The sequence below is a fragment of the Hyaena hyaena genome, unplaced genomic scaffold (genome assembly GCF_003009895.1).
Source record: "Hyaena hyaena isolate Hyena2069 unplaced genomic scaffold, ASM300989v1 scaffold_178, whole genome shotgun sequence".
Taxonomy (NCBI): domain Eukaryota; kingdom Metazoa; phylum Chordata; class Mammalia; order Carnivora; family Hyaenidae; genus Hyaena; species Hyaena hyaena.
In genome coordinates this window covers 925,910-1,070,088 of record NW_024080807.1, presented here as the reverse complement: position 1 = coordinate 1,070,088, position 144,179 = coordinate 925,910, and the positions used below count along the sequence as shown (strand labels likewise).

The 144,179-nt window shown below is 38.5% G+C and overlaps 2 protein-coding genes across 2 annotated transcripts; one reads left to right on the top strand and one right to left on the bottom strand.

Moving 5' to 3' along the window:
* Nucleotides 1-83,880: 83,880 nt before the first annotated feature.
* Nucleotides 83,881-95,140, top strand: ARG1 (arginase 1). Its single transcript, XM_039240433.1, has 8 exons — nucleotides 83,881-83,984; nucleotides 87,484-87,556; nucleotides 90,128-90,302; nucleotides 92,112-92,271; nucleotides 93,473-93,567; nucleotides 93,891-93,995; nucleotides 94,201-94,337; nucleotides 94,560-95,140. The coding sequence occupies exons 1-8, from the start codon at nucleotides 83,928-83,930 to the stop codon at nucleotides 94,724-94,726; spliced, it is 969 nt and encodes a 322-aa protein (XP_039096364.1). The 5' UTR covers nucleotides 83,881-83,927; the 3' UTR covers nucleotides 94,727-95,140.
* A 1,937-nt stretch (nucleotides 95,141-97,077) lies between these two features.
* Nucleotides 97,078-142,916, bottom strand: MED23 (mediator complex subunit 23). Its single transcript, XM_039240430.1, has 29 exons — nucleotides 142,730-142,916; nucleotides 142,355-142,386; nucleotides 142,114-142,201; nucleotides 139,440-139,564; nucleotides 138,307-138,418; nucleotides 136,739-136,837; nucleotides 136,042-136,143; nucleotides 135,540-135,609; nucleotides 133,964-134,076; nucleotides 132,398-132,493; nucleotides 126,381-126,581; nucleotides 124,469-124,612; nucleotides 122,057-122,202; nucleotides 120,567-120,812; nucleotides 118,615-118,757; nucleotides 117,417-117,591; nucleotides 115,909-116,072; nucleotides 113,388-113,512; nucleotides 112,152-112,357; nucleotides 111,885-112,065; nucleotides 110,540-110,710; nucleotides 109,643-109,859; nucleotides 107,950-108,186; nucleotides 106,130-106,295; nucleotides 105,266-105,338; nucleotides 102,009-102,223; nucleotides 100,965-101,085; nucleotides 100,053-100,184; nucleotides 97,078-98,217 (listed from the first exon to the last, which is right to left on the bottom strand). Exons 1-29 carry the CDS (start codon nucleotides 142,775-142,777, stop codon nucleotides 98,050-98,052), a joined length of 4,116 nt encoding a protein of 1,371 aa, XP_039096361.1. The 5' UTR covers nucleotides 142,778-142,916; the 3' UTR covers nucleotides 97,078-98,049.
* Nucleotides 142,917-144,179: the final 1,263 nt, after the last annotated feature.

Genomic DNA, 144,179 nt, shown 5'->3' with positions numbered 1-144,179 from the left:
TACTTCAACATCAAGATGCAAAATGTGTCATTTTCTTTCATTCTTTAAATAATGTATTTTCTAAATCTTTTTGCTGTAATGATGGGAAATTCAACCTTACTCATTATTAGATTCCTTTTCCTCTAGTGCCACTAGGGTTACTCAAAGGTCTAAAAATTCTTATTCAGGCCAGGTTTTAGATGAAGGGCTCCCTGGTCTTTGATCTTCCTGGTCACTGTTGAATATAGTGGTAGCACATAGAAGGCAGATTATTTGTTCTGCTGTTCTTTTTTAAAAATATTTTTAATTTTTTTAATTTATTATTTTTGAGAAACAAAAAGAGAGAGAGCATGAGCAGGGGAGGACAGAGAGAGAGAGGGAGACACAGAATCTGAAGCAGGCTCCAGGCTCTGAGCTGTCAGTACAGAGCTGGACGTGGAGCTCAAACTCACCAACTGTGAGATCATGACTTAAGCTGAAGTCAGATGCTTAACCAACTGAACCACCCAGGCGCCAGGATAGTTCTGCTGTTCTTAACAAAGGGGCTAGAGGTCTTCACCAAGAATTGAGGTTCCCCTGGAAAACAGTGTGGAGACTCCTCAGGAAACTAACAATAGAACTCCCCTATGACCCAGCAATAGCACTGCTAGGAATTTACCCAAGGGATACAGAAATGCTGAGGCATACGAGCACATGGACCCCAATGTTCATAGCAGCACTCTCCACAATAGCTAAAACATGGAAAGAGCCTAAGTGTCCATCATCGGATGAATGGATCAAGAAGACGTGGTTTATCTATACCATGGAATACTACATGGCAATGAGAAATAATGAAATCTGGCCATGTGTAGCAACATGGATGGACCTTGAGGGTGTTATGCTGAGCGAAATAAGTCAGGCAGAGAAGGACAAATATCATATGTTTGCACATATAGGAGGACTAGGAGGAACTTGACGGAGGAACAAGGGGGAGAAGAAGGGGGGAAATGGTGGGGGGAAGGGAGAGATTCAAATCATGAGAGACTCTTGAATGCTGACAAAAACTGAGGACTGATGGGTGTGGGGGGGAGGGGGGATGGGCATGGAGGAGGACACTTGTGGGGATGAGCACTGAGTGTTATGTGGAAACTAATTTGTCAATAAACTATTTGTAAAAGAAAAAAAAAAAGAACATATAAAAAAAAAAGAATTGAGGTTCCCTCCCCAGGAGTCCTGCCATATCTCTAGAATGCTGAAGTAGCTGTTCCGGCTCTGTCTCCTCATTGCCCAATGCCACTGCCCAGGTGGGGAACATCCCTGTTCCTCCTTCAGCCCCACCTGCTTTACTGGTCAGAGAAAGCTCGTTGAGTGGAGGCCATTCTGCATTCCTACTCCCAACCCCATAGATTTCCATTCCTCACCCACCACCCCCATAAGGCAGATATTTTCAAAATCTTTTAATTCTACAGCAGGAGTGAAGGAAGCCACAGATCTTCTAGACTTAAATCCTTGTTTGTTATCAAGGATTGTTGGGAAAGGACTAATCCTCCTCATTCCTTCTGATCTTTCATAGGCAAACAAATAAATTGAAAGCAAGCAAAAGTAGCAAACAGACAATAAAGCACGACAAAAGTAATCTCAATAAACTGCCCTTCAACGTATATGTAATTGTGATTGATCTCTGATTTTCTTAATCTTACAAGGTGTTTTTCACACTATGAGCAGTTAAATGTCACACTTATAAAATTGTGTCATTGAGGCCTTGAAAAAGGCCAATAAAAGATGTTGTTTGGATAGCATTTTATGTGACTCTAAAGATAAACATCATTCTGATTTTTAAAACTGGGTTTATTCCTGACAGGTCTGGCAGGTTTGGGAAAGGACACCAAAATGGTGGGTCTGACGGGTCTGGAAAAAGACACCAAGATGGCAGATCGGACTCCATTTTATGACTGTCTCAGGACTTTCCCTCCACCAGCTTCCTGCTCCCAGTTTCCCGCCACTGGTTTCTCAGAAGACACGTCACCTCAGCAGAAATGAGACCCAACCCAGGAAAAGTGAGACCAAATAAGGAAACTACAGTCCTATATATGCCCCTCTCCCCAGTCTTGGGGTGCGATTTCCCCAGATTGCTTCTACCCCCAAGCCACAGAACATCGCCTGAGAGCTCTTTACAATAAAGGTGTGCTCAGCCCATTCCCTTGACTCCTTTGTCTCATTCCTTTCCCCTTGGCTTCTTTGTCTCGTTTTTGAGCGTCTTTGGTTCATCATCCTCTGTTATCTCAACATTACAATTCCAGGAAGGTTTCACCTTTATGTGATATGCCTACTTAACTCCAAAAATTTAAAAATCATTTTTGGGATGAGAGGCCAGGTCTGTGGGCACAGTTGTGGTGGCTCCCCCGAGATGCTTCCTATGGAAACGGACAGATTCAGTTCATGCTTTGTTCTCATATCATTAGCATAGTCCCAAAGAGTTAAACATCCATAAACATCTATGATTTCTTTTCCTCCAAGGGGGATAAAGATATGAATGTTGGATAATACCTTTAAGACTTGAATAGCTATATTTTAAATGTATTTTTTCTTTGAAAACCAACTTCCTTTAGTTTTCTTGGAAAAAATTTAAAACGCTGCAGAGCTGGTGATGATAAATACAACCCTTGGCCAGCTTTGCCTGTGTTGGAGGTGCTGATGGAGTTTCCTTTTTTTAGTTATTTCAGGGAATTGAACTCATTTAAATTTCACCACTTAAAAAAAACCCACCCCCTAAACAGTGCTGTTCCATGTTGTCTGAATAATTCACGAATGGGCAGATGGAAGTGCACATATAGCTATACAAACTGAGTGTCCCTTCATATAAGCGTCCTTCTGTGAAATATTCCCTATTCAGTTCCATCATGGTTAAAGCCACACATGGGAAGAATCAACACAATCAACTTCTCCACTAAAATACCACATTTACATGGATTTATTAAAACCGTTCTCAGCAAAGCGATATGTCTCTGATACCTTACAGAACAAGGACAGAGTAATTAGAATCCAGGCATTGTGTTACAAAATAAGCCTCCTGTCAAAGAATTAACTCCTGGTTCTGAGTTTCTTTATTTCTTAGAAAAGTTTTAAGATAACAACCATTGTTTTACCCATTCAAAAGCATGAACAGAAAAGTAGAAATCAAGCTAACCATCATGTTTTCCTGAGGTTCAGCCCAGGTCTCTTGCAGAGCAGCAATGAGGAGGTGGGGTGCTGTGTGACTCAGGGAATCAAGCATAGGGCTCAAGTCCCAGAGCCTGCATCTAATTTTTAGTGACCTTGTGAAAATTACTTCAAGTGTCTGTGCCTCTGCTTGTTTTCAAGGTGAGAGGATAGAGGTCAGCCTCCTATCAAGAGAGTATGGGGGTAAATAGCAAATGAATACAGTTGAAAATGCATTGCAAATACTGTGTGAAGAGCCTTATGAAGCACCCACTGATAACCCTACTCAGTGTAGGATGACTGGAAGGTGAATTGATGACAGCCTGCCGTATATCTAGGTCTATAGTTCAGCCACACTGCAGCTTGGAAGTCTTTTGAAGGCTTTACCATGGGCTAAGATAATGAATAACTAATTTTAGTCCTAAAGCAATGAGACATTAACACTTGCATATTCAGGCATTTCAATAAGAATTTGGAAGAAATACTACTTCTGGTTTAGTCTAAGATCCTAGAGGCCTCATCCCCCAACACCTGGAGCCAGTGTACAAGAGCCACATTCTTTACTAGGGCCATTTCCCATGAGGTGAGATATTCACCACCTCCTAGTGAATATGTCAGGCAGCAATTCTTCCTGATACAGAGTTGAACTCTGATTCATTATAGCATCTATCTGTTGGCTCTAGTCCTATTATCTGAAGTAATAAAATCAGTCGATTCTTTCTTTTGTGTGACAGACTTTCAAATTATTGATGTCTGAACTCCCATTTTTCTTGAATTTCTGTCTTTAGCTAAAATATTTCCTTACATGACATGGTATATGTAGATTTTCATTGTCAGAGTTATCTTCTTGCAATCAAGTCTAACTTGTTACTGTTTCTCTTAAAACGTAGACTTCAAAATGAATTTTTAAAAATGTTTATTCAGTTTTGAGAGACAGAGAGAGAGAGACAGTGTGAATGGGGGAGGGACAGAGACAGAGGGAGACACATAATCTGAGGCAGACTCTAGGTTCTGAGCTGACAGCTTAGAGCCCGACATGGGGCTAGAACCCACGAACCTTGAGATCATGGTCTGAGCCGAAGTTGGTCACTCAAAGGACTGAGCCACCCAGATGCCCCAAAATGGATCACTGACTTAAGGGGTGGGTCTAATAGTTTAAAGCACAGTTAGACCTTTTTTATTTAAATTTTAATCAAGCAGAAATTTATTAGGTATTTTCTATGTGTTTGGCACTATGGATATAATGATGAACAAAATAGACATAATTCTTATCCTTATAAAGCTTATGTTTGGGAATGGTAGTGGTGCATGGAGAAGACTCTTCCCAAAAGAAAGTTACAAAAATCCAATAAAATAATTCAAAGCCTTGAGATATATTGTGGTGGATATGGCTGACTGGACTCTATCCATTTTCACTTTCTTCTAGTTTCTTTTCTGCATAGCCAGGAAGGTAACACTACACTTCCTAGACTGTCTTGTAGGTAGGATTCTGGATGAAATTAGGTTCTACCAAATAAATACAACTCAGATAGGTGTTTGCTAATGAGTTTTATCAAAGCAATAACAAGCCATTGAAGTATTTTAACAATGTTCTAACATTTATAACTTTAACAGGTCTAGATATCTGATAAGGCCAATCTCCCCTCATTTCTTTTTTTTTTTTTTTTTAAAAGTCTTAAGCTCATTTTTGCTCGATTCATATTAATTCATATTATTCTAGATTAATTTTTGAATAATTTCATCCACCCTACTGCTGATGACTATATTGGGTTAAGCTTTAAAATTAATTTCAGAAGAAATGACTTACTTTTCCTATTCTTGGCATATTCTTTCTCTCCACTTAAACAAATTACATAGCTCTCAATAAATTGAATAGTAGACAACACATATGAAATATTTCTAGGCAAACCATGAAAGACTCTTGAATACTGAGAACAAACTGGGGACTGATGGGTGTGTGGGGGGCATGGGGGAGATGGGCATGGAGGAGGGCACTTGTGGGTATGAGCACTGGGTGTTATATGGAAACCAACTTGACAATAAACTATTTGTAAAAAAAAACAAACAAACAAACAAACAAAAAAGAAATATTTCTACAATTGGGAGTTACTGGGATACTGTGAGAATTTATTACAGTGGAATTTAAGGCATATTCATGATTATGGCAAGTCTTTCCAAAAGTGATATCTCAGTTGAGTCTGAGAGAATGAACAGAAGTTTTCTGGGCAGAGACAGAGATGGGGGAAGAGACTTCAAGACAACTTGATCAAATTATAGGAAGGAAGCAAAACGGAGTATGAGAAGGTGCTTTAAGGCACTGAAAATGTTTAATACGGTTGGAACATAAAATCCAAAAAGAGAAGGGGACAAAAATGGAACAATCTAGGTAAATAGTGGCCAAATTATGAATAGCTTTGTAAGCTATCTGTGGGAGTTTAGCTGCGCCTTTGGAGTTTAGATGGCACAACCAACCTGCTGTGGCAAAGGAAGGGTAGGGATGGTGATGGAAAGGGAGGTGTTAAGGAAAAGGCCCAGCCTCCTGGCTTTGAAAACGGGAGAACGGTAGTGCCTTTCACAGAAACAAGGAAAACAAGAGATGAATCATATATGAGGGAGAAAAGATCATTAAAACACCTTTGTACCTGTTGAATCGAACTCCTAAGTAGATATTTCTAGCAGATATTTGAATCACAACTGAAGATAAGAACCACAGAAGAGTCATGTAGGTGGAGAGAATGATTTTTGAATCATGTGATAACTGAAGGCATGGAAGTGGACCATATCAGCCAAAGACAGTGTGAGGATCAAGAAGAACAAGAAAAACAACTACGTAACTTAGACCCTTTGCTCTGAAGCCCAAGGATGACCTCAGTGAAGTGAGAATTCTCATTAAACTCGTGATTCATACTGTACTCATGTAAAACTTCTGGTCTGTTTCACAAAAACTCTAGAGAAGCTACCTGGTTGCAAACAGTAGATACCCAACTCCAACTAGTTTAAGGAGAAGAAAACAGGAACATGGACTCAAAGTAGGATATCCAAAGTAGACTTTAGACATAAGCACATCCTGGGGGCTCAGAAGCATATTCCTGATTTGCAAATTTCTATAGAGAATCTCCTATGTGGTGGATGAGATGACCCCCAGCCACCCAGCTCACAACCACAAACCTTAGTAATATCAGTAGCAAGAATATTTCTCTCTTCAAGCGTACATACATTAATCCTAGAAAAGTTACCAACTGGCCCTGCCTGGGTCTTATGCCTATTCAACTGCAGTGGCCAGGATGATACAGCAGTATCATTGGGCATCCTGGATCAGGAGCTCTAAGAAAAATTAAAATTCTTGAAATCCAATCCAATCCAGACCTCCTGAAGCAGAATATCTGAGGAAGAATTGCAAGAGATAGTATTTTATTTTACAAGCTGCTAGAGTGATTCTTATTGAGAGGGTTCACAGATTGTGTTTTAGGAAACACTACAAGCTCCGAAACTGTCTGGGACAGGATGCTGCCTGAAAAGCCCTCAGATGTGTACCCTGTCAGTCTTGGTGAGGTTGGAAAACGTTCAGGTTCTAAAGCAAACTTGAACGGACTTGGGGTCAAATCGAGTCTGAATCACTTTCTTAAGTGTATGACCGGGAATCACTTACTCCTCTGACATTTAGTTCCCTCATCTCAGCTCCCAGGGAAGACTACCTAGAAGGGTAGTGTATGGTTAAATAAAACAACATTTGTGAGGTATTATTGCCCACTAGCTTTTACCATGGCTCAGACCTCTCAGCCCCATGGCTAACGTTTCAGCTTTCCATTGTTCCGTGGATGGGTCCTGTCTCCTGTATCATCTGCTATTTGTTGCCTAAGACACTTCTCACTGTTTCTCCTTCCTTCTTTTCTAGTCCCTAATGCTGCATTTCTGGGATTAAACCCTACCTTCCCACCTAGACCCTTACTGTGTCTCCACCCCACCTTTACTTGCCTTTTCTCTACATGACCCAAACTCCACACTCGGCCTGCCCTTCAAACCTCTTTCATCCCCATATTCTAAATGTTTGAATCCAAGCTACAGGCTTGGAATATATTTTCATGTGCAATTTAGTACAAGTAGCATCGTCTGAAGGTGAAAGCTAATCTGGGCTTTTAGAGGGTGCTTGACTGCAGGGGGAAATGCAATGATCAGATCTCTTTTTCAGGAGAAAACATTTCATAAACAGGACTTGAGAATAGATACGCTCATGAGACTCCACCTTACAGAGCCATACTTGGATAAAAATAGACAAAAAACTACAAATGACATGTTACATTGTCCATATATTTGGTCCTTCATCATTTTTTAATATTCTTTATTTCCAGCTGCCATTTTGGGAGAAAGAGGAAAGCAAAGAGGACACAGAAAATTGACCTGTAATTTAAAAAGAAAATGACTCCTGATGGGGTTGACACAGCCCACATTAGAAATGGGACAATGAATTAAATGGTGTCAGCACTCTGCAACCTCAAGCCGCAAGAAAGTGTTTCACCATGTGAATAGACAGGCTATCCGAAGGCGGCCCAAAAATGTGCTGGAAAGAGGCTTGTGCAATTGCCCTTATGTGAAGATGCTGTAACAAAGCACAGATTTTTCAACTTTTAACTTTTTTGCATATTAAATTTACTCTGCCGTATTATGCATATTCTGCCCTCCTGTGCAGTTTTTGTGTTTGTGCCAGAAAATAAGTTAGTGGAGCTCTCACTCAAATCACCCAAGGACCTTTGTTCCATACTTCGTTCCTTACAGTTGAGTGGCATTTTTATTTTAAAGAACTCAAAGTGACCTATTTTGGTGATATTTTATTCTTTATTATCATATTTTTTTCTTTTCTATATTTTCTTTGTTGAAACAGTTCATAGGTCTGTCCCTCCTTGCCTCCAGAGAGGAAGGGACAGGATAAACTTGGGAATCCTGGCTTTTGTTTTCCAAATCCTAAACCCTGGAGGGATTTAGGATTTGTGACCCCAAGAAAAGTGATCTTAATAAGTGTGGCAGGTGAAGGATTCCTCAAGATAAGAAATCTTCCCCAAGGCCCAGGGCTATAGAGAAAGAGATCTGATGCCTCATGCTCTGCTTCCTGGCAGTGGTACCAGAAAGGCAGTAAGACCTCTGAAAATCTTGGGTCCCAAGAACAAAAAAGAATGAAGGTCTGGACCTCTGCAGTAAAACCATGGAGATCAGAGCTACACGGGTCTTCAAACCAGGGTCATTAACCCAATGTGTCTGTGTTCTCAGTGAGTAACAGGAGTGTGAGGTTTGGAGTGGTGTAGCTGGTGGACTAGTGGTGTTGGTGCAAAACTCTAGTGTGTGCCCTGCCCAAAGGCAATCTAATCCCAGGTTTAAAACTACCATGAGGGCAGAAGAAATAGATCTATTGATTTCATCTCAGGTCGTGATCTCACAGTCCTGAGACTGAGCCCTGCATTGGGCTCTGTGCTAGGCATGGAGACTGCTTAAGTCTCTCTCTCTCTCTCTCTCTCTCTCTCTTTCTCCCCCTGCCTCTCTGTCAAGGAAAAAAAGAGAAAGAAAGAAAGAAAGAGAGAGAGAGAGGGAGGGAGGGAGGGAGGGAGGGAGGGAGGAAGGAAGGAAGGAAGGAAGGAAGGAAGGAAGGAAGGAAGGAAGGAAGGAAGAAGAAAGAAAGAAGGAAGGAAGGAAAGAAAGAAGGAAAGAAGAAAGAAAAAAAGAGTAAAAAATAAAACTGTTGCTCAATCTCACAGGTCTCCCTGCAGTCACCTCTCTATCTCTACCTCTCCCTTCAAAATTAAGCCTTTTGAAAATGAGGTGTCTACTTCCTTTCTCACTTTCTCACCTTTCTGTTATTCCTTAGCCCATGAGGACCTGGTGACCATCCTTGATGTATGCCCTTGCCTTTTCGCAAAAACTGCTCCTTCCTGACAAATCTGATGGCAAGTTTTGAGTCCTCATCTTCATCCAGTGGTATGTTTTTTTAAATTAATATTTATTTATTTTTTATTTTGAGAGAAGGAAAGAGAGTGGGGGAGGGACAAAGAGTAAGGGAGAGAGAAAATCCCAAGCAGGCTCCACGCCCAGCGTGAAGTCCGATGTGGGGCTCAGTCCCACGATGGAGAGATCATGACCTTAGCCAAAATCAAGAGGATGATGCTCAACCTACTGAGCCACCCGGCCGCCCCCATCCAGTGGTATCTTTGACACTACTGACCCTTACTTGTCCTCTCACCTGTCTGGGGGCTCCTTTGAAATCTTGGAGTACTTCTCTCTGTCTGGCCTTTATACATCTGTGTTCTTTGAGGTTTTGCCTAGAACTTCTGTCAGTCTTCGTTCTCTCTGTGACTGAAAAATCTAATCCTGTGCCTTCAATTATCATCTTAAATTTTTTTTTTAAATTTGAGTATAGTTGACACATGATGCTACATTAATTTCAGGTGTACAATTTAGTGATTCAGCATCTCTATACCTTATGCTATGCTCACCTCACATGTAGCTACCATCTGTCACCAAACAACACTAATATGTTATCATTGACTATATTCCCTATGCTGTACCTTTTATTTTAGTGACTTATTTATTCCATAACTGGAAGCCTGTATCTCCTGCTCCACTTACCCATTCTTCCCATCCCCCAACACTCCTTCTTTCTGGTGACCACCAGTTTGTTTTCTGTATTTATAGGCTGATTCTACCTTTTTATTTAAAAAATTTTTTTAATGTTTATTCATTTTTGAGAGACAGAGATAAACAGAGCATGAGTGATGGAGGGGCACAGAGAGAGGGACACAGAATCTGAAGCGGGCTTCAGGCTCCAAGCTGTCAGCTCAGAGTCTGATGCAGGGTTCAAACACACAAGCTGCATGCTTATGACCGGAGCCGAAGCCGGACACTTAACCGACTGAGCCATCCAGGCACCCCATGAATCTGCTTTTTTGCTTTTTAGATTCCACACCCAAACTGGACCACTTTCTAACACCATACACAAAAATAAATTCAAAATGGATTAAAGACCTAAATGTGAGACCTGAAACCATAATACTTCTGGAAGAACACGGGCAGTAATTTCTTTCACATCAACCATAGCAATATTTTTCTAGATATGTCTCCTATGGCAAGGGAAACAAAAGCAAAAATAAGCTATTAGGACTACATGAAAATAAAAAGCTTTTGCACAGTGAAGGAAACTATCATCAAATCTAAAAGGCAACCAACTGAATGGGAGAATATATTTTCAAATGACATACTAATAAGAGGTTAATATCCAAAATATTCAAAGAGTTTATACAACTCAACACCAAAAAACCTCAAACAATTCTATTAAAAATGGGCAGAGGACCTAAGATAGACATTTTTCCAAAGGAGATGTACATATGACCAACAGACATATGAAAAGTTGCTTGCTCGACATCACTAATCATCAAGGAAGTGCAAATCAAAACCATGAGATATCACCTTACACTTGTCACAATGGCTAAAATCAAAATGACAAGTGTTAGCAAGGAGAAAAAGCAACTTTTGTGCACTGTTGGAAGGAATGTAAATTGGTACAGCCATTGTGGAAAACAGCATGAAAGGTCCTCCAAAAGTTAAGAATAGAAATACCATATGATTCAATAATTCTACTACTATTTACTTAAATAAAGTGAAAACATGAATTCGGAAAGATAATATGCATCCTTGTTTATTGCAGTATTATTTACAATAACCAAGATGTGGAAGCAACCCAAGTGTCCATAGATAGACAAATGGAAAAAGAAGATATGGCATATGTATTTACACACACACACACACACACACACACACACACACGCAGTGGAATATTATGCAGTCATATAAGGTTGAGATATTGCCATTTGTGCCATTTGTGATAACAGGATGGACATAGAGGGTGAAATAAGTGAAGTAAGTCAGACAGAGAAAGATTTCCTTTCAAATTACCGTATTTTAAAAAATCTAATAGTGTAATTGGGTCGTATTTTACCTTTCCAGTTCCTCAGCTCACCTTCCAGTCTCCAAGTCCTTTTAAGTCTTCACACCAGCATATTTTAAATTATTGCCATTGTCCAAAATTAGCCTCAGAGTCGTGTCATCTCTTACTAAGATTTTTGGGGTGTACATCTGGCTAGGCTGACTGCCTCTCATCTTGTTTCCCTCTAATCAACGTCACAGCCAGAGAAAGCTTTCTAAAATAGAGGCCAACAAACTTTATGTAAAGGTCCAGATACTAATTATTTTAGGATTCTTGATTCCTATGGTCTCTGTTGCAACTATTCAAATCTATCATCGTAGCATGAAATCGGCCATAGATAATCTGTAAATAAATGGGCATGGATGCGAGTCAATAAAACTAGTTAGGAAACAGACAGCAGACCAGATTAACCTGAGCCATAAATTGCTGATCATTTTTATCGGCAATTATAATATTTATATTTTATTTATATAAATAAAAATTATAATATTATTATCCCTGTTTTGAAACATAAACTTAAACACATTCTTCCCATTGCCTTTAGGATATGTTACAAAATCTTGTAAACAGCTTACAAGCCCAGCCAGACCTCTTATCATCCACCTCCATATCGACTCAGCTCCAGCTGTATCGAAAGACTTACATTACTGCCTTGAGTTTTGATCCACAGATAACTATGTGGGTCTATTTGGGGCTGATAATTTAAAGAACACAAATTTAAGAGACATGAAGTGATGTCTGACTTACAACTCTATCCCTACTGAAATTGTGATCTTAGGCAAGCTTCAACTTCTTCATTTATGAAAATAAATGGGGACACATATTATCTGAGAATATTATCTATCTCTTACATAATTCAGTTGCATAAAAATAAATGGTACAGTGAAGATGAAAAACATTCACAAACTATAAAATGTTATGTAAATGTCCATGTTGCCTAACCAGGCTCGGCCAATCTGCCTCTCCCGTTTCCCTTCGGATCTGGCTAGCGCTCTCTCTGCTCTTGCTGTCTACATCTATTTGCTTCTAGGCAGTGCAGGTCAGCTGCAGCAGCTCCGTGGAGCCCTGGAGGATTCAGGCCGAATCTGCCCTCCCCAGATTAACTCACTTTGCTAAAAAGCAGCCCACTCCTACTGTTCTGCCCGGCCCCAAATCTGGTTATGGAAGCTCTGTGCCTAGCCTCAGCCCCATTTCTGGAGCCATCTTTCATTCCCATTCCCATGAGGGCTAATTAGAAATGACATGTGTGTGTATGTGCCTGTGTGCTTGTGCATACGTCTGTGTGTGTGTGTGTGTGTGTGTGTGTGTGTGTGTGTATTGGGAGATGTGGTGATAGACAAGGGAAGAATCAGCCTACTCACTATATCTGGCCCTCCCTCTCTTACTATTCCAGGGAGAGGACACTGCCTTTCCAGATGGAGGAACCATGGACTGAGCAGATTTAGTAAGGAAAGAAAATCAAACCAGTATATATTTATGGATCATATAGTCCATTTGTGAGCCTGGGGATTTTTCCACCCATTTGCAGCACCATATAGTCCATACTTAAATATCAAAGGGACCTTTTATTTTTATATTTTCTATTTAAAAAAACGGATATAATATCTTCTAACTTTGGTTGTCTTCTTATTTAAAGATTCTCTGACTCTTTTAGGCTTCTTAACTAACCTATTGAAATTTTATGACAGGCATTAAAAGCATAGGGAACTAATCTTCCATATTCTTTAAAGTTTTGGAGAAATAGCAGCCCTCACATCTGGGTACTGGAATCACGTACATGGGAGAGCACTATAAGGAAACAGCAAAGGAACAGAGCATAGTTGTTTGATATTTGCTGCCATGAACTAGATCAAATTACTTTCTCATGATAGACAACTAGGGAATGTACTTTATTATATTCTTTAGAATATAAATCACTTTTTTGATTAAAAATTACTACGACCATTGTGACAGGCTATAAGTAAATTTATGTACTGGGATTGGTGCCTCTTACAAAGAATCTTTTGAGTATGTATACATAAAAATTGGATTGTGTAGCATTTTTCATAAAGGAGGAAGTTCTGCCAGGCTTTTGTAATTGATTTTTATTTCTAATGTGATTAGAAATCCATTTCATTGTCTTAGTCATTCTTTTTTTTTTTTTTTTTAGATTTTTTTTTTTTAAATGTTTTATTTATTTCTAGGAGAGAGAGAGAGACAGCATGAGCAGGGGAGGGTCAGAGAGAGAGGGAGTGACAGACTCTGAAACAGGCTCCAGGCTCTGAGCTGGCAGTCAGCACAGAGCCCGATGCGGGGCTCGAACCCACAAACCGCGAGATCATGACCTAAGCGAAAGTCGGACGCTTAACCGACTAAGCCACCCAGGCGCCCCTGTCTTAGTCATTCTTTTTTCCTGTTTTAAGAAATTCTATATTCCTTCATGTGAATTCATGAACTATACAAATCTTTCTAGAACCTGCATTGTGGCAACTACCGTATATATCCCAAATATTATATTAGATATTAATCTGTAAAACAGAGGACTGCCTAATCTATTATTACATTTCCGAAGTACCTTGGGAAAAAAGTCATGGTTCCTTTAAGTTTCTGAATGGATGAGAAGAGGCTTTCTCATTAAGCACATAGAACAGTTATGAATATCTACACATCTGACAACAGGGCCCTAAAATCTATGAAGCAAAAATGGACAGAGTTCAAGGGAGAAATAGGTAGTTGTACAATAATAGTTCACTTCTTTCATACCCTACTTTCTTTAATGAACAGAATAAGTAGACAGAAGATCAGTGAAGATACTGAGGCCTTGAACAGCACCATAAATACACCCAACCTGACAGACATATATATAACACTCTACCCCAAACCAACAGAATACACATTTTTCTCAAGTGCACATGGAACGTCCTCCAGAATAGACCATATGTTAGAATACAAATGTTCGTATTCATCCAAATGTTTGAAATCATCCAAAGTGTCTTTTCTGACCACAGTGGAATTAAACTAGAAATCAGTAACAGAAAGAAAACTGGAAAATTGGCAAATTTGGGGAAATTAGTCAACACACTCTCAAACAACACAGTTGAATCTATAGCAGGAATTATTTTTTTTTCTTCTCAATCCCAGTTAGAAAGCAAACTGGAGACTGACTCTAATGGCCCAGATTGAGACAGGTGCTTCCTGGGCCAGTCATTTGGGACCAGTGTACTGGGTTGGGATAAGAAGATTGCCAAGCGTGCTAGAGGTGCAGAATGGGGTCTATGTGATTTCCTAGGAACTGAAGGGGACCTGGTCAGATAATATTATAAGTTCACCACATTAACAGTTGTTCATATAAAGTCAAAAGAATTCTAAGGAGATTAATATTTAAGATACATATGGAGAAAGGAGACTGGTAAGATAAAGGTCATCTATTGCTCTGCTGGGTGAGGGGGAAGCTGTGTGCTTCTTTCCCAGGTAACTTGAGCCTCTGCATCTGGAAGTAGCAACTGGCAGTGAATCTGCCTGAGTACTCTGGCTTTCTAAACCAAAGACAATCAAAGTATATCTAAATGTATCATTAGAACAACTTCACTTGAGCTAAACATTGAGAGCTGAAAGAACAGAGGGATCTGGCTGAAGAAGCTAGGAAACATAAGGAAAGTGGTGTGAGTCCGATACATGCCAGAGATTGGGCTGTTGTCCACAAAAGTATATGTGCACATTTCTAAAAGCATATGGAAAGGGTAAACTGGATCGGATAGTGATGATTTTAAGAATATATTTTCTGGGGCACCTGGGTGGCTCAGTTGGTTGAGCATCAGACTTCAGCTCTGGTCATAATCTCATGGTTTGTGAGTTCGAGCCCCACATCAACTTGCCAGTGCAGAGCCTGCTTAGGATCCTCTGTCCTCTACCTGCTGCCCCCTCCCTTATGCTCTCCCCAAAATAAACAAATATTTTTTAAAAAGAATATATTTTCTTATTCTTATTTTTAAATTTGTGTTTCTTTCCTTCTCTAGAGATGGAGTGGAAAGGACTACTGCATTCTAGGAATAAAGCTTTATGTTGTTACTGTCACTTAAAGGGCAAGGTGGTATATCAGATCCTTTTCTCGCTTCAGGTAATCTCCCTGAGTGTTGTCGCATGCCCCTCATTTAAATGTGCTCATTTACTTACCTAGCTGTAGCAGAGTGGTAACTCAGAGCACCAACAGCTTATATGGCTGGTTTTCAAAGCCAAATTGTGTGTGTGTGTGTGTGTGTGTGTGTGTGTGTGTGTGGAAACTGCTGAGCTGATCTCTGTTGCTGATAATTAACAGACTCTTTATCCCTGCTCAGGAAGACTTTCCTTTTCTTTCTCGCCCCTGGCGGTGACCATACTTCTCTTCAGCTTAGTTAAATCACCAGGGGAGAAAGAATAAGAATAGCTCTCAGCAAATTTATGGCAAGAGGAAATTCTTTTGTAAGGAGTTTAAATTAGGAAATATATTGGCTTTAAATAATGTTTGTCCCATTTTGAAAACTTAGTGAAATGTCTTCAAATATTTTAAGTTAATTTAAATTCATTTGGTACATAAACTATATTGACCTCACCAAAAGAAACCTTCCTAAGTATTCTAAAATACGAAAATTAAACTTAGAATACTGAAAAATCTTGGATTTTCTTAAAGGTATTCAAACTGTACATAAACTTAGTAAGATTTCAGTTTGAAATCACAAGTCCAAATTAAGTACTCAATTATACATTTTAAATTGCAATTACATGGGGCGCCTGGGTGGCTTAGTCGGTTAAGCGTCCGACTTTCTCTTAGGTCATGATCTCGCTGTTCTTGGGTTTGTGCCCTGCGTCGGGCTCTGTGCTGACTGCCAGCTCAGAGCCTGGAGCCTATTTCGGAGTCTGTGATTCCCTCTCTCTCTGACCCTCCCCTGCTCACGCTGTGTGTGTCTCTCTCTCTCTCCTAGAAATAAATAAAACATTAAAAAAAATTGCAATTACAAGGCTGATCTGTTCCTCTCTTTGGCCAAATTCTTGTAAACATCACAAGTACAAAAATATTAAAAATGTATAGGTTAACTAACACAAATATTAATACTACAGTTTTGATTACTTGCACATTTCTATATCTAATTCTAAATCTTTACAGAATTGAGAAATGCTTAACTATCAAGGAAATAATTATACCATTGCAATACATTTTGAAAGATATTTTCTCTGCCAGTTGAAATTCCTGAGAGTAGAAGATTTAGGCTGGAACATTGATTGGATTCTTATTGATAACATTGATGGACATGTTTTCATCTGTTATAACTTTCAAGTAGGGAGGTCTGATGGCTCTCAAGGTCCATATTCTCATGCTTAGGCTCTATGGAACCCAATTCTTGTATTTGCTCACAGAATATGAGATTATTATTCAGTAGCTACATAAATTATTCTCTTATGTTCTTTTTGTTCTTTTAGGTGGTGCTGGCAGAGGTGTCTTGTTCCAGCTACATATTTCTATATAATAAGCTAGGCTGAAACTTAGTGCTTAAAAAAAAAACCCCATCTTATTATATCTCAAAATTTTGTGGGTCAGGAATTTGGGCAGGAATCAGCTGGTTCATTTTTCTGTTATACCAAGTGACCCTCATTAATACCATGTGAAATAGAAGGATCATCTAGCTGAACCCTGTAGTACTCCTGACCTACAAAACTATGAAATAGAATAAAATGGTCTGATGGTTCAAGGTGGTTTTATTCACGTGTCTCATACTTTGGGAGAATGGCTGGATGGCTGGGCTTAGCTCAGACTATCCATTGAAGTGCCTATATGTGGCCTCTCTAGCAATGTGACTTTAGGGTAGTCAGACTTCTTACATGGACACTCGAGGGCACAAAGTACAAGTGTTCCTATAAGCAAGGTGGAAGCTGTGTGACCTTTGGTGATCTAACCTTGGAAGTCACATAAGGTTCACTACCACTAGATCTGATTAGTTGAAAAGTCATAAGCATCATCCATATTCAAGAGTAGGGGAGGGGACACAGTCCTTCTTTTCTATGACAAAAGTGTGAACAAATATGTGACCACGTTTTGCCGCAAATCTCTTAAAATATTTAAAGATCTTTTCCATTTATATCAAAAGATCTTTGAGTTTGATGTGCCTTCTCAAATACTTCTTGTATTTTACAAGCATTTAGTTTATCAAAACAATATCTGATTAAATTCTAGATATATTGCAAGGCAATATCTGACAACCTGGTCATGACTTTGAAAGGTCATTCTATTTGGGGAAAATGATCTTGAAAGATGATTCTACTTGATGGAATCATTTATAAGAAAATTTCTGTATTTTATTCACTGATGAGCCACAGTTGCTATCTCTTGAAATGAACTCAGAGTGTGAAACATCCTGGTTTTACATGAATGATTTCTTGAATTTTCTTAAATGATAAATGTGCTATGAAAAATATTTTATGCTCTTATATATTCAATTCAACAAATACAAAATAAGTATCTTTGTAAGTGAGGTGCATATTCATGGAAGGTTTGGATTTTATCAGGTGTTGGCGGTTAGGAACTCATTGAAGATAAATGGAACAAAATGAACAATTGAAGTAAGAAATCACTCAACATGCTTGAGGATGAATATGCTAAGAAAAGATGCAACCTGCTTCAGTCTGGTTTGGGGTCCAAGTTCCTTTTGTGTCTTATTCTTTGGTTAACTCCTGTAGAGATCTTAATCTTGATTCTACTATTTGGGTGATTATGTCCATTGCCCCTCATTGGAACAAGAGTCGGTATGTATCAAATAAGTATTTGTTGACTGAATAAATGAATGACCAATTTTCAAAGAATTTGAATCTGATAAATCAGTTCTTCACAGTAAAATTATGCTGCTCCAAACTGGTGCAACCACCCTGGAGAATATTGTGGAGGCTCTTCAAAAAACTAAAAATAGAACTACCCAATGATCCAAAAGTTGCATTACTAGGTATTTATCCAAAGGATACAAAAATACAGATTTGAAGGGGTACATGTACCCGATGTTTATAGCAGCATTATTAACAGTAGCTGAACTATGGAGAGAGCCCAAATGTCCATTGACTGATGAATGGATAAAGAAGATATGGTATATAATGTAATATAATTGCTTGGCCATCAAAAAGAATGAAATATTGCCATTTGTAATATTATGGATAGAGCTAGAATGTATTATGCTAAATGAAAACAGGTCAATCAGAGAAAGACAAATACCATGTGATTTCACTCAGATGTGTAATTAAAGAAACAAAATAGATGAACAAATGGGAAAGGAGGGGAAAGAGGAGAGAGGGAAACAAACCACAAGAGACTCTTAATGATAGAGAATAAGCTGAGGGTTGATGGAGGTAGGTGGGTGAGGGATGAGCTAGATGGGTGCTGGGTATTAAGGAAGGCACTTGTGATAAGCACTAGTTGTATGTAAGTGATGAATCACTGAATTTGAACCCTGAAACCAATATTGCACTGTATGTTAAATAAAGTTTAAATTAAAATTAAAATAAATTTGTACTGCTCATGATTTAATTTTTCAGGAATCAGAAGGGATTTTAGGTTGTCTAGTATTGCCTTGAGGTCATCATTATAAATAATCAATTATCATTGTTTTCCCTAGTTGACTTACCTTGTTTTTCTGAATATTTTGATTCCAGATAAAAAGACATGTACTATAATTCTTTCCTACTGGGTTTTCTGTCTAAGTAAGATGGTAGAAAATCAGGACTCCAAGAATTCAGAGTGAGCTCACCAACCTGCAAGCCATCACCAGCCCTTCCCAGTGGCTATTATAGTTAAATAGAAATAAAATATCCATAGGAATAAAGTCTTGCTCATTTCCAGCAGAACGCACTGAAGAGAGCACAATATTTGATGTACAGTGTAGGCAAGATAGTATTACAAAATCGCCCTCCCCTAAATTCAGCTGCTTTTGATCTCACTCAGCTGTGTCCTATGCTGTGCGTCTGGAGAGAGATTTACTTGATCTGCCAGGGATTTATATAAAGTTGTGAGATTGCCCTACGTTTTACAACTCATTGGTTGGTTCTACCTCCACATTAATCTCCTCTTTACCCTCCAGATACAGAGTTCTCTCTGCTTTGTCTTTGGAGCTCTCGAAAATAACCTATTTCCATTTAGGGGGCCCAAGAGGAAAAGCTATTCCCACGATTTAGAGTGATGATTTCAATTCTCAGATGCCCTCTAAATATAGTTTGCTTGCTTGAAAAAAGGTGTTTACAATGGGATCCGCTGTGACAGGCTTCTCGCTTTCAAGAGTCCAGAAGGAGTGCTGAACAGAGGAGGAATAAATGTGAAATGAGCTTCACAGTCGTCTACCTTGGCAGGAGGAGCTGTGTCTCAGTTGGAAACAATTCAGGGCAAGCAGCATGGGCGGATGGGTATGTTTTCTCCTTATGCTATTGCAGATAAGTGACTGGGGTGTCAATGTTCACTATCGTTTAAAATGAAAAAGGGTTCCTGGTAGGAGGCCCTCTAGCTATTTTTGATTTATTACTTAATTTTCAGACACTAGAAATTAACAACGGGAAGAAATGAAAATGGGCAGAGAAGAACAGTAGCTCTACAGGATGATTCATTCGTATGCATAAATAACATCAGTTTTAGCATTAAGACAAACTAGGTGTGGCCATTTGGAAAGCCCAAAGTCTCTGCTGTCTTCTATTTCCTAGAATTTCATCATTGTAAATTGTACAGACACCTGATCATGAACATTTTTTCAAACTGGTCCATGGGGTTTTAGCAATCAAGTTTTTGGGGGAGAATAAAACTCTTTTATTCCCCTCCTTGAAGAATAATGTTTGACACAGGAGGATTGCTGATCTAGTGTGCCTACAACTGTAATATATCTATTAAGTATTTTCATGTCCAAACGTTTTAATCCTGATCTTGCCTTCTTTCCCATGGAATCTGAATTTGTCTGATTCAGCTAATTTTCCAGATGGTTTTTACTCAAGTAATGCAGCAATAAATTTTTAAATTTAAATTTATTTCATGATGCTGCATTAGTTAATATTGTTCATATCAGTGATCACCGTCTTATTTCTGATTTCAATGGAAATGGATTCAGTATGTTTTTATTTAAATTGATGTTTCCTTTGCTTTTGGATAGTAGATTAGATAACCATTCCTAGTACTTCCTCCAACCCGGGTACATGTCCACACCGGATCATGGTGGTAGAATGTACTTCCCTGCCCTTGGACTTGGCTATGTGATCTGCTTTGGCCATTGGAATATTGACGTACATGACTCGTAAAGTCTTCGGAAGTGTTCCTTTGATCTGCCCCAGGTAGCTAGCACCCCCTTGTAAAGGTCTGAGAATGAAGACACTTGTAACAAAATAAAGTGGATCCAAAAACCTGACGCTGGACTTGGCACCACCCAGCCTAGACTAGATCACCCAAACCACTGAAACGTGCAGACCCCATGATGATGAAAATAATTGTTCACTGTTGAAAGCCACTGAAGTTCTGAGTCTATTAGGTAACAAATATTGACTAATACAGACAGTGGCACTAGAAGTGGCTTGTTGCCTTTCCATGAACCTAATATATGTGGTATTGTTTATGGGCCTAAGGGCCAGGTGGTATGAAAACCAAAAAAGGAAGTTGGAAAACTTATGATCTGAGTTATGTACTGGTGAAGCATTTGGCCAAACTATCATCTGCCATACACTAAAAGGCAGAAAATGGCCTATTGAACTTGTGGGATTAGAAAGGTATTTCTAGGCAAAAGAGCATGAGCACATTGTTGTCAGAAAGAAATGACCTCTGGGGGGGAAACTGGCTAATTTACAAGCATAACTGAAAGGAAACTGCATGCAAACAATGCAGGTTGGATAATGGAAGTGCTTCTCACTGAACCATAGCTATGGCCATTGGGACACAGGACAAAGACAAATCAAAGATGGGTCCTACAGCACTCTTTTTTGAGACCTGAAAAACATAGAGTATTTTTATTTTTATTTATTTTATTTATTTTTTAAATGTTTTATTTATTTCTAGGAGAGAGAGAGACAGCGTGAACAGGGGAGGGTCATAGAGAGAGGGAGTCACAGACTGAAACAGGCTCCAGGTTCCGAGCTGGCAGTCAGCACAGAGCCCGACGCGGGGCTCGAACCCACGAACCGCGAGATCAGGACCTAAGCGAAAGTCGGACGCTTAACCGACTAAGCCACCCGGGCACCCCACATAGAGTATTTTTAAAAGATCCTTATAGATAGGGAAGTTTTGCTCTCTTTAGGTTTAATTTATTCTTCCTTTTCTAGATTCTGAGGATGGAAGTCTACATGACTTGTATTAATGCTCTTCCTCCCTAATTTATATATATTTATTACTATAAATTTCCCTTTAAGCACTGTTCCAGCTGCATTTCAAAAACTTTGCTGTGATATATTTTAATTATTATTCAGCCGAAAACATTTTCTAAATTTCATTATTATTTTGTTTTTGACCCTCAGCTTACTTAAAAATGTGTTATTTACTAGCCAAACAGGGAGTGTTGGGAGATTTTCTTGCTTCTGTTTCTTTATAGGTTTATCGTGGTCAGAAAACATACTTTCAAAATGTTAATTTCTCCTTATGACCCTTTCCCTGGTCTGCATTGCTATTATGTACCTTATGAACTTGAAAACAATGTATATTCTGCAGCTCTTTGTTGCAGTGTTCTATAACATCAATTAAGTTAACTTGTTTAATGTTGTTCAAAAATGCTATATTCCAGATGATTTTGCTTACCTGTTCTATCAGTTACTGAAAGATAGAGACAAAAAACTCTGATGCCTGGATCTGTCTGTTTCTTCTTCCTCTTTTTATTGCTTCATTTCTTTTGAAGCACCGTTATTAGATGTATACATAATTAGAATCGCTACGTGTTTCTAATAAATTGACACATTTATAATTTTGAAATATCCCACTTTATCTCTGGTAATAGCCTTTATTTTTAAAATCTATTTTATCTGATATTCATATAACCACGCTAGCTTCCTAATGATTGGTATTTGGATGATACAACTTTTTCAACTTTCTTCTTTTATCCTACTTGTGTCCTTGATTTAATGTGTGACTCTTTGTCCAAATATTGGTTTCTAAATCTTTGCCTCACTAAAAGGAAGCAAATACCCTTATAGAATGACTGAATTCATGGCTGGACAGAGAAGTCCAAAAAAGGTGAGCCTGGAGTATTCTGTTTTGCCACAAATTAAGGAAACAGTTAAAATAACATTAAAACTTATTTTTTAAATAGGTTTAAATATCTCATTATTTAACATTAACATTCAAATAACATTAAAACCTATTTTTTAAATAGGTTTAAATAGGTTTAAATATTTCAACAATATTTGCATATTCTCACTCATGTAAACTTGTATTTTCATGACTTAATTCCTTTCAGTATTGTTTGCAGTAGTAAATGATTGGAAATAATTTGTACATCTAAGTATAGGGGGCTAGTTAATTAAATGATGGGGCATCTGTACAGTGGAATACTATCAAAGTATGAAAAAAAAGGGAAAGCTCTCTATACAAAGACTTGAAATGATATACAAGACATGTAGTTTAACTGGAAAAAAAATAGGTACAGAGCAGTGTATATTATGTGCTGCCATTTATATAGGAAGGAGACAATAATATGTTTTGGTGTTTATATGCATTATGTTACATAACTACAATATATGCATTTGCTCAGCTATTTGTAAACCATCTCTAGGAGGATAAACAAATAAATCATGACCTTTTTTGCCTTCAGGGAGGGAAACCAGGTAGCTGCAGCAGGAGTCAGAGAAGATTTGTACTTTTTGAATTTAAGCACAAAAATATTTTGAAAAATAAACAGCACAAAATTTAAAAACCCAAATAGCCAAACAAATATATATTTATATATACACACATATAGATGTGAAAACAATTTGTTAGTAGTTTTTAAAAATGGTTTTAAAGAATTTATTTTAAGAACAAAGGAGCCCATGTGCACTGTTGGTGGGAATGCAAACTGGTACAACCACTGTAGAAAGCAGTGTGGAGTTTCCTCAAAAAGTGAAAAATTGAATTACCATATGATCCAGTTCTAATTCCACTACTGGGTATTTACCCAAAGAAAATGAAAACAATAATTTGAAAAGATATATACATCCCTCTGCTTATTGCAACATTATTTATAATAGCCACGATGTAGAAGCAACTCAAGTGCCCATCCTTAGATGAATGGATAAAGATGTGTTACGTATATACCACGTTCATATGTTCACAATGGAATATTTTACTCAGCCATGAAAAAGAATGAAATATTACCATTTACAACAACATGGATGGATCTATAATACTAAGTGAAATAAGTCGGTCCAAGGAAAACAAATACCATATGATTTCACTCATATGTAGAATTTAAGAAACAAAACAAAGAAAAAGAGAAAGAAAAAACACTCTTAAATACAGAGAACAATTGGTGGTTACCAGAGGGAAGGGGGTGGGAGGATGGGTAAAATAAAGAGGATTAAGAATACACTTATCTTGATTTTTAAAAAGATTTAGAGTTTTTTTTCTACAGCTACATATTCTGTAGGTGTGTTTCTTGGTTAAACTGAGATGTACATTCATATTTGTTGATTCAGAAAGATGCCACATCATATATCATACAAATATGCGTATATCATACCATATATGTATATGCATATATGTGCATACATGTTGGTATACACACACATTTAGAGAAAAAAGAGATGTATGCATATACACCCTCCTAGAGAGATGCTTGGAAGTATCATAGGTATTAAATATTATCTGTAATAATCTGTCTGTAGGCAGTAGAGCTTGCATGCTTTTTGCTTTCTTCTTGGTAGTTTTCTAGAGATGAATTTATTTTACAATGAATATGTATCTTTTTTCCCCAAAGAATAAAGGTTTTTTAAATAATACAAAATATTCATATGCCAGAAAACCTTATGCCATAGTGAATCATAACACACAAAATAGTATTTTTTCTAAACTGTCACTCAAAAGGAGAATAACAACAGCCCACTTAAAATTTTTTAAAAATGTTTTTTATTTATTTCTGGGAGAGAGAGAGACAGCGTGAGCAAGGGAAGGTCAGAGAGAGAGGGAGACACAGAATCTGAAGCAGGTTCCAGGCTCTGAGCTAGCTGTCAGCACAGAGCCCAACGCGGGGCTCAAACCCACAAACCGTGAGTTCATAACCTGAGCCGAAGTCAGACGCTCAACCAACTGAGCCACCCAGCCACCCCAACAACAGCCCATTTTAAAGTAAATACCGCTGGTTTCCTCCATTAATAGCATGCCAGCCTATGGAGAGCAGTATTTTTCTAAGATTCCAGAAATTTCCAGGTTTCACCATCCCACATGTTTCCTGGCAGTGCTCTCTTTCCTAGATGCAAAGTCGCTTTCTCTTGCAAAAAAAAGATTTACACAGAAAAAGTTACAAAAGAAAGGCACTAACTCACCAAACATTTTAAACTCTTTTATCAGATAGGATTTGCAGATTGAACACAACCAGCCTTACCTTAGCCTATTACATAAAAGAGATTGTTGCCCTGACATCTATTACCCTCATCTCCACCCCCAAATAACTGCTGTGTTATTTCTCCTCTTTACCCTCTCCTTTGGCACTGATCAATTTTCCTAAAGTTCTGCTTCAGGGCTCCAAGGTGCCAGCAGGTTGCTCCCTACACTAACTTGTTACATAACCTTTTAATCCAGTAACTCTCTTATTATAATCACAATACTGAATGAAGCACAGACTTTCCAATGCCCATCACTTGTGTAAAACTCAAACAGATATACGTATTAACACACACGAAGTAAAACATTGTCTTATTCCAGTGTTGTGTCTGTTCTTCAGGATTAATGGGCTTAAACCTGCTGGACTATCCAGATTAAATATATTCATATGCTGGGCTACCCAAAGTAAATCATCAAATAGTCAGTGACTTTTTAAAAATTAACAGATCTATAATCTACTCAACAAGCACTATGGAACCACACATTGTCGTAGGTATTTCATGTTCATTATTTTTAACCTGCCAAGAACCTCCATACTGTTCTTCATAGTGGCTGTACCAATTTGCATTTACCCTGGAGTGCACTAGGGTTTATGTGGGAATTCTTTATGCTAAGTTTGCTGGTCAGTCGATCCCATCCACACCAAATCTATAAGAAGGGGCAAATGGGATGTGTCAACTGAGCATGTCCTTTTTTTTATTATGTAAGCAAAGGTTCCTAGATGTCCCACTCCACACACTTCCACTCATTGGTCAGAAATGTATAAGGAGGCCAGTCCTGGCTGCAAGATGTCCAGGGAAAAGGGCTGTACCTGGGGTAAGTTGACAAGAGTGTGGGTCAAGGAGAGAAAATATAAGAAAGGAGGGGAGCAGTGACAATGGCATGAGCAGAAGCTGGAGGAGAGGACCTGTCACCATCACTGGGGGCGGGGGTAGTTGGTGGGCATGGGAGATGGAGAGTGGGTGACATAGACATCTTTGGCCATCTTTGCCATGGCACTTCAATAAATCTAGTTTTTAATGTTTATTTATTTTTGAGACAGAGAGACAGAGCTTGAGGTGGGGAGTGGCAGAGAGAGAGGGAGACACGGAATCCGAACCAGGTTCCAGGCTCTGAACTAGCTGTCAGCACAGAGCCTGACACGGGGCTCGAACCCATGAACTATGAGATCATGACCTGAGCCAAAGTCAGACTCTTAACTGACTGAGCCACCCAGGCAACCCCTTTGCCGTTGCACTTCAGACTTGCCTTTGTGGATGGCTTATAGAAAATGGATTTGCCATGTCTCATTTTTATTCATTATAAAATAATGAATAAAAGAGTATATCAAAAGTATCAAGAGTATCATATCAAGAGTCTAGTACATATTCCCAGAAGGTTTTTAAAGGAACATATAAATTGACTGCATGGGCTATAATAAAAATAAAATAAACATATTGTACAGATAGTACCCGACTTGCCGTGTTTCAACTTTATGATTTTTTTGGCTTTAGAATGTTGTGAAAGTGATGCACATTCAGTAGAAATCATATTTCAAAATTTGAACTTTGATCATTTCCTGGGAGAGCGCTATGCAGTACAATACTCTCTCATGATGCTGGGCAGCGACAAGGAGTCAGAGCTCTTGGTCAGCCACGTGATCGCAAGGGTGGACCAACACTTCTGTATTCATGCAATCATTCTGTTTCTCACTATAAGTATAAGATGTGATCAATTACATGTGATATTCAATACTTTATTATAAAATGGGCCTTGTGTTAGATGATTTTGCCTAACTGTAGACTAATGTAAGTAGTTCTGGGTTGGCCAGACTAAGATGATATTCAGTAGGTTAGGTGCATTAGATGCATTTTAGACTTTCAATATTTTCAATGGATGATGGGTTTATTGGACGTAACCCGTTGTCAGTTGAGGAAGATCGGTATATTCTATATATTTGATCTTTGTTCTTGGTTTCTGGCACAGAGCTCCTAAAAGTCTTGGAATTTCCTGAATAATAGGAGGGTCTTTTGTTACACATATCGAACCTGAACTGATACTGAAGAAATGACTCAGAATGGAGTTCTTAGATAGCCTCAGAATAGGGGCACATCACCAGAAAGATTAAACCCATTAGGAGAGGGTGAAACATTGGGGAGAAAACGGAGCTAGGGATTGGGTTATAAAAACTCTTGGACAACAAGCTTTGGAGAACTTCTGGGTTGGTGAACACACAGAAACGCAGGAAGGGTGGTGTACCCAGAGAGGGCAGGGAAGCTCTGAATTACCATTCCACACCTTGCTTTATGTGTGTCTTCCACCTGGCTGTTCCTGAGTTGTATCCTTTATAATAAACCCATAAATGTAAGCAAAGTGTCTCCCTGAATTCTGTGAGCCATTCTAGCAAATTATTGAACATGAGGTAGGGGTGGTCTGTGGGAATCACCACGTTTAGAGTCAGCCAGGCAAAAGTGTGGGTAGCCTGGGCACCTCATTTATTGCTGGCATCTGGAACCTGGTGGTGGGACTGAGTCCTTCATCTTGTGGAATCTGATGCTAACTCTGGGCAGATAGTGTCAGAACTGGAGAATTGGTGTTGGAGAAGACATTATGTATGTGGTGTCAGAGAAAAAGCCAACAACATACTGCAAAGGTTAGAAAGGCAAAAACAAAAATAAAAACCCACAAACAACAATAAACTTTCCATCTTCTTCACGAATTTTCACATGGTAGCAGGAAATAGTTCTTAGCACTAAAAGTCCTTCCTTCAAAGTGGCAAGACAGGAATTCTTTCAAGCTGAGAGCGGCCACGTTGGCATCCATCTCGGAGTTCACAGTGCTGGGAGTTTAGGTCAGTAGATGCCACATAAGCAGTGAGTCAGGCCAATTGTTCTGTCGCCAGTGTAACCCATCCCCCATGAGTCATGTCTTTAAAAGAAATGAAGAAATGAACAGCCCAAAATGAACCTTGGTTTGCTAACCTTTTAGAACACAGAGAAGAAGCATGATTTTCTCCCAGTCATGTTGAATAAACACAGCCATATTGTGAGCTGTAGACCCTTGTTTTATGGGTTGAATTGTGTCCTCCCCCACCCCAGTATATTAAAGTCTTAAGCCCCCGCCCCTCAGTTTGTGGACTTACCTGATTATCTCAGATTGTGGACTTAAGGTGAGGTAATCCAGGTGTAGGAAGGACACTTTACCCAATATGACTGGTGTCTTTATGAGAAGAAGACAAATACAGACACAGGAGAGGGGAATTTCATGTGATGATGAGGGAGAGACTGAAGTGCCACAGCTATAAACCAAGGAATGCCAAGGCTGCCAGCTACCAACAGAAGCTGGGAAGAGGCAAGGAAGGAATCCCCCTTACAGGTGTCAGAGTGAGCATGGCCAGGCTGATATCTTGATTCTAGACTTCTTAGTCTCCAGAACTGCAAGACAGTACATTTCTGTTGTTTTTAAGCCACCACTTTGTGCATTTCATTATGACAGCACTAGGAAACTATTACAACCTTCATATATATATATGTGTGTGTATATATATACATATATATATATATGTATATATATACATTTTATCTTCTATTATATGCCATAGAAAATGTACCAGGAAAGATTCAGGTTCCTGAGAGAAAAGAAACTCTTTACTCTTCAGTGTACTAAGTGTTGAGTAACTGATTCTTAAACTAGCATTTCTTTCTGGATTGTGGCTTAGAATTTTATTCTAGTATTCTCTTACTCAAGGATTATCAGTAGGATATTTTACATCTTTGGCTAAAACACAAAAGTGATAAACTTGGGAACACCTGGGAGGCTCAGTCGGTTAAGTGTCTGACTCTTAATCTCAGCTCAGGTCATGATCCCATGGTTCATGAGATTGAATCCCATGTCCGGCTCTGTGCATTACAGAAGAGGGACACTGATCTTGGGGAAATTCACCACTTTTATAATAAGCCTACTCCTAGTCTGAGGGAGACATACCTTATCCCATAAGGTTGTTTCCTACGAACATGATCCTGAGAGTGGCCTGGTAAACAGCAGTCAGAGCTGTGCATTCATGGCTACCAGCCAACAATGTACAGGAATGCCCACTTTGCCCATGGCAAAATTGCCTCTCCCAGCATGCCAGAGCCTTGGCAAACTATAGACTGCCTGAAATCTGGCTTACCACCTATTCCTGTACAATCCATAAGGTAAGAATGGTTTTTACATTTGAACCCTAAATAAGAAAATTATGACATCCACAAAAGATCATTTTATTCTTCTCACTAGTAGACCTGTGTTACAAAAAAGTATCTCCAATTATTATTGAAAATCTTTTAATTTCTTCAATTAAAAATACTTCTTGTTCTGTAAGTTCCTATAAAGCATTCTTGATTTTTGCCTCTTGGCCTGAAACCCTGGCTCTTGACGGAAAATGTTTGCTGGCTCCTGATCTAGGTAATTGAGAGAAATATGAGGCATTTTTGTAACTGCTAAATTCACAACTAAGTTTAGAGGAAATGTGTGACTAGCCAAATTAGTTCGGATGTCTGCAGATTCTTTATTTAAATGTAGTTTTTGAATAGGTAAATGTGTACATTATTTCATTCAAATCAGAATTTAAAAGGCTCCTTATCAGCCTTTCTCCACCAGCTAGCTAGATCTTTGAACCTTCTAATGCCAGAGCTGAATTTTATCACTGAAAAACACCTTTGGTTTATATTTAGGCTGATAAAAAAGAGACTTGCATGCTTGAATTAGAGATACAATATTGCTTATCTAAACTTTTTTTTTTTTGGCATCCAACCTGTCTGGATTAATTTTATTTAGCATACAGTACAAATGTCAAAAGAGTTAGAGTTGAAGTTTCAGTTACGTATTGGTGCATAACAAACTACCCCAAAGCTTAGTGGCTTAAAGCAATAACAATTTATTATTTCCCCCACCTCTGTGAGTTGACCACGTGACTGTCCTGTGTTCTGAGGTGTCAGCTGGGGTGCTGGACTTTAGGAGGACAAAATAGCCTTACTCGCACTGCTGGCAGCCGGCACCAACTGCCCACTGCTCCGTTGGGACTGTTGACTGGGGACACTGGTTCTCTCTGTGAGTCTCAGGTGGCTGCCTGTGCTTTTTACTGCAATCAACTTGGATTCTAAGAAAGAGCATTCCAAATCCAGTCCAAGAAGCTACCCACCACCACTGAATTCTATTGATCAAAATATTGCAGAGAGATGTACCCTGGTTGTGTAAGGCGTTCACATTATGGGAAGCCAGATGAAGGGTATATAGGAACCCACTATATGATGTTTGCAAGTCTTCTATAAATTAAAATCATTTTAAAATTAAAAGTTTACCAAAATATAGGTCACAGGGTTAGCCCAGATGTAAGAGGAAGGGAAATGGACTCTAGCTTTTGATAGGGGATGACAAGTTATATTGCAAGAGAGCACGCAGGATGGGATGAGATACATTGCAGGATACTAGCAGGCTTCTAAATTCTGTTTGGGACATCTTAACCAGGGCATGATTTGGAGTGTGTGTGTGTGTGTGTGTGTGTGTGTGCACGAGTGCGTGTGTGTGTGTCTTGTTTCTAATGCTTTCTCACCTGATTTTGAGAACCCTCCCTTTTTCACTTTTGAACCAGCTCTTAAGAAGTACTTCTGTGTCCCTTGTGGGGATGAGCACTGGGTGTTATGTGGAAACTAATTTGACAATAAACTATTTGTAAAAAAAAAAAAAAAAAAAAGTACTTCTGTGTCCATATTGCCATTTACTCCTTCTGGGATCACATTTTCTGAGGATGATTCAGAAAAAAATAGATTGTCTGAGGTAAGGCTGAAGGGCATTCTCTGACTTGACTATTGTGATGTGCCAACCCCAAGCCTGAGAATCAGCCAGGTAGGTAGGTCCATCATGTGCACATGAAATGAGCTAGAGGACAGAGTATTTTCCCCCAAAGGCCTTGGTTTAATTTGGTTACATTGCAACTTCTAGAATCTATATGAACTTTACTTTGGGAGCTAATAAATCACAAAACACCCTTAGATTTTAAAGACTGGCTGTGATAATTCACAAGGCATTTGTAAACACCTCAGAACTTATTTATGACTACATCTTGGGTATATGTTGGTCTTTCCTGAAGTTCCAAATTCTACTTGCTTTTCCTTTAACCTTTGTTTATACCCCAGCATTGGAATACAGGATTTATGGGAGAAGAATAAGAAACCTGGGATTTTTGGACATGGAAATGCTATTAAAAAATGTCATTATTTAGGAAAGCACCTTCATCATAAAAATTAATCTGTTTTACTTTTTTGTATTATCTCTATCATATTTGGTATAAGAAATATGCTAGTTCTCTAAAATGAACTAGAAAGGTTTCTATCTTTGTATGTTCAGCAGTAATTTAATTTAAATAACAGGGGAGGCACCTGTTCTTCGAAGATCAGATAGAGGGGAACTATCTGTAAAATCACGTGGGCACAGCACATTTTTTAGAAGTAGATTTTTGGGAGTTTTTTCAATTTTTTCAGTCATAATTGGTCTATCCAGGTTTTATATTTGTTCTTCAGTCAACTTTTAAAATTTGTATTTCTAGAAAATCAGCAATTTCATTTAGATCTTCCAATTTATTGGCAAAAAGCTACACATAATATTTATTAATCTTCCAATGTATCCCTGTGTGTGATATTACTGCCTTTCTCATTGATAAATTTGTACACTTTTAGCCTCTTTTTCCTTGATTAATCTTAGCTTTTCTTTCTCTTTTTATTGCCTTTCTGGGGGAAGAAATAGCCCTGATTTTCTATATAAATTCTACTCCTCTGTTTGCCTTCTAATTCATTAACTTTATTAATTTCTTTGGCTTTGTGGATACTCTCCATCTACTGATAATGGGTATTATGGTTGCCCACATTGGTAGTAGGAGACATGGTGAAGATGAAGGGCTGTTGGATGTGGTTGGAGCTTCCAAAAGGTCACCAGGTGAAGTTTGAAGAGATGGAGACCACTTTTCATTTATTATGAAAGACATCCATGGATAGTCCTTTTGAGTGATTTCCCTGCAGTGTAATGAATAATTTAAAGATGTTTTTAGTAAGTGGAGCATAAAGAACAGAAAAGGAATAAAATGAGCACACTTAGTGGTGGTCAGGTGGGTCTACCCTGGTCTGATCACTGTCAAATTGCTTTAAAGCAATTAAGAACTTCATGGCTTCTAGGAGAAGAATCACTTAGAAGGTTAGATTTCTAAATTCAGATTTATGTAATGACTTATTATTCAGTGGTACTTTTTTCTTCCATCAGTGCTATGACCTTCCCACATCATGATGTGGAATCTCTCACTTCTTGGGACAAAGGCAAATTTCTAATGGACAGAAAGAAATGTTTAGGTCAGTAGGAAAGCAAACTATCCTCCCGCTAATTTTCATCACTTAGGGGGAATAACTGAGATTGAACTAGGATTGTAGGGCTCTGTCTTGGGCTTCAAAAGCTAAAATACTGGTATAGACAAGTAATTCCTCAGTTGCCATCTTCTAGGATCATAATATCTGTCTTACTGGATTTAATGCAGAGCAAATAAAACTTTTCCCAGTATTTCATGTAAACCAAATTACCATGCATTTATATGTACTGCTTTCAGCCAAGTCCAGCAATTTTAATTATATCCACCATCTTGAATCCCCTGACCCCAACCACATGGATATCTCTCAAACCTCTTACACTATTCTCTTCTACTCTGTTACTGTCCTGACACAGCACCTGGAAACTCCTCAGTGGCCCAATTTTTTAAAATATATTTTAATGACTGTTAAAAATAACTAGAAAAATGGCCAGATTTCATTGTTTCTCATTGCCATGTAGTATTCCATGGTATAGATAAACCACTCTTCTTGATCCATTCATCTGTTGATGGACACTTAGGCTCTTTCCATGTTTTAGCTATTGTGGAGAGTGCTGCTATGAACATTGGGGTACATGTGCTCCTATGCCTCAGCATTTCTGTATCCCTTGGGTAAATTCCTAGCAGTGCAATTGCTGGGTCATAGGGGAGTTCTATTGTTAGTTTCCTGAGGAAACTCCACACTGTTTTATGGACCTTGAGGGTGTTATGCTGAGCGAAATAAGTCAGGCAGAGAAGGACAAATATCATATTTTTGCACGTATAGGAGGATTAGGAGGAACTTGATGGAGGAACAAGGGGGAGAAGAAGGGCGGAAATGGTGGGGGAAAAGGAGAGAGGCAAACCATGAGAGACTCTTGAATGCTGACAAAAACTGAGGACTGATGGATGTGGGGGGGTGGGGGGGATGTGCATGGAGGAGGGCACTTTGGGGATGAGCACTGAGTGTTATGTGGAAAATAATTTGACAATAAACTATTTGTAAAAAAAATAAATAAATAAATAAAAATAAAATAAAAATAAAATAAAATAAAATAAAATTCAGAAGGAAAACAAAAAAAAAATAACTAGAAAAAGAAGAATATTTCATGACATAGAAAAATTACATGAAATTCAAACTTGTGTCTGTAAATTAAGTTTATTGGAACATGTCACACCACACTCATTTGTTTACATATTGGCTACTTTCAGGCTACCATAAGTACACTGAATAGTCATGAAGAGACGGTATGGCCCACAAAGTTGAAAATGTTTGCTCTTTGGCCCTTTAGAAAAAAATTTCTGGAGCCCCTGAGTGGCTCAGTCAGTTGAGCCTCAGACTTCGGCTCAGGTCATGATCTCACAGTTTGTGAGTTCAAGCCCTAGTTAGGCTCTGTGTTGACAGCTTGGAGCGTGGAACCTGCTTCAGATTCTGTATCTCCCTCTCTCTCTGCCTCTCCACTGCTCATACTCTGTCTCTCTCTTTCTCTTTCTAAAATAAATAAACATTTAAAAAAATTTTTTTAAGTTGCCAACACCTGGCCTAGACTATGAATTCACATTCATGCCTAGAGGAGTTCAAGTCCAATGTCGTATCAAAACTTCATCTCTTTGTCAAATGGAAGCTTCTTACTCTCTTCTGGCACATACAGGCTCTATGCTTCTGCATACCTAGTCCTTGACTCTGCTCTATTAGCTTGTAGAGCTGCTATAACAAAATACCACATACTAGGGTCTTAAACAATAATTTGGATTTCTTACAATTTTGGTGGCTGGAAGTCCAAGATCAATGTGTCAGCTGGATTGGTTTCTTCTAAGCTTCCTCTCCTTGGCTTGTAGGTGACCATCTTTTCCTTCCTGTTTCTTTATGTGGTTCTGCCTCTATATGTATCTGTCCCAATTTCCTTATTTTATAAGGGTACTAGTCATACTGGATTAGGGTCCCCCCCAATGACCATTTCAACTTCACCACCCCTTTAAAGAACCCATCTCCAAATACACCCACCTTCGAAAGCTCTGCAAGTTAGACTTCAATGTATGAATTTGTGGGGGAGGGGAGGTTGGAGAGACACAATTCAGCCCATAAGACTCTTCTACTCTTTCTATTTTACACGGTTACTTCTGACTTGTCCAGGATCAGATCAGGGAAAACGGATGAGAGTTGAAGAGCAAATGCCTTTTTATTTATCTGGTGCTGTTGGTCCTTCGAATGAAACTGTTGAAATGCCTCCTCCCAGGACAGACTTTGAACTGTTGACTTCTCTAGAAGTAATATTATAGTTTCTGTGGACACCCCCTCTTCAGCAATGGCCTCCAACCTGTACCTTGACACTAGTGACACACTCTCTAACTGATATCTCTTCTTCAACTCTTGCCCAGACAGTGGTACCTTCTACCCAGTTTTCTTGCCATCCCTTTGGCCCAACAAGCAGTTCTCTGGGTTCAGGTCTTTTTCAGCTGACTACAGCCTGGCTACCCTCCTAAGGACGACAGGAACAAGCATATAAGTCACACACCTTACTCCGTGTCCATAGAATTATAGTTTTTTCCCTCTACTACAATTTACTCTCCTCCTGCTGTCATCAGGGATGGCTCCAACCACCCTCTATCTTCATTTCATACACACTCATTTTCTTTTTTTTTTTTTTACAAATATTTTATTGTCAAATTAGTTTCTACATAACACTCAGTGCTCATCCCCAAAGTGCCCTCCTCCATGCCCATCCCCCCCTCCCCCCCACATCCATCAGTCCTCAGTTTTTGTCAGCATTCAAGAGTCTCTCATGGTTTGCCTCTCTCCCTTTCCCCCACCATTTCCGCCCTTCTTCTCCCCCTTGTTCCTCCGTCAAGTTCCTCCTAATCCTCCTATACGTGCAAACATATGATATTTGTCCTTCTCTGCCTGACTTATTTCGCTCAGCATAACACCCTCAAGGTCCATCCATGTTGCTACACATGGCCAGATTTCATTGTTTCTCATTGCCATGTAGTATTCCATGGTATAGATAAACCACATCTTCTTGATCCATTCATCTGTTGATGGACACTTAGGCTCTTTCCATGTTTTAGCTATTGTGGAGAGTGCTGCTATGAACATTGGGGTACATGTGCTCCTATGCCTCAGCATTTCTGTATCCCTTGGGTAAATTCCTAGCAGTGCTATTGCTGGGTCATAGGGGAGTTCTATTGTTAGTTTCCTGAGGAACCTCCACACTGTTTTCCAGAGGGGCTGTACCAGTTTACATTCCCACCAACAGTGTAGGAGGGTGCCCGTTTCTCCACATCCTCGCCAGCATCTAGAGTTCTCTGATTTGCTCATTTTAGCCACTCTGACTGGCGTGAGGTGGTATCTCAGTGTGGTTTTGATTTGTATTTCCCTGATGAGGAGGGATGCTGAGCATCGTTTCATGTGTCTGTTGGCCATCTGGATGTCCTCTTTGGAGAAGTGTCTGTTCATGTCTTCTGCCCATTTCTTCACTGGGTTGTTTGTTTTTCGGGCGTGTAGTTTGGTGAGTTCCTTATAGATTCTGGATATTAACCCTTTATCTGATATGTCATTTGCAACTATCTTTTCCCATTCCGTTGGTTGCCTATTAATTTTCTGGGTTGTTTCCTTGGCTGTGCAGAAGCTTTTAATCTTGATGAGGTCCCAACAGTTTATTTTTGCTCTTGATTCCCTTGCTTTTGGGGATGTGTCAAGTAAGAAGTTGCTGCGGTGGAGGTCAAGGAGGTTGTTTCCTGCTTTCTCCTCTAGGGTGTTGATAGTTTCCTGTCTCACGTTCAGGTCCTTTATCCATTTTGAGTTGATTTTTGTGCATGGTGTGAGAAAATGATCTAGTTTCATTCTTCTGCATGTTGCTGTCCAGTTCTCCCAACACCATCTGTTAAAAAGGCTGTCTTTTTTCCATTGGATATTCTTTCCTGCTTTGTCAAAGATCAGTTGGCTGTATACTTTTGGGTCCACTTCTGAGTTCTCAATTCTGTTCCATTGGTCTATGTGTCTGTTTTTGTGCCAATACCATACTGTCTTGAGGATGACAGCTTTGTAGTAGAGGCTGAAGTCTGGGATGGTGATACCTCCCGTTTTGGTTTTATTTTTCAGTATTACTTTGGCTATTCGGGGTCTTTTGTGGTTCCATACAAATTTTTGGATAGTTTGTTCTAGTTTTGAGAAGTATGCTGGTGCAATTTTGATTGGAATTGCATTGAATGTGTAGAGTGCTTTAGGTAGTAATGACATCTTAACTATATTTATTCTTCCTATCCATGAGCATGGAATGTTTTTCCATTTCTTTGTGTCTTCTTCAATTTCCTTCATAAGTTTTCTATAGTTTTCATCATACAGATCTCTTGTATCCTTGGTTAGGTTTATTCCGAGGTATTTTATGGTTTTTTGCATACACACTCATTTTCATGGGGACACATGTCAGAGTCTTCCAAGGTCTTTTTATATTCCATTCTAGGAGCTATAAAGGAGGCAGCGGCCATGTAGGCCATGCATTTCCTGTAAGACCAGGCTAACAGCTTTCTGCAGGGCAACAAGCACTCTCTGGGTACTCCTAACCAGAACAGCCCCTCTGTGAGGATTTCTCATTAGGCCTGAGTTGGAGATAATAAGAGAAAATGCTACAGTGCTTTACTGGTACAATTTTTCTTCAAAGAATCCTCTTTCATCCCTTATATCCTTGAGGTGGCTGGTGACATTTGAGCAAAGATTTGAAGGAAGTGAACAGCAAGGGAAAAAGTGTGAGCCAGGAATGCATCTGACATTCCAGAGTGGGATGAGTAAGGAGAAGACAGGCAAGAGATGACATTTTTTTAAGGTATTGTAAATGATAATATAAGATGACAACAGTAGGAAACTGAATGAGGATTTAAATTGTGTCCCCGTCCCGACCCGCCCCCCAAATTCATATGTTGAAGATCTAACCTCGTTGTGACTATATTTGGAGGTAGTCTTTAGAGAGATAATCAAAGATAAATTAGGTCATAAGTGGTCAGCCCTATCCCAATAGGACTAATGCCTTTATAAGGAGAAGAAACATCAGACTCCTCACCCTGCATGCACGTGTGTGTGTGTGTGTGTGTGTGCGCGCACGCACAGAGGAAAGGCCATGTGAAGACAATGAGAAGGTCCCTATCCACAAGCCAGGAAGAGAGTCTTACCAGAAACCAAGCCTCAACACCTTGATCTTGGACTTCTAGACTTCAGACTTGTGAAAAAATAAATGTCTGTTGTTTGAGTCACCCAATCTGTGCTGTCTTATGCCAGCCCTAGCAGGCTGATACAGGTATATGGGAGCTGTCTACTATCTTTGCAACTTTCCTATAAATCTACGATTATTTAAAAACAAAAAGCCTGGGTAGTTCAGTCCATTACGCATCTGACTCTTGATTTTGGCTCAGATCATGATCTCATGGTTCATGAGTTTGAGCTCCACCTTGGGCTCTAGGCTGATGGCATGGAGCCTGTTTGGGATTCCCTCTCCCTCTCTCTCTGCCCCTCCCTTGTTATTCTCTCTTTCTCTCTCTTTCTGTAAATAAATAAATAAAAACTTTAAAAAATAAATAGTCTATTAAGAAATGAATAGAGAAGGAGAAGAAAAAATGCCCAGAAGAACACATAAGCATTGGAGTGCAGAAATACAACAATAGGCTTATGTTGGGAAGAAATTTCTTTCCATCTCACTGTTTCAAGTCAACCACTGCTATTTTCTAGTTCATTCTTTCTATCTTTCTTCATTACCTCCCCTGCCTTCTTCATTGTGCTTCCATATGAATAGTCCTCTACTTTGTGAGCCCTCCTCCTGTCCTCCACCTCATATCAGTATATTGAACTTCCTTGGTTTGTTGAACAATAGATGTTATCAGAGCGAAGCAAGGATTCTGGATCCCATATATTTGGAAAATGTTAGGTGAAACAATATTAAGCAGGTGTGTCTCCAGTTTTAAAAAAAAGACAAACAAGCAAGTTAATATAAAGGATCCTGGTTATGGAACCAATTTTGCCCGCCTCTTAGGATGGGCAAGCCCTTTGTTTCAATGGGAGGGTGCTGTCACCTATTGTTATCACCTTGGAGATCCCCTCTGAAACCCAAAACATTCAAATCCAATTTCACGTCCTCTGAGACTTCCACTGCTTTGTGCTTGGAATGTGTTTTTTCTTGCTGCATGTTCCCACTTTGCCACCCCTGTTACCTACTCATTCTTGGCTTGGTTTCCCTGTAAAGCCTTTACATGTTCCCTCAACTAGAGTTTTAGAATTAATTGCTTTGTTCCCTTGTGTCAAGGGTCTGATTTATATTATAGATAATCGCGTACTTCCTTTATTAGATTGGAAGCTTTTGTTGGCAGAGAGTTGAGGAGGCGTGAAAATATGGAGGAGGAGAGATACTGAAATTAAATCAAGATGAGCTGTATTGAGCAAACTACTACAAGGCAATGAATTTTTCCCCGTAGTCTTTCTGAAGGGATCTTTTTGGGGTTTTTTTTGTGTGCTCTCTGTATTCTTTCAAATAGTGACTTTGGATAATTACTTTTGTAGGAGTTAATATTGTCAAAATTATGGTAAAATGTTGGTGCTTTTGTATGATACCTGAAATGCATGAATCTCGTCCTGGCAGATGGATCTTCCTGCCAGAGGATCTTCCTCCCCAGGAGTTCCGAGGGAATTAAACACTCAAATATCAGTAATAGTTTGTGAGTTGAAGCACCCCTGATAAGCACTTGCTTGGGCCTACTGTCCCAAGGCAAGTGCTCTGCTGAAGTCTGAGGTTGAAGCATCCAGACCAGGCTGGAGATATGAGAAGATCTTCATTTATCCAGAGAGGAAAAAAAGTTGACCTTTAATGAGATGGGAAAGATTTTGGATGGAAACAGTTTTGGGAGGAAGAGCAGGAGTGTAGTTGTGAATGTCTGAAATTTGAGATATCTATTAGACACCTAAGTGGATGTGTATTTAGCTCTTTGATAAGAAGCTGGTATCAGGGAAGATATAGGCCAGAGAAAAATTCAGGGGTCCTTAATAAATGGTTAATATTTAAAGTCACGAGATTGGATGACATCATTAAAAGAGTCTATATGGAAAAGAAAAGAGGTCCCACGATCTCTTATATTGTTGAATCACTGCTATTTCAGATGTATTTGGGGTTGAATCTTTTGTAGATGCTAATTGTGTCACAGGTGTGATTGGTTAAGGTTTTTATTTCATGTTGAAAAAAGTTAAGACCCAAGCCAATTCATAAAATCAAATAAAAAGAATAGCTTAAAGATTAAAAAAATAAAATCCCAAATCTTCTATATGTATTACACACTGTTGTTTACTCACCAGCATCCATTCCATCCCAAGTACTTAACCTAAACTGACCACAATAATCCCATTCCCCTGCCAATTAAGGTTTAACAGAAGCAGACTCAGGACAATTTCAATGACAAGCAAGGAGAGGCTTACCAGAGTCATCTGAAAATGAAGCTTTTAGGCTCTTAAGAGAATACTATGGGAAAGGAAGCTAAGTTTTCTGTCTTTCCCACTCAGTGTGAACAAGAAAATTCATACTACCACAGATCTATGTCTTATAAATATGAGTGTAGCCAGCCTTGGAATGAAGCTGACACTGGAGATTGCCCAGCAAAGACCTAGGTCCTTGTTGATACCATTAGGCTATGAAGTTAACCAACACACAAATCTGTCCAACTATTATGTGAGCTAATAAATATCCTTCTTTCTTAAGCCAATTTCATTATCAAAAATGCAGCTCAAGTATCCTAATAAGTGCATCATGTGTGTGGTATAAAATGAATTGTCTCTCAGCTCTTGAAGACTACAAATAAATGCTACAGCTAAATTTGGACTAATCTCATTATTCATAAAAACTGTGATAGTCTGCCCAAGAGATAGTTGACTTTTCTTTGACTTCAGAGCATAGTTCATACATCATGGAGTTAAGCCGATTTCAAGAGGGAAAAAAAAAAAACCCTCCATAAAATGGTTCTGTAGCTTAACACTACCATATAATGACAAGGGGCAAGAGGTGAAGGACGATGTTTCTAAAATAGATAATAAATGTTTGAGAGTGAAAAAAAAGTCAAAGAGAACGATTGTTAGAATCCATGCAGGGCTATACCAGACTCCCTTTGTGTCTGGACTCCAGTGGTCTTCAGAGCCTATGCCATTCTTTTGGTGTGTGTTACCTGTGACCTTGTATATTATAATAACCAGCATCATAATTATGAACACATGCTTCACAAAGTAGCTGTGATATATATCTTGTTTAATATGCAACAATTTAATATGCAACATATATCTTGTTTAATTCTTTTGTATTCACTGTTCTAGGTATAATAACGTAAGGAATGAGGAAACTGAGATTCAAAGAAGCCAAGTAACTTTCTAATGTTATCCCTTGCTATAGTCTGAACATTTCTGAACCCCTGAAATTTATATGTTGATATATAAACATATCAGGTGATATGTATTAGGAGGTGGAGGTAAGGTGATTGCCTCACCCTTCTTTGGGGGCGATTAGGTCCTGAGGGTGAAGCCCTCAGGCATGGGATTAGTGCCTTTGTAAAGGGGCTCTGGAGAGCTCCTTCCTCCATTCTTCTGCCATGTAACTATATAATGAGAAGTCTAATCCAGAAGAGGGCCTTTATCCAGCCATGCTGGAACCCTGATCTCAGGCCCCCAGCCTCCAGAACTGTGAGCAATTAAATTTCTGTTGTGTATAAGCCACCCAGTCTGCAGCCCAAATGGACTAAGATAACCCTTCACTAAGAGCAGTAAGTCAGTCTAGGTTAGTAGGGAATCCTAGGTATTAGTCTCAAACCTAGACAGTGCCTGGCACACAGGGTCACTCATTAAATGTTTGAGCTATTGACTCAATGTCTTCTAATTGTTAGATTGGGTTTCATAGTGTATCACCTCGAACTCAAATCCTGGCCACTTCACTACATTATCGTCATCCTTAGATGATGGCTGTTAGGATCTTTGAATAAGAGAAAACTAATTCAATATATTTCCAAATAATCTCCTTTTATACACTGATAATGTCTTTGTGCAGAACAACCCCACATACTGTCACCATGACAACCCACTGTCCTTAGTCCCATTCAGACCATTAGACATACTTTATAAATAGAATATTCAGCTACATTCCACCCAGTTTTGCCTCAACTTCTTTTGTAATAAAACCAGAGAGAATAAACAACATATTAAGTTTTGCTTTAAAATGCAGAATATGGTGCTTTCATGAGACTTTTATTTAATAGTTCATACAGTGATGTGAGACTTGTCATGAGTATTTAACACTTAGAAACTATTTTGTTGCCTTAACAAGTAGCAGAGAACCTTCTGTCCGGTAGGTGTAAAATTAGGTGTCAGAAACACAAAGATAAACGACAGTTTTTCTTCCCTCAGGACACTAACAACACAACACTTGATATACTCATGTGTATGACACATAAACCTGTAAACTTAAATTAGAGATAATGTGGTCAGATAGTGTTACCATCCCTTCCTCTAATGCAAAGACAACCTGTTGTCAATGTCTTCTTACCTTTGCTGTTAGCTTTAGGTTCTAATCTGAGAGTCTCAGCTTATAACACTGAAAGGTTTGTAACTTGTCAGATCACAGGACAGCCAAGTTAGGGGAAAAAAGAGACAGCACATTAATTCCAACCAATAAGTTGTCTTCTTGGTATATTTCAAAATACATTTGGTGAAGAAACATTGTCCTTAACCTCAGGCAATAAAATGTGCTTCAGGAAAGTTTCCAGAAAAAAAAAATTCCACTTTAGTTAATTATATTTTATAATTCATCTTATGATCAACTTTCCGATTTTTCTAGGGGGAGGAGAAGTGTTCAGAACTGACTAGGATTGCTAATAATAATAGTGATGATGATAGCTATTATTGAGCGCTTAGTATGTGGTAGGCCTAGTAATCTACCTATTTAGATTCATTGTTTTATTTAATTCTTGTAATAACCTAGTGAGTTATGTGCCATCATCAGCCTCATTCTAAAAATGAGGCATCTGGGACTTAAAGAGATTAAGTAATTTGTTCAGCTCCTAAATGGTGAAGGCAAAGTGTAGGAATTCCTAGACCTTATTCGTACTCATCTTCATTAGTAAAAGGTCCATTTTCATTTTTTCTCAAGGTAACTGTCACATAGAATAGTTGTAGCAGGATTTTTACCAGGGGTAAATCTTTTTGTAAGCAAAGCATTTCTAGTCCTTTGCCACATAGCTTGGGTTATTAACTGGTCTGTTGTTATGAATGAAACCTACTTCTTCTCACTCTGCAATACCAAAATATCTCCCGCTAGCCTCTGGAACCCACAACAGTACCCCTGAGGCCATTGTGATGTTGACGTTTCTATTTAATCTCCTTCTCCTCGAGCTCTGTTCTGCATCCCTGACTCACAGCACATGCTAATGGCTCCAGGTGGCAATGATGTAAAGGGCCTTGGTTAATAAGCCCATTAGCAGTCAGCACTGCTGTGGGTGGAGAGGAAACAATTCTCTGTTTGGGATGAAGTAAAAAGGCACATTCTACACTAAAGCAACAGAAAGAATTGGGCGTATGACTGTGAAAGGCATGGTTATTATTCCCTTTCCAACCCCATACTGTAAAATACTCATTAAAATATTTTATTCTCAGCTTTCCATGACTGAGAAGTCTTTCTTAACATTTAAAGCAGAAGAAAAAAACCTGAAGTGAAAAACTGAAAGTTAATGGGAAAAAATAGGTTTCACACAGAGTCCTGTAAATGGGCTAAGAAGAAAAATCAAAGTTGGAAGGAAGGATGGAAGGAAGGAAGGATGGAAGGAAGGAAGGAAGGAAGGAAGGAAGGAAGGAAGGAAGGAAGGAAGGAAGGAAGGAAGGAAAGAAAGAAAGAAAGAAAGAAAGAAAGAAAGAAAGAAAGAAAGAGAGAGAGAGAAAGAGAAAGAAAGAAAAAGGAAGACAGAAAGAAAGAAAGACAGAAAGAAAGAAAAAGAAAGAGAGAGAAAGAAAGGGGAGCCACTTGGGATTTCAGAGTTCCTAAGTAACCCTCCAAAGTGCTGGCCACTTGAAAGCAACTTAGTTGAACATCCAGAAGTCTGAGAATACAGAGTAGCCTAATTGCTCAAATCTAAGATGGCTGGCTAGGGAAAAAAGGAAGCTGCTCTGTAAGATTTTTGTCTTCCAGGGGTGATTAAAAATATGGCCCTAAATCAGACACATGGTTGGATGAACCTAGACCCAAGTTTGTCACCATCAGTGCAGTGACATTTTGGGCCAGGGAATTCTTTGTTATGAGGGCTGCCTTGGGCACCATGGAGTGTTTAGTAGCAACTTGACCTCTGCCCCCTGTCCACTAGGTCCTGGGAGCATACTCTCTGTCCTTCGGTCGCGACAATCTAAACTGCATCCAAACATTGCCATGTATCTCATGTATCTCAGCAAAATCACACCCAGCTGAGAATCGGTCACTTAGACATTTCATTTTCAAGTTCCTGTTATGTCTGGTGACTCAACTGACCCTCCTTCAGGAGATCTGGTAACACAGATCAAGCCAAGGACCCTTACAGTCATTCAGACAACTTTGAATCCCAATTCTTTCTCTTGATAGCTATGGCCTTCATCAAATTACAAAATAATATCAGTAGGTATTATTAAGTGTTTATGCATTCACTTTTCAATGTGAAAGCTTTCAGAATGCACTGAAGGAGCCAGCAAATCTACAAGGCTCTAGGGGTACTACATTGAGATCACAAAATAATAGTGACTCTGCTGTCATGTAATTTAGCAGCCTGGTGATGAGATGGATATTAATCAAAGAACTGCTCACATAGTGCACAATGGCCTGGTCAGATGAGTGCTATGAAGTAAAGTATATAGCATAAGTATGTGCATAGGTCCTATGATTAAAGAAAACAGTAGACATTCTGAAAGATCAGTGTGGTTGAACCACAGGAAGCAAGTTTACCATAGGCCAGGCACTCTGCTAAGCTCTTTCCCTGGAGGATGGCAGGGAGTGGGTACATGTGGCATGACATGGATACTATTAATACTCTTACTTATCAGATGAGGGGCTATCACTTATCAAGATCGCATGACTTGAGAGTGGGGAAGCTGGAGTTTAAGACCATATCTGCTGAACTTCATAGCCTGTGTTCTTTCACTATTTAGTTATTATTATTATTACTTATTATTACTGCCTCTTCATTACACTGTCATGGTTTTTCATTTGATTTTTAATCATGAAACATTTTAGACATCACAAAGATGTACAGAATAATAGAATAAATATCTATATACCTATCATTTAACTTCAGAAATCAAATGTTACCAATGTAGTTGGAGTCCCCTTTGGTCTACTCTCTGATCCTGGTTCCCTGCCACAAACCATGTTCACCAGTGGTAACTACAATCCTGAATCTGGTCTGGTTTTTTCCCCAAACATATCTATGTTTTTAAAAAATTTTTAATGTTTTATTTATTTCTGAGAGAGAGAGAGAGAGACAGTGTGAGCAGGGGAGGGTCAGAGAGAGGGAGGCACAGAATCTGAAACAGGCTCCAGGCTCTGAGCTAGCTGTCAACACAGAGCCCGATGCAGGGCTCGAACCCATGAACTGTGAGGTCATGACCTGAGCCAAAGTCGGACGCTTAACCAACTGAATCACCGAGGTGCCCCTCCCCAAGCATATCTTTACACATTTACTACAAATACATGTAGCTAGCCTAAAAAAATCTAAAGTATCATATAAGCCTTTAAGCTTTATAAAATATCAAGTTATGTGTACCCTTCACTAATTTACCTCAGTACTTTCTTTTGAGGTTTATCCCTTTTCTTTTCTTTTTTTTAAATGGTTATTTATTTTCCAGAGAGAGAGAGGCAGAGAGAGAGGGAGACAGAGGATCTGAAATGGGCTCCATGCTGATAGCACAGAGCTCAATGCAGGACTTGAACTCACAAACTGGTGAGACCTGAGTAGCAGGTAGATGCTTAAAGAGACTGAGCCAGCCAGGAGCCCTATCCATTGTCTTCTGAAGTATATCCATGCTCAGACACAAAGCTCTAGGTCACTCATTTTCATTGCTCTGTAGTATTCAGTGTATACTATGCCACAATTTATTTATTTATTTATTTTCCTATTGATGAACTGGATATTTTAAAGTTTTTTTTTACCATTATAAACAGTGCTGCAATAATATTCTTTTACATATATTCTTGCACACAAGTTTAGGAATTTCTCTGAAGACAATATCTAGAAATTGCTACACTGAAAGTATAAGCATCTTCAATTTTACTAGAGGTTGTCAACTTGATTTTCAGAGTGATACCAATTTAAAAATCCTAAGCAAGCATATGAATTTTGTTCAGTATTCTGCAAACTTCATCCTCTGTCAGCTATACTCTGTTAGGGACATCTGTCTGTATCCTGTCACTTCTTTATTATGTCTGTTGTTAAGCAATAGTCAATTCTAACATAATCAAATCTATCAATCCTTTTATTCCTGGTGTGTAGTTTGATGAAACTGAAGAAATGAATAATTTATGGAAAGTCTTTACATATTTTGAAAAGCAATGGTGTGTGAGTGATATGCAATGGTTTGCTTTTAATTTCCTTTTCAGGCCTTTTGTTATTGGTTTGTCTGTAGTAGTTTCTCACTTGTAATTGAGTTGTGTGATGGGAAAGGCAGATCTTGGGGCATCCACTTTGTCATCGGAGATTGTGGCAGAGGCGGCACATTTGTGTCTGCAGCTGTGGCAATCAATGGCTATCTGATCTGACAGCTTCCACCTGTGGAAAAGGCAGCAGCTCCTGGAAGCCCAGCCCATTTCTGAAGTCATCCCAACAATTCTGTGAGCTGCCTCGATCCCATAAAAAATCTGTCTTAATGCTGGTGGAGTGGAACTTGCTGCCAATCACTAAAAACCTACCAAAGACAGATGATTATAACAGATCCTTGCATTCTCAGCGGAGCTGAAATTAACAACAGGAAAAGAATATAACCTTTGAAATACACATTTAAATATAGTCTGCACCAGATGCTATGCAAAGTGTTTGCAGTACAGACCCCAAGGATTTCCCCATGTGAGTTTATAAACATGAGTGTGGGGTATGAGGAGACCACGGAGGGTGCAAGAAGAGGTTTATAGATAAAAATAATCAAATATTAAACATGGTGGTAAAAGTACATACAAAGCTTGTTACACTTTGAAGCCTAACACCTTTTGAAATGAAAGAATTTGGGAGGGGGGAGAGGAGGAGACAGGGAAAAGAAGAAAGGAAAAAAGGAAGAGGAAAAAAAAGGAGAGGAAGAGTATCTGATACTTTATAAATATTATTTGACCCTCAAGATGTACAAACATTACCTTATTTAAAATGTCATCACAATACAGCAAATACATTGAGAATATTGATCCCATTTTAGAGCTAGAAACCACGACTCAGGATCTGGGATTTAAGGCCATGTACATCTATCCCCAGACCCCACTCTGTTTTTACCTTGATCTATGTGACAAGAGTGGGGAGAGACTTAGTAACATTTCTGGTTATTTTTGCAAAGTTATCAGTTGAATACCTAGTCTGTAGAATAGAATGGGATTTAGCATTGTGAGCACTTTTTTCTCTTGAACTTTAATTAGAGTTTGATGATTTTTTTCTGCTACATAAATTCAAATTTTTATGCTTTGGACATTTCTTGGACAAATCTGAAATGAGGACATGAATGTTTCCAGATATTTCTTCTCACTCCTGAAAATTGTGCTGATCTGGCCTGGTAGTTTCTGTAAATAACTCTGAGGATGGTTAAGTGTACGGTTGGGAGGAAGAGGCCTGCCAGAATGAACTGTGAATTCCTGACAACACAGAATCCCCTTATATATTTGAACTAAGCAACCATATAAATGAACAACCTTTTCAAGGACATCCATCACCTTAATAGAGTTTACTTAATTTATTTTGACATCTGCTTCAATTTCTTAATATAACACACATTACATGGGTAAGGAAAATGCATAATAATATAACACCCCATTGCTGTTTCAGATCAGGTGAGAGATATGTGCATGTATTTGCCAAGCGTTTGTGCATTTGTGTGTGTGTGTGTGTGTGTGTGTGTATGTGTGTGTGTAGGATTCATTCAAAGAAACTTGGAATTTCAGCAGTGAAGAGAGATTAAATTCTATGTTGAATGTGCAAAGACTCTAATTAGTAAATACTGCCAATTTTCAGCTCTGAAAAACTGATGGCTAAAATTCATTTTAGGTTAAATTATATACTAAAGCTAACTTAAATGTCAGTCCTTCAGTCAGACATTCTGTTATATGTTAATCTAGTGCCCCCTTGTGTAATAATTTTTAATAACAAACTTTGGGAGTATTTCTGTACTGTTTTGATTGTTAATTCTAAAGGATACAGTCATTGGATAGTGGCATTATTTTATCGTCTTTGTGGTTTTTTTTCTTCATGTCTTCAAAGGGGTATATAATAAAATCTACAGAAAGGAGCGAGTCTGAAATTTGCAGGTTTTGTGCTATGCCTATGACTGTCAGTAAACAAAAAATACATTTATGAATCAGGATGTTCCTTAAGAAAATCAGGGTAACAATAAGGATACCAAGGAAAAATAATTTTGTAAAACAGGAAAAATAATTTTTTAAAACAGGACAATTAGTTCTCATAGATTCTTGGAATTTTAGGGCAAGAATAAAATGTGGAGATGGAAAGAGCCTAAGTGTCCATCAACAGATGAATGGATCAAGAAGATGTGGTTTAGCTATACCATGGAATACTACATGGCAATGAGAAACAATGAAATCTGGCCATGTGTAGCAACATGGATGGACCTTGAGGGTGTTATGCTGAGCGAAATAAGTCAGGCAGAGAAGGACAAATATCATATGTTTGCACGTATAGGAGGACTAGGAGGAACTTGACGGAGGAACAAGGGGGAGAAGAAGGGCGGAAATGGTGGGGGAAAGGGAGAGAGGCAAACCATGAGAGACTCTTGAATGCTGACAAAAACTGAGGACTGATGGATGTGGGGGGGAGGGGGGATGGGCATGGAGGAGGACACTTGTGGGGATGAGCACTGGGTGTTATGTGGAAACTAATTTGACAATAAACTATTTGTAAAAAAAAAAAAAAAGAAAAAAAGAATAAAATGTGGAGATCTAGCGAGGGACAGTTTAGGGTTGGCACTTGTGTTTCCTGTGTAAATGCTGCTGTCACTGTGTGGGGCTGGCACAGGCTGATGGGCGTTGTTAGTGCTTCATACTGAGCATGAATTTCTTTTATTCCTTCTTTTTCAAGTTGTTATTTAAGTCCCAGCTAGTTAAATTACAATGCGGTCTTAGTTTCAGGTGTAGAATTTTGTGATTCATCACTTATATACAACCCCACTGCTGATCACAACAAGTGCCCTCCTTGATGCCCATCACCTCTTTGACCATCCCCCATCTACCTCCCTTCTGGTAGCCATCAGTTTGTCCTCAATGGTTAAGAGTCTGTTTTCTTGCTTGGCCTCTCTTTCCCAGCCCCCCAGGTTTCATCTATTTTGTTTCTTAAATTTCACATATGAGTGAAATCATATGGCATTTGGCTTTCTCTGACTGACATATTTTGTTTAGAACAATACTCTCTAGCTCCATCCATGTCACTGCAAATGGCAAGATTTCATTCTTTTTTATGGCTGAGTAATAGTCAAATATATATGTATACACACACATTTATAGTTGATAATGCTTCTATAAACATGTGCATGTATCCCTTTGAATCAGTATTTTTCTTTAGTATTTTTCTTGAGAGAGAGCATGAGCAGGGGAGGGGGCAGAGGGAGAGAGAGAAAATCTTAAGCAGCCTCCTGATTTAAGGAACTTGATCCCACAATCCTGAGATCATGACCTGAAATCAAGAGTTGGGCACTCAACTGAGTCCCAACTACCCAATCACCCCCAAATCAATATTTTTGTATCCTTCGGTTAAATACCTAGCAGCACAATCTCTGGGTCATAGGGTAGTTCTATTTTAATTTTTTGAGCAACCTCCATAGTGTTTTCCACAGTGGCTGCACCAGTTTACATTCCCACCAACTGTGTAAGAGGGTTCGCCTTTCTCTACATCCTTGCCAACACCTGTTGTTTCTTGTGCTGTTAATTTTAGCCATTCTGACTGGTCAGAGTATGATTTTCTGAAAATTTTTTAAAATTGCTGTAAAAAGCATGTAGCATAAAATATACTACCTTAATCATTTTTAAGTGTACAGTAGTGTTAACTATATGAGCTCTGTTGTGCAACAGATTTCTAGAACTTTCTCAACTTGCAAAATGGAAACCCTATGCCATCTGAACAACAACTCCTCTTTTCTGACGATTTTTCCTTTTTCAGGAAATTTCATGTGTACATCAGTATGTGAAGAGGTATAAACAGTGCTGCTCTAATCTAAGGCTGGGTGAATGGCATCCTGTGAGTCTCTACTCAGGCTGTGTATTCTCTGAATTCTCAGGCTTCTCAGAACCACAATAGTTTGACATCACAATTACAGATTCAGACCCACAATGGTTTGACATCACAATTACAGATTTTGCTCTTTCCCACTATTAAGGGTTGAATTGTGCCCCCCACAATCATATGTTGAAGCCCTTACCCCCAGTACCACAGAATGTGACCTTATTTGGAGATAGAGTCTTCACAGAAATAATCAGGTTAACATGAAGTCACTGGGGTGGGCTTTAATCCAACATGACTGGTGTTCTTTTTTTTTTTTTTTAATGTTTTATTCATTTCTAGGAGAGAGAGAGAGACAGCGTGAGCAGGGGAGGGTCAGAGAGAGAGGGAGTCACAGACTGAAACAGGCTCCAGGCTCCGAGCTGGCAGTCAGCACAGAGCCCGACGCGGGGCTCGAACCCACGAACCGCGAGATCATGACCTGAGCGAAAGTCGGACGCTTAACCGACTAAGCCACCCAGGCGCCCCATGACTGGTGTTCTTTTAAAAAGGGGGATTTGTGCCAATGAAAGCAGAGATTAGGGTGTTGCACCCAGGAGCCAGGGAACACCAGAGGTTTCTGGTAAACCACCAGAAGCTACGGGAAAGACCTGGACCAGATTCTCTCACAGCCTTCGAAAGAACCTACCCTATGGACTCCTTTATCTTGTACTTCTAACCTCCAGAATGAACGTACTTTTGTTGAAGCCACCTGTTTATTACTGGAGCCCTAACGAACTAACAGCCCACATTTGCTGTCAGTGGCACTGTGGGTTGTTACTGCTGCCTGATGTAGCACCGCCAACATAGACTTAAGGGATAGCCTGAGCAATTGAAAATCCCCGTGATGCAGCGGGCCAGATCCAGGGACTCAGAGGGGGTCGGGCAGAATCAGCCAAGAGAGCCTGTGGCTCTTACACAGGGTGGAAATCAAACTTGAGCGGGCAGGAAGTGAGAGCGGAGTTTATTGAAGAGATAGAGCAGATACAGATGGAGGGTTGGGGAGACTCAGAAAGGAAAAGGATGAATCCTGTCTGTGTTTGGGACCTACAGTTTTTACTGAGGATGGTGACCTGGCGGACGTGACCTCTCAGGCATCCAGGTACTGGTCGAACAAGGACGGATGCTCAGGTGTCCTTCATAAGCCACTTACACCCTGGAGCCAAGGGTCTTGGCATCAAGGTATTTGGAGTCAGTGGTCTTGAAACACGGTCGTGGCCACCTCACCCAGACACTCCTTAGATGGCATCTGTTGTCTTGGAACAACAGTCTTCTTGGAAGACTCCAAAGAAATCGTTAACTTCTTGACCTTTACGAGGTGGACACACATTAAGTCATGTGTAAGGTGGGGGTGCAAGTCCTAGCAAGAACAGAGGCAGGAAAAGAAGCAAAGGAAAAATAAACACTTTGTTTCCCTTGGGTTTCCCTGTCTTGCCCAGAGATATGACAACCTTGAAATACAATGCAATTAAATATTCTATTATGGAAAGCAATTAGCTCAGTGAAGAATATGTTTTGAAATTGCCCCTGGAGGGGAGGAGAGTATGCCACCCCAAAATATTCCTCTTAGGCCTAAGGATTATCTTCAGCTGGTTAGTTTGAAGAAACAGACACGGGAATAGCTCTGAAAATGGAGTAGAAGTCACCCTTTTGTAAGGGACAGTTACATTTCTACGCCAGAAAGAGGAGCATGACTACACTTCTAGAAAGTCTCATCAATGTGAGGGGTGCCTGGGTGACTCACTCGGTTAAGTGTCTGACTCTTGATTTTGGCTCAGGTCATGATCTCGCGGTTCCTGAATCTGAGTCCCGTCGGGCTCTGTGCTGACAGTGTGGAGCCTGCTTTGGATTCTCTCTCTCCCTTTCTCTCTCTGCCCATCTCCAGGTTGTGCTCTCTCTCAAAATAAGTAAATAAACTTTTAAAAGTCTCATCAATGCAGAAGGCAAGAACTTAATTTGGCAACCATACCCTGTTTATTGTGTTCTGCCTGATCACTTCCTATAAATTAGACTATTTTTCCTCCTCTACACCCAGAAGTTTTCTGAATATTTATTTTTACATGGAATTATCGTATTTTTTATTTTTAAGTTTTTATTTAAATTCCAATTAGTTAATATATCGTGCTAACTGTACGTTAGCTTCAGGAGTACAATATAGTGATTCACCACTTCCATATAATACCCAGTGCTCATCATTTCCTAGACATCAAGACATTCCAACATAAAAATTGCATCTTTAAAAAAAAAAAAGCATTTTCTACATAGCTAAAATAACATTGTCTCATTTAAAAACACTGTTTAAAAATCTTTAGTATTATCTATCAACCGGTCTACATTTAAATTTCCCTATATGCCCCCAAATCATATTTAATTCCAAAATAAGGTCCAGTTTGAGCCCATGCCATTGCATCTGATTGTTGTTTCTTTAACTCTCTTAATCTGGCCAGTCACATTTTAATGGTATTGCCTTTCTTTTTTTATTTTTTTAAAATTTTTAATGTTTTATGTATTTCTGGGAGAGAGAGAGACAGCATGAGCAGGGGAGGGTCAGAGAGAGAGGGAGATACAGAATCTGAAACAGGCTCCAAGCTTTGAGCTGGCTGTCAGCACAGAGCCCAACACGGGGCTCGAACCCACGAACCATGAGCTCATGACCTGAGCCAAAGTTGGATGCTTAACTGACTGGGCCACCCAGGCGCCCCAGTGGTATTGTCTTTCTGAGCCATTGACAATGGCTCACAGTGAAGAAAATACCTCAAATTATGCATTTATCTGATTGTTTCCTTGTGGTATCATTTACTTTTTCCCTATAACTGGAGTTAGATACAAAGGCTCAATTAGATCCAAATCTTTTTGGCAACAGTACATCATAGGTGTTATGTTTTACTTCATATTGGACTAATCAGGGGGTTCATGGTATCTGGTTGCTCACCCATGGGATGCTGAGTGAGGCCGCTCAACGTGGTGGCAACATCTTGATCCATCCATGGTGACCAGAAACTGATCCCTATGTTGTTATTGTGACCACACACAGGCATCCAGTTCCCCATCGATCAGCCTCCTAGGCTGTGCCTTGCTTGAATCAATGATTGTATTAAGTGTTGCAAAATAATGATTTCCTATTTTTATAACGTCCTATATGTTCTGTTTGCTGTTAATGTGCCTTTTATTACTAAGCGGGGGGTGTCTCAGCCAAGAATAGAGAAGGATGGAGGGAAAAATCTTTTTTCTCACCTACAAGAGTTAGTTTAATAACTGTCTGAAGTGGTGGAGAGATTTTTTTTCTTTCCCTTTTGTTAGGATCAATATGGACTCGTGGATTTTTATAATTTCAATGCATTTTAGTAAACTATAATCACAGGGGCTGGTTATTCAAACTGTCACAAATATAACTAGTGGAAGACACTTTAAGCTGGCTCCTGGGTCTTTTTGACATAACTCCTTAATCTTTGAAAGTTTTCTTGCTTTTCAACACTAAATATGTGTCCTTGGTATGAGAGACCAAAATCACTGTTCTGAGATGGTGAAATGCCAATGCATTGACATTACCTCTTGGATATTTCAGTAATGAAAGTTAAAATATATACATATATTTAAAACATGAGTTCACAGCATCCCTCCTGATCAGGGAAATACAAATCAAAACCACACTGAGATACCACCTCACGCCAGAGTGGCTAAAATGAGCAAATCAGAGAACTCTAGATGCTGGCGAGGATGTGGAGAAACGGGCACCCTCCTACACTGTTGGTGGGAATGTAAACTGGTACAGCCCCTCTGGAAAACAGTGTGGAGGTTCCTCAGGAAACTAACAATAGAACTCCCCTATGACCCAGCAATAGCACTGCTAGGAATTTACCCAAGGGATACAGAAATGCTGAGGCATAGGAGCACATGTACCCCAATGTTCATAGCAGCACTCTCCACAATAGCTAAAACATGGAAAGAGCCTAAGTGTCCATCAACAGATGAATGGATCAAGAAGATGTGGTTTATCTATACCATGGAATACTACATGGCAATGAGAAAGAATGAAATCTGGCCATGTGTAGCAACATGGATGGACCTTGAGGGTGTTATGCTGAGCGAAATAAGTCAGGCAGAGAAGGACAAATATCATATGTTTGCATGTATAGGAGGATTAGGAGGACCTTGACGGAGGAACAAGGGGGAGAAGAAGGGGGAAATGGTGGGGGAAAGGGAGAGAGGCAAACCATGAGACTCTTGAATGCTGACAAAAACTGAGGACTGATGGATGTGGGGGGGGAGGGGGGATGGGCATGGAGGAGGACACTTGTGGGGATGAGCACTGAGTGTTATGTGGAAACTAATTTGACAATAAACTATTTGTGGAAAAAAAAACAAAAAACAAACATGAGTTCATATTGGTATTTTCAGTTGAATCTTAATGCTACAGCGTTTTTACCTAATTCTTTACCTCTGTCCCCTTATCTTTTATCTTACAATATAAAGAAATGTTTTTAAAAACAATACCAATATTACTATTAAAAGAAATTTTAGAAGACTTTTGTAGATTATTTTTTCTTAGAATGCATCCCAGTAAGAATGTGCAGTCAAGGTACATTATTTTAAAGTTACCTAAAGTACATCTTTCCTAGGGCGCCTGGGTGGCTCAGTCAGTTGAGCATCTGACTCTTGATTTTGGCTCAAGTCATGATCTCACAGTTAGTGAGATTGAGCCCTGTGTTATGCTGAGCTCACAGCCCGGAGCCTGCTTGAGATTCTCTCTCTCCATCTCTGTCTCTCTCTCCCTTGCTCTGTCTGTCTGTTTCTCCCTCCCTCTCTCTCAAAATAAATAAACACTTTTTAAAACTTAAAAAAAATACATCTTTCCTCTATGGGATGACCCTAGTAGTTTAATATACAATTAGATTCATTTGTTTTGCTTGGCTTTCCACTTCAGCAACTGGGATTTACATGAAATGTTATTTTTAGTAGGCAACGACTCAGAAATCAGACCCAGATGAGAAGTCTCGCTTCTATCCTCCATCTTGTTCCTCATTTCTTCCCACCTGAGGTGATCATTTTTAATGATTTCTTCTTCATCCTCCCAATGTTGATTTTTGCAGGTGCATTTTTTTTTTCTTATTGCCCTCCTTTCCTACACAAAATGTAGCATCTAGTTTATTTTTCTTCTCTCTTGCTTTTATACATAACTCTATGTCCTGGGTATCTCCCCACAGGGCTGTATCTCTACCTTTTTCTTTCTTCTTTTTTCTTTTTTAGCTTCTGAACTTTATAATTTTTACAAAACAAAACAAACAGCAGGTATCAAAAACAGCCAAGAGGTTATAGAATTTCCCTACCAGTTTTCACGTAAGACAGTGATTATGAAACTGGTGTCCAATGTACATTTGAAACACAGGCTGATTTCCCTCTTGGCTCTTGGTGGGATGCATTCAAGTGGTTTGTTTTGGAATTACTGAATAATAACTTTTTATAAGCACCAGTCATTCTTTGAGAACCCATTTGGTTTTTCCAACAAGTAAACACTTTTTGCTGTGAAGCATTTTGCTTTTTTAAAAACCATTGAGCTAAAATACAAATGTGCATGTGTCTGGATCTGAACCAAAGCTTATAAGATCCTAATTACCCTGAAGAATACTAAAGACATCTATAGGGCATATCAAACACTCGTTACATACCTCATAATGGCTAAGGTGGCTATTATAGTTCTAAAGAAAACAGCATTTCATTCAGAGGCTGCCCAGAGTTTGAACTTCATCAAAGTTTTCGCATCTTTTCTGATTTGTAGTAGTTTCCCCAAATAGGGTCATACTATTAGAACAAAGTTTTATGCTCATGTCAAACAGGCTCTGGCATTTCAAAGAAATATTTTTGTAGAGCAAGACGTCTTGCTCTGGGCCCTGGAGACCACAGAGAAATCGAGAGGCCATGCTTACTGGGTGCAGAGAGGAAAAGGCACACATAAGCTCACGTGATCTGGAGGTAAGCGAAAACAAAGCTGGAACTCGGTAGTGTGGTTCACCCACCACCTGTTCCAGAAACACATTTTGCTTAAAGAAAGGAATTACGGTCCAGTTTTGCAAAGTTAATGGCTGCCAGTTTCTCAGAGATATTTTTTGTAAATATCATTTCCTGGCTAGCAAGGAGTTGGGAAACTGGCCTCAAATTCAGATCAAATTTCTCACTATTGGTCAAAAACAAAGCAAAACACCTCAAAAAATGCAAAACAAAACCCCACCAGCCAATAGGGGTTAAAATTTCACAATTAAACTGAAAGGCAAACTATATGATTATATAGAGAGGTACACACATCACCAAAATAGTTTTGACAGCATGAAACACTCCTGTTGAAATGATTCTCTTTATATTATCCCAGTTTTCATGAAAGGAAAATTGGTATGTAGTTTCCTTCTTTACAGATCTGAAAACGGAAGCAAGAAGGCAAAGCTGAGAAAAACATGTTTCTCCCAATGGCAGCGGTAGCATTTGGTTGTTTTGGTCTTAGTGCCAGCAACTGCCACAGCCACAGGAGAGACCCAGACCCTGTTGGACTACATCGTTTTCCCTGCAGTCAGCACTCAAATAATGGACCCGCTCCTCTGGCGGCAAGTGCCTTTTCAGGCCATTGCAGTCACAGAGCACTGCCATTGTCAGACGGGCTCTCGAAGCCATTTTATAAATACATCGCATTAGAAGATCCACACCATTCTTGCCCAGGAATTGAACTGCCTTTTCAATACCATTAGCTTTAAAAGAGATGAGCACCACGTATAGGAGGATTAGGAGGAACTTAACAGAGGATCAAGGGGGAGAAGAAGGGGGGAAATGGTGGGGGAAAGGGAGAGAGGCAAACCATGAGAGACTCTTGAATGCTGACAAAAACTGAGGACTGATGGATGTGGGGGGGAGGGGGGATGGGCAGGGAGGAGGGCACTTGTGTGGATGAGCACTGAGTGTTATGTGGAAACTAATTTGAGAATAAACTATTTGTAAAAAAAAAAAAAAAAAAAAGAGAGATGAGCACCTTCAAGACGATGTTGCCTGCTTGATCCTTCACTCCCTGACTCTTGGTGCTGATGGGGGGATTTTTCCATAGAGCAGCTGTCATGTTTCTTGTGATGGAGGTTAAGGGCTCTGCCTTTTTCTAACTGCATAGAGTATTGAGTTCCCTAATCCAGCATGCTTTGTATAGTCTTACTATATTCTAGTGACTGTGTATCCTCACAAGGGTAGATAGAACCAGAACACTTGGTTCTCAGGTTCCCCTCCTCTTACAGAATGGCATTGGCATATTTTCTGGATTCCTCTCATCAAGCCGAGCTGGCAGAAAGCATTTGGGGAAGAAATTCTGTGTAATATCCCTTTTGTTGGCATTGGTGGCTACGGGAGCATGAGGCTTTTGAGCTCTTCAAAGATCAGTTTGTGGCACCGAAGTGGGGTGGGTGACTATGTCGTTTGCAGATTTGATAAAATCCACGTGGTGGCAACAGGGTGACCAGTAGCATCTGGTCTCTGTGGGCAGTGGTCACAGGGAGGATCTTTTCGTCAGGCCCCCTCTGCAGTGATGTTTGGAGCCTTGTGCCCAGAGCCTTGAGCCTGTTTGTCCAGCTCACCCAACATTTCTCTGAGCTGCCTGGGATTCTTTAATAAATTTCTTTTTCTGCTTAATTGGCCAGAGTATGCTTTTCCTGCTTACAACTAGCAACTCTGACCTAAATACTCTTTATGCAAAGATAATGATTAAACAATACTAAATATAAAGAGTGAGGGAAAAGAATGTACCATCTGTCCTTACTACATCTGTAATAAATTATCTTTGACCCACTCTCTCAGCCTGGCCTTGACATTTCTTTTATCCTCATTACTTTGCTTTAAAAAGAAAAGGAAAGGAAAGGAAAGGAAAGGAAAGGAAAGGAAAGGAAAGGAAAGGAAAGGAAAGGAAAGGAAAGGAAAGGAAAGGAAAAGAAAAGAAAAGAAAAGAAAAGAAAAGAAAAGAAAAGAAAAGAAAAGAAAAGAAAAGAAAAGAAAAGAAAAGAAAAAGTAATTAAGTTTTGAATTCCATGTTTTGCTTCTCCCTTGTGCACGAGAATGGTAATTGGAGATATTCAGTTGAAGTGTAACCTTCTACCCAATGCCAGAATTTCCTAGTATCCATAATCTTCCCTCTTTGTTCTGGCAGCAAAGATGGCTTTGGGTATGACCGCTCTCAAGATAGGGATGGTACAAAAAGACAAACTACTGACTTTGGGGTTCCTACTGAGATTCTTTAACCCCCCCCACATAAGGGAAATGCTAATCTTCAAAACACAATTTTCAAGTTCAAGATCCAGATATTTTAGAGTACCAAGAAATTCAATGAGTTGTGTATTCGAAGTCCAAAAATCTCATCTTTGAATCAAGGCAGACTGGGAGAACTCCCACTCTCGTGTTTATGCCAAAACAGAACATGGAGGATGTCATAAGCAGAGGTTTGGATTTAATTGTACTCTAAAGGAGACATGGCTGAGGAGGGAGTGGACCTGGAGAAGCCTCCGGGTGACACAGGAGGACAGAACAAGCTTTGTGGATCTGGCTGCCCAGGAGCAGAAGCAGCCAAGAAACTAAAGGAACAATGAGTATCAGCAGGAGTGACCACATGACAGACCCTTGCCGGCTTTTGATACCATGATCCTTGTCCCAGTGAGCACTTAGCTCACTGCTCAGAATACGGGAGCGGGGCAATAATTTTGCTTGTTTTGTCACCACCATTAATATGAATACGCAGGAGCAGTTCTCGGTCACCACTGGACTCAAACCCCTACCCAGTTATTTTTTTAAAATATTTTTTATTAAATATTTTTATTTATTTCTAGGAGAGAGAGAGAGAGACAGCGTGAGCAGGGGAGGGTCAGAGAGAGAGGGAGTCACAGACTGAAAGAGGCTCCAGGCTCCGAGCTGGCAGTCAGCACAGAGCCCGACGCGGGGCTCGAACCCACGAACCGCGGAACCGCGAGATCATGACCTGAGCGAAAGTCGGACGCTTAACCGACTAAGCCACCCAGGCGCCCCAAGCCCCTACCCAGTTATAATAGGCTACTGAAAAGAGGGGATGGCTGACTCCCAAGAGAACATCAGTGCATAGTGGCATCTTGGGCACACTCAGACTTCTGGCGAAGGTCAAAGTTGGGAAGGAAGTAGAACATTGGATTCTGGGAGGCTGGGGATGCTATGCCTTGCTGGTGACTCTGATGGGCACTAGCACTGAAGGAGCTGCAGTCAGGCTGCATAGATTCAGGAAGAAGGAATAGGAAGGTTGGGAGGAGGGTGCTCCTGTGAGGTCTGTGGTGCAGAGAGAAGACAGCACTAAAGCCCGAGAGACAGATCTGGGAGGTTAAAGCATAATGTGACTGGGACAAGACTGGTAACCAGGAACTTAATTTTCTCTTTCTCTTGTGCTCTTTTCCAGCAAAGGTGGTCCCATATGCTCTCCATCCAGCTAACCATCCAGCTTTATGCCTAACCATCCCCCTTTGAGGCTGGGACCCTTTCCAACTAGCTCCATGAGTCTCAATACCTTTGTTTTTCACCTTTTGATTTCTATTCACTAGCCTGTAACGCTCGGGCTGCTTTTTAGGATTAACATACAAGCTTAAAAATAAAAATATTTGGGAATTAATAGACTTCACCCTACCCCACCCCCACCCCACATAGATTGTAGCTCCGTTGAGATAAGAACCCACCTGCTACAAGATGCCTTATATTATGTACTACACAAACAGGGTAGTCAATTATTAACTGACTGACATCTATTTCCCTTAATCCTGATGGGAATGTCACGGCTCTGTCCTCAGCGTCACTGGTGACAATATTAAACAGCACTAGATGTTCCAAACGTGTTTGTTTTTCTTTCCCAAGAGAGCTACCTTACACTTCCCAGACTAGTTCACCTAGTGGCTAACCAAACCACAGCCTTGTCCAATAACATCATCTGGCAAATGACGTCACAGATGCTGAAGCTAATAACCTTTAGGACAAACCAAGATTTCTGGCTTCACCTGCTGGCTTGAAGTATCTGGAGCCCTTGTTCATGTTTTCTTAACTTTGTTCCACACTTAATTTTATTGAAAACATTGTGTTGATTGGCAAATTAATGCAGTTTAATAAAATACTACATGGAAACTTGACCCAGCTTTGACACCAGTCAAGCTCTCCCAATGTGAGCTACTCTTGTTACCTAATATTCAGAGAAATAATTTTATTCATCGTTCTCTCATGTAGCCATTTACCACACCATGTGAGAAAGCAATGACTAGTTGTTGAACTTTGCTTGATTTGGTATTTTTTTGCTTCATATATTTTTAATGTATCCCCCTTCCTATTTTTCCTGCATTTTCTACCTTCTAAAGTGGTCACAAATATTAGCAGATTAAGAACTATATGAAAAGAAACTACATTCTCTGTGCATTATTCATGGCCTTCATTACTCAGAAAGGACTGGCCTAGTTTCCTGTTTCCACAGGGGCATTGTGCACAGCTCACATTCAGTGTGACTGTTAGCAGTCATGGCAGGTAATACTTTATTCATCCAGATCCAGACATCCACACGCCCTAAAACTTAATAAAAAGCTGAGGCACCTCTTGGGAAATTGATTTACAGGAAATTGACTATCTGTTTGGGTATTATGCCTATTCTGTGATGGATCTCTAAGGACCATGTGATGGGACTTAAGTCAGTAAAACATGTAGGGGACATTTTCCTGTATTTAACTTGCTTCTCTTCTACCCAAAGAGGTAGTGTGACCCTTTCCTATCTGAGAGCTGTAAATGATGATGGTCAATGACAGTGCTAGCCTGGTCCAGTGGTTCTCAAATTTTTGTCTGTTTCCAAATCACCTGGGAAGTTTGACAAGAGTCATATAAGAATTCAGGTCTCCCTACTTCTATCCTCACCTTTACACATAAGTTTTAAATGCACTAGGTCAGGGAGATGGTTCCAGGAAGTAGTGCGCCAGGTGACTCATTGGCAGGCAGTGCACAGAACACAGTTTAAGAAAGTGCTGATAGAGGCAAACCATGAGAGACTCTTGAATGCTGACAAAAACTGAGGACTGATGGATGTGGGGGGGAGGGGGGGATGGGCATGAAGGAGGGCACTTTGGGGATGAGCACTGAGTGTTATGTAGAAACTAATTTGACAATAAACTATTTGTAAAAAAAAAAAAAATTTCGATTTACCTTCATTGAAGATATGTGCATTAAAAAAAAAAAAAAAAAAAAAGAAAGTGCTGATAGATGCTGTTCACAGTTTTTTTCATTCAGTGAGCATTTACTGAGTGTTCAGGGTAAAATTGGATATTGTGGAAGGACTGGTCTTCTGAGTATGAGAAAGATACAAAATACTGATGCATAGAGAGTTTTCAAAGCATGTTCACATCCACTTTCCCCCCCTCCATGTCACATATGTGATAGGCAGTGACTGGTGTTTCCATTTCACACATAAAATAATTTAAGTAATTTCTCCAAGGTTCTCTGGCTGCTAGATAGACATGGATAATATCCAGGACCTCTGACCACTGGAGCTAGAAGGAAGAACTTTTAATGATAGGCGACTAATCCTATGAAAGACAAGGGCATAAAGCTGTGCTTACACAAAGGTCCATTGCTATGTTTACCACAGGGAGAAATTGGAAACAATCTAAATGTTGATAAATAAGGATTTGGTTAAAAAATCCAAATATTATGTATTCGCATAATGGAATACCCTGTAGTCTTTCAAAAGGAAAAGGTAGAACTTTATTAATGGGAAAAAATATTTGTGATGTATTGTAAAGTCTTAAAAGAAATCACAGAACTCGATGTAGAGAATGATTATTTTTATGGAAAAAAATATGCATGAATTTAAAATTCTTTGAGGCCCACCCCAATGTTTACAGTAGCACTATCAACATTACCCAAATAATGGAAAGAGCCCAAATGTCCATAAACTGATGAACAGATAAAGAAGATGTGGTATGTATATGTAATGGAATATTACTCAGCAATCAAAAAGAATGAAATCTTGCCATTTGCAACAACGTGGATGGAGCTAGAACATATTATGGTAAGCAAAATAAGTCAAAGAAAGGCAAATATCATATGATTTTACTCATATGTAGAATTTAAGAAACAAAGCAGATGAACATAAGGGAAGGGGAGGAAAAATAAGATAAAAACAGAAAGGGAGGCAAACCATAAGAGACTCTTAAATACAGAGAACAAACTGAGAGCTGCTGGAGGGTTTTTGGGTGGGGGACGGGCTATATGGGTATTAAGGAGGGCACTTGTTGGGATGAGCACTGGGTGTTATATATAAAGTGATGAATCACTGGGTTCTATTCCTGAAACCAATACTACATTGTATGTTAACTAACTTAAATTTAAATAAATAAATTTATTTAAAAATTTAAAATTCTTTGAGGCCACTTCATTCTACACATTGAGAAAGAGAGAGAGGCATTGAGAGAGAGAGCACTGTGAAAGGTACAGATTACTGCTATCTTTTTGGCACCCTGGTGAATAGTTGCCATTGGAACAACACTACTCAGTAGAGCCTTCACTTGACCCCTTATGGAACAGAATGCACAAGAGATAATTTCTCTAAATTAAGTTGTGTGTAAATTTGAGACATATTTGGCATAGAGAGAACTGCATTAGGGTTTTGGCCATTAGTTAGGGCCTCGTCTCCTTCAAATAACAACTCTTTGGGAGCCTGGGTGGCCCAATTAGTTAAGTGTCCAACTCTTCATTTTGGCGTAGGTCATGATCTCAAGGTTCACGAATTTGAGCCCCATATTGGTCTCTGCACTTACCATGTGGAACCTGGGATTCTCTCTCTCTCTCTTTCAGCCCCTCCCCCATTCTTGCTGTCTCAAGATAAATAAATAAACTTTAAAAAATTACAAGTCTTTTCTTTTTTTAACACTTAAATTTTTTTAATGTTTATTTTATCGTTTTTGAGAAAGACAGAAACAGAGCATGAGCAGGGAGAAGCAGAGAGCGAGAGGGAGACACAGAATTGGAAGCAGGCCCCAGGCTCTGAGCTGTCAGCACAGAGCCAGATGTGGGACTTAAACTCACAGACTGTGAGATCATGACCTGAGCTGAAGTTGGACACTTAACCTACCAAGTCACCAATGTGCCCCTCACAACTCTTTTCTTAACTATAATTATAATGCTATTCTATTTCATATGATATAACAGAGTAACATTAATGTATGTACCCAAAATAGTAATATAATGAAGGTATTAGTTTATAACAGTGAAGCATTGTAAAAAATTTTTAAAAATCAAAAAATTGTCATACACTTTGCAAAGGGAAATGCATTTAGGAAGAAGATTTTCTTTTGGAGAAGGTGAATCTTTGACTCTTGAAGGGCAAGTATTGGCTAGAAGAAAGGAAAAAATATATATTTGAAATAGTCACATATTTGAAAAAGTCAAAGAAGTTTTCTAATTCACAACTACGAAGTACCATAAGATGATACTGTATTAACATTTCTTGTATGCTTTTTCAGAATTGGGTAATGTGTATAATCGCTAACATTCTACTTTTAGCCCATCATGGCGTGCCTCTCCTGAGCAGGTCCTAGGGGGACAAAGATGACAAGATAATATCTCTGCCTTGGGGGTCAACAGTCTTACCCTTTAGTTTTCAACCTGCAATAAATTCTATTCAAAGAAAAACAAGCATGGGCAGAACAAATGATGGGCAAAAGGCTCTTACATGAAGAGGCTCATGTGTTTAGTGGCTAATTTATTATTTTTAACAAGATGAAATGCTTTTTGTGCTTGTGAATACTGAAGTTTATTTTTCTTAAACAAAAGATTACTTCTCTTTTTAGTCTTCATGAAAACAAAGCCTAAAGGAAAATAACACTTAATTCTCATTAGAGTGTTTTAAAACATTTCTGGGTCATGAGCCCCCATCCACGCCCCCTGAAGAATCTGATGAATAAGGAACTGTCCTCGCACAAGCCTGTGAAATATTGCAAATAGTTTTAGGAGCTCAAGGATGACCAAACCCATCTGTGGACACCAGGAAACCAATTCTGTTCTAGAAGGCTGTTGTTTTCAAATATAAATCTGATACTATTCAGCAAATATTTTCAGAGCACTTATACTATGGAAAAGCACTATGTTAGATGTAGGGTAGAAATCTGTTTTAACAAGCCCTCCAAGTGATTCTGACACATGCTGATGTTTGATATCCAACACCCTAAACCAAAATATGCCATACGCAGGCCCTGCCCCTGGAGGTAGGCTTTTATTTATTTGGTCTGAGGTGGGGGGCCAGTCATTGGTATTCCTAAAGCATCTCCAGGAAACCTTCATATGCAGCATAGTGGAGACTTATTGGTTTAAACACTGGAATATGCTTTCTGGTTCCTGATAAACATCTGTAGCCCCAAAAGGAAGTAAATCCATGGTCTACACCTGTTATTGCTCCCAGCATGCACTGTGGCACTAGGCTGGGAGCCTTAAAGAACTAGGCAGCCCTGCTTACATCACAGGGCACTTTGGAAGCTATGTCCCGACGCCCCATCTCCCCCCAGCTAATTTACTGTTGAAGAGCAGGAGCTCCAAATCCTGCTTTCTAGTTAATTAATAAATATTAAATTTCTCTTTAAGTTTTTTTTTTTGATGAAAAAGATAAAAGACCATCTCTGAATTGTCTGTATGAAATTTGAGGATAGGGCATCTATTTCGGGGGTGGAAGCTCTTACCTTCCAATTGCTGTCCCTAGCAACAAATAGATCAATTTTTGTTACTGATCAGCCTCTCTGCTAACAGTTTCTGTTAAGACATCTATTTCACAATGAATGGAGAAATCTTTGCTTTGAAGAGATTGTAGGCTTTTGATTTACATGAGAAGCAATTTTTGCAAGTCACTGCCCTCTGGAATATCTACATGGGGTCACAAAAGTCAGATAGAAGTCACTGCCCTTCCTATTAGAGTAATTTTCATTAAATAATGGAATATATCTATTAATTTAAAATAATAATAGCCACCATTTATCAAGCATTTAATGTGGATAGGCACTGCATTCGATACGTTGTATATATTATTTAATGTATTTTCACAAGAATTACTCAGTTATTGTTATCCTCATTTTGTAGATATTGTTCAAGGTCAAATGTGCAGTATGCAAACCCAAGTCTTTCTGATTCCAGAGTCTATGGACTTCTCACCACATTGCGTGATCCTCAGTCTGATAACGATGCACAGACTCCTCACAGTCATATGCTCCCTAAATGACCTTGGGGAAAGACTCATATGACAGAACTCCAAATTCCTTTTGTAACAGCCCTTGTAAACTGTTCGAGAAACTATCTGCACATTGCTCACGGTCTCCAAGTTCTAGTTGCTGTGAGAGCTGCCTCCAGTTTAAAGCTGGGAAAACACTCTTATTCAATAGGAGGTTAATCTTGCATTTGTATGAGAGCCTGTAGAATGGATGGACTCACACAGCCATCTAGAACTACACTGAAGTCACCTGAATAAAATACTGCTCTAAGAATGATCTGCTTTCTTTGGTAAGGTGAAGAAAAATTAAGCACATTGTTGAAGCAACAAACTATCCATTTAGGGCCCAATGGATGTGATGTGTCTTTATATTAATGAGAATAAACAGACATTTGCCAAATCTTCACTTGGCTTGGTTACATGATCCTGACATGACAACAGCCTATGGGAAGAGCTTTAGGTGAAACAGAATTTTGGCACGTGCTTGCTATTCAACAACACTATGATTCTTGCAAGTATTACAGATCATAACAACTTATTTGGCTTACAACAAAATCATCACATTGTGTTCTGTAGGCAAAAGCAATACGTGCAAAGTCTTTCTTTCATAGAATTTCACATTTACCCCTCTATTCTCTTGGAAGTCTGAAGGACTGCTTGTCAAGCCCCCAGAGAAAGACAGCAGAAGCCCTTTCATCCCACCAGGTTAATTACTGGTTCAAGTTCACATGTGGGAGACACACAGTTCTGCATTTCCCTCCGTAAGCCTGCTTTACTCCCTGTATGTTGCAAATCTGATTTATAAATGATAATTTTTAACTTACAGCTTTATCATGTTGGATTATACAAATGCATTTCATCAGAAGGAAAAATAGAAAATAGTAAAGTGACCATCTCAGAGGAAAGGGAGGTTTCAAGCGAAAATGATAAAAATGACTTTAGCCCACATTGCTTGTTTCATCAGCACAACTATGGTCTTTAAATGCTCATATCTCATGTTGGCCTGGAAATGCCAAATGTTTAAGAAAGAGATGATGCTTTGCTTGCGAGGAATATTGCTTTCTTCATCCACGTGTGAATGTTGATTTATTACATCAACATACATTTTCAGAAAATCAGAGTTTTTAATCCGTGAAACACTTATTCCATCAGGAATCAAAGTTCTTGGTACAAGTAAAAAGAGAAGTGCCTAAATTCAGCAGTTATTATACCAGATGCCACTGCCATTCATTTATATATTGTTTATAGATGATCAGATGTTGAAATTCTCACAGTATTTTTTTTTTTTTTGAGAGAGAACATAAGTAGGAGAGAAGGGCAGAGGGCAGCTCAACATGGAGTTGGGCATGGGGTTTAATTCCATGACCCTGGGATCATGACCTGAGATGAAATCAAGAGTGGGATACTCAACTAACTGAGCCACTCAGAAGCCCTATCAGTATTTTTAACAGTAAAGAAGAGTGATACAATCTAAATATTTATTATTCAAATAAACTATGGTATTTGATAAGTATTAATTGATACGATATTCATATATTTTTAAAGCATTACTGGGGTGCCTGTGTGGCTCAGTCGGTTGGGTGTCTGACTTCTGCTCAAGTCATGATCTCACAGTCCATGAGCTTGAGCCCCGCATCAGCCTCTGTGCTGACAGATCAGAGCCTGGATTCTGCTTCTGATTCTGTGTCTGTCTCTGCCTCTCCCCTGCTCGTGCTCTGTCTCTATCTCTCAAGAATAAATAACACTTAAAAAATTTTTTTAAAAATAAATAAAAACATTCTTTCAAGAATTTTTAATAATATGGTAAATGTCCAGAAAATAATTCCAAGAGAAAAAGCATGGTATAAAATTGTTCCTAAAGAGCAAAACTGTTCCCCCCAAACAAAAATATGTAAATATGCAAAATATTAGAAGGTAATAGAGCAGAATATTAGGAGTATTTACCTATGAGAGCTAGGGTTGTGGGTAATGTTCATTTTCTTCATTTTCTCAATATTGTAAATATTTTTCAGTGAGCACATATCTACTTTTTAATAAGAAGAAATATTATTTTGGTCTATCAGCAGGAAGAAAGTTAAAATTCTGAGGAATCTCAGGAATCACACAATAAATAAGAGTTAACTAACTCAAATGATAAATATCCCCAGTCAGTCCCCTTAAACATATGCATATTTATACTTCAATATCATAAAGGCCATATATGAAAGACATGACAGGAATGTCCATGATCACCATTGTTGTTCAACATAGTGTTGGAAGTCCTAATCTCAGCAATCAGACAACAAAAATAAATCAAAGCCATCCAAATTAGCAAGGAAGAAGTCAAACTTTCACTCTTTGCAGATGACATGATACTCTTTGTGGAAAACCTGAAAGACTCCACCAAAAAAACAAAACAAAACAAAACAAAACAAAAACCTGCTAGAACTGATACATGATCTCAGCAAAGTCCTAGAAAGAGAAATTAAGGAATCTATCTCATTTACAATTGCACCCAAAACCATAATATACCTAGGAATAAATCTAACCAAAGTGATGAAAGATCTGTGTGCTGAAAGCTGTCGAAAGCTTCTGAAAGAAATTGAAGAAGACACAAAGAAATGGAAGAACATTCCAAGCTCATGGATTAGAAGAACAAATATTTTTAAGATGTCAATTCTATACGAAGTATTCTACACATTCAGTGCAGTCTCTATCAAAATACCACCAGCATTCTTCACAGAGCTAGAATAAACATTTTTATTTTTCTAAAATTTGATTGGAACCAGAAAAGACCCCGAATAGCCAAAGCAATACTGAAAAAGAAAACCAAAGCTGGAGGCATCACAATTTCAGACTTCAAGCTGTACTACAAAGCTGTAATCATCAAGGCAGTATGGCATTGACACAGAAACAGACACATAGATCAGTGGAATAGAATAGAGAACCCAGAAATGGACCCACAAACATATGGATAACTAATCTTTGACAAAGCAGGAAAGAATATCCAACAGAAAAAAGACAGTCTCTTTAGCAAATGGTGCTGGGAAAACTGGACAGCGACATGCAGAAGAATTCTTACACCGTACACAAAAATAAACTCAAAATGGATGAAAGACCTAAATATAAGACAGGAAATCATCAAAACCCTAGAGGAAAAAACAGTCAGGAACCTGTTTCACCTTGCCCGCAGCAACTTCTTACTGGACTTTCTCCAGAAGCCAGGGAAACAAAAGCAAGAATGAACTATTCGGACCTCATCAAGATAAAAATCTTCTGCACAAATAATCCAGTGAAGAAATGGGCAAAAGACATGAGTAGACATTTTTCCAAAGAAGACATCTGATGGCCAACAGACACATGAAAATGTGTTCAACATCACGCATCATCAGGGAAATACAAATCAAAACCACAACGAGATACCACCTAACACCAGTCAGAATGGCTAACATAAACAACTCAGGAAACAACAGATGTTGGCGAGGATGGGGAGAAAGGGAAACTCTTTTGTACTGCTGGTGGCAATGCAAACTGGTGCAGCCACTCTGAAAAACAGTATGAAGGTTCCTCAAAAAATTAAATATAGAGCTACCATATGACCCAGCAATTGCACTACTAAGTATTTATCCAAAGGATACAAAAATGCTGACTTGAAGGGGCACATGCACCCCAATGTTTATAGCAGCACTATCGACAATAGCCAAATTATGGAAAGAGCCCAAATGTCCATCGACTAACAAATGGATAAAAAAAAAAAAGAAGTGGTATATACATATAATGGAATATTGCTCAGCAATAAAAAAGAATGAAATCTTGCCATTTGCAACAAAGTAGATGGAACTAGAATGTACTATGTTAAGCAAAATAAGTCAGTCAGACTTATTTTAATGTTTATTTATTTTTGAGAGAGAGAGAGAGAAGCAGAGCAGGAGTGGGTGGAGGGCAGAGAGAGAGGGAGACACAGAATCTAAAGCAGGCTCCAGGCTCTGAGCTGTCAGTACAGAGCCTGATGCAGGGCTTGAACCCACAAACTGTGAGATCATGACCTGAGCCACACAGAGAACAAACTGATGGTTGCTGGATGGGTGTTGGGTGGGGGGATGGGCTAAATGGGCGATGGGTATTAATGCGGGCACTTTTGGGGATAAGCACTAGGTGTTATATGTAAGTGATAAATCACTAAATTCTACTCCTGAAATCATTATTACCCTATATGTGAACTAACTTGGATTTAAATATAATAATAAAAGATATTCATGTTTAGAGGTAAAACTTTTATGAAAGTATGTCTGTTTTATAGAAACCACAGGTGCCTAACACCTTCCTTGGGAGTTTAGTCTTATAAGATGTTGGTTTGTAAATATCCACTGTTTTCATGCTGAAAGGAAAGTAGAAGTTGGCTGGCACAAAGAGTGTTATCAATAAGTATTTGTCGGATGAAGGAAAGAGTAGGAATGATTACTCAACTTGTAATGAGTGAGGTCACCATTTGCCCATTTTCTTTTATCGCTGCAATCTTAAATTCTTTTTTTTAACCAACCATCAAGTATGCTTATGAACATTTATCCTATAGATACTTTAACCATAGTTTTCTCTAGGCCATCTCTAGAAGGATTCGCTTTAATGTGCTTATAACAACAATATGAATACAACTAATACTAAAACTACATGCATCTTTATGAGGGTGTGACTTCTTCCTGACAATATGGAAAAGAAATCATCGGATCTTAAAGTTGCATATAATTGTCTCAAAGTCTCGAAACCAGTCGAAACTCCTCCTAGTAGCAGAAGCCCTCCTGGATGTTCACTTGTAATAGTTTGGCAACCAAGTCCATAGACACAACACAGTAAACACCACTTATAGCCCTGCTGCCAACTGCCTCGTTGCAAACATTTTGTAATTCTGGAAGGACCATGTGCAGAAGATGGAACGTAGTTGGAAAGGAAGGCAATGGATATCCCTAAATCTGAGAAAAGGGACTAGACCCACACAATTGAGAATCCACTTGTCAAACAAAAGTTGTATTTTTATACCCTTGGAGCTCTGAGGCTCTTCGTAACTCTCACAAACAATGTAGGGTCTTTTTTTTCAACAGATACACACCAAATCAGCCAGTGGCATTTTAAGAAAAAGAAGTATATGAAAACATTTAAAATTTGCAAATTAATTGCTTTTTTTGGTGTTTTTTTCATCTTTGAGAGGATACAGAATCTGAGGGTGCTTTTAGGCAACACATAAAATATAATAGTCAAAAATAAATTAAATATCAGGACCAGATAACATGAAAGTGCAGTGCAAACACACACCCCTTCCACCCCCTGCAAATAGTCAGGAAACACTGTTCAATGTAATTGGCGACAGGTGGGACACAAATTTGGCTTTGAGTTCTTGGAAAATATAGCCTAAGAGAAAAATCAGTTGCATTGTATTTATTGACCCAAAGAAGAAAATTTAGAGTTTCTCAGGCCAAGCAAAGACTTTGTAGAACTCAGTTCTGAAAGAAATTACTCAGTGGGCTGCATGTAGGGAACACTTAAAGAACATAATGACCTCAGTAATATCTCTGCAACAAATACAGATCTTGATTTTATAAGGCTACTTGTTGTGTCTTCCCCACAACGTCAATTTCATGATAGTAAAAAGCAACTCAGGGAAACCGGTCTCCTGTGAATCTAAGTGATGCCCAAGGATGTTGCTTTCTTAGATTTTAGTTCAACCCCTGAAAAAAACCTGCATAAAAAATCAGAATTGATGACTTACTTCACCTTAGATCATTTCTGTCTCAGTAGATGCAAGTACAAGTTACATTAATTGAAGGAGATTCCAGTCAAATACTTTAAGATCAACCAAATAGTGTCTTTTATAAAATGAAAGTTAAACCAATCTATCTGGGTAAGCTATTCTACAAAGTTAGAAGGTTATTCAAACAACAATTTGGGGACTACATATGAACCAAATTTTTTAAGATATAGTTTTAAGAATGTCAACTAGTGACACTTGGCAATTGTATCGGATAAACCTGTAACCAAATGGGAGAAAATATTTCAAATTATCCAGTGAATGATAGCATTTGGACTAAAAGTTAAGCCCGCCTAAAGTTAGCTTCACCAGTAACAATGAGGCATCGGGCAAGTTAACCAGAATCTCTGAGCTTATTTCCATTTGGAAAAATGGGAATATTTAATCAAAGATCAAGGGTCAAATAACATAAATAACTTCAAAGGGCATTGTACATTGTAAAACACCAACCAAATGTCTAAGATTGTTATTACATCTGTTAGCATTTTATTAGGGACCATTAGAACTTTGTTTTGACTACAGGTTCTGATTATGACATCCCCTAAAATTCTTCACCTATTCAGTTTTACAAGTATTTATTTGAGTACCTATCACATGCTATTGGTGGGACAAAATGGAAACATGCCCCTTAACACAAAGGGGGTTAGAATGCCACTTAACGATGCAGTAAGCGTTCCTTGACAATAACTTCTCTGCTTGTCAACAGCTGTCAGAGCTGAAGGAATCATGGACTGCCAGCGAGGCCTCTCCAAGAAAAAAAGACAGCATGGGGCACTTCTTCTTATCAAGCCCTCTGTGATCTTGTCACAGAGTTTTCATTAATAAGTAATTAGCAACTGATAAAATGTCCAAAGAAGAACTTTTAAAAATTACCCCGGGTTGAAAGCTGTATTCGTTTCCATGTGAGATTAAATTTTATTGCCTGAGCTCAGATCTTAAAAGATAATGAGGTTTGATGAGTTTAGATGTTATATGGTATTCAAGAATTATCTTTTCAAGTGTTTCCCAAAAGCAACCACGCACAGCATAGATCATGTTAGGCATCTCCTAGTTCTCAGCTGTCTCCAGCAGAGCATTGACCCCTATAATTTTACTGATGCACAGGGCACTTCAAATGAGTTATTTACTTAATAACTTAATGCACAGGGCACTTATGAGTTATTTATTTGCTTAATGCTTATTTTTAAAAAAATTTTTTTCATGTTCATTTATTTTTGAGAGGGAGAGGCACAGAGTGTGAGTGGGGGAAGGGCAGAGAGAGAGGGTGACACAGAATCCAAAGCAGGCTCCAGGCTCTGCACTGTCAGCACAGAGCCTGATGTAAGACTCAAACTTACAAACTGTGAGATCATGACCTTAGCTGAAGTCGGATGCTTAACCAACTAAACCATCCAGGCACCCCTAAGTTGCTTAATATTTATTAATGCATTTCACAACCATCCCACAATTGTTAACGTCAAATATAATAATAAGTAGGAGCGTGTCATGGCCTGACTCCAAAAAATGATTTCACATTCTTCTTTCTGCAACCAGCTCTCACCTAAACAGCACGGAGGGAACAAAAGCCCTAACTCACAAGTGCAAAGACCAAGTAATAATTATACTGAATGTTTATATAAAGCCCATTTCAACATTATGACGAGCTATTGATAATTAAAAACAAAAAGTGATGTTCAATAAGATGCTTTGAAAAATCCAACTAGTACAACTAAATATACAGGTCACAAATCAGTGTATATAATAAATAGATATGTAAATAATTTTAGTTCCCACTGAATACATGTAGTAATTTTCTGGGCTTGTTCACAGTTGAATAAAAGGTAGAAAAAAGGAGTTGGCCAAACATGTCAATATCATAAATAACATGCTATTTATCAGAATGTTTAACCTAGTTAAGATACTTTAAAACACAACACTTCAACAGCATCATCTGATTGTATTTGCTTCTGTTTGATATGTTGATTATATATGTATAATTTTTAAAATTTCAGCTCTTTTAGTTACTATTATATGAAAAGATAAAAAAGCAACATTAAAAATGTTTTTAATGTTTATTTAATCATTTTTGAGATAGAGAGACAGATAGAGCATGATCTGGGGAGGGGCAGAGAGAGGGAGACACAGAATCCAAAGTAGGCTCCAGGCTCTGAGCTGTCAGCACAGAGACTGACAGGGGGCTTGAACCCACGAACCATAAGATCATGACATGAACCTAAGTCAGTTACTTAACTGACTGAGCCCCCCAGGCATCCCAGAAAGCATCAGTTTTGGGGATGATTTCATACTTCAGATTCATTATTCAGACTGGCCTTCCTCCAAGGTAGTGGGACTGGTGAGCTGTTACTGCATGTGGATTTTCCCATTTATATGACAATTGCTTGTCCCAAACCAAAGGGAAGGATTGCGTTTACACGGGAAGTGAAATCATGCTAAATTCAGCATGATTCACTTGGAGGATACATTTAGTAAAGCTGGTCAGTGCACATTGCTTTCTTCCCTTTTCTCAAAAATATACTTATTTATGAGAAAATAAACACTGGTTAATTTCTCAAAATAAAACATAATTTTATGTTTCAAAGAAAAGTATTTTTAACTACTATAAAGTCAAAACATAAAAAGGTAAAGAAAAATATATACATTTGCAACACATTTCACCAATAAAGGACTAATAGTCTTAATATAAAAGCAGCTAGTAAAAGTCATTAAGGAGGAATAAAGGAGAACAAAAGATGGACAAAGAACTTGATGAATTTAAAAAATAAAATAAATGTGCTGGGCACTTGGGTGGTTCAGTCAGTTAAGCATCCAATTTCGGCTCAGGTCATGATCTCGTGGTCTGTGGGTTGGAGCCTCTCATCAAGCTCTGTGCTGACAGCTTAGAGCCTGGAGCCTACTCTGTGTCTCCCTCTCTCTCTGCCCTGCTCCAGCTCAACTACCCCAAAATAAATAAACATTAAAATATTTAAAGAATAAAATAAATGAATAAATAAATGAATAAACTGTGGATAACAAAAGCCAGGTCTCTTGCTGTCAGAAAGGGAGTTATGAATACAGAAACACAGAAGGCTAGAACAAATTCTTGAAATTTATGGGACTGGATTGAAATGTCAGTACAATCCAATATATTTCAATTGGTAAAAACTTGTGATTTTTACAATATTTTCAGGTGGATAGATACAAGAATAGGATGTGTGTGATTGTGTGTACATGTGTAGACACATATTTATTTTTTAGCTCAATGTGCTGACAGAACCCAGAGGGGGAATGATTTCTCAGTATCAATGGGCACTTCTAGCATACACCTCATTTTTCACATACCATTCTAAAAGGACCTGGGACTCCTTGGAAAAAGGATGATAGTAGGACAAGTACAAAATGAAGTACAAGATAGGCCTGGAATATCTTGTGGTGCCAGAAAGGAAGTGCTCAATAAATGTGGGGGTCATATAAACAAAGGTATAGGAGTCAACTTAAAACATCGGCTAAATCTGGAGTAATTAATAATGATGTCTTAGCCCAGGTAGCTGTAACCAAATACCAGACTGAGTGGCTTAAACAATCAAAAATTATTTCTCACAGTTCTGAAGTCCAAGATCAAGGTGCTGCTGGCAAGGTAGTTTTCATTCAGAGGCTTCTCTTGGCTTGTAGGTGGCTGCCATCTCACCATGGTCTCACATGACCTCTTTGTGCATGTGTGAGGAGAGAGCAAGAGCGAGCTTTCCAGTGTCTTTTCTTACTGGGGCCATCCCCTGATGAGGGCCCCACCCTCATGACCTCCTCTAAACCTAGTTACTTCCCAAAGGCTCATGTCTCCCAGTGCCATCAGATTGTGGATTGGAGCTTTAAAATATGAATTTTGGAGGGTCACAAATATTCAGCTCATAATGGATAATGAATTATAAACACAGAGTAAAATAAGAATCCACGAATCCATGGTGATGTAAATAATTGAATGACTGAACAAGTGGGAGAGAAATAAAAGCTCTTTCTTAGCGTGGAATTAATACATGTAAAAAATAATGGAAATAAACAATCACCATTTGGCAAATATCAGATTAATAATTGTTTTAGTCAAGAATCACCAACAGATACTAAACTTAGTAAGTCAAAGTATCATGAGAAACAGGATAAGTATATAATATTAGTGTATCCCTCCTCAAGATTCTTATTAATTATGAAGAGAAAACAGCAACTTTACAGTGGAGAAGTCTGGCAGATCCTTCTTTAAACAAGTGATTAAAGTTAACATTGGTAGTAATAGGACACATTGGTATTACACGTTTTCTACTATTATATATTGAAAAGTAGACACTATTGCTTTTGTGGTATTATTAAAAAATGCAAAACTTGAATTTAATTAGAGGAAACTTCAGACAAACCTGAAATGAGAGACCTTAAAAATCTGAAGTTCATGAAAGACAAAAAAGCTGGAGAACTATACCAAATTAATGAGACATGACTAGTTCATGCAATCAGTGACCTTAGATCCATCTTGAGTTAATGGTGGTGTCATATGTTATACTTCTGGGTCCCACATAACAAAAATCATAGAAGCAAGCATTAAGTACAATGGTTTTTAGTACATACTTACTGATTACGAATGAATCTAAATGACTAGTCCTCTGACTTTATCAGTTCTTCCTTCTCTGAGTAGAAATATATGCTCTGAACCATCCATAGAGCATAGGATACATTTAGGCATGCCAGAGGTGCTCTGTCCTTCACCAGAGAATTTACAGACATAGGCTAAAAAAAAAAATTGAACAGTTGCCTTGAAACTGCTAGATTCTGCCAAGTAAAGATATTGTATGATCTCAGAGGTGACTCTGACTCATTTGTTCTTGGCTTTGGAGAGCTAAAGAGCCAGGGCCCCTTGCTTATGTGTCCTTAGTCCACATCTTAGAATGTCTACTGTTCTGTGAAAGGAAGGTGTATGCAAAATGACCTCCTAAGGCTGAAGGAGCCATAAGACTGAAGGAAAAAGCACTGGAATTCAGCTTGACAAGAAATGGTTTATTAAAAAGGCTTATGGACAGAAGCATGCCTTGGGTGGCTACAAGATGAGTAGATCTCCACAATCCCACCTTCTGTAAGGCCTGCTTTTATAACTGGAGACTGCCCAGAGGAAATATTTGAGAATCATAGTCATATCTCCAAAATAGATAAAGATATTGTGCCCCACGGGTGTACTTAAGGGTGTAAAAAAACAAAAAGAAATAATGGGTTGGGGGGCTGTGCTCAAGAACGTTTCAGGTCACAGAGTGGTCATCATGGCATGTTTGTCCAAGATGGCATTAGTCTGGTTCACATATCGATCCCGAGAGTAGATACCTTTACTATTTATTCTTTTGGGAAATGCCATTGTAGAGATCAAAAATTAAAATTCCCACTTTACTTTGCCTGAGTGCTCTCAAAAATCCATCTGTACACTTTCAGATTTCAAGAATGGTGGGTTATGCTATTGAGATCATCTCTTTTGATGAAAACAACTAAAAATACTGGGCAAAAATCACTTAGAAGCAGCGATGACCTACATGACAGTAAAGAATTGTGAAGCCAAAATTAAAAAAGAGAATGGGATCCCCAAGGAGTAAGTTAGAACAGAAACTGCTTCTGGGACATTTGACAATTTTTTTTTTTTTTGAGAGAGAGAGAGAGCGAGAGAGCAAGTGAGCTGCTTGAGTGGGAGAGAGGGGGAGAGGGACAGAGGGACAGAGAATCTAGCAGGTTCCATACTCAACGTGGAGCTCATGCTGAGCATGGAGCCTGATATACAGCTTGATCCATGACCCTGCTGAAATCAAGAAGCTGACATTCAACTGACCGAGCCACCCAGGCAGGAGGCATTTGACAATTCTGATAAATTGTAACTTGTTTTGACAGCCTCGTAGAGTGAAGTGAACATAAATCAAAGCTCAGGACATGTGAAAGTTCAGAACTGAAGAGGAGAGCTAAAGACAATAAACAAACAAGAAAAACTTGTGACTCTAAGGAGCTAGATCTTTAGAGTAAGATGAGTAAGAAGTTAACCAGCTTTCACAAAGATGTACATCCAAATCTTAATTCACCTGGGTGGTACAGGGAATCCCAGCCCCCAGATTTGATTTAAGGTGATCTTTGACTTATTTCGCCCCCATGTGCCCTGAAACTATACAAATGTCTAGAGGAGGACACCTTCATCATATTCTCACATTATTCCTGAAAATATTTTCATGAACGATGATCAGCACAGAAACAAACATGACTGGATAACAAAAAACAAGTCACCCTAAGAGACAAACAATAAGAACAAAAAAAGACCTACAAAGATTTCAAATACTAAAATCACCAGATCCCAGGGCACCTGAGTGGCTCAGTCAGTTAAGCATCTGACTCTTGATTTTGGCTTAGGTCATGATCTTGTGGTTCATGGAATTGAGGCCCACATTGGGCTCCATGCGGACAGCACCAATCCTGCTTGGGATTATCTTTCTCTCTCTCTGCCTCTCTCCCACTCACATATGCTTTCTCTCTCTCTCTCTCTCTCAAAATAAGTAAATAAACTTTAAAAAATAAACACAGAAAAATAAAATCACTAGATACAGGCTACAATCTGACTACATTTAAAATGTTTAAGGAAATAAAAGAAGACTTGAAAATAAGTACAGAAAAAAAGAAACCATACCAAAAATAGAATAAAATAACTGAAATTGAGAATTCATTGAACAGATTTAGCTGAAGAAAGAATTACTGAACCAGGGAACAGGTCAGAAGATATTCTCCAGAATGCACTATGGAAAGGCAACAAGAATAAGAGATAAGAGAATAAAGTTTGAAGGCCTAACATAGTTTTGACTTTAATCTCAGGAGGAAAGAAGAGAGAATATGAGGTACAGAATATGAGACATGAGCACATAGAAATGTCTATGAAGTTTTAAAAATTGGTATTATTAACCCAAGGATTCAAGAGCCTAACAAATTCAAGAAATATATATAGAAATCCACAGCTAGATACAGCACACTAAAATCACAAAAAACCAAAGTCAAAGAGAAGAATCTTAAAAACAACTAATAAAAACACATTTTCCTCCAGAAATGCCTCAATGGAAACATATGTAAGTCAGTTCTCAGAGCTTTAGCCCAAATATTTTATTTTACAAAAAACAAAACAAAACAAAACAAAAACCAACTTGCCATCTCTTTAATTAACACAATTCTGGTTTCCTTTAATGATTATAAGAAATTGATATCCAGGGCCAAATAATATGCAGACACACTAAAATTCCTAAGCAAAGAAAGAATTGTGCTTTTTAATTTCTGTTAAATTTCTAGAGAAGTTGGACTCTGAAAACAAATCAAAAGAAAGAAAATACAGAAACATAAAATAAAAATTTGGGTTCACTCTCTGGATTTGGGTGAACATGATGACATTTCTGTCAGTTTTTTGAGGGTATTTTTTTTTACTACTCACCAGGTTTAGCATCTGAAAGATTCTGAAAATCCCTTTAATATTTTAAAAGCTATAGGGTGACTGTCTCATTTATAAGAATAAAGAAGCTATTCATAAGTGAAGAGCAGTGGCCCAAGGAAGCAGGAATAGCATTAGAAGGATCCCAAAGATGTGGATTTCAGTCTCAGTTTATTTTTTTTATCTGTTAAAATTTTTTTAATGTTTTGTTTATTTCTGAGAGAGAGACAGCATGAGCAGGGAAGGGTCAGAGGGAGAGGGAGACAAAGAATCTAAAGCAGGTTCCAGGCTCTGAGCTAGCTGTCAGCATAGAGCCCAATGCGAGGCTTGAACCCACGAACTGTGAGATCATGACCTGAGCTGAAGTCGAACGTTCAACCGACTAAGCCACCCAGTCTCAATTTAGACTCAATTAGTTGTGTGGTTTGGACAAGTCACTTTACCTCAGGCGCCACAGTTATTCCGTGTCTATCATCGTATGTTCTGGGTTTTTCTACATTTACCTCAGAGTAAATCTAGGTTGAAATAATGGGGTATTATTCTCTGGTTCCAATCTTTACACATTAGTGCAGGACATTAAGTCCTCAAACTACTTCCAGACGTCACCCAGAGCTGACTCATGTGCTCCTGAACCTAGTAATTTGTTTTAATGTTTTTTATTTCTAAGACAGAGAGAGAAACAACATGAGCCGGGGTGGGGGGGGTGGGGGGGGTCTGGGAACGGCACAGTCAGAGACAGAGGGAGATACAGAATCTGAAGCAGGCTCCAGGCTCTGAGCTAGCTGTCAGCACAGAGCCCGCCGCGGGGCTCCAAACCACGAACAGTGAGATTATGACCTGAGCTGAGTCGGACGTTCAACTGACTGAGCCACCCAGGCGCACCCCTAGTAATTTTTTTAAAAAATTTATTTGTTTATTTTGAGAGAGACAGGGAGAGAGCACATGCATGCATGAGTTGAAGAGGGGCAGAGAAAGAGGGAGAGAGAGAATCCCAAGCAGGCTCTGCACTGACAGATGTGAGGTCCGATCTCATGAAATGTGTGATCTCATGACCTGAGCCAAAACCAAGAGTGGGATGCTTAATTGACTGAGCCATCCAGGTGCCCCTGAACCTAGTGACTTTAATTTCCTCTGATTACTTTCTTCTTTCTCCCTATTTTAGAGTCTTTTTAGTATACATTGCAGCCGCCAAAATGGAACTTGAATATTTTCTCTTGACACTAAAGCTACGTTTCAGGGTCCTATGAGACACTGGATGCTATCTCTGGAGACCGCAGGGAACCAAAGTGGGCGGAGCTCCCATATTTGGGTTACCCTATGTCACCTGGTGCAATGTGGTCTTGAGTTCCTTCCGCTCCTAGAGATATCATTAACACTCTTATGGTAATTACTCTTTGGTATTTTATTTCCTATAGCCTCCAAACTCTCAAGAAGGCTGCTTCGAGTCTCGCGAGGTAAAGAGAGAAAGGAAGGTGAAGAGAGAGGAGGAGATTATAAATATATAGTCATGAAGCAACATGAAACAACATGAGCCAGACATTCAAAGTAAACCTTTTTTTGTGGCTGCTCACTCTTCTTAGGCTTCCGGTATGCCTTAAAGGGTTGAGAGTCATTACCCAGAGATATTGCTAGGTAACTTGAATCATCCAGTGTAAACTTTTCCATAAACTTGAAGTGTTCCAGCAGCAGCCCTGTCTTTACTGCATTGGACTTAAAGAGTCCAGACAATGAACCTTGAAATTACTCCATTAGAGATTTAGTTCTTTGGATTTTGTGTATTTTCCAGCCTTCCATAAAAGTGCTAGGATTATTGGACTTAATCTGAAAAGGATCTTATCTGTTAGCTGGCTAATGAAAAGTTAATGCAAGAAATACGTCACAGTTTGGAGCCTCAGAAGGAGAAAAAGGTAGAGAGTAGGAGCTATGTCATTTTTTGGTTCCTCTCATCATGCAACTTATGTGTTCAGCCTTTCTTTGTTATTGCAAAAATATTCATTGACGAAAACTAAGGGTCGAATTGGATTACGCCATAACTTTTGTTGAATTCCCAATCTCTAGTGCCTCAGAATGTGGCCCTATTTGGAAATAGTGTCACTGCAGTTGGTATTAGTGAGGATGAAGTCATCTTGGAGTAGGATGGGCACTTAATACAACATGTCCTGTGCTCTTATAAAAAGATGGGCATGTGGAAACACAGTGACACAGGGAGAATACCATGGAAAGACTAGAGTGATGCATCTACAAAACAAGAATGGCAAAGATTCCTGGAAAACCACCAGAAGCTAGGAAGAGGGAAAGAAGACGTGGATTTCAGACTTCTAGCTTCTGGAATGATGAGACAGTAGATTTATGCTGTCTTAAGTCATCAAGTTTGCGGCATTTTGTTATGATAGCCATAAGAAACTAATATAAAGGCCCATGTGTCAAATCTCATTCTACTGGCTTTGGATCATAGTCAAATAAGATGTGGTCTCATCCTCAGGAAAATACCAGATAGGATTTTAAAAACAGAGAGAGAAAGAGATTGATTAAGAGATTTGTATTGTTAGGAAAAGGGCTTTAACAACACTATATATATATATATCATTGAGAGAGAGAGAGAGAGAGAGATGTATATATTATACACACACTCTACAATAAATAAAAGGGTTGGGCAGAAAAAGTGGAGCTCTGATGGGATGACACAGGTAAGATAGTCTCTATCTTCTTCCTTTAGAAGTCCTGAGATGACAACTTTGGAGACTGAAAACATGGTTTGTGTTTATAGTCAAAGGGAAGCAGGGATCACTAGAAGTCAGTATATTTTCCAAGAACAGTATCCATCAAGGTCAATTTATTACTTTTGACAGGGAAGTCAGACAAAAGGTAGTGGACAAAGCATAACAAGAATTTGATGCATTTGGTAGTTTTCCTTATGGTGTCATTATGGACAAGATGAAGTGGTTGAGTTGGGAATTGAGAATGGCAATACTTATTGGATTTGTGATTCATTAATGGCACTGATGGATGCTGATTCTGAGTTGAGGTTTCCAGTGGAATGCCAAGGAGTTCTTACATAAGTGCTGCCCTGTTCCACATTTTTATCAGTGACCTAGAAAAGTCAAGCATTGCCAATTTTGTCTTTGATAGGTCAGATGACTCCATCTGTATCTAGATGTATGTATGTGGTTCTGAATGAAGCCACATACCTAAGGAGGGCACAGGAAAGCCAGATGATGTTTTGAATAGTGACCAGGCTGGTAACCTGGAGGAAAGTAGAAGTCATGTAACACACACACACACACACACACACACCACACAACCAAGTGAGGTATTTGGGGATATTCAGGCTAAACAATGGAGGACTCAAGAAAGACATGACAGTCAAGAGATAGTTTTACTTGGTTTAAAGGGTTATGAACAACACAACAAATAATAGGAAGGCAACCTCAACTTGGTATAAAAGGAGCTTTCAAGATGTTAGAGTAAAATAAAAAATGCTGACAACGAAATTTGAAAGAAAACAAATCTCTATGGTTTAATCTATAAATTTAGTAAAAATTCCAGTAGGGTTATTTTTTAGGAATCTAAGAAGTTGGTCTAAACATATAGAAGAATAGAGGACTATAAGGAGCTAAACCATTTTTTAAAATTTATTTTTGAGAGAGAGAGACAGACAGAGCATGAATGGGGGAGGGGGAGAGAAGGAGTTACAGAATCTGAATCAGGCTCCAGGCTCTGAGCTGTCAGCACAGAGCCCAACATGGGGTTTGGAGATCATGACCTGAGCTGAAGTCGTATGCTCAACCGACTGAGCCACCCAGGTACTCCAGCTGCTAAATCACTTTTGAAAAAGAAACGCAAAAATGTTATTCTTGCCCAAAGAATGGTGAGATATACCTCACAGTCATGATAATAAAAACAGAGGGGAGCTGGTGCAGCCACAGGGAAACAAGCCAATGGAAAAGAAGAAAGAACTCAGTGAGAGACTCATGCCATTGGGGAACCTGGTGCGTGTTGGAAATACAACTCAATGGCAAACAAATGGACTGTTCAGTGGGTGTTGTTGACGAAACTGATGGGCTATACAGGGATAAATGTAGATGGAAGACTTAGTGTAGAAGTGGATGTAGAACTAGATATGAAAGAAACTCTAAAGCAAACAGAAAATAAATATAGAAATACATTTTATGATTTTGGAGTAGGAAGGACTTAAATGAAATTGCCAAAATACAAAGCCCTGAGGGGAAAATATCCAACTATTTCAAAATGAAAGATTTTTCAGTGATAACATATGTAAAGCTATCAGATTAAACATTGACAGATTGGAAATGGTTATTTGCAACATGAACACCATGAGAAGTTAATACCTAGCTATGCAAAATACCACAAGTAAATATCTAGGATACACAGACCAATTCACAAGTGAAAAATAAGAATCCTAGTTAGGGGGCACCTAGCTGGCTCAGTCGGTTGAGCATCCAACTCTTGACTTCAGTTCAGGTCATGATCTCACAGTTTGTGAGATCAAGCCCTGGAGCAGGCTCTGCGGTGACGACACAGAGCCTTCTTGGGATTCCTTCCCTCTCTCTGGCCCTCCCCTGCATTCTCTCTCTCTCTCAAAATAAATAAATAAACATTAAAAAAGAAGAGGAAGAAGCCTAATTAGAAAAAGGTCCTATCAAAATGGACCTGTGAGAACTTGGTTTCCTCATTTTCTCATTCCATAAATACTTATTGAGTGGCTATCACATGTCAGCACTCTTCCAGGCACTGGGGATACAACAGCCAACATTTCCTGCCCTTATGGCATTTAAATACTCCACAATACTCTCTTCCATCAACAGGAAAAAGACCTTAGTTTCTACTAAATAAAATTTCCTTTTAAATGCCAATGGTATCACTTTAAAGTGGAAGGTGTTTTTAGGGTACATTTCTTTTAAATTCATACTTCTGCATGATGGTAAATAACTTCCAAGGACACACAGGTTTGACCAGCACAGAAAGCTGACACCTCATTCGTGTTTAGAGTGTAAAGCCTAGTGGTTAGGTGGATCCAGAATGCCTAAGACTGAATCATGGCTCTTCCCTATAACCTGTGCATGGCATTTGGCCCACTTCTCTGAGCTTCAGTTTCTTTATCAGTAAAATGGAACTAATGGTCAGACTTGCTGTGAAATTGGTATAAGGATTAAATGAGATAATATAAGACACGACAGCATCTGGCACATGATAAAAACTTAATGTTGGCTCTTTATCCTTCTATGTCTTGATTATGACATTACAATTCCAAAAATTGTTATGTTCCTGTACCCCATATTTCAAAATGAGGATCGTAGTATCTTTGGGCTATAAATCAGGTAATTCACTTTCCTTTTAAGTAATAGAAAAGACAACCATATGCTTTCTCTGCCTCTGTACCCTGGTGTTGTATGACATGTGTCTCCTGGATTAAACATTAATCCTAGTGTGGGAAACCTGAACTCAGGGTTGCAGGGCTGGAGGGGATGTGAGAGACCCACTCCCCAGGCTCAACCCTGTCCCGCACAAGAGGATTCAAAGGCCTAGAGGAGGTAAGTGCCCTGCCCCAAGTTACCACAGCTAGAGCTATGGTGCTACTTATGTGGTTATGATTAATTGGTTGTGATTAGAAAAGATAATCATGATTAGGAAATCAAGGTTGTGGTCAGGAAGGAGTCAAGTCATCCAGCTGACTTTGTAAAATGGGATGACCTGGTGACATGAATAATCTCACTTAGTTACAGACCTGGACTCAAAAGACTTGTGGTTATTCCAGGTATGAAGAATTTCCGGTTGGCAAGGCTTCTGGTTGGCTGCAATGCTTTGGTGCAGTGGGTGGAGCCAGTATACCTCATTAGAATAAGGTAAACAGATTCAACACAGTTATAAATGGGAAAAAAAAAATGTGTGTCCTCTGTCACTGAGGGCTGTAGAGAGTTGTGCCTGGAGGGAGAACTCGGTGCAGCAGAGAGAAGGGGCAGAGCATGAGCTCCAAGTCAAAATCCATTGGGATCATCGGAGCGCCTTTCTCAAAGGGCCAGGTGAGTAAAAAGCCTGGCTTTGAATAACTGCGATTTATCACACAGTTTCAGACTTTAGAATTGGCAAGGTGTCCACATCTGGTTAGTTCAGTTCCCTGGTGCAACCGGGCCTGAAATATATGTTTTAAGTCTTTTTAACATTGTAGAATTACGATCACAATGTCATCTCAGCCCATTCTATTTGAACCTACTAAAGTTTTCTTCGTATTGTTTAAGAGAACATATTTTTATTTGAATGGAAATGGACTATTTCTGTATTACAGCTACTCACTGAGATTTCCATGTTCTTGTGGCTTTGGGTTTTACAGTGCATATGTAGAGGGCCAGAGGATTTTAAAACACAGTGGTTACATTATGTACTAATGTCTACAGACATTTCGTAGATTGGCAGCAATTTTCAGGCTTCTTGTAATTTGCATAACTTAAATGTTATTGCTTTATTAAGCAACTTTGTGACTGATTCATATTATTTGAGGGCTTTACTGGTTCTGTGAAATTGTGTTAGTTCGTGGGCTAGGCTCATGGGCTAGGCAGAATCCTTTGTGTATCCGTTTCCCATGGGGGAAAAAGGAAAGAAAAGAAAATCTAACTGGAAGTTGGCAGCATTTAAAGGACTCGTGCAATTATGAAATTCCCAGATTGCCAACACATGTCAGGAACATTTCATTACACGTCTTTTCTTCTGCCTGAGCACACTCCTGCCGGCAGATATAATGTGATTACGGACACCTTAGACTTCAGTATGCATCTGTGCTTACAGGGGGAAATAAAGAACCAAACCAAAGGCAACCTGACAAAGTGTGAATTGAAACTCCTAGGGCTGATACTTTGTCACTGCTGTTATTTCAAGTGGGGTCTTCCGCGTCACTTTGCCCATCTAGGCAGTGCTATTTCACTCCTCTTAGTTTTGAACTCGAGCTTGGCACTCCGGCATTTTATTGCAAAACAGATTGGGAGAGGTCAGAGGGGAGAGACCCAAACTGCATTTGGACTGTCGGTAAATACTGCAGCACTTTCCCTCCTCGTCTTTCAAAGCCCTCTCCTGGATCACAGGGACATTTGGCTGACATAGAAGTGTTTCTTCTAGTGCTGGGGTTAATTGCAAAACCCACAATATACTCACCTATTCTTGGGGCAGGTTTTAACAAAGACAGAATTAAACTAACTGACTAAAAGGATGGAAAGGAGGGAGGAAAACAAAAATTTCAGAAGGAAGGAAGAGAGGCAGAAGGGAGGGAGTGGGGGAGGGAGGGGACTGCCTGAGCAGACTCTGGCCCCTGGACCTCAGCAGAGGACCTTATGCTGATAGTAATTGCCCTTCAAAGGGATAGTATTTTGAAATACAGCCTAATGCATTTTCCATTCTTGGTATTTCTTTTTTTGTTTTCCCCTACAGCTCTTTCCCTATTAAAACTTGGTCTCATGAGAATGAAGCTTACTGTCTCACTATAGTAAGGACTCAGAGATGTTCCTGCACTAAGCCATTGCATAGAGGGAAACAGTGGCCAACATATTAGCATCACTCCTCACCTAAAAGAGGTAGAAGTTTGACAAATAGGCAAAGGAGAGGATTAGGGGTGGATGAGTAGAACGTTGAGTCTGAGAAAAGCTTCCATCCCCTGCCTCACTCCCTCACAAGGCAGTATGGGGTGGGATGAGAGGTGATGGCAAAAAATGAGGTATTATATTTATTTTATAGTTCACTGAGCTTCAGAGAGTTTTAGTAATTTGCTAAATGGGTCGCCTTGACTGTGTGGTTCTAGACAGGATTGTATGATTCAAAGCCTATGCACCTGACTTGAGTTGATGCCTGTAGAGCCATAGCAGACTTCACACTTGTGGGCAGTTAGGGATCAGGACCCAGCTTCAGAGTCAGTAGAGCTAACAAAGTGATGTCCAAACTGGGCAGATAAACCCAGCAATGAGAAGATACCAATCGTGAGAAGCACTTTGAATCAAACGAGTAAAGAAAGAATCCCTCTGGGCAATTTAACCACTGTGTTAGAGCAAATATAGTGTTAACCAAGGGGTCTATAAGACTATTCCAAAGCTTGAAAGGAAGGATAGAAAGGCCAGGGAGTTTTCTCAAGGTGACAATTTGTGAGTACCTACTAAGCGTCAGCCCTATACTACAACATGTAGCACCACAAGTGGAAAGAACATTGGACTGAAATCTAATAAGGAGGAAAGACAAAGCAAGTAAGTACAAAACCAAAGGCAAACTTTGAGCGAAGCAGCACTCCACTGAGGTTTAAAGAAAGGGAAATTATATCTGCTTGATGAAGGATGCATGTGGGGGGTGGGGGGGGGCCAGGGGTGTGGTCACACAAGAAGGGAATGGAGAAAAGGAGCAAAATATGTCAGGAACAGGAATTTGACATTGAGGATTTGCCTGGCAGCCAGGGTAAGTCATCTGGAATTAGGTAGAAATATTTGCTTCATTTGGTGCCGCAGCCTCAATCCCAGGGATAGACAAATGTGTCTTTTGGAACATCTCATTGGACAAGGCAAAATAACGTTCTGTGTCTAAAAGCCTTGTTGGAAATTAGAATCAGAGAGAAACCTAAGAAAACTGTCTGTTTAGACTTCTATTCTGCCAGGAGTCCAGAGAGGGTGTGCTGCAAGGAGGAAGTGTTCGCTTTTCTGCTGTAAAAACAGCACAGGGAGGATTCTTGTCGGTGGTGCCTCAGCAGGTCAAAACCTGAAATACTGGGTTGGTCTTTGTGGATTCAGCTCCCAAGTGATGATTTTCTGTTGCCTCCTTTCTCGCCAGGAGCTTGCTAACTCACTGCATGACGACCTGCCCGTAGGGCTCCCCTGCCTTGCTTGCTTTTTTTTTTTTTTAATGCTTTTACCCAAGTTTTCCCCTGGGTTTTCAAAGTTTCTCCACCACACCATCCATCTTCCTGAAAACCTACTTGTGTTGCAAGACGCCGTTGAAATGTCACCTACTGCATGCAGCCTTACCTGACCCACGCTCTGTCCCCGGCTGAGCTAGCAGCAGCCTGGTTTTGTTTTTTATGACATCTTGTATCTACACGGAAGCAACGCTCCTAGTAGCATAATTGGGGTTCAATATACAAATTCCCTATTAACCTATGAGTTACCCCCAAAAAGAAGCCCTTTTTCATGATTTCATCTCTATCAGAGTGCTTTTGCCCAAAATACATTCTTGCCATGTTGATAGCATGGTGTCTGTCATGGGGTAAGGAGACACAGGTTCTGGAATCCAAAGAACTTAGATGTGAACTAAGGTTCTGCCCCTTGTTAGCTGTGCACCCACAGGAAAATTCTATAACCTCTCTGATTCTAGATCCTTATACTTAACACAGGACTAGTTCAGTCTGCCTTGCTGTGATGATTAAATGAGATGGTGTAAATTCCCGCTCTGTAGGTACTCAAAAAAGGATAGTTACTATTCAGCTGATTAAATAATGAGAGGAGTTTCTATTGTGGGCATCTGATCATGTCTGAATTATTTTATTTTTTAATTGCTCAGCCACGAGGAGGCGTAGAAGAAGGCCCTACAGTATTGAGAAAGGCTGGCTTGCTTGAGAAACTTAAAGAACAAGGTAATTTTTCCATTGAAAGACGATCAGCCTGGGGTACCTGGGTGGCTCAGCTGGTTAAGCGCCAACTCTTGATTTCACTCAGGTCATGCTCCCAGGGATGTGGGATCGAGAACTGAGTTGGGCTCCACACTGAGTGTGCAGCCTGCTTAAGATTCTCTCTCTCTCTGTGTCTCTCTCTCCTCCCCCTCCCCTCTGCCCATCCCCCAACTTGTGTGCTCATGTGCTCTCTGTCTCTCAAAAAAAAAAAGGAAAGTACAGGCTTCTGCTGAAAGGGGGTTTATATGGAATGACATTTATCACACAGAATTGCAGCACTAGTGATAACTTCAGAAGGATATCCTATTCTTTAAAAAAGCAGTTTTTTTCAAACTCAATAAATATTCTCAATAAATATTGTTGGATGAATATCCACACTCAGGTATTTTGTCTTTCCAGCCAAATTTCTTATCGTATAAGAGAATCTGTGTGCAAGAACTGGGGTTGGCTGGGTGGTAAGAGAGTCAGGGGAATTGCAAATGAAAAGTAAGGGGCAGCAGGAAGTACACTGCTAGCAAGAGGCCCCCTATTTGTAAAAGAAAATAAAAGAGCGAAGAAGATGATGATGACGACAGTACCTAGTGTTTGCCTAGTGTGTATATATGTACGCATATACATATACATTTACATACACATACATGAGCAAAGGAAAAATGATATAGAGTTTAAAAGTACAGGCTAAAGCAGGGGCACCTGGGTGGCTTAGTTGGTTAAGCATCTGACTTTCGCTTAGGTCATGATCTCGCGGTTCGTGGGTTCGAGCCCTGCTTCGGGCTCTGTGCTGACTGCCAGCTCAGAGCCTGGAGCCTGTTTCAGTCTGTGACTCCCTCTCTCTCTGACCCTCCCCTGCTCGCGCTGTCTCTCCCTCTCTCTCCTAGAAATAAATAAAAAAAAAAAACAAAAAAGTACAGGCTAAAGCAGATGTTGTCTTTGTGTATAAAATCCTGGTGATGTATTGGCGAGGACACAAGGCAACTGGAGTGCTCCCGCTTTCAGTGGGAATGTATGATAAAGCCACCTTGGAAGGCAGTTAGGCAGTTTCTTCAATAAACATACATTCGCCTTTTGATCCATCAAATCTACTCCTAGGTCTTTACCCAAAAGAAATGAAAACACATCCACACAAAGACTTTCACTTGAATGTTTCTAGCAGCATTATTTATAACAGCCAAAAAAAAGGAAACAAAAAAATGCCCATCAACTGGTGAGTGGATAAATGACTAGTACATCCATACTGTAAGATAGTATGGATTTTACTCAACAGAAAAAAGGAACAGACCACTGACACAGGCAAGAACATGGATGAACCTCAAATATAGCATGCTAAGTGAAAGAGACCAGACACAAAAGACTACCTACTGTATGAATGCTTCTTTATGGAATTCTAGAAGAGACAAAGCATAGCAATGGCAAGGTGATCAGCAGTTGCCTTGGGGTGGGCACAGGGCATGACTGCCAAGGGGCATGGGGGAATTTGGGGGAATAATGGAAGTGTTCTAAATCTGGATGATGGTGGTGGTTACGAGACTATAGATATTTCTAGGACTTATTGACCTGTATACTTAAAACGAGTGAATTTTAGTAAATAAGAATTATACCTCATGAAGCTGAAAAAAGGAGGAAGATAGAGAACAGAAGCATTGGGTAAATGGATTGGACTAGTCTCTCAGTAAACAGGCATGAATTGGTGAGATTTTATATCAAGTTAAATCTCCTAAAGGTGTTACTGAATCATGGATATGCACAAACATAATAAATACAATGTACAATGACTAGTTAGTTCAGAACACCAAATTGATCCCATGTCAGTTTTACATGAAGCTCTGTACCTTGAAGCCTAATGTAAGGCTTTCGAGAAAGTGCACCCATGTCCTTAGGAACTCTGGGTTGCCTGCAATCACTCCCTGTCATAAAAGTATAATAATAAAGCCTTTATTTCCTGAGTTCACTGAAGTATAAGGCTCACCGCTGATCATGTGCTTAATGAATTTCGATACCGCCACTATGAGGCAGGTTCAATGCACAGAGGACAGAGCCGAGCTACTTCAGCAAGTGACAGATTGGATTGAAACCAAGGACTATTATAGAATCCAGAAACTTAGAAAATACGAGTGTATTTCCTTCTGGACATAAACACACACACACATATTCTTCTAAAAAACTATTTTTTATTATAAATACAAGACATGCTTATTGGAAAGGTAGAAAGCAGTGAGGCAGAGAGGGCCCATCACAGAGATCAAGACAGCGAGGCCACTCATTAAGCCCAAACCAGAAGATTATCACTGTCATTCTTTAGTGTCCAGCCTAACTGGATTGATTCCACAAGTACTGACCGAGAGCCCAGTGTACAGCTGAGATGATGATGTCAGGCAACAGTAGACACGGATTCTACCTTTGCACCTTTTACAGTCCTTCTAGATGCTTTCTTTGCTTATAAAAGTGCTCTGTTTTGTAAATTTGCAATCATCCTACACAGACTGTCCTGTTATCCTTGTTTATGTAGTAACCTGAAACGTTTGGTTTTAATTATAGAGTGTGATGTGAAAGATTATGGGGACCTGCCCTTCGTCGATGTCCCTAATGATCCTCCCTTTGAAATTGTGAAGAATCCAAGGTCTGTGGGAAAAGCTAATGAGCAGCTGGCTGGTGTGGTGGCAGAGGTGAAGAAGAATGGAAGGACCAGCCTGGTGCTGGGCGGAGACCACAGGTCTTATTTAACGTTCTTCTCCATGAAGTCTGGCACAAATGGCATGGGGGGAGGGGGGGAGAGGCGGATAACCAAGACCATGAGGAGAGAGAAAATATGAAAGGGAAAGCACTGATCAATACTTTACACCAAATTTTCTGGCTTTTTTTCCTTTTAATTGCATTGGTTACTCCTTTCTTTTGGAAACATAGACTTACCTCTATTAGAAGTCTTGCAGTATGTTTATTACAGCAGAAAATATATGGCAGGAAAGGATTTCAGTAAATTATTCAGCACAAACTTACATTCCTAAATAAGGATGAAGAAGTTCACAGCCAGCTTATTGTACTTGATACAATAATAGGATACTAGGAACAACGTATTTAAGTCAACATTTAAAAGTGTGTTTCCCATTATAAAAGTAGTAATTTCAAATTCTTGAGAGATGCACACATGTAAATAAAATAGTAGTAATTTTAGTTTTCTAACAACCATTTCAAATGAAATTGAAATTCTGGCTTTTTTCTTTCCTGCCATACTGTTTTCATTGTACCTGCTTTTTGCTTAATAATTGTGTGTGTGTTATCCTATACATTGTACTGAATCTAAAGTACTAATTTCCTTATGTTACTTCGTGATAGAGGTAAGCATAATTTTTACTGTTGCATAATTTTTCATCAAGGTATTAAGTCACTATACATATCCATATTGTCAGATATTCAGGTAATTTTCACGATTATAAATGTGGCAAAAATCATTTTTGTGCATGAGCCTTTTTAATGTCTGCTGTCAAGGTCCCTGGATACATTATCAGAAGTCTGATCAGATTAGAAAGTACAAATGTTACAACGGTTCTTGGTGGAAGAGTCAATCACTTCAGCTCCTTGTCTTCCTCTAAAACTCAGTTGAGAAACTAGGGCTCGCTTTCTTTTTTAAGTAGAAAACTTGGTTAAGTGGAAATTTAAGAGGGCAAATAGCCACAAGACAAGAAATCTGAAGGGCAATCAAACATCAGGCTGAATGATCAATACCCGAACTTCAAGGCAGATTGCTTCCACGTTGAACATCTACAAGTTCACAATTCTCTGAATGATAACGTGACCATCTGCAGGTGGGAGAACATGGGTGCTGTGTGGCAAATTCTATCTCTGAACTTTTATGTAAGACATTACTTAGCTCTTCCAGTCCAGCAAATTTTCTGGAGCTTGGAGTGAACTTTGAGAGTTCTGGAGGGGGGCTAAGAGTGGGTCTTTAAATGTATGGTGGGAGAGTAGAAAGTTGAAGCAGAGGATATGAGCATTGAACAGCGTGTAAGCACTCAAATATCCCAACTGAAGTGGATACAAGGATTTCCAAGTGATACTCTCCAATTGTAAAATAATTGGATTTTAGAAAAAATGGAAGGATTCTGTGGTAATTCACTTGAGAGAATGAAGTATTTACCAAGAGAGACGACAGTACAGAAAATTAGCCTGATGTAATATTGAGCATTAAATAGTGTCTCATGCTAAGGAATTTGTGTGATTAGTGTTTTCATACAGACTTAATTTTTTGGATAAAATAATAATTTGCAATTTTATTAGGAGGTGGTTCCCCCTCCCCAAATCACAAGTTTTTTAGCAAGACCATTGATGCAAACATAACTTGTTAGCAATTAAACATAAGCCATGCTTTCTCTTATGTTATAATTGGCATCTCCAATTAAATATCTGTCAGAAATACCAGCCATTTTGACTTAAAGGAAAACAAAGTGAGAGCACTGAGTTAATAATATGATGGATGTAATAAACTGCAAACCTGAGGTTTACACAAACTTTTTTTCCTGTGTAGTATGGCTATCGGAAGTATCTCTGGCCACGCCAGGGTCCACCCGGACCTCTGTGTCATTTGGGTGGATGCTCACACTGATATCAACACTCCACTGACAACCACAAGTGGGAACTTGCACGGACAACCTGTGTCTTTCCTCCTGAAGGAACTAAAAGGAAAGGTAAAAGGCTGCTTGGTACTCTATTACAAAAGAATCATCTCTTTAGCAGAAGTTCAGGAGCTGGAAGGGAAGGAAGAAACTTGTGCTATCTGATTTGGGGTGTGACGTCAGCAGTCAAAAAGCAAAGGGGTGGTGGATAAAGGTAGTGAGTCTCTGTGCCTCTACCTTACGTGATAGTTTGCAAACTGACTTTACATATATCTTCCCTTCTGATTTTTAAACTACCCTTCTTAGTGGGTGGGGCAGAGGGTAATCCTTTGTAAGCAAGTTAGCAGAGGTTTGGAGGTTATAACTTTCTCAAGATCACATGCCAAGTACAGAGCAAGGCAAGGGCCAAAACTGGTCTCCAGTAACCTACGTTTTTCTACTACATGCCACACAGCATCTCATTCTTACCAAGTGTTCCCTTGCCTCATGGGAACTTTCAAAAGTAGAGTTTTAAAATGTGGATTACAATGGCTTATTATTTAACACCATTACCATGAGAAGTTCCTATCTACATCATAGGAGGAAGAACTACCTCCTCGTTTCCTAGAAACTTCTTTTCTAATGGATGTGAAATGACATTCTAGATTAAGATTTAACATTGTGGTTCATAAATTTCATTGATATTTGGTAGCGTATCAATAAAACAATTATTGATATAGGCATAGTATGTCAGTCTTTATGATGATCCTTGGGGATGCAAATCCCCTTGTTAAATGCTCAGAACTGATGACCAAGTGAGAAGTTTACAGACTTGCAGGGGAACACCCATCCCTGGTTCTGGGACGTTTGGAAAACAACCAAAGGGCCGCCCGAAAATTCCCCCAGTCACTCTAAGCCAACCTCTGGGTTTAAATCCTTACTCATGAGAGAAAGAAGGGAGCTACGAAAGTAATGAAAGCACACTGATTTCTTTATAGCAGAGTTTTGGGAAAATAGGGCCCAGTGGAATGGGGCACAGAGCAGATAAATGCTGACAAATGATTCAGTTCAGGTGTGGGCCACTGGGTGACAGTGGGTAAGGTCAAAGCAATCTAGAGCATCACAAGGGGAGGCAGGCATTCTCTTCTTAGTTTTATATTGTCTTCTAATGACTTCCTCAAAATTTATGTTCAAAATGTAAGATGTATGCAGTCCAGTAAGTGCCCTGAGCTTCTAATGTAAGATCTGCTCAATAATCATATATGATAACTGTGTGGAAACATTGCAATTGTAGATCCCTGATGTACCAGGATTCTCCTGGGTAACTCCCTGTATATCTGCCAAAGATATTGTGTATATTGGCCTGAGAGACGTGGACCCTGGGGAACAGTAAGTTTAATTCCTTGACGTGATTTACCTTCACTTTCTCCACTTTGCATGCATGCTGGTCAAACCTGTGACAAAAAAAGTGTTTTAAGCACCAAGTATATGTATTGATATCTATGTATCCATATAAATATTTATGTATATAAATCAGGTGAGTTTTATATTGACTTGCTGTTAAAAATACATTGATATATATGTATAGGTTGCAGAACTTAAATATTTCGTGTATCATACCACGATGACCTATTCTTTAAAAGGAAAAAATAGTGCAGAGAGCTAGACTCTTTATTAATTGTAGGTTATATTAATATCTCCTTTTTTTATAGCTACATTTTGAAAACTCTGGGTATTAAATATTTTTCTATGACTGAAGTGGATAAGCTGGGAATTGGCAGGGTGATGGAAGAAGCACTCAGCTACCTACTAGGAAGGTATGATCCTTGTGTGTGTAACGTAAATGTTACTAACAGGACTTACTACTGATGTCGATCTATGTAAGTTATTAACAAAGACTTTCTATAAAATCATGGAACTTCACTGGGTTGTTACTTTGATAAAGCAAGGCAAGAACTATATTTATGTACTACATATTAAACTGCTAATTTTAAACTGAGTTTCCCTCCCATCTCTTAAAAGAAAGAAAAGGCCAATTCATCTGAGCTTTGACGTTGATGGACTGGACCCATCCTTCACACCAGCTACGGGCACACCAGTTCCAGGAGGTCTGACTTATAGAGAAGGTCTCTGCATTACAGAAGAAATTTATAAAACAGGTAGGTCAAAATTGGGGTGAATAAAGAAGCAAGTATACACATGGCCAATATAGATTTATACCCCCTGATCTCAAAGTCAAGGCCCACTGGACACTTCCAGAATGCCCTTCACATGATGGAATCCCCACTTCTTCAGACTCCTGGATAACATTTCAAGTCAGGGTACTGAATTAAAAATGTCAACTACTTAACAAATTACATTATTTTCATTTGTTGTTACAGGGCTACTCTCAGGATTAGATATAATGGAAGTGAACCCATCTCTGGGGAAGACACCAGAAGAAGTAACTCGAACAGTGAACACAGCAGTAGCAGTAACCTTGGCTTGCTTTGGAGTTGCTCGGGAGGGTAATCATAAGCCTATTGACTACCTTAACCCACCTAAGTAAATGTGGAAGTGCCATGTAAAAATCTCACAGCTAATGTCATAAATAGCCAATCTAATAATTTACTTAAGCTTACAGTTATCGCCCCAATGATTTGATCTTTCTGAAAAATCTTCTGCCTTGGTAAATATTATTACAATCAGTATAAACTATCAATTCTCTCTGGTATAAATTGAAGATTTGGAATTCTAACTTTTGTGAAATTGAAAAATTTCTATTTCCCATTTTGGCAAAAGACATTCTTGGAGAAGGATACCTTAACTTCCAAATAGAATTTGCTGGCATTAAAAACACACACACATATGTAGAATGAGACTCCTTGATGTCAGCAGATAAAGCCACCCTCCTGAAAGGGATCATATTCTTATGTTGTTCAAAAGATGTGATTTTTATAATAAACTCTCTATATTGAGGTTCTCTCATGTCTACATGTTTCTAAATACATGGAATTACCCAGGATTTACAAAGCCACAGTGAAATCATCATCCTCAAAATTCTGTAAGCCTGGTGACATGAAAATCTGGCTCTGGTTTCTTCAACTGTAAAATGGGTAATGATGATCATCAAAATGTTCGATGATCATGTTTTACTTTTGTAAACCTCAGACATGGTATTGGTTTATATTTTAAGCAAGGCTTCTATTCAGGTAGGCTCTCTGGTGGTAGAAAAAAGACGTCAAATTGCTATTTGTTTCTGAGATCTAATTCAGATAGGAATTTCACCTAAAATGATCTGTGGCTTCCAACACTCGCAACTTTACTCACTCCAATTAGAGTATATCTCATTAGCCGAAATCCTTAAACACCCTGAAAACTCATCTTGGCTATGGAATATAGTGAGAGAAGTGGAAAAAATAAGAGTAAACTACAGCTGACCCTTGAACTACGTGGGTTTGAACTGCATGGGTCCACTTATACATGATTTTTTTTTTGAAACAGTACTGGAAATATATTTTCTTGTCTTTATGATTTTCTGAATAACATTTTCTTCTCTCTAGCTTTATTTTAAGAGTACAGTACATTATATACATAACAGACAAAATGTGTGTTAATTGACTGCTAATGTTATGAGTAAGGTTTCTAATCAACAGCAGGCTATCAGTGGTTAAGCTTTTGGGAAGTCAGAAGTTATAAATTTTCGACTATGTGAGGGGGTCAGCACCCCATACCCCTGTGTTGTTCAAGGGTCATGTGTATAATCAAAACCAGGGAAGCAAACCCTTCCCATTCTCTCCAGCTTATAAAGAACTCAAGTGGACTCCGTTATGAGGCAGGTAGGTCCCGTGAAAGGATTTTTTATTACTGTTGTTGTAACAGCTATGTGTTAAAGAGCTTCTAGCATCTGATTTTTCATATGCAACCCAGAATTTTAAACCTAACTGTTGACACTATAAACTCTGTCAGATACATATTTTACTGAATTACTTTTAGGTAAGAGCAATTATGATAGATCTTACTGTAAAGTATACTGTTGAATACAATAGCCACATGGGGTTAAATTACCTAAAGCTTCATAAAATTAAAAGTTCAGCTCCATACTTCAAGTGCTCAGTAGGCACATGGACCTTCTGACTCCACTGCACAGCACAGATGCAGAATATTTCCAGCACTGCAGAAAGCCCTATGGGACAGAGCCACTCTAAATTACTAATAATTTTCAGAAAGAAAAACTTTGAGGATACAATGAATATAAAGGCGTTGTTTTTCCCTCAGGTACATTCTAAACCCAAATAAAGCTTCTATCTTTTTCTAATGTCTCTGATTAACAATTCTTTTAAAAACCTATTTTGGGAAAATCATATCCCCCTATCTTTAGCTAGAGAGGAAAAAATGGAATTTTTAATAAACTGACTCGAATGTATTTGTCCTTGAGACAGTCATGCTGATTTATTCTGTTTGTATAATACCACTGTTACAATTATTCCCATTCTAGTATCTCAAAGCAGTATATTCTTCAACTCAGCAAGAATATAGTGAAACTATGTCAAAAGAAATACTTAAAATCATTTCTAGTATAAAATTTCTGGAGAATTTTAAGAAAATTATTAGTCTAGAAAAATTATTTATACCATCATATACATTTTAAGCCAGACTTGCGTGGCAAATAAAGATTTAGTGATTACAATAATATGAACCACAAGGAAGATAAAGGTCTAAGAGAAATGTATTCGGAAATAAAAATCTAAAATACAGTTGGTCACATTTCTGATTCTTTAAAAAATATGTATCAGGAGCTCTTAATTGCAAGGTCAATGTCAGTCGCCAACTGTAGTGCACCACCCACAGACAGAGTCCAGTTCTCTTGTTACAACCTAGCCAGCACACTGCATGGAACACAGCAGACACTCGTTCCGATTGAGTAATTAATCAGTTTATTCAGTCAACAGATTTTATAATTATTTTCAAGTCTCACAATCTTAACGCCATTGCCCCACTCTCCCCAAATTAACAGTTTGCCTCTTAAAATCTGATAAACCATAAAGAACCAAAATGTATGCTATAATTAAAAATACAAATACTTAAAAATTTCAGTAGTATAAAAATTTAAAGAATCACATCATTGACCAGGTGAGAGTGTCAACCTGGAAAAGCAATTAATTTACTTTTAGAAAGAGATTGGAGAATTACCATTTAAGTATTATTTTATTAAGTTTATGCCTTTCTGTGTTATTTTCTTACATGGCTTCAAAACTCATTTCGTACAGTAAGTTCAGGTCCACAGCAAAAGCACAAACTTGCCAATCTGCCTTAATAGAAATGTTAGCCCATTTCTTTGGAAATCTATGGTAAAAATGCTAAGCCATGTTTAAAAGAATAGGAAACTATGTTTCCTCCTGCAATGCAATGAAGTCTAGAGTTCTTTACTTGACAAAAATCTATCCCAAAGATAAACCGAAAGAGATTGATGTATAAAATGATTTGTAGTAACTATTTTACATGTGTGTTGCCTTTAAAACAATGTATTTGAAGGCTGAAGTCATTAATAATAAAAATTAAAAATAAAACCTGGGGCTAGATAGGAAAGATTGAAAGTATCTAGTAAAAGCCATTTGATCGTAGATACCTCAGTATTCCTAGGTAGCGCCAATAAATTGTTATGGATATGAGCAACATGTAGCTTCCTTTATCTCTTAGAGACAAAAATACAGGTAGGGAGATGGGAGTTATAAAGTATCAACAGATTCATCATTTGAATCAAAATAAAACAACCTGAACATCACTGCTTCTACTGTATCTCTACGCAGCATGATCGTGTTCAGATTTAATAGATTTGAGTCTACTTGCAAAGACAGAGGTGTGTCCTTCTCATCGCGGCGCACCATGGCCTCACTGAGTCACTGGTAAGGACACTGGCACCTGATTAGACTGAGGTGCTGGAGACCCACTGCTTATGGCTTGTGGGGCCACTGCCGTCGGTTCCATCTTGCTGATGTGTGTGATGAATCGAAGACGGAGTTTTAAAGCTGGTTTTAAGTTACAGATAATCTTCTCTACCTAAGAAATAAAGACATTAAAAAATATTTGCACCAGAGAACTTCAATTTCCCACCTTTAAAGAAGTGACTTCTGCATATCTGGAGATGATACACTAGGGAGTGGAGTGGGCTGCACGAGAAGTTTCTTACATGTTTTATGTTTTAACAAAAGGAAATAAAATTATTTCTCTTTTACATGAGGAAAAAAAAATGCATTCTCCCCCCACATTATCTATGTGTATATATGTGTATGCGCATATGTGTATCCATGCATACGCTTACAGAAACATACCCACGTACCTAGCCAGCCAGTCATCCCACTGTCAAAAGCTAGTATAGTTTACAGTGGAAATTTTACGTATTCAACCAGTTCTTCATCCTTTAAAAATGCTACCATCACAGAAGTATCAAGCAGGATTACATTTTGAAGTTCATTGAATAACTTATAACATTTATCAACACAGCTAATTTTTTGGTTTTGATTAGTACTTGGTATTGAAACAAAATAATATTATGTCTGCTTTTACTTAGGGGCATCCAACTTTGGTTTCGGCTCAGGTCATGATCTCACGGGTTGTGGGATCAAGCCCCAGCACTGGGCTCTGAGCTGACAGCATGGGTCCTACTTGGCATTGTCTCTCTTTCCCTCTCTCTGTCCCTCCCCTGCTCACACCCTCTCTCAAAATAAATCAATAAACTAAAAAAAAAAAAAAAAAAAATCTACTTTTACTTAGAAGTAAAAATATCAAGCAGTTCCATGACTTTCTTAGCTTTATTCAAATGCTCTTTGACCTTACCAGGAAAGATCAGTCCATTAATTATTTTTCCTTTCTGTATTCCTTGGTGTCCCACATATATATTTTTTTCATGTCTACATATAAAGGATATGCTAAATAAAATATTTCTGTATTGGTTCCCACTCAAATCTTCTTGACAATCTTGCTGAGGCATAAAGAAATCAATATCCTCCCCAGCCCATGTCCCTAGGTCCAAGGAAACAGGCCAGTAGGCTAGTAGGCTTCATGTGTTTATATATCAACCTAGCTTCCTTTCCTACCAGAGGAAGAAATAACATTAAGGTATGGAGAGGAGTTCACCTAACTTCACCTATCTGCCCTACCTCCATCCTCTAAGAGAGTCAAGATTCTGTTTTCTACAGATAAGGAAACTCAGTTATGATTCAAGGACATCCTTTCCACTTTCCAATGACTTCACTAGGAAGTAGCTCTTTAGATGTTGAATCAGAACATGCTTCCCTTTAACTTCACTGGAGTTTATATGCCTTTTGAAGTGACACAGAACAAATCTAATGTGTATTCCAAATGGCAATCTTCCAAATAGTGAGAACACGAACAATTCCCTGGGACTTTGAAAATTCAAGTTAAGTACCTCCATTTCCTTTAAATACCCTTTATGAATGATTCTTGCGATCCTCCTGGCTTCAGGCTTCTAGTCACGCTGCAATATGTCTAATGTCCCCAAGAGTGTATCCTAATCACGTTGTGGAAAAGCAGGACCTACTTCACTCTTTACACTGCACCTCTTTGGTCTTTTTAAAACGTAGTCATACTGTACTGTTTCTTTCTATTGAGATTACTATTAATCAACCACCTAGGTCTTTTTCAGATGTCCTGCTACAAATACCAAGGGGGGGAAGGTTTGAGAAATTATAACATGTATTCACCATTACTTTAATTACACATGCAGAATAATGTGCTCATATAGCCTACAAAGATCTAACAATATCAACCTTTTCCCCTTAAAAGAAAAACAGTAAAAATACTCAAACAAAAGTGTATCATCACATATTCAAGTTTTCTAAACTAAACATCATTAAAAGATAAAATTAACTTACTTGTTCTTTTACGCTGTCACCAGTAAACATATACTTCATATGATACAGGAAGTCACAGATGGGATCCATGTAATTTAAATGAGCACTACATTGGTCTACATTCAGCAACATGTCATAAAATGCCACACCAATCTATTTAACAAATAATATAAAATTATTTAAGTGGGCAAAAATATTCAGTAGTTTAGAATGAAGCAGTTGGACTCCATTATAAGACAAACACAGAGGGATAACACATTTGTTGAAGAACTGTCGCTGATCATACAAACCTCTATGTGTATAGAGCATATGATATGGTCTGCATTAATAATGGAATCCAGAGTGCTATAAAACTCCCCCCAATAGGGCTTAAACGCAGTTTCTCTTCATAACTCAGTAATGTCGCTTAAAATTAAGAGGTAGATGATCTCCTTTGTAGAAACCACTTCTCAATGTTTAAGACAACCACAGTCTCAGAGATACTTCAGATTGTACCTTCTTAGTTCCATCTGGTGGGTCATACTTTAGGGTTCTATTCCTGTCTCATTTTCTTTTCCCTATACTCTTTTTCTTTTTTTTTTTTTTTTCTCTATACTCTTGTTAGAGGTGACTGACTTAATCCATTATGATTTTAATCAATTCTCCTGCACTATAGTGCAGGCTCTCAAATGCACTTCTCCATTCTTAACTTTCTTCTCAAATCTGATAATAGTTATTTGCCCTGCATATCCAATTCAATACATCCCACACCAAACTCATTACAGGCATGCCAAGTTACAGGCACACTAAATCCTCTAAAATTCCTTTTAGAGTCTATTAAACTAATTTCACTACTAATGGTTACAATATGCAGGTTGGAAAACACTGGGGAAGAAACTTACATAGATCTTTTAGGAGTTAATCTTATCACAGAAAACCCAGATTATATTTTACCTCTATCATACATCGAGTTCTCTCTTGCTGAAATCTTTGTAAAAATGGTCCCACAAGATGGTACACATAAAGCAACTGGAATTCAGTTTTCACTATAGGAAGAAGGACTTCAGTGAGAAACCTAAAATTCGAAGATTAAAATAAAAATTTCTTGTGATTTTTAAATCAGTCAAATTATTTGAACTTTGTTGACACAGCCTACCCAGGCATTTGTAAACTTTGCAATCTTTTTAAAATTTCTTTTTCTAATTAATCTTACATTTCTCAAAAGCTATTATTTTCATTTGATTATCAAAATAAATTACTTCAGATTTAGGAGCCATTCTCAACAGTACGATTGCTGAATGACAGAAGGGGAATCACAGGTACCCCTCGGCTCCTGTCTGCTTTCTGGAAATTTGGTGTTACACCACGTTGCTCTTACAAAAGACCCACATTATTACAGCAATGGCTTTTTTGTAAAAGCAAAAATTCTCTTCAGTCACCTTTTAGTTAGCAAAAATAGGTACTAATGTAGGTCTTCCATCAAAGTGACGTGGTGTCACATGAACTTTTAGAAAGAGTGGGATACGTTTCACTTTATGCCATTTTGGCTTACAGAAGGTTTCACAGCAATGTTCTACTTTTGAATAGTAGGAAACACCTGTATTTGAAATAAAAAGAGAATAGCCAATCTAATATAAATGACATTCTCAAGAAATTTGAATTTTTAAAACCAACCTTACAGTTAAGAAAAATAATCAGAAAATAGGCTAATATGAGCTATTCAGTTCAAATACAACTTGTGGGATATATTCTGGAAAAAGCATGCATTTGATCAAATCTCTTGAAAGTATAATGGAAAACTAGATTATTTCTTGCATATACAATTTTTACAAATAATTCTGAAATAAAAGAACTTTCTCATTATTTGGAAACTCTATGTAATTAAAATTCACTTTGCAAGTTGTTCTACTGAATGAGATGCATACCTCCATGTGTAAATGAGTTAAAAACACCCAAAATGAAAAAAGTCCCATTTATTTAAGAAATCATAATACCTACTTGGGAATGAGAGAAAGCTGCCCAATGCTGGAATGGTGCCACACAGCATGCGCAAGAGCTAATGTATAGCTGCAGCTCATCTCCGAGTAGGACTGATGACAAGCAGTGAAATCAAAGAGGCGGAATGGATAGCCAACCCACTCGGACTCAGATGTCAAGCTTGGACTGCTGATGACACTGACAATTCGATCATGAAGGACAATCCAATATGGCTCCTTTAAAATGAGAGGAAAGCCTGATGAAAAATATCACTTATCCAGTATTTCACCCCATTTCTAATATTCTACCCCAAAGCCTAACATAATGGCACATTCTCATTCTTTAAAATTTTTTATTTATATAGTTTGTGTTTTTGTGTAATGGAGATTCTGAAAGCAAAAGTGAGTGGCTTCACAGTAAGTCAAATATAGTTAATAAGAACATGGAGATAAGTGTCTGTGAATTAGAGGGCTAGTTCTTGATATTAGTGTAGAGTAAATCACCCTTACTAATACCTATTATACAGACAACACTGGTACACGTATATAACTCACAAATAAATAAAGCTATCCTAAAATTTGTATGGAACTACAAAAGACCCCGAATAGCCAAAGTAATATTGAAGAAGAAAACCAAAATAGGAGGCATCACAATCCCAGACTTTATTTTTTATCTTTATTTTTTAAAGTTTTTTAAATTTTTTATTTATTTATTTAACATTTATTTATTTTTGAGAGACAGAGAGAGACAGAGCATGAGCTGGGGAGGGGCAGACAGAGAGGGAGACACAGAATCTGAAGCAGGCTCCAGGCTCTGAGCTAGTTGTTGGCACAGAGCCTGACGGTGGGGCTCGAACCCACAAACCATGAGATCATGACCTGAGCTGAAGTTGGACGCTCAACCGACTAAGTCACCCAGGCGCCCCATGTTTTATTTATTTTTGAGAGAGAGATTGAGAGAGATAGCGTGAGCAGGGGAGGGTCAGAGAGAGAGGGAGACACAGAATCTGAAACAGGCTCCAGGCTCTGAGCTGGCAGTCAGCACAGAGCCTGATGCGGGGCTCGAACCCATGAACTGTGAGATCGTGACCTGAGCTAAAGTCGGAAGCTCAACCGACTGAGCCACCCAGGAGCCCCTATAATCCCAGACTTTAGCCTCTACTACAAAGCTGTCATCATCAAGACAGTAAGGTATTGGCACAAAAAACAGAACACAGACCAATGGAATAGAATAGAGAACTCAGAATTAGACCCACAAATATATGGCCAACTAATCTTTGACAAAGCGGGAAAGAGTATCCAATGGAGAAAAGACAGCCTCTTTAACAGACGGTGCTGTTGTAGAACTGGACAACAACATGCAGAAGAATGAAACTAGATCATTTTCTCACACCATACACAAAAATAAACTCAAAGTGGATAAAGGACCTGAACGCGAGACAGGAAACCATCAAATCCCTAGATGAGAAAGCAGGAAACAACCTCCTTGACCTCAACCACAGCAATTTCTCCCTTGACTCATCCCCAAAGGCAAGGGAATCAAGAGCAAAAATGAACTATTGGGACCTCATCAAGATAAAAAGCTTCTGCACGGCAAAGGAAACAATCCATAAAACTAATGGGCAAACCGACGGAATGGGAAAAGATAGTTACAAATAACATATCAGATGAAGGGCTAGTATCCAAAATCTATAAGGAACTCACCAAACTCCACACCTGAAAAATAAATAACATAGTGAAAAAATGGGCAGAAGACATAAACAGACACTTCTCCAAAGAGGACATCCAGATGGCCAACAGACACATGAAACGATGCTCAGCGTCCCTCATCATCAGGGAAATACAAATCAAAACCACACTGAGATACCACCTCACATGGATCAGAGTGGCTAAAATGAACAAATCAAGAGACTCTAGATGCTGGTGACGATGTGGAGAAATGAGCATCCTCCTACACTGTTGGTGGGAATGTAAACTGGTGCAGCCCCTCTGGAAAACAGTGTGGAGGTTCCTCAAAAAATTAACTGTAGAACTCCCCTATGACCCAGCAATAGCACTGCTAGGAATTTACCCAAGGGATACAGAAATGCTGAGGCATAGGAGCACATGTACCCCAATGTTCATAGCAGCACTCTCCACAATAGCTAAAACATGGAAAGAGCCTAAGTGTCCATCAACAGACGAATGGATCAAGAAGATGTGGTTTATCTATACCATGGAATACTACATGGCAATGAGAAACAATGAAATCTGGCCATGTGTAGCAACATGGATGGACCTTGAGGGTGTTATGCTGAGCGAAATAAGTCAGGCAGAGAAGGACAGATACCATATGTTGGCACATATAGGTGGATTAGGAGGAACTTAACGGAGGACCATGGGGGAGAAGAAGGGGAAAAACAGTCGAGGAGAGGGAGGGAGGCAAACCATGAGAGACTCTTGAATGCTGAGAACAAACTGAGGGCTGATGGGAGTGGGGGAAAGGGGAAGGGGGGTGATGGGCATGGAGGAGGGCACTTGTTGAGATAAGCACTGGGTGTTATAATGGAAACCAACTTGACAATAAACTATTTAAGGAAAAAAATAAAATGCATTTCATCCTGTGTTTCCAGAAAAAAATATATATATAGGTATTTTGGAGGTGTGCAAGGAAAAAATGATTGATTCATAGAGGAGCATAATCAAGCAAGTCTGGAGAGCACAGTCAGACGATGTTGTTGACACTGAAAGATATCACAATAGATAACTATATAGTGCTAAATAGACACATGTGAGGTCATAGAAGAGAGAGTTCACATGAGGGGAGGTCCAGGAAGGATTCATTGAAAAAGCAGGACCTGAGCTGGCAAAGAATGAACAGATTTTAGAGAAGCTGACAGAAGGAAGACGGGCTCTGCATAATGTTCATTCTGGAACACATCAGAAGTACCCAAGCATATCTCAACAAGTGCTAATGGCATGAGTGAGAGGCTCTAGATACGTAACATGTCAAGTGGTCAAAAGGAGATGAGATTTTAATATAAGAACTACGGTTGGATAGATAAGGTGGGACCAAAGGATACAGAGACCCATTGGTTAGGCATATTTTTAGATCTGAGGCAGAAGGAAAACAAAACAGTGTAGGTTCCTGAAGCAATAATGAAGAAAACTTAAATATGAAACACTTCCTTAATTGCATGACATCCTTGTACAATGGCATCTTACATGCATCTTATTATTTTGGCTTACAGGAAACAATTGTATTCAATTACCAGGTACAAATCAAAACTATTAACTCACTGGTAGTGCAGTGATGATCAGTCCAATGGCATTCATCCATGCTGTAATATTCTCTCTTGGCACTAAAGGCTGACTATAAGTGAAGAAAAAAGAAGAAAAATGTGAAATTACAAAAACACTTTTATATGGTTAACAATGGAACTAATTTTGAGAACATATATCATTTGGGGCTAACAACTGACTTATTCCAATAAAACAACAATGGATTTTCATTGAGTAAAAGTTTAATATACCTAAAAGCTAAAAAAGGTTTTTCTTTTTTTGGGTTGTCTCCCTTAACAGTGGTTGCTGGGATGTAAGATTATTTCCACTTCTTCAATCATTATCCCCTACCTTATGGTGATCTTCAAGAAAGGAATCTTGAAAGATTATCTTTAGTGAGGTGTTAACCTTATTCCTAACTTAAATGTCAAACAGCTACTAAAGAGTAGTGGTGGGGGGTAGGGGCCTGGGTGGCTTTGTCAGTTATATGTCTGACTTCAGTTCAGGTCATGATCTCGGGATTTGTGAGTTTGAGCCCCATGTCGGGCTCTGCACTGACAGCTTGGAACCTGAAGCCTGCTTCAGACTCTGTGTAAACCTCTCTCTGCCACTCCCCCATTTGCACTCTGTCTCTGTTTCTCAAAAATGAATATATGTTAAAAAATAAAAGGGTAGAGCTGAGAACAAACCCAGGTCTTCTGACCCTATCCAGGGCTCACTCCATTACATCTATATCACAAAGACAAAATCTGGGACCAAAAGACAGTTACTGTCCCATGTGCATCAGCCTTGGGACAATAGATTTGTCTAACATCTCCTAATAAAATATCGTTCTCTTTACAAAAAAACAATGAATCTTACTGCATGAAACAGGATACACACCTTTTCAGGACGACATTTAGAAGAGCATTTCCAACATCTTCGCCTGAAACGGCCAAGGCCATGAGCTCCACACAAGTAACATGCAGGGCATGGGCAGCTGGGTTGGGAAACTCATTGAATCTCCAGTCGCAGTTTGGGAACGGACCAGGAGACTTGCCAGCCATCGGTGCAGATGATTAAAGGAATAACCATTTGGTTTTTATTTTTTGAGATTAATGGCTCATATTGGTAGAGTGCTTTACAGTTTTCAAAATGTTTCACATGTAAACATCTCATTTGATTATCAATGTATCTGATTATGAGCCCTTAACAAGTGAACAGAAATTAAGAGGCAAATAACACGAACCAAATACACAAACGTCTGACGTAACTGAAACACATAAACGTAAGGTTTAAGAAACTGGTCTTCCGGGGCGCCTGGGTGGCTCAGTCGGTTAAGTGCCCGACTTCGGCTCAGGTCATGATCTCACAGTTCGTGGGTTCGAGCCCTGCGTCGGGCTCTGTGCTGACAGCTAGCTCAGAGCCTGGAGCCTGCTTCAGATTCTGTATCTCTCTCTCTCTCTGACCCTCCCCTGCTCACACTGTCTCTTTCTCTCAGAAATAAATAAAACATCTTTAAAAAAAAAAACAAAAAAACCCTGGTCTTCTATAGGTGTGCTTTTACATCTGTGACAGGACAGCTATAGATGCGACCAAAGTAGCCCCAGGCTTCATCTACCTACTGCTTTCAATAGTTGTAAGGTAGGTAGTAAGGGCATTATTTTATGATGAGTACTTCTTTTTTTTTTTTTTTAATGTTTTATTTATTTCTAGGAGAGAGAGGGAGAGACAGCGCGAGCAGGGGAGGGTCAGAGAGAGAGGGAGTCACAGACTGAAACAGGCTCCAGGCTCTGAGCTGGCAGTCAGCACAGAGCCCGACGCAGGGCTCGAACCCACGAACCGCAAGATCATGACCTAAGTGAAAGTCGGACGCTTAACCAACTAAGCCACCCAGGCACCCCTATGATGAGTAATTCTTTTACTTCAGGAAATAAATTCCTTTGTGTAGGAAAATGAATCATGCCCATTTATGTAAAATTACTCTACCTAGTAAACAGTGATATGGTACACAGACATACTAAACACAGTGTGCTTATAACTTAAAACATGAAATCAAAATAAAGAAATAAAAATATAAATAGAGCAGCTTTTTCATCAAAAGAGATAAAAAGTTTTATTATTATCTATTAATATTTTTTAAAAAACATTCAAGGATTTTTTGAAAGCAACAAAACTCTATACTCTCCAGTAGCAAACAGATGCATTTACTATAATACATAGTATATTTTTTTTAGAGATCGATTTTTTTTCTTTGAAACAAATCTTGTAAAGTTTGTTTTCAATTTAAATTTTAATGGAGCGAATTGTTGCCTATATGGCAGCTAATTTGATGCTGCTAATCGAAGATTTCAAAACCTTTACAAAATTAAAAATAAGAATGATCTTAAAAGAACTGAAGTCTTGGAATGTATAAAAATATTACTTTGAGGGATGCCTGGGTGGCTCAGTCAGTTAAGCATCTGACTCTTGGTTTTGGCTTGGGTCATGATCTCACAGTTCATGAGTTTAGGCTCACATCGGGCTCTGCTGGCAGCGGGAGCCTGCTTGGGATTCTCTCACTCCCTCTCCCTCTGCTCCTCCCCAGCTTGTGCTCTGACTCTCTCAATATAAATAAATAAACTTAAAAAAAAGTTATTAACTTGAAAAGATAATATGTGTTCTCCCAAATCAACATATAGTTATTTCTGAAGGGTCTGGAAAAATCACAATGCAAAGGATATTATCTACTAGTCTGCCAATCAATCTGCAATAGTAGGAGTCATCAGGAATCCAAGGATTTTCTTCTCGTGCATTCATGCCACACTTTAGGTATGTGTCACTTAGACACCAGCCTTGAGGTCGATTATCCTTGAGTGAGCCAATGATGGCATGGACAAGTTTTCGCTTGAGATGTGGGCGGTCTCTCAAGTGCATCTCATAATAGTGCAGAGTATTATACAAATAAGTCACTGGGCGATCTGCCAAGAAGAAGACAATCATCACAGTTTATCCAGTTACCAAGAACTGTGAAAAACTAACCCTCTGCTTTCAAGATTACCAAGACACAGCTCAGAAGCTCATGAAACTATTTCACATGATGGGAAGCTATATACAATGAATATTTTTATTTCAGGACAAGGCAGAAGGCTTCTAATACCATATACATGGCATGGAAATGAATAACCATCGTGGCACTGTTTATACTAGCAAAAAGATTAGAATAGCCTTAAATGGTCAAAAACAGGGTAACAGTGGTTGCCACAGAGAAGGAAACTGGCTAGCTGGAGGTCAGGGATGGGACTAACTATTCTTCCCTGCATACCCTTCTGTACCATGCACATGCTACCTAATCCAAAACAAACAAACAAAAAAAACCCCAAAAAACAAACGTTTTTATAGGAATGCTCACTTGAACTTCATACCTATTCTGTAGTGCTAACATGCAATTCAGACTTCTGGTTAGGAGGAAAACATCTTAGATAAAGTACCAAGAACTAACACCCCCCTCCCCCCGCCCAGAGAAATACACTTTGTCTCCACAGTGGCCACTCTAGGACGACCATTCTCCAGTCACCTGGTTTCAAACTTCAGCGTTCTCTTCCTTTCTTTCTATATTGGAAAGAATATATATCCTTCCCTACAAGCAGCAATCAAGTCCTGTTCCTTCTTCCTGGAATATCTGCCCCTTCTTTTGCATTCCCAAAGCCATCACAGTTGTTTAGATACTAATCCTACACCTGAATTTTTTGACATTTTTGAAATGGCTTCATCCTTCCAAAACATGCTGCTGACTACAACTAGATTTAACTTTCTAAAATAATGCTTTCTAGGCCATGGCCTTACTCAATAACATCTAATTGGTTCTTAATTATCTGCAGGTTATAAAATTGAAACTTCTCAACCTGGCACTTAAAGGTGATCTACATTGTTGGGTACAATGTTTAACTTCTCAAGTTAGCCAATGAGGAGACTGCTGTTAAAATGCCATGATTTTCCCAAAGATTCCTTCTGCTTAGAATGTTCTCTCCTTTCTGTTAATATAAATCACATATCTCACATCTCAAATCCTATCATCCAGGAAGCCTGACATGACCCATCAGTTCACAGCATCATCAGTCTGCTCTGAACCCATATGCTTCTCCTTCTCTGCACATTTGGCAATTAATCACACATTAGGTAAAGGGGGAGGGGGGCTCTCTTGCATATCATTTTTATTTCTGCAATCCAGTACATCTGCTATGACTTACCTATTTATCTTTTTATGTCATCTACTTTATACTTCATGGCATCACTATATAGCACTTATTCCCAAAACATTTTTGTTGAAAACCAATTAACATAAAATCTTTAGAACCATGATTACCCATATGGTCACACCTAGACTATTTTTGTTTATTGAGCTGTCAGATGGAATTAAAATTTGGAAAATCTCACCATGAAATTTATATAAGCCACCAAGGTGATCCAGTAAAGTCTCCAGTGACTTAGAAACTGGAAGCAGCTCTAAGAACCTGTGGATTACTATATCAAATACTGGGAGAAATCGAAGACACACATTGCCGAAATAGATGGGGAGGTAGGGAGACTGGATCTGCACCGGAGGGTCGACCTGCTCCGCGAGGCCCTCAAAATATAGTTTCTCGGGGTATTTCTGTGGAAGTGAGAAAATGGCAAGTGTTTAGGACATCTTTTTTAAATTCTCTTAAAAAACAGAGCTAAATAAATTTGTCGTTTTTAAAAGAATATGAAAACATGTTTGTTCTGGGGCGTCTGGGTGGCTTAGTCGGTTAAGCGTCCGACTTTCGCTTAGGTCATGATCTCGCGGTTGGTGGGTTCGAGCCCCGCGTCGGGCTCTGTGCTGACTGCCAGCTCAGAGCCTGGAGCCTATTTCAGAGTCTGTATCTCCCTCTCTCTCTGACCCTCCCCTGCTCATGCTGTCTCTCTCCCTCTCTCCTAGAAATAAATAAAACATTAAAAAAAAAAAGAAAAGAAAACATGTTTGTTTTGGCAGTGCAATGAAATCTAGAGTCCTTCACTTGATAAAAATTTCTATTATCCCAAAGGTATACCATAAGAGATCTATGTATACAAGAATCTGTGATAACCTTTTCATTTTGTACGTAAGTACTCACATCTACTAAAATTGCAGTTTCAATATATTCTTAACAGAAGAGATACTCTAGGACCTTGAGGAAATTTAGAGAGCTAATTTACTTCTATACAGATTACAGAGAAAACAGTAGAACCAGAGAGAAAACAGCCAAATCAATTAGCCAAATACTTGAGTCTGGCTTAAAAAGGAGTCACGGAAGCACTGATTTGAATGAGTACCTTGTGATAATTCATGTGCTTGGTGTGCCAGTCGTTCTGTAGCCAGTGCTCTGGAGAATTTTCCTTCACAAAGTCACTCACTCGATTTCTAAAATCATTTGGTTTGAGTAACAGCAACTGAATTATGAAATAACAAACCTGGGCTTCATTTCCTTCATGACTACGCATAGCCTTCAGAGAAAAATAGAAAAATGATATTAAAATGTCTGACCTGTGCATAAGCATGGCTCTTCCACTAGACAGTCTAAATTTGAATACAGTAATATCTATTATTAGAGTTTCATTATATGTTGAGTCTAATCCTAACCAACTGTTCAGAATTCCTTAAGCGTATTTAACTTTCTCACTCATTTTTGCTTCTCACCATTCCTTCTGTCTGAAGTGTCGCTCTTTTTTCTTTTGTTGAAATTTAATCTTTTCTTCAAGATCTATCACATGGATACATGGGGGCTCTCATTATTGATTGGTGATATTTTCCTCACACCTCTATCTGATCCTTCTACTTTACTGATTTATAGTCTTAGCTTATTTCCCCTATCGTATCATAACCATATATATGTTCCGCAGCTAAGAGATTAATGTTAACCAACTAAGCCACCCCAAATATCGGAACTATATTTTTTTAATGTTTATTTATTTTTGAGAGTGAGAGACAGAGTGTGAGTGAGGGATGGGCAGAGGGAGATGAAGACACCAAATCCAAAGCAGGCTCTAAGCTCTGAGCTGTTAGCACAGAGCCCGACGCGGGGCCTGAGCCGAAATCAGGCACTTAACCAACTGAGCCACCCTGATGTCCCAACACTATAGTGTTCAGAAAAGAAGTATTTTCCAGCCTTGTTCCCTATCTTCTTTTAAAATTTTGCTGAAACAGACCTCAAAGTCAAGAGAAAAAAATAATTTGAGGAATACTGGGTGGCTATGAGAAATATTCAGTTCTGACTGTGGCTACCAAAATGTACAGAAATGATTATTAGCACTCTGCGAAGAAATACAATGGCCTTTTACCACTTCTTGCCTCTAGTGGGAGCCTTTGGAAATCAACTCAGGTTTAACTATCTGCTTGAACTTTTACAGCATCACAAGATCAGGACCATGTCTGTCTTATTTACTTCTATACTTTCTGTGCATAGAACATAGCAAATATTCAATATACACTTGCTGAATGAATGAATAAAGACCCTTGGAAATCTCTAGTTCCTTAGGGAATTGATAGTAATACTCGATTATAGTATAATTTCATTAAATCCTTAGAAGCAATATAGTTAGATCAGCACAAGTCTATCAGTCACACACACTGATCCAAAACAAAATGAGGTGGCTTAGAAACTTATAAGCGTATTCTTACCAGGCAGAGAATTAATCTGTCCAATGTAACAATGTTGTACTTCCATACCATGTCATTAAGAATTTCAATGCATTTGTTGAGTTGCTGACCCCCCGCTGATGTAGAGAACTCATATACTAGGAAATCTGCAAATGTCCTCACATGGGCAACCAAGGCCCTGGCTCCAATTCTTTCTAGTACTCTGGAAATCAGAGAGTAAAAAATAAGTTTCATTGCTGTATGATAATGGATCGTCAAATGGAACGCAGATCTAGGTTTTTGGCTTACCTATAGCCAATCTGATTAATATGATCTGTTTCCAAGAGCATTTTCCAGAGAAGACAAAGGAAGAGAGGAGGAGAGCCTTGCATAGAAAAGTGGGTAATGATGTCATTTTCATTGGTCATTGACTTCCACTTCCTATACTCCTCTTCCACATTTTTTTTCAAGTTAAAACGGCTTTCCTGAGGTACGTTATTTTGTTTGAAGAATGCCTAAAAGGAAGATCGTAAGTTTACTTCAAGGTTTATACTAAAAAGGACACTGGCTACAGAGGTAAGAAACCAGTTCTAGGCTTGATTCTGACACTAATAAACTCTAGGTGGCCTCAAGCAACTTAGTAGTAATCAAGGCCTGAATTTCTATAATGGGAAAATACACAGGCTTGATTTGATTATCTCTAATATTCCCTTTCTAGATTTCCTAAACAGAAATCCAAGCAAGCCTGAATTCAAAGCTTCTTTAATCATCTGTTGATACTTCTGTTCATCATTAAAAAAAAAAAAAAAAAAAGAAATTTATGTATCCTGTGGTTACATATTTTAGCATCTCTATAAGGAAAATCTATTACACCAGCCCAATGGGCCTCAGACTGTGAGTACTGGCACCACCTGGGACCTGTAAGAATTGCAGTCTGGACCCCATTCCAGATCCACTGAATTGGAAATTCCACACCTGGGGCTCAGCAGTCTGTACCTGAACAAGCCCTCTAGGTGATTCTGGTAAGTTTGAGAACAACCATTCCAGTCCTATTGGAAATTATAGAAAGCAGACGTTCATTACGCTTAAACTTTTCTCTGCAAAGCAGAGGACAGATGAGGTTCTCCTTTCTCTATATTATAAAAGCCAAGCTTACAGTTTTTCTCTGTGTGATTTAAAAAAATTCAGTCCGTGCACCAATGTGTATTCTATGCAGCTCCATTAAAGTTGTATTTCTCCCCATTTCAGTTCTGGGAGAGAATTTTTTATGTAATGTGCTATTTCTCACAAGATTCTAAAACTGTTAATAATATGAGATCACAATTAAATTTTTAGGAATATATCTAGTTCTAGAGTAGGTAGGACAAGGAACAACTCAAGACACTCTGGAATAGGAAAAAATTTTTAAAAAAGAAATAAAAGCTAATTTCCTTTGGATATCACTAAAAAACCTCTCTAGACTAACACTAGGTAGGAAAGTGACTTTATATATTAAATGGAAGAAAGACTTTTATAAATTCAATATGAAATTCAAGACCAGATTACCTGCAGTGGGCCTGGAAAACAGCTAAGAGTGTGTGATGCCCAATTGTGAGGAGTAAAACTCATGATGGTCTGAAGTATATCTTTACACCAAGTTCCCTGAATTGAATCAGAACCTGTAAAAAAATCTGAACATAAACAAAAAGATGTAATCCAGATGTAAATGAGCATAACCACAATTCATAAATATCATAGAGAAAGCAACAAACAATTATGCCCACCCAAGGAATTTCACTGCAATACACTCACTGCATAACTAGTTATATTCAGCTTAGGATCTAAATTTTTTTAGTTTATGAATGATTTGAATGGTTACATTAGTAAGTAAGAACACAATTAGTGGAAAGACAAAAGACAGTGCAATCTGATTTTTTTTAAGGTTACGGAGCACCAGTGCAACGACAGTGATACAGGCCCGACACGAATGCTCATGTAGTTCACTCTGACAATGAGGTATCAGCACTTCATTGAGCCAAGGAAATACAATTAAGAAAGCAGCTATCTTTTCTAGTGGTTGAAACAGCTATAGACTATAACTCTCTAAATCAAGAAGGTTAATTTATATAAAATGAGTTCACACAGATGTGTTTGAGCCTGCTAAATCCAGTTAACTATTTCTTTAAAACAGCAGTTCTCCAGGTGTGGTCTGTGGAGTCTGTGGGTCCCTAATATCCTTTTATGGATCTGATGAGGTAAAAACTATTAAAATGATAATAATAAGATAGGATTGACCATTTTACTGTGTTGACATGCACACCGATAGTGCAAAGGTAAAGACAGGTAAAAGTGCTGGCCCACAGAACAAATCAAACTGTGGCATCAAACTATACTAACAGCCATTGTAATCTTCACTATGCTCTCAGTTGGGAGTGAGGGTGGGGAGAAAGAGCCAGTTTTACTTAGGAATATCCTTGAAGTAGTGAAAAGGACTGTATCTCAGCTCCTTAGGTACATCTAAGCTTAATATTCTGTGTGATAAAAATGGAAGTATGAATAAAGTGTTCTAGCTACATATCAAAGTATGATGGGTATCTTAAGGAAAATTATTTGTGCAATTGTGTGAATATTGAGTGAAATTAGCTTTTTTAAAAAATGGAAATCCATTTTTACTTACAAGAACATCTGACAGAAAACTATAGTTATTCAGACTTGGGCATTAAGCAGACATTTTCTTGAAAATTAACAAAGGGAGCCTGTTACTTCAAGGAAAACAAATGACCACATCTTTTGCCCATGACAAAAGTTGACTCTTCAAGTGAAACATCAAAATTTTGGAAAACCTGTATGTACTACTATAAGCCTAATAGTTCTCCAAAACTTTAAAGATTTTCCTAAAGAAATCTGTAGTGATATGAACAAATGTATTTTTATGATACTGTATAATTAAGTGTGCCAGCATTAATAAGATCTCACTGGACCAATGTCTTCCAAAACACTAATTCATGAAGTTATAAAATATACATGGATAAAAAAATCCATTAAATGTGCAAAACAGATCAATGAATTACAATGTAATGGAGTACAACATGTTCACTGACAGGATTTTGGATTCCCTTCTACCTTGCGCCTAACATGTAAGAAACCATCACTTGTCTAATTTTGTGTGACATTGAAGAGTATTCACAATTATTGGAAAGACGATTAAAATACTCCTCTCCTTTCCAACCTTTCACCTGGGTGAGGCCATATTTTCTTCATTTCTAAAATAACGTACTGTGATAGATGAAATGCAGAAGTAAATATGAGAATCTAGCAAAGCTTTCTTTACATCAGATATTAAAGAGAGACACAAAAAATGTGAAAAAATGGCACCTCTTCTCACTGAAGTTTTGTTTTGGAGAATATATAGTTTAGTTTTCATAAAAATACACCAATTATATTAATATATAATATGTTTATTATTTTTAAGTAAATCAAATATATACTAAAAAAGCATCTATCCTAATATCAATTAAGGTAAATATTGATAGATAAAATTCATATAAATGGAAGATCCTTGTGAATTTGTATTTTTTTAAGAATGTTAAGTGTTCCTGGGGCGCCTGGGTGGCTCAGTCAGTTGAGCGTCCGACTTCGGGTTAGGTCATAATCTCACAGTCTGTGAGTTCAAGCTCCATGTCAGGCTCTGTGCTGACAGCTCAGAGCCTGGAGCTGCTTCAGACTGTATGTCTCCCTCTCTTTCTGTCTCTCCCCTGCTCACACTCTGTCTTCCCCTCTCTCTCAAAAAATAAATAAACATTAAAAGAATTTTTTTATGAATGTTAAGTGGTCCTTAAATGAAAAAGATCAAAAACCACTACTTAAAAATGATGTAAATGGCTGAAAACAGAAGCTCAACCTAGTTAAAATGATAGTACACAGAAGAACCTACATTAATGATTGAAATGGTGAAGGTATTAAAACAACTTTTTTTTTAAATAAATGAAAAGGATGTTTTCACAATGCTGTTCCTTTAATAATCACCAGGAACACAGCATGCTCTAATTCATTTGTTTTTGATGTTGATATTGCGTATTCACTGTACCTGTTACATGAGTTGCTCTAGCTAAGGTCAATATCAAGGCTCGGTTCAGCTCTTCAGATTCTGCGGACAGCACTGTTTTGGGATCGCTCAGGAAGCGTGTGAACTGTGGCTGTACCTCCGAGCTACCCAATGCTGTTATAAGCCTCAGTGCAGTGCTCTCAACACTAAAAGGTAGGAAAACAAAAAGAAATGTGAAAAAGTTAAGTGGCATGTAAAATTTCAGAATTATAGAATTAAATCTAATTCTAGGTCAATTACAATGGAAAACATGCAAACTATGAATTCCTCTTCTCTGATTAAAAAAAAAAAACAACCCTTCCTTCTTTGTGTAAGAATGAACTTTGTTTTAAAAACCTGGGATACTAAATTTTATAGAAAAAACCATCTGACACTTTTTACATTTGAAAAAGACAGCTTGTAGCTTATAAGACTACACAATTTCACCTGGATATATAGGATTTAAAAATTACATTTTTTAGGAGTGTGTGGGTAGCTCAGTTAGTTTAGCATCCGCTTGGTTTCCATTCAGGTCATGATCTCACAGTTTGTGGGTTTAAGCACCACGTTGATCTCTGCACTATACAAAGCCTGTGTGGGATTCTCTCTCCCTTTATCTCTTTGCCCCTCCCCTGCTTGTGCTCTCTCTCTCTCTCTCTCTCTCTCAAAATAAATAAACTTTAAAGTAGCCTCTTATTTAAAAAAATTTTTTTAATTTAATTTTATTAATGTTTATTCATTAACAAATGAGAGAATGTGCGCGTGTGCACACAAAGGCAGGGGAGGGGTGAAGAGATAGGGGGACAAAGGATCTAAAGCAGGCTCCGCGCTGACAGCAGAGTGGCCGATGTAGGCCTGGAACTCACAAATATGACCTGAGCTCCAGCTGGATACTTAACCAACTGAGGCACCCAAGAGCCCCTTAAAAAAATTTTACATTTTAAAATCACGAATATATTTTCAATTAAAGCAAAATCAAAGTGACATGATAATTTAACCATAATCTGAAGTATATTTAAATCTAATATTCTAAATTATTTTTAATGTTTATTTTTATTTTTGAAAGAGAGAGAGTGCCAGCATGAGCGGGGGAGGGGCACAGAGAGAGGAGACATAGAACTCAAGCAGACTCCAGACTCTGTGCTGTCAGCACAGAGGCTGACTTGAAGCTTGAACTCACAAACTCTGAGATCATGACTTGAGCTCAAGTCGGATGTTTAACTGACTGAGCCACCCAGGCACCCCTAAATCCAATATTCTAAAGGGCTAAATTGGAACATACTGTCAAAGGCCTTGGATGTACTTTTTCTCACCCCAAAGATTAATGCAAGGACTCTATCTTTATAACTTTCTATTTAAAAAGCTATATTCTACTCCTTCTATATTGGAAATAAGATACTCTAGAAGCAGAAGTTTTATGACAAATGAATAAACACTATAAAGGATTAAGTTCCCATCTCCAATAAAGTTTCTAATAAATCTTAAGGAAAGACAGTCACCAAGGAGCTCACCAGAGATGGAGCTGGTTCTGGTTTGTCTGTGCAACTGCAGCTAAAGTATGAAGATGGCTCAGGAGCTGCACTCTGTAATGAGGCTGGATGTGGTGCATCCGGTAGCTGAACATCTCGAGAAGTGTGTGCAAGATCCCCCAGGCATGGGACTTGAAAACAGTTGGCAAAAGTTGACCTTGAGGGATATGACCATATAAGGCACCAATTAGAAAAGCTATGAATTAAAAGACATTCGAAGAGTCACATGGAATAAAATCTACGTAAAGATTTGATCATGAACATACACACACACACACACACACACACACACACACACATACACACACAATTTTCCAAATTTTCTCCATAATTTCTCCTTTAATGGTAATGAAAAAAGTCCAGATCCTAATTATAAGCCCAAGTTTGTCCCTTTTTTTCTTTCCTGGAATTTGACAAATGATACTCAAGTTCACCTAGAAAAATAAGAGACAGTAGATGAATAAAAAATTACCCTTCCTCACTTCTTAGTTGTCTTTTAAATTACTTTTATAAAGTCAATGTTCCCAATCTTTGGAAGCATGAGGATCACTTTTTAATATACTATTTGCATGACAACCATCTCCATTCCTTCCTCTCTCCCCAAAACCTTTTGTTCAACCCTTGATTATCTGGGAAGATGAGTAATTATGGTTAAAATTAAATTTATACCATATTAGTGAAAAGTTACAATTAACATGAATCAGAAAAAACTTCTATATGAGAAAGAATCTATTATTTAGACCTGCAGAGCAACTAGCAGACATCATACGCTGTCTTCTGATGCAAGAAAACTCCTTCCTAATGCCAGGGGCAAACCAGAAAAAGCAGCACATGGGACCACAGATTCTTGCATGAGGACAGAGCCCATGTCTGTTTAGCTCACTGTATCCCAAGCACTTAACATAATACCCCTTTCTTATCATAACTTTACTTAAAAATGCAACTCACTCTCCTGACTCTCATACTTCCTACCCCCCTTTTTTGCTTTATTTTTCTCCATAAGACATATCATCTGACATATTCTATACTCCATTTATTTACTTCTTTGCCTCCCTCATTAGTAGGTAATCTCTATGACGGCAGCTACATCTTTACACTGTTGTATCCTCCGCACCTAAAGAATACCTGTTGAATTAAAGAATGGGTTAATGGTTACAAACACCAGAAAGTCCTGTCTTACTGATAAATCCTTTGATGCCCAAGGACTCTATTTCCATATAGACCAATAAGCGACTGTAGGTTTCCACTAGGGCTGGAGCCAAGGCCACACTGGATTTTGCATGAGCAAGTTTTATCACTCTGGTAGCAATGCTATGGATAAGGCTGAGGAGAAACCAAGGGAAAGAAAATAAAAATCCATATTTTGACATAAACATGGGGATTACCCTATTTATAGGACACTTGGTATAAATCTAAACTGAAGTACATAAAATGAATGAGCTCCATTTTAATCATTTCAGCTGTACAGGACAGTGATAGTAGTGATACACTGTATAATCTGAGATGAATTCTGGTTTCCATGGTGCTTTCAGTTAGGATCCCTCTGCTCATAGAAAAGCAAAATTGGGTACAACTCATAAGAATACACTTGAGTTAAAAAAAAAACAAACAAACAAACTAGGGGGATCTGGGTGGCTCAGCTGGTTAAGCGTCCAACTCTTGATTTTGGCTCAGGTCATGATTTTGGCTCTCACAGTTCATGAGATCAAGCACTGCGTCAGGTTCTGTGCAGACAGCATGGGCCTGCGTGGGATTCTCTCTCCCTCTCTCTCTGCCCCTCCCCTGTGCGCTCTCAACATAAATAAACATTAGAGAAAAAAAAAGACAAACAAAAAGACAAAATACCCCAAAACAACCCCAAAAATATTTTTAAAAATTAACACGCATGAATGGTTTAGTCTCTTTTTCTCTTTCAAACGTGTAACTAAAATTGTTTGAGAAATTAAATAACTTTTATTATGGAATTACTTAAAAAAAATCACTGCTAAGATACAAATGTTGGGTTCTAATAAGGCTTCCCTCAACTTCATCACATGAGCAGGTAAAGCACATGTATAATTTTATGACAATGTTTACCATGAGAAAAAGAGCATGGCTTTTCTAGAACTGATGTCCCACACATAAATTCTCTTTCGCCCACAATGTCTGATGTTTGAGCCAATACTTAAGAGCTGAAAGACCAGAAATGAGAATCTGGATTTCTAGCCTTTTCCAAAAAAATCTAGAGAAGCTCTAGTTACACTAGTCTACTTTCTTACATTATAAAAATTAGCTAAAATGGCAGCCAGCACCATGAGGTAAGCTTCAATCAGCCTCAATTCCTTCTATATACACACACTTCTATGTGCACTCATACTGGCTCTCTTCCACTCAGAGGCATGCGTCACTCATTTACATTGTCAGTTTGGCTCCTAGAGGTACCTGAGGTTCAAGAATCACACCCAACAGGGGATTTTCTGTCTTTTAGAAGCCATAATGTCAATTCTAAGTGCATCTCTATTTGTAATCAATACAGCAAAGGCATTATAATTTTCACATTCCTGGATTCAGCTATTCTATTTCCAGCAAATTATTTAATAAAAATGTATTATGGGTACATGTAAAGACATAAAGATTGTCTTCATAGCCATCATTATAATACTAAGACACTGTGAATAACTCATGCTCAACAACGCAAAACTGGCTAAATAATCATATATGGCCACAGAAAAGACTTCTTTGTAGCAATTAATACAGACGTTTCTGGAAAACACTAGACCTAAAGAGGCGTATGATAGATTATTATGGGGAAAAGGTGGTTATAACAAAGTATTATAGTAAGAACCCATTTTGTTAAAAAAAAAAAAAACCCAACCCATAAATTCCTATATTTATACATAGAAAAAAAGACTCAGAACATATACCAAAAAATTTTACAATGCTTATTTCTCATGATGAGATTATAGCAGTTATTTTCTTCAGGTTTATTTGTATATTCTAGAATTCCTATAATAAATAACTTTTATAATAAAAACCAAATTATGGTAAAAATGTAACTGACCATAAAAAACACAAACATAATCGTGAAATCATGCCTATACTACGCTGATATCAATTCCCCAACACAGGACCAAATAAATAAAAAGAAAATACCTCATTTTGGCATGAACTGTCAGTGAGTCCAGGAGGTTCATGGGTAAGGGAGTAATAGATGCGGAAGCCAAGCAGCTTGTTCCAGGAAGAGGTACTCTCATAATTCCATTTCCATAAATAGTTTCTACCAGAGCTCCCATGGGTAATGTAAAACATTCTGAATTTGTAGAGTATGCATTACACAGCAGGGCAATCTTATAGTCATTCATCTGTAAACTTTTATTTCTAAGACTCTGCTGTAGGAACCTACAATTTCAAGTACCATCAAACAGTAAAAAATGCAAACAATTTCCAGAAAGTTAACTTCGTATTTTAAAAAACATTTACTTTCATGAAATGATTTACCAATACTATCTTCAGTCCTACAGATATTAAAGTTTCTGCTCAAAATACAGAGTGGTTAACATACAAAAGTTTAAGTAGCATTTCAAAAACAACTTTAATAATAAGTTATCAGGTAATGAATATCTGTTAAGTATTATTGCATACACAGCACTAAGACTCAAATAATGAAGAAATAAGACACAAATTCTGTTTCTTATCCATCTGGCTAAGCACAACAATGTGCCTTCATTATTGATGTCAGTGTGAAAAGATGATTAAGGAATGTATCATAAAGGGACAGCCAAATGCAATGTGGAATCTGACTCCCCTACAGTCTCCTATGAAGAGATTTGGGAGAGAAGTTATAGGTGGGAAGTTCACATATTGCTACCTAATACCTGTGACCATCTAAAGTCAAATCCTATCTAAAAAGAGCATCTTCTTTGAGCTATCACAGCTCAAAAATGATGTAAGGAAGCACACCAGCCAGAAAACTCAAACAATCCTAGCAGCCCAGGAAGTGAAAGAGATCTGTCAGATCAGGCTCAAATCCTGAACGCTTAGGAAGTTTTGAAACATTTTCACCTACTTTTGGAAATTAAGAACATTAAGGTAAAACATGTAAAAGCAAAGATCAGACATGAAAATTAAATATACAGATAGATAGATAGATAGATCTGCATACATATAGACAGAATTAATTTTCTAGTTGTTTTCTGATGCAGGTATTGGTCAGTCTCTCTAGTAGGACATGCAATTAAATATTCACCTTTACCTCTAGTGGGTGTGGGGAGATTTCTATACTTCATACAAATACCGATATCTGTCCGGCTAGTGATATTAGTCTGTAATACACCATTTATTAATTTAAAAAATTAACTGTTGGGGCGCCTGGGTGGCTTAGTCGGTTAAGCGTCCGACTTTCGCTTAGGTCATGATCTCGCAGTTCGTGGGTTCGAGCCCCGTGTCAGGCTCTGTGCTGACTCCCAGTTCAGAGCCTGGAGCCTGTTTCAGAGTCTGTGACTCCCTCTCTCTCTGACCCTCCCCTGCTCACGCTGTCTCTCTCTCTCTCTCCTAGAAATAAATAAAACATTAAAAAAAAATTTTTTTTAATTAATTAAAAAATAAAAAATAAAAAACTAACTGTTAAGCTACAAATTACTTACTCATGGTGAAGCTTTAGGGAATGAGGTATTGGAATCTGTAGCTTGGAGTTGTCATTTTGGGCTTTTCTATTGAGATGAATCCAAATGCAAGTCATTGCAAAGGCATGAGTTGACTGGGGTTTGTTAATATCAGGAACTGGAATATACTGTAAAACAATTTGTACATTATAAGAAAGAGACGAATTAATACATTATAAATATTTTAATAAATATGTATTCTAATAATCCATTGTCAATATAACTCTTTTTAAAATACTCTTTTAATTCAGCTTCAATTGTTCTTTGACTATTCAATAATACAGATCAGAAGATCTAACAGCTAGAAAAAAATTAACTATTACAAGATTGTTTACTTGCCAAGGAATTAACAGAAATTCACAGGGGCTGTTACAGAGCATTCACAATCATTTAAAAATGTGCATTCTTTAAAAAACAAACACATTATGAAATTTTACTGAAGGTGATAAATATACTGTAAGCACGAATTTCTAAAAGTCACATATATGCTTTTCAAGAACACATAAAAATTAAGAAATATGCAATCTAAATAAGGACTGTATTCAATATATATCATCATACACACTATACATATTGTATCCTGATGGAGGAAATGACATGGATATGGGGAATTTGCTTTAAAATTGTCCAGTGTTAACAAAAAAGATGAGTGGAAAGATGAAACAAGGGTGTTTTTTAAACTACAACGATATATCACTTCACACTGTCAGAATGGCTAAAATCAAAAACATAAGAAACAAGGGTTTGGTGAGGATGTGGAGAAAAAGGAACCCTTGCACACTGTTGATGGGAATTCAAACTGTGGAAGACAGTAAGGAGGTTCCTCAAAAAGTTAAAATTAGAAATAGTCTACAGTCCAGTAATCGGACTACTAGGTATTTACCCAAAAAATACAAAAACATGAATTCAAGGGATACATGCACCCCTATCCTAATTGCAACATTATTTACAACAGTTGAATTATGGAAGCAGCTCAAATGTACATTGACGAATGAATGAATAAAGAAGACATGGTATATGACCGCGCGCACACACACGCACACACGCACACACACGATGACTATTATTCGGCCACAAAAAAGAATGAAAATCTTGTCATTTGTTAACATGGCTGGAGCTAGAGAGTACGTTAAGTGAAAAAGTCAGCTAGGGAAAGACAAATACCATGATTTCACTCAAATGTGGAATTTAAGAAACAAAACAAATGAGCAAAGAATAAAAAGAGAGACTAATCAAGAAACAGACTCTTAACTACAGAAAATGAAGTGATGGTTACCAGAGGGGAGGTGGGTGGGTGGGAGGATGGGTAAAACAGGTGATGTAGATAAGAGTACACCTATCTAGATGACACTGAGTAACATATAGAATTGCTGAATCACTATATTGTATATCTGCACTAATTAAAAACTTAAAAGATATTTTTTGGTGATGAGTACACAGAAGTTTATTTTTCTATTCACTCCACCTTTTTTGTGCATTTAAAAATTTCCATAACAAAATGTGTTTAAAGAAATGGCAATTGTCAATATATACCATATTTTACTCAAATACCTCATCTAACAAACAATGGGGAAACACACTCAATTGGCAAACCAAAAAAGATATTAACAGACACTGATGTTATTTGGTCACTCAATGATTTGTATAGATCAACAGCTTAGTGCTTTAAGAAACTGTAAACCTAGGGGCGCCTGGGTGGCTTAGTCGGTTAAGCGTCCGACTTTCGCTTAGGTCATGATCTCGCAGTTCGTGGGTTCGAGCCCCGCGTCGGGCTCTGTGCTGACTGCCAGCTCAGAGCCTGGAGCCTGTTTCAGTCTGTGACTCCCTCTCACTCTGACCCTCCCCTGCTCACGCTGTCTCTCTCTCTCTCTCCTAGAAATAAATAAAACATTTAAAAAAAAAAAAAAAAAGAAACTGTAAACCTACTTAGAATACAGAGAAATATGCTTGGGTGGTTCATTTGGTTAAGTATCCCACTTGATTTCGTTTCAGGTCATGATCTCATGACTATGAACTTGAGCCTCACAATAGACTCCGTGCTGGACGTGGAGCCGGCTCAAGATTCTCACTCTTCCTCTCCCTGCTCCCCTCCCCCATTCATGCTCTCCCTCTCAAAAAAAAAAAAAAAAAGAGGAAGAGCTTGCTACAGATGTTCAATTGTAATTTAAGATAAACTTCAGAAATAATCTACTTTATTTTCTTTACTTTCCATGAATAAACTAATGTCGAGAGAGACTAGGGTCCATCTCATGATGTTTAGTCATAGAACTGGGAAAGAACCCAGGTTTCCAGCTTCCAAATCTGGTACCTTTTTCATAAAATCATATGAAAATACTTAAACATAAATTAGACATAAACCACTTATCACACCGTTAACTATTTTGTAAAACTTACTTCTTTTTCTGGATACAGAAGGTCAAAGAGCTTCATGACAGGGAGAAAATCAGCGAGTGCATTTTTCTGAATACTTCCAGAAATGAATTGCAGGAGAACCCACATTAGATGGTCTCTGCCTTTAATCAGTCCTCTCCCTGCTAACTGTAAAAGATGTTTAAATACACATCTACACAGCTGGTTAAAGAGATGGATAAAGTTTAAGGGAAAAAAAACTCAAAAAACCCAAAAAGCAGGAGAAACTCTGTACTCCGAAAGTTATTATCCAACTTTGGCATTTACAAAATACTTAATCTCAATTTAGGACACACTAAGCAAAGCCTTTTAAATTATTTTAATATTATACATAGATTTCTTCCCTGACCCCAAAACAACTATACATATCAAAAGTTAAATGTTTTAGAGCATAACTAAGTTGACCATGAATGCAAGAGAATCAAGTTTAATATGAGATAACTGTTAAAAATCTCTCATCAAAACACAAGAAATACTTCATTAAACCAAAAGGATTTTTTTCTTTAAATTTAAAATCCTTGAGGAGTGGTTATTAAGAAACACTCAGGGGTGCCTGGGTGGCTCAGTTGGTTGAGCACCCGACTTTGGCTCAGATCATGATCTCATGGTTCATGAGTTTGAGCCCCACGCTGGGCAGTGCTGACAGCTCAGAGCCTGGAGCCTGCTTCGGATTCTGTGTCTCCCTCTCTGCCCCTCCCTGCTTGTGCTGTCTCTCTCACTCAAAAATAAACAAACATTAAAAAACAACAACACTCTTCCTGGTTTCCTATAGATTATAACAGTCATCAATGATGGTGGGGGTGGCAGTGGGGGGAATGAGTGGTTGGAAGGATTTTAACAATGCTTACGAAAAATCTTCCCCCAAATAATCAGGCTATAGAGATGTTATAGCATTTATTTCCGTTCAACATGTCTAAAATATTATAAAAAAAACCAACCCTTCCACAAATTTGTTCATCTGTTTGTATTTCCTGTTTTGGATTCATTGTCCCACTTTTTCATTCACTGCCAAAGCAGAGACCCGCGAGTGATCCCAGACTCCTGTTACTCCCTCTGTTACCTATCCGTCACCAAATCCGATTCACGTCTCAGCATATCTGGTCTCGGGTCCATCCTCTCTTTTCTGGTTTAGGCCATCAGCGTCTCCCACCCAGATCACTGCAAAGGTTCCCTTACCCACATCCTGACCTGATTTTGGTCCCATCCATCTTTATGTCCCCATCTTCATACATGTGGCAATTGGCAGTAATTATTCCAACGTATATATGATGATGTCATTCGCCTCCCAAAGAGAACCTAGACTCCATAGAACAAACACGCTTTCCTTGTCTGGTCTTGCCTTGCTGCCTTTCTGATCTCACCAACACATCTCCATTTTTATTTTCTTTCCAGTTCTCTCACACACTTTTATCCTTTCCAAGTGATCATCTTACTGCTACAGAAACACTTTCCTATCTTTTCCTCTTGGCAAATTTCTATTTGTCCTTCAAGTGTGAGCTTCAATATCTCTTTGCTAAAGCCATTACTGATGTCTTTTATAGGGACTATTTTCCCTCATTCCTGTTGGAGGAAAACATGCTTCCATTATGCAAACTATTATTATAATCAAACTGTTTATACCTATATCTTCCCACGAGTGAGGAGCTCCTTGAGGTTACTCTAGTGCCTTTGCATTTTGTTCCCCCTGGTCCTCACACTCTATGTGGAATGAATGACTGAAACCGATATTCACAGTGACAAGAAAGTGAAAAGTTTAGAAACCATAGAAGCACTGAACAAAAGAGCCATCAGGGCTCAGGACTTCAGCCGCTGCTGAAATCACTAGGCCATGTCCGTTCCAGTCTAAAGCCTATCAATCAACAGGTGAAGGAGCTCTGACAGAAGACTGAATACTCACCTTCTGATGAAGAGAAAGGACCATATGAGGGAAACTTGCAAACTGGAAAAGCACAAAGAAAATGAGCTGACTCGAGAGGTGCTGCCACAGGAGTTGGCTCGTTCCCCCATCGTCGAACTTCTCCTCAGTCTCGGACCGCTCCATGGCATAGACCACCAGATCCACCAGCTGGTCCTCCAGCACAGGGCAGCGCTGCTTGTGCTGTAGGGCAGAGATTAGATACAGTATTCCAAAAGCCTCCCGGTTAGTTTCAGAAGTTACTGGTTAATGGGCATTAATTGTAACAAGAGGCTGAGAAGCATGGAATGAAGTTGAACTTAGAAAGTTAAGGTTAGATTTAGTCTATTAAAGCTGCATCACGTTACATTATCAGAGAGGATGAGTTCCATTACAAAGATTATTTTTCAGATCTCACACAAAGCAGACTTCCTATTCACTTTTAACTTTCACTACAGACATGGGTGCTTCAATCAACAAAGGGTACTGCACAGTGGAAAATTTTGTTATTTATCCATTGAAAAAAAGATAATTTAAAAAGCATATGAAATGAGGAAAGTGGTACTAATTTTCTACTCTAACTCAAAATATAAAACCCTTGAATTACCAAGAATCAAATAATTGTGAAGAGAGCAAACAAAGCAGTGAGAATCTATGTATTTTAAAGCAACCACCACAGGTTTATGCTACCTTTACATACAGAGGTATATCTAAATAGCTGCCAGATTATACCCAGTATCTGTTTTTCAATGTGTGGTATTGATCCTGATACTGAAATGGAAACTTCCTCTACCGAATAATTGATCTCAAAGTTAATCTCTGCTCTGCATTCTTAGAAGCCAAACATAATGCAGCTTTAATTTTAAATTAGACTATTTTGAAATCTAAAACAAGAAAAAGAATTGAATTTAAACACTAAAAATGAGAATGCAACTTCCCTTTCTAGAGGCAAAAAGATTTATGCTTTTAAAGTGATTTAAAAATATGCTTTTCCCAAAAGAAATGTTAAGCCATTTTTAAGCCATTTTCATATTTCTTTTATAAAATATGTTATATGACTTAATAGCCAGGCAGTTGGAAGCCTTTCTAGTGAATACAATTACTAATACAGATACTTTCCTTCTAAGCTTTAGATGTGATTATTAGTCTTTTGCCATGAAAAAGGGATATGGTTTCTTTAAATTTAGGGGAAAAATGCAAAATGGGGACGGATTTGGAAAAAAAAAAACATAATGAATAGCATCCCCTTTTGCATGCTCTTTGCCAGCTCCAAACTTGTAAAGCTCCAGTATCGCTGCACTTTCTTAACGCATGCAAATAAAACAAACATCTATCCGAAACAGTAAGCATCAATGGTTGTTTCATATTTTTTCCAAAACACAATGCCATGATCACAGTTCAACCACATTACAGGTTTACAAATAGCAATATTAACACCACCAGTTGGGACTACAGTACTTTTCCTCTGAATGTAATTATCATTATGAAGCAGAGCAAAGTGCAACAGACAACACTACGAACTATTTCTTAAATTAGCATGCAAAACTACTGTGTACAGGGCTTGAAATTCACTAGTTCTGCCAACCACCAACAACCTAAGGAATGTGTCAGACAACACAAATTTAGAGTGAAATCATTCAAAGTATACAAGAGTCAGAAAAATTTGTGAAAAGAAGTAAAGCCAGGATTTCCAGTAGGAATTTTTCATTAGTGATGGGAATTTCCTTCTAGTTTGGAAACTAACCAATTTGTCATCTATTCCTCCATTCGTGATGGTCTTCCATCAGTCTGCTTCAGGAAAAAAAAGCAAACTAAATAAAATTGGTTTTTAGCACCTGAGTCACTTTGGAGTTTCCCTTTTCAGTAGTAGCTTTGTATCTTTAAAAAATAAAACAGACTTTTACCTACATATTTTTAGGGGTGTAGTAATAGCTGTACAGTTAATGATTTAAAGAGGAAAACCAAAAATATTAAGATTTTGACAAAGTAAGAACTAGTATATTTACAGTTAAAGCTGATGATCTGCTAATACATACCACAACTCAAATTACGTCTAAATTTTCTGTTAAGAATTAAATCAGTCTGGAATCTCTACGACATCTAATGTCCTGATGTCTGCGAATGCCAGAACATCTGTCAGGATTAATACTGAATAAATACTTTAACTCTATGTTTTCCAGGTGTTTGAGTGAAAGCCAAGGATATTTTTCAAACCAAGTTTCAGAAGAGCTTAGTTCCTCTGTTTATTTGCCAATTTTATTAATACCCCCTCCCAAAAAAACCTGCTGAAATATAAAATGATCTATGCTAACTACTTTAGAATAATATGTTTGGCTTTAGTTTTCATTACTAAAAAATAAATACCTTAAAATGAATACTCTCCACCATGTAGATTATTTTACAAAGTGGAACAAGTGAAAATTATATATAAAGTGGTTTAATGATCTGATAAAGATGATCAATCATTGGGCTATGATACTTCTGTAAGCCAACAGATACTCTGTCCATGGATATTTACAAGGTGTTTTCTGAAAGCTTTTGTAAATTTAATTCTTCGAGATCTAGGCATTTAGTTGAATTAGCTAGTTTATGTCAAATGTATATGCATATTTACTTAAAACGTGTTTTAACATTAAGAATCTAAGTTCAATATTTTACCAATTCCATTTATGCATAATAGCTCAAACTGCATTGGAAACTTATTTCAAATAAGGCACAAGGCATTAATGGAAATACTAACACTGACCTCCACTCATGCCCCCAATTCTTTCTCACCACTGTTTCAAATGGCAAATGATAATGCTTTTCAGTCCAGGTAACCATATCCTAGATTAAGTGGCCCCTGAACACTTTTGATGTAACAGTTCTGGTACTGCTTTTGTGGTAAAATTTTAACATATTGTACTGAGGTGGACTTAAGTTAACTTCAAATCATTATTTCAGTGCTAGAAATCAATTTTAGAGCAATACCTATTCAGGTTTATCATCTTCTCTGCCAATCAGCCCTCTGCCAGTTGATACCACTTTCAATGGTGCCTTTCAAAGATAATTGAGTGATCAGTCTATCACTATCTCAGAGCAGCCAGAGCTCACACACCACCACATACGAGCTTGAGGGGTGTATCTGTTTCATAATGTTCTTTTTTTTTTTTTTTTTTAAATATTTTTTTATTTATTTCTAGGAGAGAGAGAGAGACAGCGTGAGCAGGGGAGGGTCAGAGAGAGAGGGAGATACAGACTCTGAAATTGGCTCCAGGCTCCGAGCTGGCAGTCAGCACAGAGCGTGATGCGGGGCTCGAACCCACGAACCGCGAGATCATGACCCAAGCGAAAGTCGGACACTTAACCGACTAAGCCACCCAGGCGCCCCTCATAATGTTCTTAATGGGCAGAAAGAACACGAAGCTGTATAAACATATGAAACAGGATTCTTCCACTGTGAACACTCCACCTTGCTGGTCACAGAACTGGGCTATTTATGACTCTTTGAATGTGACCGACTTTAGGATAAAATATAGCCCAATTCCTACTGGAAAATGCAATATGGACAGCTCTTAAAGAGTTTCAAGCTTTAAGTAAATTATTGCATTGCTAGAGAAAGGACAAGAAAGTATAGTGCAGGATATAGTTCTGTAATGATAAAAGATGTGATATGATAACTTGTTTATCTTTAATCATATGCTTTACTTTGTATTCTCATCTTCTACTCTACTTTCCAGGTGGTAAAAATAATAATATCATGTCAACTCAGCATATATCTTCCATCTACAAGTCCATCCACTACAGAGTTTTGTACCAAAACAATTACTGATGAATTGTGAACTTTTGACAATGTTTACAGTGGGACCAATACTAATAATGTTCTGTCAGCATTTCCATTATAAACTTTATTTTTTACGGATTTATGTCTTAGTCATAAACTTTTTTTAGGTTGAAACTTGTTATTAAAATAATCAAATCAGAAATACTCTTGTATGAATTGTTTTGTCAGTTTCTAGTCTGAGAAGAGCTGCATCCCAAGAGTAAAAAGCTAATGATAGCTAAGGATATCTGAGGGAAGGTACTCGCAGCTCAAATGACCATGGGTACATTTATCCACCAAACTAAAAAAAAAAAAAAAAATGGAGTCAAGTATGACTTAAAGTTCATTGCAAAAATTAGTTTTAAGACATAGCATGAAGCATTCTCTCCAAGTTGACTGAATACTTACCTCTAACTCAAGTGAAAGCTGATCAGAATTAATGACTTGGTATTTAGGATGTTAAATTGACAGATTATGTGAAGTAACTGTCAGATTCTGTAGTGTGAGGCAGTTCAGTTTCACATGTACATAGGCTTGTCCAAACAAGGAAACTTGGTAAATTTTTCAGAAGGAAAAACTTAAAATAATAAAAGAGATACTGCTACTAGGGTGAGGTTTGGCATGCAAAGTTTCAACACTGAGCAAGTTTTATGGCCAAGCTATATGTCCTTAAAAATAGGGCTTTATAAATGGAAGCACTGGCACAACCTTCACTATAGTATTGCAAACAGTAACGCTATTTTATATAACCTGGACAAGAACGTCTTTTTAAAATCAAAAAGCTGGTCTATTTTAATATGTTGGGCTCAAAAATTTTTAACAAAAATAATTGGAACCACTATTTTGCTTAAAATCTCAAAGGTGAAAAGTCCTGGAACAGACTTGGGACTGTATAAGAGTTTGGTTTATTGAGTTTGGCCACAGTGTTTTTCTCCCACCGCAGATGAGCTTCAATTGCAAGGAGCCCACTCTAGGAGGAGGACACTTCTGGCAAAGACTGACAAAGAAGGGTGTTTGTCAAGCAGGTGTGGGGTCACCTAAGAGTGTGACATTTCTTCGTCAATCCCCATGTTTCCAAAAAAACCTTCCCTGTATAAATTTACCACTCCAACTTTTAAAATCACGTATCTCTAGTAAAGTGCTTTTTACTCGTTTTGTTTTTAATTTGTTTTTTGTTTTAAGGCAAAGCAACATAAATACTTTTATAGATGTTATTTATTTATGTTTTAATAATCCGGAAAGATAAAGGCCACCACAAATCTTTCCATCTCTGAAAATTCCACAAGGCGAGCTTTAGCCCTAAAGAATAAAAAAAGAAAAAAAAGTAAAATGGAGTGGGAAGGAAAAACCACCCATCAAAAAGTGACAGGTGTTCTTGTGTGCCAGGTGTTGTCTCTTTGGTTAAAAAAAAAAAAGAAAAAAGAAAAAAGAAAAAAAGAATATAAAAAAAAAACAAACACCAAAAACCAAAACCAAAAACAATCCACCAAAAACAACTCTCATATCCCAAGAAGAAATTCATTTTAGTGGCCTTGGTCTCAGCATGGTCCTGCCAATTTCAAGCCCCGACCATACATGTATTCTCTAAATGGAATCAGTGGCTACAAAGCGGCCAGCGTATCGTTAGTCACAATACAACAGTAAGGTTGTGAACATACCTGAGCAATGTTCAAGGTCTAGAGCATTGGAGGATGGGCAGGACAAGACAGGACAGAACAAAAATAAAGGAAGAAAAAAAGAAAAGACAAAACAGTGACTATGAGGCCAGCCTCAAGGAACCCAGAGTCAGCACAAACCCTCCCACATGTTAAACCACCAAAAACAAACATACACCAAAAAGGGAGAAAAAAATCAGCAGTCAGGCCACGCTGAAAATACCAAGGGTTATAAAAATAGGCACCCAAACAACAAAAAAGTCAAAAATTATGGTTAAGTCATGTGTAGGTTTCTCTGGCAAAAGGTATACTTGAAACTGGCCTTATAGAAAAAAAAGCAATGCAAAATAAACCAACTTTTAAAATATCTCCTTTTTAATTTAAACATTTTTAAAGCAATATATAAATGGTAGGAACAATACGTTGTTTAATAAACCATATATTAAAAAAAAATCACCAAATAGTTCTTAACTGTTTTGCTCAGTTAGCTCTAGCAAAGAAAAGAGAAAAGAATAGTGCAGATTCTATGCAGAATTTACTAGGTTTCCAGCATAGTACAGTACCTGCTTATTTAAACCTAGCATATTGCAGACCATATCCCTGGAATAAGGCTGCTCCAATACATATCTCAACAAAGCAGTCTGTGGTTCAAACAGATCCTTTAAAGAAAATAAAAAAAATTATTGCTTCAAGATCAAAGTAAATATTAATTCAAATAATTTGAAATTGGGATAAAAAAATCCACTAAAGGCACCTGTTACCTTCACACAGTAGGCAGTATCTAGTGGAAAAAAATCATAGGATTTTAGTGCTTACAGTTAATCTGACCCCACCCCTCATTTGATAGGTGATATAACTGAGATGAAGGGACTTGCCCAAGGTCATACAGAGGCTAAATTTAGAAATGACTTTGCTTACAGTCACATGATAGTCTTAAGCATTCTGTAAGGAAAGGATTTTCTGCTCAGAAATCTAACCAAAGGAATGGAGGCAGTTTCCAATCACTTTCATACAAGTGTTAACATAAACACTACTTCCAAATTTGTAGGAAAATTACTTGATAGTAAAGGGGTTAAGAGTGTAGATTCAGGAATCAGATTGTCTGAGTTCAAATACTGACTGTACCATTTCCTAAATAAGGGGCCTTAGTCAAGTTGCTACCCGACTCTGTCTCAGTTTCATCACATATATAATGGAGACACTAAGATGACAGTTGAGAATAAGGGTTATTGCAAAAAAGTTCATAGAGTAGTGCTGGGCATACAATAAGTGCATAATATATTTATTTATTTTCAATACCACTGCTTATCATGATAACTATAAATTCCATGTAGTTCATCACTCTTTCACATTCCAAAGTTTGCTGACTAATATGCCAACTAATTGTGACCTTAGTTTCACTATTTACTCTCCTCACTTCTGAGCAAGTTTCCTAATCAATCTTTACATCATTTTTGACATGAAACATTTACATGTAAAATATCTAGTCTTCCCCATACCCTGCTCTGTAACCATTTCAACTCCCAAGATACTATAATGAATCTACCAAATTTCAGTATAGTGTTATGTCTGTCTCTCATACTTCATTTTATTGATACTGTAGATTTTTTTCCTTTGGGAGTACTCTATTCCACTTTTGTCCTCTGCATCCCCTCTTTAAAAAATCTAACAAAAGTAGGGGCACCGGGCTGGCTCAGTCAGAAGAGTGTGTGACTCTTGATCTTGATCTTGGGGTTGTGAGTTCAAGCCCCACGGTGGGTGTAGAAATTACTTAAATAAACTAAACTTAAAAAAATAAAAATAAAAAATCTAACGAACAAGAGGCTTATTCTTCAAATTTTAACAATCACACAAATTCATTTTTGGTCCTCACTTTGTAAAGGAAGAATAAAAATAAGGATTCTACTTAAAGATTCAGTTTTCTTAGTCTAAGTGCTTTGTCTACTGGAGCCTAAACATCCACAATATCACAAACCACAGGGAACAGTTGGATACTAGAATCACATGATAAACCACAAACCATTGTTACTTCTTCAGCCTATGAAGAGATAATTTAGCACAACACATCAAATAATCCAGGATAAAGACTGTTAGATGGATCAGAAGTTCCATTATATTTATCAACATACCTTATCATACGGCAAGAGGCCTTTCAAAGGAAAACGAAGAGTTGCAGGATCCAATTTCCATGAGTTACAAATGGCTCCTGAGTTATTTACAACTGGCAGAAGGCTGCAGCGGCCTGTATGTATTAAAAAAAAATGTTTTTAAGTAAATATGAACACAGAAATGCCTGGTTCTGCATTCACTCTATGAATATTTAATAAATATCTGTGCTGAATCAGACACTGATTGGAAGCCGCTTTTAGTTAGATATAAATGTTGGGATTTTTCTTTGATTATTTTTAGTCCAGATGGTTGGAGACCAATTGCAGAGACATACCAAACTCAAAAATGTTGCATTTATCCAAGCATCAACTATAATGCATGGGCCAGATGCTGCTTGCTGCCTGTGTTTTGATGCTTTTGCACTATAGTAACAGGGCTGAGTAGTTCCAACATACTGAATGGCTCACAAAGCCTAAATAAAATATTTGCTATATCACCCTTTGTGGAAAAAGTTTATAGATCTCTAGTCGAGGGTCAACATGATTAACTTTATGCATCACGTTCCAAGAGGCCTTAGATGTACCATATGACCGTCAACTCATATACCCAATTGCCTAATGAATATTGTCACTTGGATGTTCCACATCTTCAACTGAACTCATGCTTCTCAAATCTGCACCACTTTTTTTTTTTTTTTTAATTTTTTTTTTTAATGTTTTTTTTTTTGGAGTGAGAGAGAGACAGCATGAGCAGGGGAGGGTCAGAGAGAGTCGGAGTCACAGACTCTGAAACAGGCTCCAGGCTCTGAGCTGGCAGTCAGCACAGAGCCCGACGCGGGGCTTGAACCCACGAACCGCGAGATCATGACCTAAGCGAAAGTCGGACGCTTAACCGACTAAGCCACCCAGGCGCCCCAAATCTGCACCACTTCTATAATTCATTAAATGACACCAATATTCACTTACTTACAAAAGCTAGAAGTCTGAGAATTATGTTTAGTGTCTGCTTGCTTTATTTTTGTAATTCCAATCTGGAATAGCACCCAACTCACAAGAAGTGCTGAAAATTTGGCCATTGACTAAACGATGGTCTATATGCCCAAACACTGCTGGGCACTGCACAAATTGCCAAATCACATGATTATTTTTAAAAGAAAATTCTGAGAATCTAACAAAACATGAAACAATGAAAACAAAATAAATGAAATACGGAGCAAAAGTGTGAATTGGAAGGGGCTGAAAGTGCCTGACAGTCTTGTGTGCTATGGCTGCAGAGGGACAGATCAGTTGAGACTTCCCATTGCCTGGAGATTTCACGGTGCTTTATTAGCTCTACTAAAAGTTCCTCCTATTCATCAGAAAAACATCTTCTAGAATGATTCTATCTGAAGCTTAGACCCATTCCAGACAACTGCTTCTTCCTCCCTACACTCAGCACACAAAGTACCTGAAAACAAGGCAATGGTTATTAATAAGCTTCTACAGAATTACCAAAATGACAAACCTACAGGACATGTGTAAGATACATCTGCAAATTCCGTTCAATAGTTGACTAAAAATCAGGTTCTATTTAGTATATTTTAAATTATATTCCTACCACAAATGGAGTTTATCCTTGCTGTGGGCCTGAAGGTATCCACAAAGTCTGATACCAAGTTTCCCAGTAACTAAAAACAAAACAAAAACAAATAAGTATAAAAATAAAATCAAGACTGTCCTGAATATAACCACTGTTAATACAAAATGAGACAATATGTAAAGATTTAATAAAATACCTGGCATATAAAAATGACTCAAAAGTTAGTCTTCTTATACTTCCTTACAAACAATTACTTCCCAGTTCACCTGTCCCTGAATTAAGCCAAATCATAACACCATGTCCTTAGCTATTTGATGAAGCTGGTATATTTTAACACATGATACAGAAACTGTCTCAACAAGATAGCAAAGAAATAAAACACATTATAATGAGTTTTAAAAAAGTACATTTTACATCAGGATAAAAGTGATCATTTTAAAAATAAGCACACAAAAATTAGATCAAAAAACTATTTTTGATTAAAATTTCTATTAAAATACATGGAAAATATCAGATTTACCCAGTGTGGAAGTTTTCCCTCAGGATACAGTTTCCTGATTTCTGTGACTGCAAAATAGGCTGGTAATAGACAGGCATTTCTTTCCAAGATATATGCTATAACCTAAGAAAAACAAAAGAGCAATGTTTTTGTTCTTGATTAGTTCCACAGATAAGCCCTTTAAATGCAACAGTGGCAACAAGAACAAATATATTAAAAGCAAAGAAATCATTTCATGGATTTAATAGGCTTAAACTGTAGCATAAAAGAATTCATGTATATGTGAAGAATCTCTAAAAATGAAGATTAATGAATAATGAAATGGATGTTAGTAAATAACAATCCATTGCTTTAAATATTGATAGCCTCTATGAGAAAAGCAACAGATCAGAGTAACAATTCTTGCAACATTAGTTACTAAGCACAAAGATTTTTAAGTGGTCCATAGGCCATAATCTTGTAACATTTGAAAATACTTTGTCTATATAGTTGTTTTAAGAATTAAAAGCCATGGCTTAATTTAAAATTTTCATTAGAAACATAATAAAATTAAAATATATTTTTACTATATCATAAAAATATGATAAACAGTAAAACGAAGTGATTTTGGTGGAAGTACCCAAATGGAACAGTCCACAAACTACCATATATTTTAAAGGCACAGAGCTATATAAAAATAGACTTTTGAGATTATGATCAATGAATTGTCCTAAATTACCTCTCTTGCTGCTAGAAGCTGCTGTACAACAGCTGAGCTCACTGTATTGGGAATTGTCAAGATTTTCTCCAAAATCACTTTTAACAGATCTCGAACACCCTGATATAAGAAAAAACTCTTAGGTTAAAACTAAGTAGTGCCCCCTGTGCTAGTTAAAACACCTAAAGATTTCAACATCACATATTCAGAAAAAAATGTAACCTTCAATGTCACATTTTCAATTTTTCTGAATCAGAGCTAACATTCAAGTCCCTAACATTAACCCAAGACAAGAGTCATGTTCCAAAACAGAACTCTAAAGAATGGCCCATAATATGAATGAACAAAGACAGGCACTTACAAATAAAAATCTTTCCACACTCTGCTTTTTGGACCCTCACAACATTACTTGACTTTCTATTCCTACGAGGGTCCAAAAAGCTTAATTTGAGCTTACAGAAATATATTTGAAAGAACTTGAACACACTCTGAGACATGGGCAATAATATCAAATTTTCTGGCAGGTGATCCCTTCTGCTTACTCCCTTTGTCATATTCCGACTTACTTCCCCTTCGCGTCCATCACATACCTAATCACTCACACTTATCCAATAAGGCTATTCTGTTAATTGGTCATCTCCTCATATCTATTACCAGTTGCATTACTTCAGAGCAGAATCTGATATACAGAGAAGAAATTTCATTCAACCTGCATTTTATTGAGTATAAACTGTGTGATCAGTCTTGTAAAAAAGACAGACAAAACATACACACAGAAGAAATGAGCAACAATTATAAGGCACCCTACAAATAAGAAAGCAAAAACTCCATGGAAACTTGCTAAGGAAAGTGAAGTATAAGTAAAGAGAAAATTTTAAAAAAAGAAGTTTCTTAGAATTAATTTTGTATTAAATCATGATTCAAATCAATAATTAAGTAGTTAAGTCATTTCAGACTAGAGAGAATACGGATATAAAGCCTAAGGTCAGACAGTGGCAATTCTTTCGAAAAGAACAGTAAGACAGGTAGTGTGAATGAAGGAGAACGGTGTTTTCAGCAAGGGAGACCCTGAGCTGTCCTACGAGACAGAGGGTGTATGCTGCTCTTTTGGGTCAAGAGAAGAGCGTGGAAGCACACGCGGTCAAGGTGAAACAGGGCTTGCTCCCTTTATCAGCTGATGCCTACATCCCTTCATGGCTTCACACGCCCCTGCTCTGTGCTCTTTCATGTGAAAGAGGCCACAACATTGTTAAGATCTGTGATATGAAAGGGCACAGAGGCCACTGGTGACTTAGCTACTCATCATATATGTTAGGACTGGCATTTTGAAGAATGCTGGGAGGAGAGCAGAGAAGCTGTGGGAAACACTGAACAATTTTAAGTCCCTTTATGAAATACAACAAAAAATAAACTTTGCAAATCCTTCTACTTCATTCTTCCCATCTGAAATTAAGATCCACACACTAAAAATTAATCATGTCTGAAAGTGATTACTTTTTAATAGTTTATTGTCAAGTTGGTTTCCATATAACATCCAGTGCTTATCCCCACAAAGAAAGTGATCACTTTTTATAATTAGGAAAAAATACCTTGTAATCCACTCCCCCAATTATTTTCCGAACTAGTTTAAACGTTAAGGCCCAAAGCTGCGTTCTTTCCCACTCCAGTGTGTCGGAGTTTATTAGGGATTCACAAACCATCCTAGAAAATAAGAATACCCATACCAGTTACATGACAGAATTTTTCAAACTCTCTAACAGGGTCTATGTATTCTGGATATTTGTTACAGTGTTTTTCAGAAAGGCATATTACTTTTCAAACGTGCTTTAAAAAACTATGTATGTAGTATGCTATGTCTTTTTCACTTGCATGAAAGATAGAACACAAAACAGAACACAGTAATATTGTGTTATATTTTCACTAGAAAGAAATCTACCAAAAGCTATAGATTAAATGTTTACTACCTATCAGTTTGTGGTAGATGTATTTTTCCAACATGGCTGAAACAAGATTTTCAAACCCACATGCTCTTTTGAAGTGTGACACTGATACTTCTCCCATGAAGAGGTGGGAGAAGGGTCTATACTCTCTTCCCTCAAATCTGGGCAGGTCCAGATTATGGCATAAGGGACGCTTCTGACATCCAAGGCAAGGTAATGTGGCTTCTGTCTAGCCTTCTTTTGAATGCTTGCCTTGGGTGCCATCATGCTGTGAGAAAGTCCAGGTCACACAGAGAGGGATGTGTAGATTCCAGCTGACGGCCCCAGCTAAAGGCCCAGATGACAGCCAGACATCAACCACCAGACATGCATGGGAAAACCGTTGTGATAACTATAGCCATAGCTACCATCTGATTGCAATCACAAGATCCTGAGAAATAACTGCTTCCTGAGCTCAGCCAATCACAGTAACCATGCATGTTAATAAAATGATTATTACTCTTTTAAGCAACAATGTGTTCAGGTAGTTCATAGTGCAGGAAAAGTGAAGTGATCCTAGCTCCTCAGCTGAAAGGCAAAGCCTGCCTCATTTTGAGCCTTTATGTACACAATTCTATGAATACTATATCCTAGAAACTAAAACTTGACGTCTTATGAAGGATTACTTGCTGAGCCTAACTTCTTTTTTCGTTCCTTTACTCTATTGTGACAACAAACCGTGACCAATTTCCAAACATTAATAAATAAATTCTTTGGATTGCTCTATCTATCAGCAAACATACCTGGGGGGAAGGAGACCAGTCTCCACTGCCATTGCTAAGCAGTCATAAAGAAAAGAAATTCTTTTAGGACTATGCTGGCCATGGATAAACTTAACAATCCACTGGATGCACTGTTCATGAGATTCCTGGAAAATTAAAAAATGATTATATTTTAGGTCCAAAGTGATACTTTATGTCTAACAAATAGCTAATATACCTGGGAGTATATTGAGACTATGAATTAAATACTCCACTATAACCATTCATGAATGAAAACAATTAAAAAAAAAAGACAAAATGAAAATTTCAGTCATATTAAGCTTAAAATCAATACAATTCTATAGATTAAAGCCCCACTATTTTTATAACATGAGACCGCCAAAAGGGGTAAGAGTTTCTTAATATATTCACGGTCAGTAGAAAGCTCTAACAAAGACTATGTAAGACACTGTAAGCAATGCCCTTAATGGCAAAGAATAAACATTCCTGTCACTGGGGGGAAAATCCACTGTGAGTCAGTTATAATCAGCCTCATGAGAATCTGTGTGAATCTAATCCCTAAGAGCCTAATTATGAATCCAATGACATATCAAATTTCTAGACTTGAATAATCTGACACCAAAATGTAGTACCCATAACAGTTCATCTTCCAGGATACCCTCAGGAAGAACCCACGTGTCCTCCTCTTCTGCACTACACTGTCCCTCAAACACACTTCTATTGTTGAAAATACAATGCTGACTTAGAAATCTCTCTCTTCTTCCTGCCCCCCCATTAGAATATACATTTCCTGAATACACAGGCCATCCTTAACCCATAAAATGTTTAATGATTAAAAAATTAAAGTATGTTGAAAAGATGTTCAACATTAGAGAAATGCAAATAAATCATGATGAGATATAATCTTTCCTGGTTTAGACTGGCAAACATCAAAGACAAAAAATTCATTAACACCTACTGTGAGGCTCTAGGGAACAGGTTTGTTTATGCTCCCCTTGCCAGGGGAGAATAAACTGGTAGGACCCTTATGGAAAGCTATTAGGGAATTTGTATAAAAATTATAGACAGACATACCCTCTAACCTAGAAGTACCATTTTCAGGAATTTATTCTGCATGGTGTCCTGTGCATAATATTGTTTGTTCTAGTATTGTTTAAAGTGGAGAAGGTGAGAAATAACCTGAATGTCACTCAGTAGGGGGCTGGTTAAATAAAGGTGCAGCCAATAATGCATTATGCTACTTTAAGAAAGAAAGGCAGAAGTAACTTTCAATGGATTAATGCAGAATTACTTTCAGACTTTAATAGTAAGAGGAAGAAAGGTACTAAGAAACAGTGTACACATTATATGAATGTTCTATAAAAATGTATTCTATGAGTGTAAAATACTTCCAGAAGGCGACCAACTGGGGATACTGGCTGCTGACATGAAAAAGTACATGAGTAAATTAAGAAAGATAGAAGGCAGACTATTCATAGGGTCACCCCTTTTGGTACCTTTTGCATTTGGAGTCATATGAATATATTACTTATTAGAAGACAATTAAAACAATTTTCTTAAAAAAATAAATATATGCCAGGGCGCCTGGGTGGCTCAGTCGGTTGAGCGTTCCGAATCTTGACTTTGGCTCAGGTCATGATCTCAGGGTCAAAGAATCGAGTTCAGCATCAGGCTGAGCATGGAGCCTGCTTAAGATATATTTTCTGTCTCTCTCTCTCTGTCTCTTTCTCCCTCTCATCCCTCTGCCCCTCTCCTCCTCTTGGGCTCTCTAATAAAAAAAAACCTTTTTTTTTTTTTTTAAAGAATATATGCCATTATGTAACCCATGTTTGAGTAGCAAGTCTTATCACCAGTGGTTTATATGCAAACAGTTCTCATTTTCCTACAATTAATGCAACATGAGAGGATAATGCATTACTGGAACACCAGCTCTTCAAGGATTACACATTTTGTCTTTTTCATGGACATATTTGCTGGTGACTGTTCTTTATTACTAAGTTTTACTGCTCCTTTCCTCATTTTTATTGTAATATCTTAGCACTTTATTATAGTATCCTTATTGTGGAATCTAAAAAACATTCCTTTACGTTTATTTATTTTGAAAGACAGAGAGCAGAGGAGGGGCACAGAGAGAGAGGGAGAGATAGAATCCCACCAGGCTCTGTGTTGTCAGGGCGGAGCCTGATGCAGGGCTTGAACTCACAAGCCATGAGGTCATGACCTCAGCTGAAACCAAGAATGGGTCATTTAAAAGAGTGAGCCACCCAGGCACCCCAATTGTGGCATTTCTTTTTGTATCCTTACTATAGCATCTTTGATCATAGTATCTTTGTATCAATGCTTTGTAGTTCCTTGTTGAGAAAATGAAATTTGTATCTTTTACACTTCTACCACAGCTCTTTTCCCTTGTACCAAATAAATCACAATAGGATGAAAATGGTTTTACATAATCTAACATGTGGGAGACTTTTAAAGACATCTCACACTGTGCTGTTATCAACTTGATCTCTCAGTAACAGTTCTCCACTGGATAAATATAAATCGAAACAAATGGAAGCCAGAGTATACAAATAAAAAAATGTCGACAATTTTATGTCTCCCTTTCCAGAAAGACCTTAACAGCAACATCAAAATAACGTAAAAAAAGAAGGCATCAAAAATCATCGGCTGAATGTCGTAAAAATGCAGTGCTCACCTGAGAAAGACCACCCCAAAACTGTCTGAAGGCCCCCAAACAGCTAATTAGTTTTGTTTTCTCATCTTCAGGGGTGTCCATAAACATTCTAAAACACAAAAATCAGATTATTTGCCGCGAGTTCTAAATTCAACATAACCAGAATCTTATGGATCTTCTATACCTCCAAGGCAAACCGAAGTAAAATCTTACAAAAATACACTCATGTAAAAATACAAAAATCTGCCATGCATATACTCACCCAGGAAAAGCCTCTTCTATAATTTCCGTTTTCTGTAAGAAAACAAAAAGCAAACGATGTAAAACAAACAAAAGAAGAGGAAAAAAAAGGAGGAGACTCCTCGAGAAAAACACAATGTAACACAGAACAGATCGCCTTAATCAGAGACACGCACAAAATAACAATTCCGGCCTGGCCTATCGCAAAGCGTATTGTGGATTTCAAAGGAGGCTTTGAATTTGACAGCTGGTGGAGAGTCGCTAAACGCCTGCAGACTACACGGTGTCACAACAAAGGAGAGGTGGGGGACAGGTTGCCTGGGCCGGGTTCACGAGACGGCCACCGAGTGTCCCCCTCGCCCAGCCTCCGTCCTGAATCCCTGGCGGCTCCACTCACCACCACGTCCTCAAAGATGCTCTGCAGTTGCGTCTCCATTTGTACCATCGCCCCTGCCTTCCTTGGACGCCCGGCGCGCCGCCCGGGTTAAACCCGAGCTCCGGGAATTGAGGGGGAGGGGGGCGGAGACGCCCGCCGGAAACCTCGGCTCGCAAGAGTCGCCTCCTCTCTCTGGCGCTCAGCGGAAAGGATCTCCTCCAAGGCCCAGCCAACCACGGGCGCCTGTCCGGAAGCCCGGAAGTTCCGGGTGCGTGCGGATCACGAAACCTGCAGAAACGAGGGCCCCAGCCAGATGGTTCCGCCCAAGGAGAAGGGCGGCCGGCTAGCCGGACGAGAGCGCCCCCAAGTGGAGCCTTGAGCCTAAGTACCCCGAGGCGTCGTCGGCTGCAAGTCGCCACCTGCCGGCTGGAGCGGGAGATGCTTCCTGCTCGGGGCTAATGCTTTAGCCTCTTGGGAAGGAAAAAAGCTTGGAGCCCGGGGAACGGCAGCCAGGGAGAAATGCTCCTCCTGCAACCTACGTCAACATGATGTCTGTCAGCTGCTGACTTTTTGGAGCCTGGAGTTGAAACCACACTTTTCTTGACGGCAGGGACCATGTCTTCTCAAGTACGGTAACCTCAGTACCTGGCATACTGTGTGACACATAACAGGCTTTCAAAAAAAGACTGAAAAAAATAAATAAGCGCAGTATTACTAATTTTTAATTAAAATAATCAAACAATAATGTCCATCATTTTTAGTTATAATCATATAAAATAATAAACGTTATCTATTACTGAATACACAACCCCTTAGGTGAGGGTAGGGGTGGAGAGGGGTCGGCAAATAGAAAGGCTGATCTACTGGCAAGGTCAGATCAGTGGCTAAGTGCGCTGTGGAGTGTACCCCTCACCACTTTATTTTTTCAAGCATCAGCTTGACATTCCTGGAAGCCTGCCCTTCTCAATCAAGCTGCTTTAGGGTCTCTTCTTTATCTTCATTTAACACCTTGGTGCATAAGTAGTAGAGTACTTCATTTATGAAATATTTGTTCACCCTTTGCTCAGTGCTAGACACAACCTTAGGCACTTAATGAGCCATAATGCAGTAGTCAGTTTTGTAAAATATCCAAGCTAGAAGAGTGACAGAGCCAGAGTTATTAAAATCTAAGTAGCCTAACAATCTGTTGTTCTTTTTTGTGTGTGCTAAACAGACTATCTTATTTTAGACTATTTTTAATCAGATGCACTAAGTTTATTTATTTATTTGTGGTGGGGAGGGGCAGAGACAAGGGGAAGGATGGAGAGAGAGAATCCCAGAAGGTTCCCGCTGTCAGCCTGTCAGCACAGCCAATGTGGGGCTTGATGTCACAAGCCTTGAGATCATGACCTGAGCGGAAATCAAGAGTTAGACACTTAACCAACTGAGTCACCCAGGTGCCCCCAGGTATACTTCTAAGACAGTTTTCAGT

What these genes read in the sequence shown, in the direction of transcription:
- MED23 (XM_039240430.1), bottom strand. Translation starts at nt 142,777, where the DNA reads ATGGTACAAATGGAGACGCAACTGCAGAGCATCTTTGAGGACGTGGTG. An exon ending in CAGAACCAGCTCCATCTCTG is followed by an intron (nt 116,073 to 117,416) that starts GTGAGCTCCTTG and finishes CCTACCTTTTAG; the next exon opens with TGTTGAGAGCACTGCACTGA. An exon ending in AGCACATGAATTATCACAAG is followed by an intron (nt 109,860 to 110,539) that starts GTACTCATTCAA and finishes TCACTTCCACAG; the next exon opens with AAATACCCCGAGAAACTATA.
- ARG1 (XM_039240433.1), top strand. Translation starts at nt 83,928, where the DNA reads ATGAGCTCCAAGTCAAAATCCATTGGGATCATCGGAGCGCCTTTCTCA. An exon ending in CGCCTTTCTCAAAGGGCCAG is followed by an intron (nt 83,985 to 87,483) that starts GTGAGTAAAAAG and finishes TTAATTGCTCAG; the next exon opens with CCACGAGGAGGCGTAGAAGA. An exon ending in CTCAGCTACCTACTAGGAAG is followed by an intron (nt 93,996 to 94,200) that starts GTATGATCCTTG and finishes ATCTCTTAAAAG; the next exon opens with AAAGAAAAGGCCAATTCATC.